The sequence below is a fragment of the Periplaneta americana genome, chromosome 1 (genome assembly GCF_040183065.1).
Source record: "Periplaneta americana isolate PAMFEO1 chromosome 1, P.americana_PAMFEO1_priV1, whole genome shotgun sequence".
NCBI classification, from domain to species: Eukaryota; Metazoa; Arthropoda; class Insecta; order Blattodea; family Blattidae; genus Periplaneta; species Periplaneta americana.
In genome coordinates, this window is record NC_091117.1 from 25,508,280 (window position 1) to 25,620,187 (window position 111,908).

At 34.8% G+C, this 111,908-nt stretch overlaps 4 protein-coding genes across 6 annotated transcripts in view; 2 read left to right on the forward strand and 2 right to left on the reverse strand.

Annotated features, from left to right (window-relative positions):
- The window catches only part of neur (E3 ubiquitin-protein ligase neur), a 591,978-nt gene extending 590,827 nt beyond the window's left edge, over positions 1–1,151 (reverse strand). Inside the window, exon 1 of one of the 2 annotated variants that reach the window (XM_069813349.1) lies at positions 968–1,151. In XM_069813349.1, the coding sequence (XP_069669450.1) occupies positions 968–1,001 (34 nt within the window). In that variant the 5' untranslated portion in view covers positions 1,002–1,151. The remainder of the gene's footprint in view (positions 1–967) is intronic. The other variant, XM_069813207.1, reaches the window with a different exon arrangement.
- Positions 1,152–1,240: 89 nt separating this feature from the next.
- On the forward strand, positions 1,241–10,358 carry GCS1 (mannosyl-oligosaccharide glucosidase). The gene is made up of 4 exons (XM_069813092.1): positions 1,241–1,321; positions 2,389–2,601; positions 2,689–2,846; positions 7,806–10,358. The coding sequence occupies exons 2-4, from the start codon at positions 2,398–2,400 to the stop codon at positions 9,910–9,912; spliced, it is 2,469 nt and encodes an 822-aa protein (XP_069669193.1). The 5' UTR covers positions 1,241–1,321; positions 2,389–2,397; the 3' UTR covers positions 9,913–10,358.
- A 37,886-nt stretch (positions 10,359–48,244) lies between these two features.
- Arp1 (Actin-related protein 1) lies at positions 48,245–71,193 on the reverse strand. The gene is made up of 9 exons (XM_069813775.1): positions 71,071–71,193; positions 69,196–69,260; positions 61,465–61,666; positions 60,157–60,281; positions 55,133–55,276; positions 51,691–51,856; positions 51,197–51,370; positions 50,969–51,031; positions 48,245–48,737 (listed from the first exon to the last, which is right to left on the reverse strand). Exons 1-9 carry the CDS (start codon positions 71,116–71,118, stop codon positions 48,594–48,596), a joined length of 1,131 nt encoding a protein of 376 aa, XP_069669876.1. The 5' UTR covers positions 71,119–71,193; the 3' UTR covers positions 48,245–48,593.
- A 255-nt stretch (positions 71,194–71,448) lies between these two features.
- Positions 71,449–107,251, forward strand: LOC138691514 (potential E3 ubiquitin-protein ligase ariadne-2-like). Of its 2 annotated transcripts, XM_069813644.1 has the most exons (8): positions 71,449–71,631; positions 93,812–93,904; positions 94,068–94,246; positions 96,922–97,150; positions 100,452–100,808; positions 101,009–101,167; positions 103,220–103,427; positions 106,848–107,251. In XM_069813644.1, exons 1-8 carry the CDS (start codon positions 71,480–71,482, stop codon positions 106,917–106,919), a joined length of 1,449 nt encoding a protein of 482 aa, XP_069669745.1. In that variant the 5' UTR covers positions 71,449–71,479; the 3' UTR covers positions 106,920–107,251. The 2 variants fall into 2 exon arrangements, with proteins under 2 accessions (XP_069669745.1, XP_069669657.1); XM_069813556.1 differs by lacking the exons at positions 93,812–93,904; positions 94,068–94,246; positions 96,922–97,150; ... (2 more) ...; positions 103,220–103,427; positions 106,848–107,251 and adding an exon at positions 71,854–73,480.
- The last annotated feature ends 4,657 nt before the right edge of the window (positions 107,252–111,908 follow it).

Genomic DNA, 111,908 nt, shown 5'->3' on the forward strand with positions numbered 1-111,908 from the left:
TGCAACTTACAAGATAGTATTTTCAATTATAACTTCAAAATAATATGCAGGTATTAATCCTGAAATGGAGGATAATTGAGGGGGTCAGAACAAAGGGATATAAGTGCACTTAAGTTATTTGTGGGAAAATGTGGTTGAAAGTACTTAAGCTTTAGTAAATTCCATGAAATTTTTTGTTTCAATTTTAGTGTGTGATGTGGTTAAAAGATATATCCCTTTGCCACTAAAATTTTAGATGCTTTAGCCTGTCCTGGATGCACTTAACACATGTTCTTAGAAATGTCACTTGTACCCCTTTCCTTCTGACCCTCTCAATTATAAGTGAAAATGAGAAGAACAGAAAAACATTCTTTTTTTTTTTTTTTTTTTTTCTAAATTTTAATGTAATGCCTCCTGTTAATAAATGGCATAATCGTATAATTGAGCACTATAAATATACAAGTTTATATGATTTAAATATAGAAGTATATGTATACATTTTGTTACCTACATATGTTACATTTTGAGCCCAGAATCATCTCTTATAATGATTGTTCAGGACAATTTTATATTCTAGCTTTTGATATGAACTACTTAAGTCCACATCGAATCTTATGATAATAATTCAAGACGTTAAAGTGGTTACTTTGGAATTAAGACATATAAAATTAGGCTTTCGAGTTGACTTAAAAAAAAAAAGAAAGAAAGGAATATCGTGGCTGTTTCTCGAGACGATTATTAAGGTGAAATATATTGCAGCCCCATTTTAGATTAAATAGGGAGAACGATTACAGAAAATCGACAGTAAATTGTATTTTCTTTCAGTTCTAGCACTTGAAGTACATGACTTAACAGAGCAAGACTATTCGAAGTAAATTACACTACACTGCTTTCGCAGTACATAACAAGCTAATTCAAGTTTAAAAGGCGGCAAGAGCAATAAATGTACGTTTCGTACCATAACAACAAATGCATGGAAATTACTCACTTGTGTGCCCAAGAGCGCTTCCAGCTTGGCCCATATCTCAAGACATATTCAGCACCACACTATACGAGCGGATTACTCGAGTTTCAAATGACAACTAGTTTGCACTGTTAATGGCTAATCAAGATGATTATATTGGATAACCTGTCAAAATGTTACACCCCACTTGCAAGATGGCAAAGGTTCTTCACCTTCGACTTCTAATATTCTCGCTCACCCGGAATGAGTGGTGCCATCTGTGGAGAATAGAATCGAGTATATTTTCAACATTCTATTGTTCTACAGCTGATTGTAAATAGCATGGTGGCATTTTACAGCTGATGTGGAAGATAAGCAAGAGACTTGTGATTTTCAAACGTAATGTTATTAAAGTTGCACATTACTGCCGTCTAAAACGTAGTAAAGGGTTGCAAATTGAATATATTTAAGTTTTATAAACAACACAACCATACAAGTATCCAGTGAAGAAACCGGTTTTTATTTAGGTTATGTTTGGAGACTTTGGCCATGCTGATGTGATAGATTACCGGTATCTTACTGATAATATTCATGGTTTCCTTGGTTTATTTTAGACACTGATACTTACCTTCCCTATTTGACTAGTTATTTCTCATGAAGTTGAATAGTACTGTTTTCAATAAACCCAAGATGTGATTTTTATCCCCTACAACGCGTTGCAAAAGGTTACAAGTAGCCTATAATAATTTAATATTTATGAAATAAATATATAGGAAAAAACAGCAGATAGAACACATGATAAGACTAAGTTAAAGTGGTGATGTGTTATAGCTTGGAAATATGAATAAAAGTTATCCCAATTGAGTTCTGAAGGAAAGGAATTAGGCTTAAAGACAGGAAGAGTGTTCCTCATTACTATACACAACGTAGGCAGATGGTGTGTATTAATGATTTGGAACATTTTCCACTCGTGTTATCAGGAAAATATGAGCACTCGTGCCTACTTCACTTCTTACAACCATTTAGAAGAGAATGTGAAAATTAATTTCTCTAACAGCCTTGACTTTTGACCTACTAGGCCTAAATTCAAACTCAGAAGTCTAATACAGGCGCTAAAGTTAACCGTTGGTATTCTTGAAGATAGATATAATCAGATCTGTTATTATTTAAAATATTTCTTAACTGAAACATAATGAGGGCTAAACTACTCCATGGGTTCCAGTGTATCATCTATACTGTAACAATAATAGCTGTAAGATTTGTCACCTTTTGTTTACATGTGTAGGCTATATAAGCAAACAATGCTTAATGTCTCAAAGGTTACATAACCTTGCTTAGCAGTCGTGTTGTTTATATAACTCTGTGTGTTTTAGGATTTGAAGATGGCACGTCAACGTAAGCCCCTTCCCGTAGACCATGGACCTTGCTTAGCAGTCGTGTTGTTTATATAACTCTGTGTGTTTTAGGATTTGAAGATGGCACGTCAACGTAAGCCCCTTCCCGTAGACCATGGAAATTCTAAATATTCAAAGAAGACATCATCACAAAACGAGAAGAAAATGGGAATTTTTTCATATTGGAAAAGAGTGTTGGCATGTATTTGTCTTGCAGTTGCAGCATGTATAGGATACATGGGATATTTAGAAACACGTGTTAATACCCCATTTGATGATCAGAAGGTATTAGAATATTTCTGAATAAACTTTAATGTACTTTTAATTTTATTTGGATATATTGTCATGTAGGCTATTATACGTATTTTCTAGATGGTGATAAAGACGGGATTGGATGTACCTGACCGTTATTGGGGCAGTTATCGTCCAGGACTCTATTTTGGAATGAAAACAAGAGATCCATATTCCCTCGTCACTGGGTTAATGTGGTATTTCCCTCGTCAGTTGCGACCCGATGGAGGTGGAATAAGGTAATGTATACCGGGGACAGAGCAACTAGAGGCTTCAGTGACGTCACTGCGGAAGAGCCCACACACAGCAGAATTGTTCGTTGCACTACTAACTAAAAACTTTGACCACTTAATTTCACTGATCCAGCTGCACTCTCACAATACAATAACTTCCGTTCAGAAAATGTTTTGCAGATGAATGGTATCATACCTGCTAATGTGGGAGGAGGAAGTGATCGAATCGCTTAGAAGTGACGATCTCCAAGCCTCTGATGCTCTGGCCCCGGTGTAACAAAAATTCACTTTTATTTTTTTAAGGTTCTAATCCTTTACTTAAAAAAAACTCAGAATTGCATGTAAAATACACCAATACATAAACAAATTACACCTAAAACTTCAATACACACTAGAACTTGAAAACAACAACTCCATAAATTTCGTAGACATCACCATAACAAAAATCGACAACAAACACACCTACAAAATATACAGCAAATCAACCACCACCACCACCACACACATACACAACACATCTAACCACCCCATACAACACAAACATGCTGCATTCAGGACAATGGTACACAGATTACTCAACATACCCATGAGCCAACAACACTACAATGAAGAAGTGAACACAATCAAATACATAGCACAAGAAAACGGTTACAATCCAAACAATAGACAACATCGTAAGAAAGACAAAACAAAAACTTAACAAACACAAAAACACGCAAAACACAACACAAACACAAGAAATACATCACACTAATATATGAAAACAAAAGCACACATAAGATCGCATCTTCATTCAGAAAGCAGAAATACAACATAACATACAGAACAGAAAAAACACTACAAAGACATCTCAACACACCAAAAAACACAAACAAATAAATACGACCACACAGATGTATACAAACTCACATGTAATAGTTGCTATAAGTTCTACATAGGACAGACATGCAGATCATTCCAAACATGCTACAAAGAACACATTAAAGCAATAACCAGAGGACGCAATACATCTACATATGCCAATCACATAACCAATACTAACCATACATACAATAACATAAATACGGACATGGAAATCCTACACATACAACCCAAGAACCAAAAACTCAATACATTAGAACAATACGAAATATATAGAAACACACTAAAACACACCCCAATCAAATTCTCAACACACAGATCAATTTCAGTACACACACACACACACACACTATTTAACTCCGCTCTTCAACACTCAAACACACCCACATAACAGACAGAGAAGTTCGAGATGACACCGTAATCTAGTAGGCTCTGAGGATGGTGCGTGAAGCACTGAAACAGCTGTAAACCGCACAAATCTTACATAATTAACACGAGTAAGTCCACTAGTTAATCAATTAATTAAAATATTTAGTTTGTCTCTTAGTCTATTGAGAAAAAGGGTGTAATTAAGCCTATATACTGTATATATAGTATAATATTACAATAGTACTGATTAACTTTATAACTTCTTTACTGTATTAACATTAGAAAATTGCATCGACTTCTACACTGAACAGATTGGAAGATCATTTCAAACACATTACAAGAAACATATCACAGCCATAACTAAACTACACAACAACTCAATCTATGCATAACACATCACAAATTCCAATCACAACTACAGCAACATAGACACTGCTGACATGAAAATACTACACATCCAGCCAAAAAAACTAGAAACTTGACACTCTAGAACAATAAGAAAATTAGAAACTTACAAAAACACACCCACAGCACGTCCTGAACACTCAACTCAATTTCAAAACACACACCCTTTTCGACATAATCATGAACACACCCCACCAAAACAAGAAACCAGAAGATAGCGTGGGATCTTCACTAAGCTTCGGACAATGAAGAATATCACTTCGAAACTAGTCAGCCAGGTAATTTTCTAACATTAACACAGTGAAGAAGTTAGAGTTAATCAGTGATTACATAAATGTTAAAAGTTTTTTTTTTAATCCAATGCCACCAGGTTGTCTTTCGACATTTCTGGTCTTCTCTCCTGGCCGTGGCTTAGTTGTAACTCACTTCTGAGGTTGGGGCGCCTGGAAGGCGGAGTTACATTACCCCGATGATGTGATAGGATGATTATGATAATGTGGTGCCAGGAGAGGTCTTAAATCTAAACTTAACCTAAATTCCAGACCATAGACGAACACAGGAATAATCCCCTTTAAGGAAAAATTCCTGTGCTCTAACCGGGAATCGAACCCAGGACCTCATGAACTATAGCCAGAAGCTCTGACCACTAGACCATGAGGCTGGTCAAAATGTTAAAAGTATGTATCGAACAATGAAGATATAATAGCACTTCAGTTACAGTTGTAATCAACATAAATAAATTGGTTATCCTACAGGAATAATTCAGAAGAAATTGTAAATATTGTAAGGGGTGATTGGTATATGGACTATCCTGAGTCCTAAGTTCATAAAAACATGCGCCCAATTTTCAGTGGGTTTGCAGACAGGCCTAAAGTTGTTTGAATTTATGTGTAATGAGCCATACAAATGGTATGAGGGAATGACAGATGACTATATACAAAGGAATAATATATGTTGCTCTTCCGAGACCATCTGAGGGCAGCACTGTTCATAAAGGATGTAGAGAAACAATTGTTTGTAGTTGCCTTGGCTACAAGGATGGGCATGTTCTTCCAGCATGACGGAGCTCCTATACATTTTAGGCATTAGGTAACACACAATCTATATCTCACATTCCCTAAACAATGGACTGGTTGCTGTTGTCAAGTGCATTGACCACTAAAGTCCCCAGATCTTATTACTGTCAATGTTTATGGTAGTGGATGAAAGGCAACGTGTACAGAAACAAAGTAAACTCAAGGGAAGAATTGATTGCTTCACATTATGAATAGTGCCATCCTCATAAAAGAACAATAAGATGAAAATTAGACACATGTATATAAGAACATTTTTACTCAGAATAGTCCATACTACCATCACCTAAAACATTTACTTTTCCTCCTTTATCACTCTGTATATATAGGGTTTCTACAAATAAACTCCAGGGTGTTAGACAAAGTTTAATACTAATAACAAAAAAGTCAACTTATACATATAGATGACATGAAATCAAACATACAGAAGTTTTTTTGGTATTTAGTAGATTTCAATATGTGCTCCGTTTGTAGCTCTGCATACATCCAAACGATATTCAATTGTTTCCCATTTGTGCACCAGCATGTTGGGAATTATGTTTGCTCTGCCTGCAATTGAAGGGCTCCCTGCAAACCAAGGTAGCACCAGTTTTACAAAGTTGTGAAAAACTACAAAGAAATATTCTAAAAAGTCAAATTTTAACTGAACTTCTTTCCTTTTTCAGAGTATGTCCTAGGTATCTAAGAGTTTCATATTATCACTCAATCACTTATTACAATCGGCAATTTAGTGGGGGTAAAATATAAACTAATAATGGAGCTACCCCCTTTTTGCAATGAAATTGGATATAATTGGCCACGTTTTGCACTGAACACACAATTACTGTGTCAATATCCCATCTTTGTAACCAAGGCAACTACAAATTCCCAATATGTTCAGTCAATTTAAGAGAGCTGTGTAGTATGATAATAAATGATTGAAAGAATTTTAGTTTTGTCATTTAAATGTGCAGAAATTTGATCCGAACAAATGCAACTGTTTGTTCAGCAAAGAAATTTTACAGTGTTATATTTGTTCTCAATTAGATGCCTCTTTCCGTTTTCTCCTCTTTCTTATCTCCATTTCTCCTCCCCCTTGCCCTCTCATGTTATTTGTATCACTTTAGGTTATACTTCTATCCATATTTAATTAAATGTAGTGCTTACATTTTTCTTGCCCATTGATAGACTTGAACCACTGAAGTTGACTTTTATATTACAACACTGTTACGGCATGGCATGGCACTAGGAAGAACCAAATCTGAGATGTTCGTAATATCGTAATGAAGGCATATATGTGACAAATTAATTATGCATGGGAATGAAAATCATTACTTCATTTGAATTGTAATTAAATAAACGTACAGAATTTTAGTTTTTAATCGTAAACATGATAAAATACAATAAAACACTCCTTTAAAAAACAATTCCACATCACATTGTTACCAACTCCGTGGCTTTTACTGTTAATTATATCGAGGAGAAAATACTCCATTTTTACTGTTTTTGGTAATGGAAAGATACAAAATTTTACTCCATTTGTATTGTATTTTTGGTCCAGGAGAAATATTCGTCTTTTATTCACTTCCCCTCCCCACTTAGATATTTGTACGTATGTTCCAAAGAAATTTTTAATGCAAAAAAGATGTATCGCATTGGATTGTACATTTTACTCCTGTGTTGTATAATTCGGCTTTACTTGATCCAGTTACAGTCATAACTTCCATCCAAAATAGTCTTGTCAAAACCACTGCTCCCAAAACCATTTCTGTTAAGGATTAGATAATGATCTAATTGAGTCTATAACTGCAAGATGTAGTGCTGTTTCTATAGAAAATAAAGGAAAGGATTACTGTATTCGTGGTGATAATTCTCCTTTTTACCATTTTTCATAAGGACAACATTAAATTTCGTAGTGATCCGTTGAATTAGATAATGACATCAACCTTAACAAAACTGTGTCATTCATTGTTTTTCCGCGAACTCTTCATATGTTTTCGATAAAAAATTCTATGTATGTCCCCACCATTCCAATTTCTATAGCACGCGGTTTCTTTGCTGTCTGTTTACAATGATAGGCAGAACATTACTGAAGCTCCAAATGATGGTAAACTCGAGAGATCCAAAAAAATTTTGACTTAGTACCCCTTTCCCTGAACCCTATATTTACATAATTATTATACTTTCTTATGCTACATTCATATTAAATTAGTTCTCCATTACATTCCTATTTTTAGCAAGTCGTAATTCACAAAGTCTTTTATTTTTCAATTGGCAGACACTGGTGTGAGGAGGGAGATAATTTGGATCGATATGGCTGGGTAGAACATGATGGAAGAACATTTGGATATCAAGAGATAGAAGATGGTCCCTTTCACATCACTACATCATTTGTGAAGAAACCCGGTGGAAATCATGGTGGTGATTGGACTGCAAGAATTGGAGTGTCTACCCAGGACGTGCAGTTGCAAGGCGAAACTATATCGTTTCTCTTGTACTCAGCCATTGAGGAAAAGACAAAGGGCTGGATCAAGCCAAGTCGTTTTGGAAATAGAATTCTCACGGGAGTGATTGGTGAGACAGAAGGTTTGGGAGCCTTCACAGTAAAGCTGTATAATCATTCAGGAGAGGTAGAACACGAGTCTTACCTTAGCACAGCTGCTCAGGGTCTTCATGTGCTGAAAGAAACTGTAGTTGCTTCTCTGCGACTGGTGACGGATCGTCAGCGAGGCAATCAGAAACGTATTGTCCTACCGGGAGAACTCCCTCCAACAACAGGTCCTGATGGTAAGAGAGCAGAACCAAATTTTGTAGTTACACAAGTAACAGCCCGAGTACCGTTTGAGCTAGATATGGTGTTTGAGTCTGGGAGTTACATGGATCGACCAGGAACTCTAATGAGCAGTGCCTACACTCAAGAACTGAACTGGCTTCGGGATGATTTCCATCACAGGTTTGAAGAAGTATTTGGACTTCAAGCAAAAGGATATAAGAACGATGAAATAGCATTTGCTAAAGCAGTTTTCAGCAATTTAATTGGTGGTATGGGCTACTTTTATGGTGCATCAAGGGTTGAATCCCCATACACAAGAGGGCCGGTACCGTACTGGAAAGCACCTTTATATTCTGCAGTTCCATCGCGTAGTTTCTTCCCAAGGGGGTTCCTGTGGGATGAAGGATTTCACGGTCTCTTGCTATCATCCTGGGATCTGGATATAGAATTGGACATCATTAGTCACTGGTTTGATCTCATGAATGTAGAAGGATGGATTCCGAGAGAGCAGATTTTGGGCCAGGAAGCTCTTAGTAAAGTACCAGAACAGTTTGTGACGCAGAGGAACAGTAACGCTAATCCACCGACTTTCTTCCTGACCTTACATTTCATTCTTCAGAATTTCGCTGACAAGTTGACAGAGAAGGAAGGACGTCTAGGAACGCTGGAACGTCTCTATCCCAGACTTCAAGCTTGGTTTGACTGGTTCAATGTCACACAGATTGGTGACTTGCCTGGGTCGTATCGCTGGCGAGGCAGAGATGCAACAACAAATAGGGAATTAAATCCCATAACTTTAACTTCAGGTCTGGATGATTATCCACGGGCTTCTCATCCGAATGTGGATGAACGTCATGTAGATCTTCGCTGTTGGATAGCACTAGCAGCATCTACGATGTCGGAAATCGCTAAACTTCTGAATCGAAATGGTCAGAAGTACAGCAACACATATGCGTATCTGGCCGACAATACTCTTTTGGATGAATTACACTGGTCGCCACACACTCAGACGTACTCGGACTTCGGTCTTCATACAGATGCTGTTGTTCTTAAGCGGCCTCCTCCTCCAAGGTCGCCTTCGCCAGGTTACCAGATGCATCAAAATCCAGATAAAGTTCGTGTGGTTCTGAAAGATCCAGAATTGCGCTTTGTTGACACCTCTTTTGGTTATGTAAGTCTCTTTCCATTTCTTTTACAAATCCTGAAACCGGATTCTCCAAAACTTAGCAAGATATTGGATGATATAAGAAACCCAGAACTGATTTGGACAAATTACGGTTTACGTTCATTAGGGAAGACGTCTCCGCTTTACTTGAAGCGAAACACAGAGCACGATCCTCCTTACTGGCGTGGTGCAATCTGGATCAATCTGAATTACTTGGCAGTGAGAGCTCTCAGTCATTATAGCAAAACTGATGGTCCTTACAGCAACAAAGCACAGACAGTTTATAACGAACTGAAGCAAAATCTAATAAAGAATATCGCAAAGGAATACAGAAGAACAGGTTATATATGGGAACAATACAATGATAAAACAGGGGAAGGACAAAGATCGAGGCCCTTCACAGGCTGGTCTTCTTTGGTTGTTTTAATGATGGCTGAGATATTTTAATGTGGGTAAAGAATGTGAAGAGACTCTGTTAAAATGTTATATTTATGTTGACATCGCATCAGACACAACACATTACTGTATCATTGAAATTATGTTACATTCAATTTTTGATGCTTCATTTCTCTGTCTCTAAACTGCTTTTAAATGTTAATTGTCCTGAGGGAAGTATGGGTTTAGATTAAGTCAAACTTTGTTAAAAGAACATTTTAAATTCAAGAATATGTATTAAAAAATTATCGAATTATTATCAGTGATCATGTCACACATTAATTTGTAATTTTTAAAACAATGTCAAGCATGTGATATGATGGTTAAAAATTAGTTCTGTTGTTAGAAGGAATGTCGAAGATTTCTGTATATCAGGGCCAGTGTACCTGGAAGTATTTCTAAACGCTAAATAGAAAATAATGCATTTACTCGTATATTTACAGGCACAGAGGCACTTTTAAGAACCAGTATTTACAGTAATAACATACATAGCATTTATTGCAGTGTCCAAATCGAAGTGCATAGCCACATAGATTATGTCTGTTGGTCTGCAATTTGAGTCACTCTTTGAGTTTATAACTCACTCCCTTTCTTCATGACAATAAATCAGAACATCAAAACGTTCATTTAGCTTCATACATTTTTTATTGACAGTATGGAGTTGAATGATGGACTATATATTTTTTGTATTTTCCGAAAGAAACTCAGAACAATTACGACAGTCACAGATGGATACTGAATCTGTTGCACTTAAGTGGCTGAAATTCCAAAAAAAATATGAAGGAAAAACTCATTGAAATTTGTACCTACTGATGGATTGTTGAAACTACCCATTTTGCAGACTGTAGTCCAGTTTTGCATCAAAAGAATACCTCGAGTTTGCAAAATGAGCTCTTAATTTTGCAAATTAAGTTTCTCTTCTATGATTTCCATTGAAACAAAAGAGAGATATCTCGAATTTGAAAATGATATCACTGTGTATCAAATACTTAGTACAGATTTGAGAGGCCATGTTCTGAAAAAACAGGCACATTAATTATTTTTTATTTTGTAACTACTCAAAGGATGACGTGAATATGTTAGGAGAAAATCCGCAAACGATTAGAGAAAACATGTGAATTTTACTGGAAGCAAGTAAAGAGATAGGTTTGGAAGTAAATCCCAAAAAGACAAAGTATATGATTATGTTTCGTGACGAGAATATTGTACGAAATGGAAATATAAAAACTGGAAATTTATCTTTTGAAGAGGTGGAGAAGTTCAAATATCTTGGAGCAACAGTAACAAATATAAATTATACCTGGGAGGAAATTAAACACAGAATAAATATGGGAAATGCCTGTTATTATTCGGTTGAGAAGCTTTTATCATCCAGTCTGCTGTCAAAAAATCTGAAAGTTAGAATTTATAAAACAGTTATATTACCGGTTGTTCTTTATGGTTGTGAAACTTGGACTCTCACTTTGAGAGAGGAACATAGGTTAAGGGTGTTTGAGAATAAGGTGCTTAGGAAAATATTTGGGGCTAAGAGGAATGAAGTTACAGGAGAATGGAGAAAGTTACACAACACAGAACTGCACGCATTGTATTCTTCACCTGACATAATTAGGAACATTAAATCCAGACGTTCGAGATTGGCAGGGCATGTAGCACGTATGGGCGAATCCAGAAATGCATATAGAGTGTTAGTTGGGAGGCCAGAGGGAAAAAGACCTTTAGGGAGGCCGAGACGTAGATGGGAAGATAATATTAAAATGGATTTGAGGGAGGTGGGATATGATGATAGAGAATGGATTAATCTTTCTCAGGATAGAGACCAATGGCGGGCTTATGTGAGGGTGGCAATGAACCTCCTGGTTCCTTAAAAGCCAGTAAGTAAGTAAGTAAGTAACTATTCAAAGATTTTTTTTATTTTTAGGTTAAAAGTTGTTTATGTTTCTAAATGCAAAATAAATATATGTTAATAAAGTCTTTTTGTTTTATTTTGTAATCATCTCACAACCCCCCTCGGCTCATTAAGCGACCCCACTTTCGGAACCACTGTATTAGATATTTCTTATTGAGTGAATTGTGATTACCAATATGTAAGGTTATAGGGCTGTTCGGATTTTTATACACAGTATCCAAGAGAAAACTGATAAAAAGAAAAAGAATCATATCTCTAAAACATTTTATACACAAATTTAAAAAGTTACGAATAATCTATAACCATTTGTCATTCTACTACTACAATTACTTTATTCAGTGAAAATTTTGTATATATTTTCGGATTGTTGGCAGTACACAAAATAATAAGAATACCGGTAGCAATTAACATCTGCATTGTATTTGAGAAGTACTGATTGTTGAGTATTCCTTAAATAAAAAAGTTAATTGTAATAACGCTATAAGTTTAACAAAGCAAAATCAAACTGTCAAATTCTCTATTTAGTAACAAATTATCCATTTAACAGATATTAGATTGATGTATAAGTTCTTAGCGTTTTTGTTCATCACAACACTGCATTGTTAGGAGATTGTTTATCATTTGTTATTTACAGAGGCGGCTCATGACAAAATAATATGTGTGTTCACAATTTAGTGTTCCAAAATTGAAGAGAATTTGAAATCGTATGTTTTTAGCCTAATGTGAAATGTCATGATTCCAATGTTTCACTGTCGAAAAAACCGTATATAAATTCAAAACAACATATAATAATAATAATAATAATAATAATAATAATAATAATAATAATAATAATAATGAAACCTAGTCTTTTTATTTCCAATTTTTCCTGGAAAGCCAGTTTACTCAGTTCTTTACTCTTCAAAATTACTTGAACAGAGTTCATTGTTTACGTTTGTTAAAAATTAATACATAAAACAATTTACAAATGCGTGTGTTCAGTAATATATTTTGATTCACAACACACAGATACACTATAGCCTATACCAGTACTGTAATCCCATTCGCATAGATTGATTACTATAAATACATGCCAGTAAATATTATTCTTAAATAATATATACCACCATACAGATATTTAAATTCATACACCATCACATTCAATCTTTGAAAGCCAAACTGAAGTATAGTAATTCACAAACTACACTTTCGTAGCAGCACTGTACACACATCCACATAAAGTAAACGTTCCGACAGTGAGATGCTGACACCTGCAGGCTAAAATACAGACTAATTAAATTTTCTTCTCGATATATAGCACATAAACAATAGGCATCGATGCACCTGACATCTCTAGGATAGATTCACTGTTCACTTATAAGCGGCCAGCGAAAGACAATTTTCTCCCACGCATGCGTGAAATTTCTGTAACCTTCTTGAAAAGAGCACGGCTTGTACATGAACGGATGTTGCCAAGTTTACATAAGAAGTTTATGCAAGATGTGGGAAGTTTAAAATACTCGATCCTGATATTATACATCCCCACTACGCCAATACGGTATTAAATAATAAAACTAGTCGTGCATTAATGGAAACAAGGTGTTCACGTGCTCTTATGCTCTTATTGACACATTGCCACTGGTTATTTAGAATGTGTGTTGTGCTTGTAAATACACCTTGAATTTTGCGGATTTGAAGAAAGTTTGTGCTATCTGTGAGCTAAAGAAGATAGAATGTCAAGTGGAAAAAACAAACACTTCCAACATATTCTTCTGTTTGAGTTTAATAGAAGAGATGGCTCGAAACATTTGTGCCGAGTACAGGGAGAATGCCATCGGAGAAAATATTGCAAGAAAATGGTTGTCGTATCAACACACAACATCTCATACAAAAGTTAGTGTCCATCCACACATGATGATGTTATGCATCTGGTGAGATAAAGAAGGGCGTCGTGTACTACGAATTGCTTCCCAGGAATATAATCATAACTGCTGGCATCTATTGCCAACAACTCAGATGCCTTTCGGTCGTAATTAAAGAAAAACAACCAGGAAGACTGCATCAAGTGCTGCTGCAAAACGATAATGGATGCAATGTGACAAAAGCAGCTATTCAGGAACTTGGTTGGGAGGTGGTTCCACATTCCCATATTCTCCTGATCTTGCACCCTTAGATAATCGGTACAGTTAAATAATTAATTTAATTATTAATCCCCCTAATTTTTTTTTTCTCAAATCCAGTGTATTCTCTTTCGAATATAACTCAAAATACCGACCAGCAGACATATTCATTGTGGTAAATATGATTCGTGTCTTAGATAGCATAATTTTTGGCTTAAAATCAGATTTGATAATCGCTTCATATTAATATTAAACTAAAAGTATTTGTGCCTCATTTTCTCTAAAATGGAGTTTTAAAATAAACAGAAATATAATTCAGGTTCTTAATCATAGAATATTATGTCACAGGTAGAAAAAAAGATTTCATTCCTTTTTGTTTTTATAAGACGTAGGCCTAAATAAGAAGTACAATACTAAAATAAGAATATGCATGTCTTATTTATTCATTGATTGTAATTAAAGTAAAATTTCAAGGCTGTGATTCACTATTTAGTTGTGATACATTGATAGCTAATTAACTAAAAGATGTGTTCCATAATTTATGTTATGAAGTTTGTAAGCAATTAATTGGTCTGAATTGTGAGAACTTTGTGATTTCTCTAAATACCGGTATTTACAAACATGTGATATTTTATTTTTAAAATCATTTAGAAATAATACACTACGAAAGAAGCTAACATTAAAATAAACTATGGGAAAAATATTTTAAGAGATTTTGAAATTATGCTTGTGTTATTACATAAAGAAAGTCACAAAGTTGTCACGCACTTGTTACAATTTCATAAAATTTTCAGTAGTTGGACTGGTGCTGTGACACAAGATACAAAATCTTAAAAAAAAAAAAATATCCAGAGGAAATATATTTTTGCAGCAATGCCTCTATCAAAGGTTGAAAATGACTGTTGATGTTAGTCTCAGGCAAATAAAGTGGAAAATAACTCCTCCTTATATTGTATAACTGTGTCATTTTCAATTATTCAACACCTCCAGACAAGTTGTACAATGTGAAAGAGTGGCAATAATCAGTCCTTTTTGGTCCCATATTGTTCCTCACTTTTATGAAAGGTAATGTTTCTGTATAGTTCCCTCAAATAATGATAATGTTTGTTTCTTGCAGACTGAGAATGATTGGATGAAATACATTTTAAAAAGAATCAAATTTTCCATCTTTTTTCATGCAAATAAAGATTTATAAAATAGAACAATATTTATGTTTCAACTTGTACAGTCTGAATGTGTATTTATGGTATAATTTCTTTCAGTTAAAAGTGTAAAATATGAGTTACTTAGTAAACAATCAGATTCAGATATTTTATTGTATCTGCAGAAGTTATTTGTACTTGTTGAAAAACTATTCTATCTTAGTACAGTATTAATTTTAACTAAATGAATATAATATATAATTATTATACACATAATAGCAGTGGGAAAATTATTTGGTATGTTTATTTTATACGTAAAATATTAAAGAAGGAATTAAAGGAGGAGAATGACCAAACTTAGCAATTCCAGATTCAGAAACAGTTTAATATCAATTGAGAATTCCTTTCAGTTCATTTATTAGTAATTTAAGCAAAGAAATATTATGTTAAGTTTAGTATGTTTGTAACTTTTAATTTTTAATATGATCTAGAGTTTCAGTTTAGATGATTTTAATACCTGTAAAAATGAATTGCAATGGGAAGAATAATAACTTCCGACATTGTGGCCATCTACTGGCATTTACCCAGCATTATAGCTTCTGGTAGATGACAGCAATATCAACAGTTACCATTCCCAGCAGACAGCTGAGATATGACCTTGCAGTTACAGCTGCTATAAATGAATCTTGATGGTTGAGTGAATGCGTCTTTGTTTTATTGTTTTTTTTATCATTAGGTATATAGTTTTTGTTTCATATTCCTTATTTATGTCCATGACAAAACAATATTAACCAATTAAATTAATGTATTTTTCGTCTATCCTTTGCACATAAAATAATAAACTATTTCATTTCACTCCCTCTATTACATGGACTCATCCAGTGATGTCATAACGTATCATAAACTTCGTAAATAGTGATAGCGCAAATGTTTATTTTTATTTTATTTGTTTAGTATGCTGTGTCTATTGGCAACCCTTACTGAAGGGCAGCTACCCTTGTGGGATTTATATATATGCAGATAGCATTAGTTTCGTTTAGATAATGCCCGTTGCTTATTCACTTGCAAGTAGATTGTACAACACTTGACAGATGACGACAGATGTATGCTTTGGTATATGCAGCATTCAGCAGAGATTTCCTGAACTCGTGTTACACAAAAATGTTGCATTTACTCATCAATTGTACCGAAAAACAAAGACGTATTCACATAAAAAAATCTCATCTAAATTATAATTTACTTCAGAAAAAAATAATTATAAATGAACTGCAATTTTATATAGAGAAAAGTTGCAAATAATTCGTAGAATTTAACATTTAGTATCATAAGTTAATATAGAAATAAATATGAGTCACTTACGGCAATAATAAGTATATTTAATATGTATTGTATAGGTCATGTAATCTATATTATATTATCTAATTTAGTAAATTTTCAGAAGCCTTAATAATATTTCTAAATACTTGTCTGAATAGCTATAGCAGTTGAGTGTAAAAAATAAAAGTATTAGCGTATAATTTGTATACACAAAATAACATTTTAGAACTTTAACACATTAAAAATATATACCATAATAATTTAATCCCCATTTAATAGTTACGTGTTCACAATTACTTGTTCCATGTTTAGAGTTGTCATATTTAGCAACTAAGATTACGGAACATCCAGTTAAATATAGTCATGCTAAAAATTAGTCATTTATCTTAAAATTTAAGTACCAGTGTTTGCATTGCATCTCTCTTTCTTTAATAAAATTATATTTCTCTGAAGATTTGGCTTTCATTAACTGTTGTAAAATTCCTTGCAGTTGTGATAGCTTCTTATGGTTCATATAGCTGGTTACATTCAACTAGTTTATTTACCGTCACTTTAACTATTTGATATTATCTGTTGAAGTACGTAATACCGTAAAGTGGGGTGACTTTGAACGCGAAGGTGACTTTGAACAGTAATGTAGCGCCTTTCTAAATTAAATGCTGTAACCAATTGCGAAAAAACTGAACTAATTTATTGACAACTTAAACAGTTTTTTCGCAATTGGGTACAGCATTCAATTTAGAAAGGCGCTACATTACTGTTCAAAGTCACCTCAGCGTTCAAAGTCACCCCACTTTACGGTATCATCTTTGATAGATTAAATTGATTTCTACTCTTCAAAATTTGTTTTCATTCCTTGGTCAACAGTATTTTTTAATGTTATCCACAGACATAATCTAATTTATTGTAAAGATATAATACAGGTCATTTTGGGTGTCCTGACATAGTCATTACAAGACAAAGGACATTTGGCAACCCTATCCATGTTGCATTTTCTCTCAGAATAAAACACTTCACGTAGTTCTCGACAAATTGGTGATGTATTGCAGGGGCAGACAAAACTGTCTTGGGAATACGAGTAGGCCTACATATTCCAGTGTTGTGATAGATCATACATGTACGAACATTAAAATATCCTAGAACTTAATCATTCGATTGATAATGTCAATAAAACAAATAACATAAAAGCAGCATTTCACTTTATAATAAACCAAGTCAGAAGATATCTGCAGTAGTCGTTACTTTGAAACTGTGGTCCTTACCTTAGCGTTTATTTATGTAATATGCATGTAATCTGTTATTATGAACTTCGAATAATAATTAAAGGTTTCATATATATTCTCCCAGTAAAGACTAGGTATGTCTTTGGTATGAAAAAGACCTGTAATTGTCACGTGCTTTACAAAGGAATGCCTGTTCCTATATTGAACAAAGATAAATTATAAAATTATGACTTAATTGTTTTATCTTTATTTCATTATGATACGTACAACATTTTGCACTATTATAACCTATACAATAGATAACATGCAATATCTGCCCAATTACCTTGTAATATACGTATTTTAAGCATATCAGATAAGTTAAAAGAGATGTATTGATTTTACGTTGCTTTTATACTGTGAGATGACACATTGTAGATAAGAACTCAGGATGCAGTAAATTTTGTACTGAAAGCTGTCTTTCTCATTGAAAAATTACTTTTCCTTTAGCTAGAGACTTCATTCCATTAATTACTATTACAAACATTAACTTTACTGTAATTGAAAATGTATTATATTCATGTTTCACATAGCAAAAATAATTTAATGTTTATATTTATCTATTATAGTATGTTGTCAAACCAATGACTGTGTTAAAATGTTATTGAAAACTGCATAAACTGGATGGTTATGACATGTTAGTCCTTCATAGTTTCAAAATTGGTGCTGAATAATATTTTAGCTGTTTGTGAGCAAACCAGTATACTGTATACACAAATTCCACAGTTTGGGACATCTGCCGACATCTACGGCTGACCACTAGGATCCAGAATACAAAGCAGAGGTTAAATTAAAAATACAATATGATTGCGGAGAGAATACGGAACAATGATAAATTTAAAATAAAGTACAATTTGATTTTGGAGAAACATGAGATGAAAATACATTGAAGAGTAATGAAATGAAGTAAAAAAAATATTACATAGTATAGTTATATACAATAGAAGTTTTTTTAATACAGTTATATGAACACTTTTTAATTTTATTCAATCATTAAAAAGTGTTCATATAACTGTATTAAAAAAAACTTCTATTGTATATAACTATCCCACTCACGAACACTGTTGTATCTGACCTAACTTATGTAATTTAATTACATAGTATTATACAAGTGTGTGTAAAATGAATAATGAATCTCTCAATACCATTAGACAAATTTCGTTAATGTCGTCAAGGATAAGTGTTTTTAAAGAAATAATGCAGTAAAAACATAAATAATTCATATCAATCACATAAGCACCGGCTGAAATGCATTTATATGTCAAAGATTTCCAAACTTCGCTATTATTCACTTATTCAGTAGGTAATTAATACTGACCTATTTGCTTAGAAAAAGATTTAACAGGCCTATCTGTAAAGAAGAAAGTAAAATGCATTCCAAATGATCTAAAAGTTCTTCAAAGTATTAAAAATAACTAAAAAATGCCGAAAAAAATATAAAAATTACCTATTAGTTCAAAAACGTAAAAAAAATGCAATATAAGAAATTAATTCTTTACGTTGATATTAACAAAGAAAGGATTCTTATATTAATAGGCATCGTTTTTTTTTTATTGGGTTATTTTACGACGCTATATCAACATTAGGTTATTTAGCATCTGAATGATATGAAGGTGATAATGCCGGTGAAATGAGTCCGGGGTCCTGCACCTAAAGTTACCCAGCATTTGCTCGTATTGGGTTGAGGGAAAACCCCGGAAAAAACCTCAACCAGGTAACTTGCCCCGACCGGGAATCGAACCCAGGCCACCTGGTTTCGCAGCCAGACGCGCTGACCGTTACTCCACAGGTGTGGACGGCATCGTCCTAATGTAAAAAATAAGATGACTTTTCATCAACGTCCTCCCCTTAATTATCACTTTAATATTGCAGAACTCAAATCAAGCAAGTGGTTGTACAGATCTGCAGCTGCCTCAATGGCAAGATATTACTGAGATAGCTGTCCAACACGGCTGATTGTATATGCAATTCAATACCCTCATGTCTCTGTAGCAAGGGAGATAGCATCATTAGGTGTGGTCACACAAGTTACATTACTTCATAGAGTAACTACTAATAACATTAGCATTCGACTGGGGCTCTCAAAAACAGTGTTAACAGCTGATTCTAAGAATTCCTATTTTATTTTCTGATAAAATATACCTCAGATTCAAGTTATTTTAGACAGGAATTACAGAATTTGAAATATATCACATCAATATAACAAAATTGATGTAACTGAAATTAATTTTATAGAACTGTATGTAAACCTTTTTGCACAATTTATGTGAAATCATTCAGTATAATTGTCACTTAAAATCTATGATTAGAAGGTATGTGCAATATACAGTATAATGCAACATTTATTACAACAATTAATAGTTCTCTTGACACTACCAACAAAATGTGTTTAATATATTGACAAAAGTATAGTACCGTCAAATGGGGTGATATCGGACATCAGTGACTTTTTGTGTTTCAGTGTTGGTAGCAGCCTACTGCTTGATGTAAATTTACTGCGCTTTTACAGGGCGATTGTTGAATTAATTATCTTTGATGTGAGAACATCTCTTTATTGAATAATTTCAAGGGAAAAATTGTTCCAGGGCTTTACCTGAAAGACTAGATTTGCATAATTTTTTTTATTCTTTCGTGCCACAGAATATCCAAGTTGAGCACCAAAACAAAATCATAAAAATCAATTATTTGTATTCCAAGAATACTTTCAAATGTGCACTAGCAACCATTGTTGATTAAGATCCAATTAATTCAACATCAGTTCCTGCTATTTCTTTGAAAAACATCACCATTCGTGCTTGTGTGAAGTGAAGTAATTTTATTGTATTTCGAGTCAGTTATTTAAAAAACCAGCATACTATGGGGTGTTATCAGATGAAGTGCATAATGCCACATAGATACGCTAGGTGTGAAATGCAGGTGCAATTATGACTCTGGAAATATGAGGAAGGTTACTGTCGCTGTAAAAACAGGCAAATTTCTTATTGGCTTCAGAGAGTTTGTAATAGATATGTTGAGTCAATATTTTTGTCATGGTTACTTAATTTATTTTATAACATTTAATATCATTGTATGTTATATAATTAAGGCTGTATTTGTTATAAAAGTTTTAAATAAAGCAGCAATAATTTCTGTATTTTTTTTTAAACATAAACATTTGTCCGAAATAACCCCATAGAGGCAAGAACATCGAAGTTATTTATAAACATTAGTGTCCAAAATCACTCTGACTGTGGGGTGACACCAGACAGTTTTTAAATTATTGTATTATGCTCATTTCTGAACGCCGGCACACCATTTGCAGATTGTCACATTCTAGAGATACATAATAAGATACAAGTGGTATCTTAAAAAATATAAAACTGTCCGATATCACCCCATTTGACGGTACTTCTGAAAATATTACTTAAATGGATGCTTAGAAATAATAATGCTAAATAATATCAGCATTTGGAGATTAAATTATGTTTTTTTCTTCAAGGAATAATATATTTTAAGTCCAGAATGATGACGTAAAATCAATTTTAATGCTATGAAGGACATTTTGTCAGTTTGATTGTGATATTTTTTTTTCACGAATATACTTGAACAAGCATTGAAATCAAGATTACATACGGTACTGTCAGTTTTAATACTAGGAACGAATTTTTGTCAATTTATCTGATTGGATATTAAATAAATTTTGAATGATACAACATGTATTATTTATAACTTGATTATAAAATTCAAATAGGATTGCAGATTGAAGTTTTCGTTACCATAAACTGGGGTTACTTTGAACACAGAGGAAACTTTGACCATTTTTTCAGAAAATCATATTTAGGTTTCTACATGCTGCATTTGTTATAGATGGAGGTAAATTATCATAAAATCATTCTCATACCAAATTTACCTCCATCTGTAACAAGTGCAGCATGTAGAAACTAAATATGGTTTTCTGAAAAAATGGTCAAAGTTTCCTCCGTGTTCAAAGTAACCCCAGCTTACGGTATGGTCTTGGTACTTACTGTAACACATCTGCAGATTCTGAATCACAGCCTTTATTACTACAACACTTCAGAGCAGTATATTGTGCCTTTCATATTTGAAGTAGCAATTAGATGGAGTGCCTCTAATAGTTTTAAAATTCATGTCTTATTTCATCTTTGTCTTCCACATACTGCTTTCATCTTAGTAGGTTCTCTCTAAATTCGTGTAATGTTTGCCACTGCCATTTTATATAGGCCATTAGTCGTCTGTTTTATCTATTGCATGTTTCTTGTTTCAATTGTTCTCTACTGGGTCTGAGAAAAATACCAAGTATTTTAATGTGATCCATATTTCCATGAGAAGTATATTTTAGCTGGATGTATATCATCTTCTGTTTTAATACATCTGATATACATATTGTTGTTAAATATATATTGACTTATTGTGGAAGAGGCTCTGGAATAATTTTCCCTGCCAAAAAGTGAACAAACTACTGACACAAATATATATATTTAAAATATTCATTAAACATCAATCTTACTGCGTTCTTCTCGATTTTACAACTTTACTGTGCTCTTTAAGAAATCGCCTTGGAATATATCATTTCCACCTTTTCCAGTTTTTTCCTTAGTGTCTTTCCCAACTTTACACTCAAATACAAATACATTGTTTGCGATCCTGACTAACATTTCATATGTTTTTCGCACTGCTTGCTGGATCACATCCTATGGCTGCATAAACCAAGGCTTCTAAACTTATCATAGGTTGCATTATTATCGAGCTTGTTGGCGAGGGATTGACAGGGAAAGGAGAGCGATTCTGACGTCACAAGATAGCTGAGCGCACCAAAGCTCAAATGCTTCAAAGCAGTGTCTCGTGTTTTTTCTTGTTTATGTTGTTTTGAATGCATTATGCCAGGTCAAAGGTGTGCTGTTGCAGTATGCAACAATTCTAATGATAAAAATAAAGAGTTGTCTCTCTTTACCATTCCTAAAGATTTAGAAATTAGAAAAAAAGTGGGTAATTGCGTGCAAAAGACAGGATAAATTCAATCCTGATGCAAGCAGATTATGCTCTGATCATTTTAAAGATGACGATTTTGTTCCTGATTTTCGAGCAGCTTTAATGAAAATAAAGCTGAAACGACCGACAATGTTAAAGCCTATAGGTAAGTTTAAATAAATCACGTAGGTCTATATAAGTAGCCTATGTTAATACCAGCTTTATATAATTAGATTAGGTTCATCTATGTTAACCTACAAATTATTTTCTTTCTTTTGTAATCATGCTACTTATACTTGCATACCAAAGGGGTGGAGGGTTAACGACTGATACCAGTGATGTTTTTTCACTATAATTCTCATTATATTGATTTTATATTAACGATTTATGACATTTTGTCATTATGGCATAATCAGTGGGTTAATCATAATAGCCTCCAGTGACAGTTCATTGTTGAGTTATAATGATTTTTGTAAATGAACGTGCTGTTGACATTTCATTACCGGTACATGCCCCTTTTTCCAAACTTTAGAATGAGGTATTAAAATCAATCAATGTTAGATTTTTTATAAACATCCATTTAAATCAAAAACACCACCATCTTGGCCCTCTTTAAATTTTAGTACATTATTCTATCTTTTGAAGGTTTAACCATGCCGTCACCAGCATGACTAAGTACTTTCAATAATACTGAAAAATTCTACAATGAGTTTCATGGCAAGAACACGATTAAAAAGGGGCGGAATATTATAGAAAGAACCAAAGAATATGTGGCAATGTTCGTACATAACGTTCCATGTGAAATTTCATTGTTGATTGTACGGTCAAAACTAGGTTCTTTATACGACTCTAGTATGTGAACACAAGACTGGAAACTAGCAGACGAAAACGGACGTCAGACACTGAGAGCAGACGAATTGTTAAGAAATACAGAAAAATAATGCAGTGACAAGTACAGCTTTTATATACAAGGTATAAACATTTTCAACGTATTTATTTTATTCCATGATACGTACACACTTGGTTTATATTCCTTGTAATGTTTTTATTTGAGGCGATTATGTTTATAATGCACGCTTATCATTGAAAATAAAGGACCAATCAGCATGGACTCTTCACCCGTCATCAGCCAACTAGTTATTTGATTGGCTATTGAAAAACGAGATAACCTATTGAGAGTATAGAAGCCTTGTGCATAAACAGCCAGCTCAATCAAAGTTACTCGCATTTTGCTGCTAGGTGGCAGATAGTGCACATTGCTATTACTGGGAACATTAATAGCAGTGTGCACTACTTGCCAACTAGCAGCTGTATAAGTATGTAAGTCTTGATTGAGTAGGCAGTGTAAGCAGCCATAGGATGCAATCCAGCAAGAAGTGGTTTTTCGTTACATTCTACGAACTGAAACATACATACTTACTTACTAATGGCTTTTAAGGAACCCGAAGGTTCATTGCCGCCCTCACATAAGCCCGCCATCGGTCCCTATCCTGTGCAAGATTAATCCAGTCTCTATCATCACACTCCACCTCCCTCAAATCCATTTTAATATTATCCTCCCATCTACGTCTCGGCCTCCCTAAAGATCTTTTTCCCTCCGGTCTCCCAACTAACACTATATGCATTTCTGGATTCGCCCATACGTGCTACATGCCCTGCCCATCTCAAACATCTGGATTTTAAGTTCCTAATTATGTTAGGTGAAGAATACAATGCGTGCAGTTCTGTGTTGTGTAACTTTCTCCATTCTCCTGTAACTTCATCCCGCTTAGCCCCAAATATTTTCCTAAGCACCTTATTCTCAAACACCCTTAACCTCTGTTCCTCTCTCAGAGTGAGAGTCCAAGTTTCATAACCATACAGAACAACTGGTAATAGAACTGTTTTATAAATTCTAACTTTCAGATTTTTGGACAGCAGACTGGATGATAAGAGCTTCTCAACCGAATAATAACACGCATTTCCCATATTTATTCTGCATTTAATTTCCTCCCGAGTATCATTTATATTTGTTACTGTTGCTCCAAGATATTTGAATTTTTCCACCTCTTCGAAGGATAAATCTCCAATTTTTATATTTCCATTTCGTACAATAACGAACTGAAACATAAAAGCAGAATTATTTTATGACAAAAAATAAAAACCTAATATGAATATATTATTTTTTTAATTGGTTATGTTACGATACTTTATCAACTGCTGTGGATATCTAGTGTTTGAATGAGGTGATGGTGATAATGCCAGCAAAATGAGTCCAGGGTCCAGTGCCGAAAGTTACCCAGCATTTGCTCTTAATGGATCGAGGGAAAACCCCGGAAAAAACCTCAACCAGGTAAGTTGTCCCAACCAGGATTTGAGCTCTCTCGTTTCATGGTCAGCCATGCTAACCATTATTCCACGAATATTAATTATCCGTAATTGATATTTATAACACATACCTTTCCCATGCAAACAATATAGAGACCAGTGGCGGTTCCTCAGGGGAGGGAAGGGAGGAACGTCCTCCTCACATTTTTCTTCTTTTGAAAGTAAATACCAAATGAAATATATGCCTTGAAATTCTAGGAAGATTCTATAATTTTTAAGTTCACAGCTATAAGAAAACCTCGGTTGATCGAGTTTTAAACCACGCGCACTCATGTGCTGCTAGAAAACTGTGAGAAGGATGCGAGATTGTGTGGAGGAAAGTCAATCCATTCCTCCTTTACTGCAGTTAACACACACAGACAACAGCGCGTTAGCGGCCAGAGAAAGAAGCAGAGTTTTAAAGCAAGTAAATGAATGGATAGGGAGGAGATCCTCCTCTGAATCAGCGCATGGGCGGGAAATAAAAACCGACTGGTCTTGCAGCAAGCTTGCTACCGCTGCCATCTAACGATGCTGCATTCAACCAGACTATAACAAGTCATCTAGGAGGAGACACAATAAAAACAGTTTTAACGCAAAGCTATGAAAGACACCATATAAACTTTTTTTAAAATTATAAATCAAAATATATTCATTGCACTTTATATAAGCTATATTCATGGTTTGAAACTTTCGAGGATATCTGAAAGTTGAAGTTGGATTTATATAAAACAAAGAGGAAGTAGTTCTAAGTTAGTACTGCAGATCTTTTTGGCCTCTGAAATTCACTTCCATTCATTGTCTACTAGACAGGACAAAAGCCAAGTTGTCAGTTTTGTACAAAGGTACTGCAAGCTACATTATTTTTAACATAGAAAAATTAATCAGCCACCGGTAGCTTTGAACAATAATGGTAGTATGACTTTACAAGAACTGATATTCTTCAAAAGCATGTGATACTGAACTTGTAAAATGTACATGTGGCAACACAGATCACGTGGGTGGATGCAGTGTTCTCGTTTTCCTAACAGATTATTCTCATTCCCATTTCTGTAAAACGGTTCCGGTTACGTGTTAGTAGCTGGTCTCTTCCAACACGTGTGATGCTGTAGTGTGCGTGAAAAATGCTGCGAGGTTGTGAATTTCCTTGTAATTGTTAATTTTTGCAATTATTCAACAATGAATGGAAGTGAAAACATATTATATTTTGGACAATTTAGGAAACTCAGTTTACAAAAATAGATTATTGCTATACAAAAGGGAAGGCCAACCCTAACACTACCTGGTCTTACATGTATGCATGTAGGCTAATTTGTAGCTTCTTTCTCTCAAGAAGGTGTCATTTTGCGCTGTGTTAACTTCTTTCCTCCTCTTAAGAAATATGCAGGAGCCGCCACTGATAGAGACTCTTTCTTGTAATCGTTATCATTCCTTTTATACTAGTAATCCGAAACAAGCTATTTGTTGGATGGAATATTAGCAGATCTAGACCAATCTCTGACAATTTCTTGATAGGTCCAAAATCTCATAAGGCCTAGTCAGGACTGTAGGGAAAATGAGACACATTTCACATTTAATTTGACGAGATCCTTCTTTAATCGCATTTGCAATGTGGGGTCATGCATTGTCATGGTACAACATCCACCCTGTCACATTGAGATGTGGTCATTTTCACTGAATCAAGTGCTTCAGTATACTTTTGTAGTATTGTTCTGTCACAATAACATGCTAATAAACCATTTCTTAAGGGAAGACTCCATTGAAAATCACGAAAATTTTTCCAAATTTTTTTAGCTATTTTACTTATTCAGAATTTATATTTTCATACGGTACCCCAAATGGATTCAGCTCAATTCTGATTACAAATACTCGTATGTTTACACTTTTTAAATTAAGGCTGGAAGGGGGCGTGGAATTTAAAGAGCTGTCAAAATTGTTTTTCATCGAAGAATTCTTTTTTAAAATTTCTGATTACAAATCTAGTAACTTTTTGTTGGCTCCCTGAAGTTACTAGATGAATGTAGCGGAGGAGAATATTAATTTGCATAAATATTCATTTTATTTTCAAATCTATTTTTCTGTGTTCATTTTTGTTGATTCAACACCAACTTTCTTATGCCAAATATTAATCAATCTGGATTAAATTTTTACTGCAAGTATTTATGAGGTAGCTGCATGTTTCTATTCATTCATTTTGTGAGAAATGCTGCTAGTTTATTTTATTAATATTTTTCTTAAGAAAAAATATTAATAAAATAAACTAGCAGCATTTCAGGAAGCCAACAAAAAGTTACTAGATTTGTAACCAGATATTTTAAAAAAGAATTCTTCGATGAAAAACAATTTTGACAGCTCTTTAAATTCCACGCCCCCTTCCAGCCTTAATTTAAAAAGTGTAAACATACGAGTATTTGTAATCAGAATTGAGCTGAATCCATTTGGGGTATGAAAATATAAATTCTGAATAAGTGAAATAGCTAAAAAAAAAAAATTTGGAAAAATTTTTATGATTTTTAGTGGAGCCTTCCCTTAAATTAAAAAAAAAAAAAAAGAAAGAAAGAAAAAAGATGACTACGATCTTTCCTGCAGATCCCACCAAGTTGTCTACCTTTGATGTTGATGGAAATTTCCACACAGAGCTTTGTTGCTCGCGCTCAGGATCAAAATGATGCAGCCAAGTCCTCATCTTCAGTTTCATCTTCGAAAGAAACCCTTCATCTTCCTCCTCTAACATCTTTTTTGTGCTCCACACAAGCCTGTATGCGGATTTCCAGCTGTTCGGGAGAAATTTCAAATTCAAAATTGTGTTATTAAAGAATTATGTTAATTATTTTACAGCTTGCGTATTTTTCAGTAATACTGAACATTTCCAACTGGCCAACCTGTGACATCAGAGTGCGTTTCCCCTCTCGGAGCAGAGCTAATAGAGCACTTGAGGGAGGGTAGTGTTGGATCTCCATCCCTTCCACTGCCACTCCTCCTACTTTGCTTTTAGAACTATGCTTCCCCTCTCGAGGAGCTCGAGAGCAAAGATGTGTGACATCACAATGCCAGCAGTTGGAAATGCCTGTTTATCCGTAACATTGTTAAAGTAAAGGACAAATCAGAGGTATGTCGAGAAACACTGATTAGTTTATATGCAATTTAACCTTGTCTTGTTGTGACAAGCAGATGGTAAGCAGAGAAAAGATACATTTATCTATGATTTTGTACTCTACCTTTACTTGAATAATAATTCATGTATTAATATAGGCGCACTGCACATGCGTATCTCAGAATGACAATGCTGTGAAAATTTACACAGTTCACCTCTGGTGTGTCTTTTGTTAATGTTATCATTAATCATTACATTTAAATGAAATTACTAATATTGCTGACGATATTTCAGATATCTTTTGTAATATACAGAGTGTGGCATAAGTCAGTTAATTGCTGTACATTATTGTCGATGGTCGCATTTATGCGACCCATCACCAAAGAAATCAGAAAGAAGAGCTTCAAAAGAACGACAACTTTCTGACAGAAGTGTAAGGAGGATGTTAAAAACGCTACATCTGAAGCCTCCATTGCTACACACCCTAAACAAGGATGATCCTGATCGAAGAGGTGAATTCTGTGAGTAGTATGTGATCCGAAGTGAAAGTGATTCTAATTTTTATAAAACATTTTTGTGGTCTGATGAAGAATGTTTTAAATTAAATGGACGAGTTAAACATAATTGTGTGTAATGGGCTTCTGAAAATCCACGGTTTGTAATTGAGGAAGAATTAAATGTTCCTGGAGTTTCAGTTTGGGCAGGTATATGCAGCGGAGGAGTAATATGTCCTTATTTTCAATGGGACCGTGACTGCAAATAAGTACCTTCGAATGTTGAGAGAAGTAGTTATGATAGAATTAGACAATAGCCCTGTATTTGAAGCAGTACGAAACAACCTTATTTGGCAGCAAGATGGTGTCCCACCTAACTCTGGATTACACGTCCGTGACTTCTTGAATGTACATTTTGAATAGTGGATAGGAAGGCGAGGGAAAATTGATTGGCCCCCGAGATCACCGGACCTCACGCCATGTGATTTTTCAATGTGGGAAATATTGAAGGACAATGTTTATGCTACGAAGTCATTAAAACTACAGCATTTAAAGGATCTGATTGAACAAGAATTTGAAAACATTGGTAAAAATGGGAACTTGTGTAACAAGATATGTAAATCAGTGTTTGAACGAGGTCTTCAATGTTTAGATAACAATGGAGGCCACTCTCAATAATTTCTGTAGAACAAAAACTGTTTTTGTATGTTAATGATATATCAATATGAAATTTCGGTTAAATGACATGCCACACCCTGTATTAAGGCTGAGGATACATAAACAGTTAAGTGCGAAATGGTTCTTATGAATATGAATTACATTTTATTTTCAAAGCTTCTCCATTTTCGGAAATCATATATACATTGTAAATCGGAAAATTATTTTGCATCATAATATTAAATAATAACTGTGTAAATGTATTTTACAGAAACATTAAACCTTTTTCTTAAATTAAATGTTCGTAACAGTTATATTTTGTGCAATTTACTGCTTGAATAACCTTAAAAGTGTTTGAATAAAGCCTGATACACATTTTTTTTTTTTCACAACAGTATAAAAATGAACGTTATTAAATAAATAAATACCCTGCCTTTTATGAGAAATAATAATAGCAACAGATATTTGTAAATATCAGCTACACATTCTGTATCGTTGTAGGCAGAAATGCAGGGATTGGTATAATAGTAAATTACTAAGTACAAAATATATAAATTAATAAAATGTCATTAATCCAACATGTTATGTAATATTAACCCCAAGTCTATTTAGAAGTCACTGGTACTTTCTTAAAACATTCCACAACATCATACAAGTAACAACTGCTTTATTTTTTGTCTTTTTATCCCAAAGAAAGACTAAAGATGCCAATCTTAAACGAAATCTATCCATTATTTAACACAATTTTATAAAGACAACGAAAGTAAAAGCCAATATATTTGTATTTAAAGTAATATAAATATAAGTAAGGACTCTATTATAAACTTAACAGTAAATCAAGCACCACTTTTGACACTTTCTTTTTTTACAGGGGTAGGTACAAAGACAATAAGAACTGAAATACAGTAGAACCCCGATTATCCATCACCCTATTAACCGATTGGTGGATTATCTATCTCAGTCTATTTCTCGCTCTTTATTTTCTTCAGAAATAAATAACTTATATGAAGTACTGTTTTGTACATCATATTAGTAGGTTCTACATATGTTTTTGCTAGAGAATGTTATTACAAGCCTTTATCGTTACACAGCATTGTCTACTGTTCTTATTGCCGTTCTATAATATAACTTGTATATAAAATGTCTTCCACGGGTGTTAACACAAAACGTGTTGTGCTAAATATCGATAAAAAAAAAATGAAAATAATTTAATGGTTTGAGAAAGAGAAATTGTGGCTCAGCTTGTATCGGAATACAAGATTGGAGTTACAACTGCGCGATTTAATAAAAAAAAAAAAACAAGGATAAAGTGTAAAAAGTACGTAAATCTACAACATGAGACCTTCTTTATTTCTATCTTTCCTGAGACAGTCATTACTAAGGGCTTCCTTGCCCCTTAAAAACCCGTCGTTGACAACCAGACTTTATTAGTGAACTTCTGATCCACTACCAAGCAAGTTAAAGACCACGGAGAAAATTACAAAATCTTCCACGGTACGGATTATCCGATTTTTTCGATCAACCGTTCAGTCCATCCCTTTCATTACCACGGATAATAGAGGTTCTACTGTATTTATAGAATATACACATAACAGATGTTATGGTACATCCCCAGAGGAAGATGATCTGTGGGTCGACCATTCTGAAGATGGTAGAGGACCATAGTGGGCCACTAGGCCTATTACTTGGCTAGCTGGCAGGCAGATGATGATGACCACATTTATATACTATCTTTTTCTAAATTTAATAGCAGAACATAGAAACTACAGCTATGGTGCATAGTAAAAAGAGCGTAAGTCAGAAAATAGTAGTTCTGAGTTATAACCGCCATATGAATACAAAAATGTGCTTCTTCAGATGGTATAAAGAGCATAGTCTATTCTCTTCCACTATGATGCAGAGCAGTTATTTTCAACTGGTGTGCTGAAGGAAAATGAAAATTGTGAAGGTTGTCATAGCAAAAATTGGAAAAATAAAAATGAAAGTATAGTAAAAAAAAAAGTGAGTCCACAAGAGTCAATTTTCAGCTAACGAGGCACTAGTCAATATTCAGTAAACACAGTGTATAGGTCATTCGTTATCTTGTGAAACCAAATGCATACAAACAAACAAAAGGAGATACAAGTTTGTGCTGGAAAACAAAAGGAAAAATAACGAAGTCAAATAACTGTCACTAAAGACATACCGATGCAGACAATTACTCCTTGTATATAGGCACATAAACAGAAGCATCTTTTACAAAAACAACCACAGTCCAAAATAAATTATTTCTGTAGAAAAGAAAATAGTGCCCAGAGTTGTCTTTGAATATTAGTTTAGGAGATAGATCCTCAAGGAAACCAACAAATGGAGTCATTTTTTACTATGACTGTTTTTGTAAAGGACATCTCAGGTGACATTACATTCAGTGGCGAAGCTCTTATGAGGCTTCCGAGGCTTAGTCTACCCAAAAAATTTGAGTTATTATTCCTAGTAACAGTAGGTCTATAAGTTCGTAATAACGATGTATCATAACACTTGACTGCACTCTGATTCTTCCATATATTAAGTTCACTGTTGGCAGCCATTCCAGTATGGAGAGTTCAGTGCGACGCTTGTGGCAGTAGCCTCTAAAGGCATGACTACGACCTTGACTCACAAGCTTGAAAAGGGGTACCGGGGAGGGGGTATCGATTTGCTACATCTCCGTAAGAAACAAGGCTAGCCTTCTGTGACAATAATACATCGCGCTATATTGGTGTTCTCTAAATGCACTGCATTGTTGAGTTTAGTTTAATCAAAAGTGCATGCATGTGTTAGATATTATTTTTTTGTAACATTGCTCATATTGAGAGAACACAGAGGTCATTATCTGTAGAATTAAAGAGAAACAGTTTCCAAGTTGGACATATGAAACAAAATGTGCTTACAAAGATAGATCGACACCACATTTACATATTAAAATAGTAGATGGATGAAGCCAATATAGAAATTTTCAATTTTCATGGTGTAAGAATTATCCTTGGCTAACAGGGTGCTCCGAGACAAGTAAGTTATATTGTTTTACCTGTATTCTGTTTGGGGATGAAAATGAGTGGTCACCACTTCTTGTGGGGTCTGTGTCACAAAAAAGTTTTGATAGAAAAGCCGATAAATATCTGCTCCATAAAAAGATACAAGGTAAGCAGATTTTTCACCTACCCAGTGTTTACATCTTAGCTTCGCCACAGATTATAATGTAAGTTGAATTTGAATGTTTCTTGTACAAATTCAATACACCGTACAGTTGGCAAGTAATGTGAGTTAAATGTCAGTACTGTATTCAACAAAATGTATAAGCAGCTCTTAACAATCTATCTTCCATCTTAGAATAGTTGTAAATAAGAAATGAACACAGAAACTGCAACTAAACTTTGTTAGTATTTCAGAACAATGTATTAGTCAAAGTGGTGCTTAAACTGTCATATAATACATAGAACTAGTAGATCATAAATCTGAAATGTAACAATCAACTCTTTAATATAACTAAAGCTATCTTAAGGGAATGCTCCAAATCATCATGTTGAAACTTTGAAAATTTTTATGTAAGTAAACATTGTTAGAAAAAACTAAATTACAAAATATTAGCTGCCAGTGTAAACTGTAAGATATAAAAAGAAAAAAATTAAGTTTTAATTATAGCGTAAAAATATTTCAATCAAGTGACAGTTGAGGAGCCTTTCTGGTTTTGCTGGTGATAAAATGGCAGAGCACATGATTCATGTAGTGATTGCTTATGCAATAGTGTTCAGACAGTAATGCAAGGTGGGTCAATGAAACGGGAGAATTCAACACTTTACGTCCAGAAGACTTACAGTATACCATTATTGCATGGAAATGTCTAACTTTTAACCAGAAGTTCGTATACCTGCATAATTGGGTAAAGTTGTGTTGGGTTTGTTAGCAGATTGGTTTAAGGCGCACAAGATGTCTGACCAGTATATCATGCCTAAGATTGCAGATTCACATCCCAGCCACTACAGTCAATTGGGCCTGTGGTGAAGGGTGGGGAGGGCCCATGTAAAATAATTGGTGTTATGGTATGCATGGAAGCTGACAGGGTTTCAGTTGACTGCAGTTAAAATGATTTTGCTCGTTTAAAAAAATGTATTACAATATAAAAAATTTTTAAATTGTTTTAAATTATTTAAATTAAGCCTGATGTTACATAAAATTTAAAAATACCGAAATGGTTGATAAATAAATAAATAAATCTTCCTCAACTTGGTGAGGTTGCCAAAGACAAAGAATGTTAAACAATAACATTAAAAATGTCTTACAAGAAATTGGTTTACAAGAAACTAAAATTTGCAGTAGATAATATTTCACATAATGAAAATTTATAAAAATACAGATAAAAAAAATGGACTGAGAAAATTCAACTGTAATTTGAATTGAAATACAAATGTCGCTGTAAAATCTGCAGAGAACCCTTCAAAGCTATAATAGAAATTTCCTTAATTGTTGTTATTGGGACTCCAAATTTATGACAGAATGACACAAATTGTTTTGTTACGGTCCCTCTAGATAATTTTGGTCCACAATAATAAGGTTTTATATGTACAACTGCCAGATGCAAAGTGTTAAACCTAAACTTTTTCTGGCTAAGTTCAGTTGAATTCGGCTGTGAATGTGGATATGGAAGCAAGGCATGGTATTGTCTGTCTAGTAACTGTTGGCCAGTTGGGAATCCAGCTACTGTCAAGCTTATTGTCCAATAACTGGCATCGTGCAAATACACCTTTGAAGTTTATATTAAGAATATACCACTGTAGTAAAAATTCAGTACTGAATTATGTAGTGCGTCAAAGAAAGAATTTCTATGTGCTTACAGGCCAGGCAAATGATACTGTAAGCGGAGGGAAAGCAATTGCATCAGTCAACAGCAATTTTTGTCACTGGTTAAAATTGTGACTACAGTTCTAAAATCACAGAGATATTGTCATCTCTGCCCAATATGACTCACAGCAAAGGCAACTATATACGTATATGTGACAGGTTCAGAGTACAGACAATAGCAATTCAAAAGATTACCTTGATGTACAACATAACTGGGATCTAATTAATTTTCATCCCACTCAAAAGTTTAACTAACGTCGGTAACTCTGATACTGAAGCTATTCACTCACTAAATTCTTCCACAATATTCATGAACATTCTTGAGTGAATATACATGCACATACATAGCAATAACACAGAACAGAGGTCGGAGCTTGTTTTGCTTTCTGTATATTTTTTTAAACAACGCTTTATCAACTACTAGGTTATTTAGCGTCGATGAGATTGGTGATAGCGAGATGGCATTTGGCGAGATGAGGCCGAGGATTCGCCATAGATTACCTGGCATTCACCTTACAGTTGGGGAAAATCTCGGAAAAAACCTAACCAGGTAATCAGCCCAAGCGGGGATTGAACCCGCGCCCGAGCGAAACTTCAGACCGGCAGGCAAGCGCCTTAAACGACTGAGTCATGTGGGTGGCCGTTTTCTGTATATTCACTGTGCTATTCACTATTGTTGATATAAGACATGGCACTAGTATATCAACTCAATTTGCAGAAGAGCGATAAACATGAGAAACATTGGTATTCCTCGTGGTTGGTTCAGATATAAGTAGATGGCAATGAAATTGAGTTCTAGACGACTTGGAAATCTAGATAGGAAAAAGAGTCCCACAATCGCCAAGAATTATTCTGTGACAAACTCATTATTATTTATCACAATGATTTTTCTGGAGTTTTCACAGTTCGGAGCTTCAATAAGCAAATGAGGATACTGAGCAATGTCATAGCAAGGAATTGCATCACTCAACAGAAAAGAGAAAGGCAACTCAAATGTAGATTTCGAGCGATTTTTGAAAGCTGTTTTTTATACCTTTCACAGCAATTTTTTTGTACTTAACTCATACCTAGCTGTGTACATTTCAGGAGAAATTTCACCATGAGGATTTTGGAACATTTCCTTGTTAGAAGAATTATAAAGTGTTTGCAATATGTGCATATAATTTAACAGGAAAATCAATGGTGCAATCAGGATCGCGTAAGAATATAATGATTTTATACTAGGGGTTGTCTTATGAGTCTATCAAATATTTTCACAAAGTAGAAAATCAATTCTTAAATAACGAAATTTACGTAAGTGTTTTGACAAGCAATAATTGCTCTCTCACTGAAATACAGCAGATAAACCCTAATGACTGGCATGTCTGTAAAAATAACAAACACACAGGACAATAATAATAAGAGGGTGCCTTGGGAATGGATAGTTACGAAATAAATGCTTGATGTTATGCAGCATTTCACTTGTCCAAATTAACAGCTACACAAACCACATTTTAAATAATTTACTTAATCCATATCATTCAAAATATTAGTTGTTGTTGTTGTTATGACAATTATTACTGTAGACTAATTTTTATGCGTAATATATATACTGCTTTCAGAAATTTCAAGAATGCAGATTTTATTTAAAAAGCAATTTTGGAATTTTATGCTATACTGTGTACTGCAACACAACCATACTACACAACAAATAAACACAAATTCGAAGGGTATAAAACAAATGTCTCTAACATTTTTATAAATTAACATTTTTCAATTTAAGTTTTATCTTTGGTAGCTATAAATAAATAATTTTCTATGACAAATATATATCTGTAATATTTAAAAAAAAAAGCTGCCTAAATTTATTGACCACAATCATGCACAATAAAAAAATTAAACTTCAGCTGTAATGATTAAGGCAGAATTCTGCATAGAAGACCATGAAGTCCGTAACAATAATACCACACAATAGGAATGATTCCAATTATTCCATCTGCTAGTGGGTCTTTTGAATACCATTCTTTATGTAAATAAGTCTCAGTTATTAACGTATTTCTAAAAGTTTTCTACATTTTGCACAAAATGTAATCTCGTAGCAATGATGTTGGTTTGTTTCAAATGCCTCCAGATATGATCACTGAGACCTGATATTCTACAGGGTGCAACAAACAAGACTTTACCCTAGAAACAAATGCTCGCTCACCGTTAGTCACTCTGTTCTATGGCAGATGGCATGATGACACTTTATGTGGATAAAACTTAAGCAATTTCAGTTCTCGTAAAACAGATCGGTTCAATATAATTTCTGCGCTAACCATCTTGAAGATATGACTTCGGATTTTGCAACAATCTTGTTCGCATACTGTTAAGATTTTTTTGTGGGGACTCTCCTTCCACATTGTCTTTTTTATAATTTAAAATGGGGCCAGTTTTACGCCACTTCTTAACCCTCGCAACTTAGCTGCTTTAGAATTTCATACTACTTATCTGGGGTCTTTTTACTCCAAGAATATTTGTTGTTAATAATTAGGATTTTTTATAGCATACTGCATTTTTATATATAGTATAAGCAAATTGAAAGTTTTTATTGTACCTAGATTTATTCACAATGAAAGAATTAATTTAATTAGTTTAATGGCAGACTATTTATTCTGCATCTGTGTTTTTTTATTTTTTCAATTATTAGAGAACACATTCACTTTCCTTGAAATAAAGCACAAAAAGGAAATTGTTACTACATCAAGTGTTAATTATTATGTTTATACAATTAATTAATTTCGTCTCATCACCTGCTGCAGTAGAAAGAACAAGAAGCTGATTTCATAAAATACAAATAATTACTACATGGCAGTTTATGCTGTATTTGTTTCATTTGTTCACAACAAAACACAATCACTGCAAAATAATTCTAACTAGAAAATAAAAATGTGTTCTATAGCTGAGGCCATCCACGAATCCAAGCAATAAACAGGAAAAAAAATTATCGATATGTTGTTGTTGTCTAGTGCCTTGCATTTGGTAATGAAGCCATTAGCAGAAAAATGATCAATATATAATTATGAAATAATAATTTTAATTGCAAAAGAAACTAAAATAACCAAGGATAGCATATCTAGGTTCCTGAAACGTTTCTAAGTATATTGATGTAGACATTAACAATAAAATATGATGTGGGGTCAGAAAAGAGTCCAGGTAAGTGTTGAGAGTTCAATTCAAGGGTATATTGCTTAGACAGTGAGTTAGCTTCCGGAAAACATAGCCGAAATTTGGGCAAACATTTCAGGTAAGACTTTTTCACTAGTAGATCTCCATAATGTAGTTGTTGCTCAGTAGTTTAACTACCCACGGTTATTTTTACAACAGCCTCCTGATGTGAGAACGGTAATCAGAATCCAATTGTATCTGTCTGCAGGCTGATCGCTATGCCTCCTTTCCTATCAATTCTCGACAAAGGAGAGCGAGAACATTGCCAGGATCAAGTCTTGTATGTCGCACTGTGCTAGTCTGGCACTGATAACGCCATTTCTATAAGAGCATCTCTAAAAAATAATCCAGTACTCCAGATGATATGATAGGCGAGAGTGATGTTCGACACCAGAGAAATGTTCACATAATTCTAACTTTAGGTATCAGAAGACACCATAAGCAGAAAAGATGTGATAGTCATCTGTGCTTGACAAGTACGAATTATAAGTGAAAACACAGAGGCCATTTTGTTATTTTAGTTTAGATTCCATGCTTTTAATAAGTTGTATCAACTAGAAAACATGAATGTTTTGACTCTTGAATAAATGAATAGCCGAGCAGAAAACTGTTGCAAACAACATTTTACTTCCTCTTGAAATGTTTTAATATACAGTAACCACATTGAACATTCTCCGGTTTATATTTTAGTGAACTCTATTGGTTGAAAATGAAAGTAGAACATGAAAAAAATGTTGCAATGCAGAGCAAGTGTTGCTTTTTCTGTTGTAAAATTTCAATTTGGCATTTTTAACGTTTTTTCGCTCAGCTATTCAAATGTTGAAGAATTTGAGGGGGAAAAAAAAAAATTTTGAAAATTCTGTTTACAATGTTTAGTTGAATAACACAATGTTCTTTCATAAACCAAAAACTTCTGATGAGATAGGACTTTCAACTTCGCTTTTCTCTTTGAAAAAGTCATATACCATAAATTTCTCTTTCAAAAAATTGATCACCATCAACTGATTTAAACCTATGATACCGAGGAACCAAAGGCATAATTATGATATCCACTAACCCATCACTCACAACTCTCCAGTAATAAGATGGCTGAAAATACCTGTAAATAACCTGGAGTTTGTAGGTTTATTTTTTATGGAATCAAATACAGTGAGCTGCTACTGCTGCTGCTTGCATCCAAAGGGGCTCGCTGCAGGTTGGCAGGCTAATTGCACCATGTATTAGTTGTGCAGTTAGTCGGCTAAGAATAAGTGCAGTTTATTCTCTTACATTGTGTAGTGTTTTGCAATGGTTACATATTCAACGTGTATACATTTTGAAAACATACATACAGAAAAATAAATCGGGTGGCACAAGAGAAAACTTTAGACATAAATTTCATGGCAATTCAGTTCGGTGTAGAAAAACAATAATACATTTAGTGAATAGGTTTAATGAAACAGGTTTTGTTAATGACCAGGAAAACCAACGACAATCTTGTGTGCATACCAAAGAAAAAACTGGTCAAGTAGGAGCTGCCTTGGAATGTAGTTCTAAGATGATAGTTTTTTATGATGCGAATTATACAGGGTGTTTAAAAAATACAGGGCATAATTTCAGGTATGTATTTCCCACATGTAGACAATCAAAATAGTTCATTACAACATGTGTCCGGAAATGCTTCATTTCCGAGTTATGGCCTTCACAACATTGAAATTCACTGGAACGTTTTTCTTTCCACAGGTCGTTGTCATTACAGAAGATGTTCAAAATGTCCACCTCCTGCTTGAATACAGACCTCACATCGATGTCTCATTGACCTGCGAACACGATCCTGATCGATGGATAGGTAGAGGTGGCCCAATTGCTTGGCCTCCACGCTCACCTGATCTGAACCCTCTCGATTTCTACTTGTGGGGCCATTTAAAATCATTGCTTTATTCGTCTCCGGTGCCTGATTTGGAATCCCTTCGGAATCGAATTGTGGCAAGTTCTGAGGACATACGCAATACTCCTGGAGTTTGGGATCGTGTTCGCAGGTCAATGAGACATCGATGTGAGGTCTGTATTCAAGCAGGAGGTGGACATTTTGAACATCTTCTGTAATGACAACGACCTGCGGAAAGAAAAGCGTTCCAGTGAATTTTAATGTTGTGAAGGCCATAACTCGGAAATGAAGCATTTCCGGACACATGTTGTAATGAACTATTTTGATTGTCTACATGTGGGAAATACATACCTGAAATTATGCTCCGTATTTTTGAAACACCCTGTATATTACACAAGATGGGCAACACTTCTAGCAGCTACTCTGAGGAGGGTGAGTACCGAATGTTAATATAATATAGTACATAAGTTTTAATCGGGCAAACTGCTATGAGTTGTCGAATGCAAGCAGCGATGGTAGCATGAAGGACCTGTCACTGATCCGCCATCAGAAACACATTAAAAATAATAGTAAATATAATTAATAACAAATACCGTCAAATGAGCAAACTTGAAACAGTGTTTTAACTTGGAACATAATCATAGGGAATTTTTGTTTTGTCACAGTGGCAACATAATCTTCACTTGTTACTTTGTTGTGCAGCACATTGGTTCTATTACATTTTGGTGTTACTGTGACAAAACGAAAATATCTTATGATTATGTTCCAAGTTTGCCCATTTGACGGTATATTATTATGTGCCTATCTTCTATTCTACAGATCTGATTTAGTAGTCTGTATCTAGAGAAGCCATTATGCAGCTGTAATCTATCTCCTTACTGTGCAGTCCAAATAACTAACTGGTGGAATAAACCTCAATATCAAATAATTCAACCCAAACATTTGTAATAAAAGCAATAATACAGTGGTTCCCAAACTTTTCGATCTCAAATTTCTTTTCAAAGTTCAACACAACATTACGATTGAATATGAACTACAGTAGAACCCTGATTATCCGTCACCCTATCAACCGATTCATGGATTATCAGACTGTCTTTCTCTCGCCGCTCCCCATTTTGTTTTTGCCGCAGAAAAAATATGAAGTACTGGTACTGTACAATATTTTAGTACGAATTTTTTCTACAAAGTGTTCTTTTACAAACTTTTTACCCTTACACAGTATGGTCTACTCTTCGAGTGGCCGTACTGTTTAACTTCTATGCAAAATTTCTTCCAGAGATGTCAAAACAAAATGTGTTTGCTGCAAAAAAAGGGGGAAGTAAGCGAGTGGTTCGGAAAAAGAAAAACTGTGGTTTATCTCGTATCAGAATACGAGATTTAAATTACAATTGTGCGCAATTTAATAAAAGAAACAAGTATAAAGTGTACTAAGTAAATCTAAAACATGAGACATGTACTATTCCTATCATTCCACAGACAGCAGTCATAAGAAGTTTTCTCAGCCATTAAAAACCCATCGTTTAAAACCAGGCTTAAATTAATGAACTTTTAATTTACAACCTATATAGTGCGTTAAAACAAAAGACTACAGTGGAAATTACGAAGCCTTTTATGGTACGGTTTATCCGATTTTTTCGATTAACCGTTCACTCCACCCCCTTCATTACCACGGATAACAGAGGTTCTACTGTAATATGAAGACACTGATGGGTTTATTGATGTGGCATTGTATCCTTACAAAACACATACATAGAAGAGGTTTTATAATACAAACCAGAAGTTTTGTAAGCTAGAATGACATATAATTTATTAGCCTTATTCATTAATTCTCAGAAGATATCGTTTAATATCACAGATACAGGGCAGAAAGTATTATAAAAGTAGCTGAGAGTCAGTTTCTAAACCTGGTTAAGGTATCTGAACTATTTAAATAACTTAGCCGTTACGATGTTAGAAAAGATAGCACACTGGACCCACTGAAGGTCAAGAGTTCAGAGCTGATCTAATTTGCCAGGTAGTAACTATTTTATATTACGAAAGAAAAGTATTGCTAAGTCCTTTATTTTATCTTCTAAGTAGTCTTATTTATAGTAAGACCTCTTGAAGAGTGCAGAACTCAGAGTATAAGAATGGAATTGTATATCATTACAATGAGGATATTCAATTTCATCTTCGTTACTCATGACCCATAAAATTTCCACTTAAATTCAATTTTTAAATTAATTTAAAATACAGTGCATCTGAGCCATCTACATCGGAAAAATGGTTGGCTGGGTACTGGATAGGAAACTAGGTCTCTACCACTAAACGAGGATACGTGCTCTCGGGAGTTACCTGAATTAAAAAAAAGTATATGTAACACAACAAAATTCAGTACTCATCCTGCTCAAAGAAGATGTAAGTGATATTCATTTTTTTCCTACACACATGGCACTTTCTCAAGAAGCTGTCATTCACATAAATCAGTTCGTCTACTATAATGGACCTCAGTGTTCTTTTCTATATATATATATATATATATATATATACTGTATATTTACCATTGTTGCATAACAAATGATGGAACAAATGACCTACACACAATCAAACGCAAACGAACATTCTCTGTCAAATGTGTGCAGCCCCTTCTAGTGGCAGACTCATGGGATTGGATAAGCGACTGACCAATTTCCTGATCTAGATGAGTCAGACACGCTGTACATAGTCAAAATACTTGCTAGTATTCCAATTATGTGCACTAAAATTAATATTTGCTAATATTTAAATTAAGTGCACTAAAATTTACACATTAAAATTTCGTACATGTTATTCACTGTCAGCTTTCCATGCTGAAGACCCGTGATTCAAGTCCCAACGAGTCCAAGTGCAATTACTGAATAAAGATGGTGTCTGAACAGGTTTTTCTCAGGATACCCTCATTATCAGCATGCCATGAAGATGTGTCTGGCCTTATCAATCAGGACTTAAAACATTCTCTGGGGCTTCATATCTCACCAGATACTTGAGATTAAAAAAGGAGTGAGGAAAAAAATATTGCACAAAACCTCACGCTTCTGTTCAACATACAATCACAAATGCGTGCCCCATAGTTTGGGAACCTCATCTTTAAATTCTAACAAGATGCTCTTGGTCCCTTTTTTCTTGGCAAATACGTATTCCACACAAAGAGCACAGAAAGTGCTATTATTATGGCCACAGAAGTATGTAATTAGCATAAATAAATCAATAATATACTCTGATCTCTTTGGGAAGCCATAAAATAAAATCACCATAAGAACTATTTCAGGAGTTTTACATAAGTTATTTTAGTTCCAATGTGACGTTAAACACGTTTTTAACTTTATTTTATGAACAAAAGAAGCCAGAATAATTGCAAGGGAAAAATTGTTCCGGGGTCGGGTATCGATCCCGGGACCTCTGGTTGAACATACCAGCGCTCTTACCAACTGAGCTACCCGGGAACTCCACCCGACACTGTCTCAACTCTTCCCTTTATATCCACACAACTCGCGTGGGCTGACAAAATGCCAGAGACCCACATCGAGTGCACACAATCTCTGTGTAACTTGGAATTGTAGTTTTCTGTTAACGTACACAGTAACGTATATCGATACCCGGCCCCGGAACAATTTTTCCCTTGCAATTATTCAAATCTGCTTTACAGGGAGTATTACCTGAAAGATTAGATTTGCAAAAGAAGTCAGATTGTTATTTGGCAACAACTGAACAAACGGAACCACATTTACTGCAAGGTAACTTCGTTTTAACTATGAGTATAACATTTGAAGAGCTCTGAATTACAAGTCAATATGTCTGAATAAAGTGGATATGTTAACATGCCTTGCACTGGTGGCCATAGGCATGTTCTCGAAACCAAAGCTGCTGTTAGTGACTGGTATGACAGAAATCCGAAGATGAGTCTTAGATGACTGTCCGCCATACACAACTTTACAAAGGTACTTCAAACTTTGCCTCTACCACATGAAACATGTTCAGACATTATGCAATGTAATCTCCAAAAATGGATTGTATTTGTTTTTCATATCACAGCTGCAACAGGGGAACAACATGGGCATGGTGTTCCAGCAGGATGACGTACATCACCTCAATGAGGGAAAGAAGTTCGTGAATAACAAAATGGTCAGATCACGATGGCAAATAACTAGCGTCTAAATCAGGCCTGCAGAACTCCCAAAGTAGGGGAACTATGATGTCAACCTCACTCCATTTCTATTGGGGATGATCGACTTCCGCCCCAAGAACGAATGTTGATGCACCCGAGCGTAACTAGAACGCCGTGACCGCACAGGTAGAAAAGGTGGGTGGGGTAAAAGAGGGGAGGAAAGCAGTCGCTCTCAAGAGCTACAGTTCTGCAGGCCTGGTCTAAATTTTCCAGACCTGACATCATCTGATTTCTTTGTTTGGGTTTTGTGAAGAACGATATCTATGCACAGCAACCAAGGGATATTGATGATCGCAAAGCAAAGATTGTCTCAGCTTTTGGAAAAACTAGTCCTGAGATGTTAAATGACATATGGGAGAAATAAGCCTCACGATATTGTGTTGTGTACACAATGACGACATACTGAAGTCTAACGTGGGAAAAACTCCATCCTTCTAGAATGTATTTACATTACTGAAACATAAATAGCAACAGTTCTCATGTTAACAGCATTTTTATTCTATGTCTTCCCAAAGAATGAAAATCATTTCATACATCAGGTTGTCAGAAGAAAAGACATACGTTGGCACATTAATATAAAAAAGCATGTATAAGGAATCAGTAGTTGTACAAGGGCATTTCATAAATCATGGCAACTATGTTATATCTTCCGAATAACCGAAAATGTGGTTAGTTCAGTATATACGTTTGAAAACTGCTGTACTGCTGTATGGGATGCCATCACTAGATTGCATCTGTGTGCATTGGTGGCTAGTTGACAGCACATGCAAAAGTTAGTATGATAGAGGGTGTGCTGCAAGATGGAGGTAAGTAAAGTTGAATAGCAGTCATACATGATAATTGCAGTTCTTTGTGGCAGAAATGTTTGTCAGTGTCTTTCTGAGCTACGAGAAGCATTGGGTGATAATGCATTGGAACATCCTCCCTACTCACCTGACCTCAGTCTATGTGACTTTGATCTCATTCCACAATTGAAGAAGCTGCTGTGTGGAAAGCGGTTTGCAAACAGGGAGGACATCTTAACAGTGTTTCGAAGAGAGGTGGTACACATAGACAGCCAATGTCATTCAACACCTGCATCATCGTTGGCAAAGATGGTGGAAGCCTTGGAGGATTATTTTGAAGGGTTAGCTGTGAGTAATGTTTTGTTTTGTGCGTAATAGAACACTGATTTCTATTTACGCATCTTTCAATTTTCCTTACCCATTGCTTCCTGTACCCAGACCAGTGGCGATGCGTCAATAAGAGCATAAGAGCACGTGAACACCTTGTTTCCATTAATGCACGACCAGTTTTATTATTTAATACCATATTGACGTAGAGGGGATGTATAATATCTGAATCGAGTATTTTAAACTTCCCGCATCTTGCATGAACGTCTTATGTAAACTTGGAAACATCCGTTCACGTACAAGCCGTGCTCTTTTCAAGAAGGTTACAGGAATTTCACGCATGCGTGGGAGAAAATTGTCTTTCGCTGGCTGCTTATGACTCGTCAAGAGCACAAAGCGTTAAGTGAACAGTGAATCTATCCTACAGATGTCAGGTGCATCGATGCCTATCGTTCACGTGCTATAACTCGAGGAGGAAATTAATGTCTGTATTTCAGCCTAGGTGTCAGTATTTCTCACTGTCGGAACGTTTACTTTATGTGCATGTGTGTACAGTGCTACTACGAGAGTGTAGTTTGTGAATTACTATACTTCAGTGTCAGCATAATAGCATAGTTTGGCTTTCAAACATGGGCTGCCTGAATGTGTTGGTGGTATGAATTTAAATATCTGTATGGTGGTTATAGTATTTAAGAATAATATTTACTGGCATGTATTTATAGTAATCAATCTATGAGAGTGGGATTACAGTACTGGTATAGGCTATAGTGTATCAGTGTGTTGTGAACCAAAATATATTACTGAACATACGCTTTTGTAAATATTGTCACTCTGGTAGGCTATGTATTAATTTTTAACAAACGTAAACAATGAACTCTGTTCAAGTAATTTTGAACAGTAAAGAACTGGGTAAATTGGCTTATGGAGAAAAATTGGAAAATAAAAAGACTGGGTTTCATCATTATTATTATTATTATTATTATTACATGTTGTTTTGAATTTATATACGGTTGTTTCGGTAGTGAAACATTGGAATTATGACATTTCATATTAAGCTAAACGTACGATTTCAAACTCTCTTCGATTTGGAACACAAATTGTGAGCACACACAATATTTTATCACGAGCCGCCACTGACCCAGACCCAATTTGGTACTAGCACTGTGAAGCACATTCCAGTGACCTTCAATCGCATATAGTGAATTTCTATTCCTGAAGCTTTATTGGCTGATATAATATAGTTGCCATGACTTATGAAATGACCCTCATATATAATATAAAGTCCATGTGGTAAGACAAAGTGCCTGATGTTGGACACACGCCCTAAGAACAGCATTGTTACTTCATCTAAATCACACCTATGTAGCAAAGTGTGCTCATTATGATACGTACAAAAGAGCTGGCAACTATAACTGTTTCCATAACAACCTAAAAAAATGCTGTGCAAGTACTAGTTCTAAGAATAAGCTGCTGACTTTCATTTGCTGCTGTTGGAGAGGGAAGGAGTGGAGAAAAGCATATGCTAAGGAGATATCAATTTCTTTTCCAGCACGAACTGTAAAACACTATACTTTTCTCACTGTGCAGGTTCTCAATTACTTATCTTTCAATTAATCATTCTAAATGTTCTACTTGGATGAAGACATAAATACAATTCATTAAGAAATATCTTCCTGCACTTCCCATCATATTACTGCCTACTATTGTGCAGCAGAACTTTGATTACTATTATTAATGTGTATTAAAAACACTGCTATACATATCGAAACAATGATAAACAAATCATTTAAACCCATATTATTGCAACAATTTGTTCCAAAATTTCAATGGTTACAGGCACTTATAAATGAAGTCCCATGAAAGTGGTTTTATTTTTAAGTAAAATTCGTTTTAAAATTTAAATATTTCAAAATTATTACAAATTTGGTGGTGTTATTTTAAAATCATATATGCAAGTTTTATCATTTAAAATTACATGCAGCAAGTTTTATCATCTTGGCTTAAGATATTAAACAGTGGTATGTACAGTACAGCATTCTCTGCATCAATTTTCAGCTTTTACAATTTTATACAGGTTTTAATACACACCTGCATTCATTTGTTGATACAACGGCTAAATGAAATGTCTCATCGAAAAAAAGATGAACAAAAAGTGAAACATTTTACTTAAGAATACATTGCTGTTAAGACATCGCAAATAAAACAAGTATTGATGGGATTAGTTTAATAATTTGAATTACGTTTTTTTTTTTTTTTTTTTTTTTTTTTTTTTTTTTTTTTTTTTTTTCCCACGTTATTTCGACATATAGACCTACATTTTGTTATTGGGTATAGCTTTGAACAGTCCTGTGCTGTGATTATGTGGTCTAAGACATTAAGCTTTGGTCTAGTATTACATAATAGGAGCTAGTTCGAATCTCCATAGAGAAAGAAATGTCTCATAAAATTTCAAGCAGTGTATGGGACTGATTCCCACTCAGATCATGAGAATTTGGGAGTTACAATGAGCAGCACAGGCTAATCTAGTTTTGCATGTCATCTATAACAGCTAGGGTGAATGATCATGCTGACCATATATTATCCCATATTCAATGGATGATCATCTCTATTTAGGAATGTAGAAGTGAGCCCACCACTCAGCTCGACAGCCTTGATCCTCCATGGGTTGTCATGCCATAGATTATTACAATTTTGAAGCCAGATTACATATTACAAGAACTACTATCCCTTATTACAATCACATTGATTAAATTAACGGAATATATGTAATTTATTATATTTCCTGTATCACTTAACATAATAATAAATAATCCATGGCGCTACAGCCCGTGAAGGGCCTAGACCGACCAGCCAGCTGCTGGCTTCACGCCCACATGCCGAAGCAGAGGTGGACGATCATCCAACCAGAATAGAGGTATCGTGTGGTTCGACGATGATCCCCCCAGCCGTTATAGCTGGTATTCGCAACCTATCGTAGCTCCCCAAGTGCATCACGATGCTGGGTGGGCACTGGTCCCATACACTGGCCGAAATTTCATGAGAAAATTTCTTCCCCCATGAGGACTCGAACCAGTGCGCATTCCGTAACGCGAGTCCTAGGCGGGATGCCTTAAACCGCGACGCCATGGCACAGGACATCACTTAACATAAAGCTCAATAAAATTACAACACTACCTGCATAAATTCAATTATCTTCATTGATGGCAACAATTTAACTGTTTCATCCGTGATTTCCTGGAGCTGAGGCATGGTTACATGACTCATATATGAAACAGATGATCGTGTAATGATGCTCGAGATCATGCAATTAAGTCATTCAGTGGGCATGTACCAGTGTTATATTCAGCAAAAATATGTTCGGTAGAACTTCATAATTAAAAACAACAAATAATCAAAGTTCTGCTTTATTAAGGTTATTATAACTATTCAGCCGTCTTTGCTAAACTGATTCATGCTTGAAAATACAGTATATCGGCACTGAGACTGAAGCATATAAATTATCAGAGACAATTATTTTCTAACACTGTTATTTGATATTGTATTACGTTATGAATGTGTATGACTGCTGTGTTCCTAGGTTTATATGACAGGATACTATTTTTTGACAGCTAGAGTTGTAATCAAAGAATTATTTCAGGTATATTCATATCTTTCTTCTTTTTTTTGTAGATTGTCACGACTAAGTTGGTATAGTATCAATGACTGTACCATTATCTATATCTGAAAATATTTGAGATTACTTCCTTTACATGAAGTTTTTTTTCTTTGCCTAGTAATATGAAAATTAAAAATTTAACAACAAAACTCACAGCCCATAACTTCTGACGAATATAATGTAAATAACATTTTACAGATAGTGGAGAAGAGAGCCATTTTGTTTACTTTTGTTATATATATACGTATTTGAGTATAAATTTCAGAATGTGCTTTTCCTTCACACAGCAATCAATACTGAGCTTTAAAATTAAAAAAGAAAGAAAGTAAATGTGCATATCTGAGAGGTAACAATAAGCAGCAGCATATATTGAAGGACTTCATGGGCAACCTGCACTCTAGTGCACTGTCACACTTATGAAGAGATCGACTCTCTCTTGTGTTAAATCTCAGTCCAGTCTGTTGCAAAAGATAGGCAAAGACCAAAGCCCAATGTTCACTTCGTGATATGGTTGCAACAACAGCACGCAATGTTCATCCCACATCACTTCAGAATGTCTTCCTATGGATTGCACGTTGCCCTTCTTCATCGTATTCTCTCTTTGACACCCACATCTTTTTGAAGGTGTCCAGAGATGCTAGAATTGAACCACCAATCCAAGTGGAGTATAAGCGTTCCTGTGGTGCAGATATCTAACACAAAAAAACACACACACAAATATTTTTAAAATGGTAATATACTTTCCTTAAAGGTATAAAAAAGGATTCATTAATTATTCAGATACAATGAAAACGGCAAAATATGCATGCATGTATGCACTTAAAAACCATGATATATGCACTAAAAATAACAAAATATGCACTCTTAAAAAAAAAAAAAAAAAAAAAAAGTAATTTACTATTATTTATGGTTTTTCTGTTACACATAAAAATATTGAGACACCATCGGTTGCTAAAGTTGCGTGTCCAACTCACTGCTTACAAACAGAACACGTCCCCCCTCCCCGTTGTTGGTAACTCTATAGCATCTATTAGATGCTTTATGGTTGTGCTAACAGATGGAGTTACTTGTCAACAATGTGACGCTGAAACCTGTGTTCAGGTTACTGCCCAGCGACAGTCCTGATGTATTTTTATATTTGTGATGATTGGTTAATTAATATTAACCCGGCACACTCACAATCACATTCACATTCATAAAAATTTTCAGACTCTAGACACCCAGAGAATTCCTCTTCTTCAAGAAAAATTCACCAAGAGCAGAGCCCGGGAATCGAACCCGGGACCTCCTGATCTGGAAGCCAGCATGCTGACCAACAGACCTCGGAGGCAGAACAGAACACTTGTAGCACATTTTTCGTTAACTAATTCAAAATTAATAATTTTTTTTGCATTTAAGCTGTTCTAAAATACAATGCACTCTACACACTGTCGAAGTTTCTAAGACCTGTCACTACAATAAAATGAACTATTCTGAATTGCCACTCTGACAAAAAAAAAAAAATTGTTGCATTATCGTATCTATATTATTGTTGACAAGTGGCGAATTTAGTGAGTGCAAAGAGCCCCATCAACACTTCCTGTAACTTCTACTCCAATCATATTGCAGCTTTATATTTTGTTCACTTTATCCCCTTGCTATAAGTATTCTTGCATATAAGTTATCAGAATATTTTCAAAATCTAACTCCTATTACAAAATTTAAGTTTTATGCTCATGACTCCTTTTTTTTTACATCTCGATAAAGTTAGGAAAGAACTAAGTAGCCATAAATTTACAAAAACAAATAGCGAGAAAATTTATTAAAAAAAATATGGAACTAAGAAATTAAAATTTTTAGTGTCCACTGAATATGTTTTATTTTTTCATTTAGAAAGTATTTAGTTTATCAAAAAAATTCTATTGTTTTGTAGTACCTAACAATTTTAATGTTCCTAGCATCAAAATTGCAAGAGCTTTGACACTTTGAACATAACAAAATGTGCTGAAAAAAAATAGTGTGAGAAAATAGCTTGTAAAGTTTACATGGAATTCCAATCCAAGGGTGCAGCCATTTAAATACGACGTAAATTTTATGCTTCCAAGCACTGCAGAGTACTGAAACTATTTTTGACTGAAAATGACTAAAATTTCACAAGTCCCCCCCCCCCCCCTAAGAGGTTCTACTTTGACCACACAGTATGAGCTGGGTGGTAACAGACTGAACAGGTCCATCTATTACATCTTTCCACCATTAAGCAATCTACTTTAAAGAAACATTCACAACAGGTTCAACAAACCAAACTACGCGAATTTTTAATAAAGACGACTGAAAATGTAAGTGCTATACAGTATCTGTATCAGAATGCAGTAATAAATAAAGTTGTAAGTGCAATTCATATAAATATTTAATTACACTTATTTATACTCGATAAGCAAATGTTTCATTGTACTGGGATTATGTTATAACTTATAATGTGGGTGTAAAGCATGCCCCCAATCCCAGCATTGTAACAGTGCTTTACTGTACTTAAATTCACTTCTGTCTTGAAACTGTTAAGCAATTAGTGAAATATTCCTGTGGTGTAGATATCGTCTCCACAATGCTGTTCCTCACCAACTGTGTAATCATTCAAGCTACTCCATTTCTCAACTTTCACTAAGGATAAGGGCATCAGGTTATGGATCTTTCCAGACATTGTTCAGATGATGTCATGGCGATATGGACTGAAGAGTGTGCTCCAATATCAGCAAGTTTTTGTAGATGATCCTATCCAAGTAACTGTCACATGGGAAGCAACATTATGGTGGCAGTTAGCTGAGAATTAAAGGACTTCAGGAATAATGAGAAATGCTTTTCGTTAAAAAATAACAAAGAAAGATGAACAATACATAGACATGGGAGGAGAACTATTTTAAAGAAGATTACACTGAAATGAACTTACCCTTATTTTTATGTCTTTAGGTGCTAATTTTCGAATTTCTGATAACAGCCTATCACCAAATCCCTGTAAAATTTAATTAAAATATAAATTATGAGATACAAAAACAGACAATTATAAAGTACAGTAATACAAGTCAGAATTTCCACTGTGTGCATTATTACCATCTAGAATTTACGTTACATTTATGACATTGAAGAATGCCTAAAAATTCATATAATGTCTATATACCTTAAATAACGTAGATCCTCCTGAAAGGACAATATTATGAAATAAAACTTTGCGAAGATCCAAGTCAGATTTCTGTATGGAGTAAAGAAGAACTTCATGGAGACCTTCATATTCTTCACCAATTAGATCTGGCCGAAATAAAACTTCAGGAGCTCTGAAGCGAGCAGGCCCAATCTACAAGGGAAAAAACTTATTATACAAACAATGATGAAACACTTTTTTCATTATATGAATAAAATCTAACCAACAGTTTAGGAGAAATCACTGTACAGAGACGACATGCCAAAAACCACTTCTTTGTTGTCAAGGATGCTGAAAACGTGCATTTCCGTGAAAATTACCAAATTGATTATTTCCAGCAACACAGTATTTTTCTCTTTATACTTTGTACAACGCAAAAGTAAATGAATCTAGTTGCTGGCTTAAAATGAAAGTAATACAGTATTACACAAATTAGTCATGCAACCTAAAACAGTTTCAATGGCAAAACATACTTCTAGCGTGCTGCCATCTGGAAGTGTGTACTGATATTTCTCGGTTTCCACAGTTTCCTCTTTCTGGGGATTATTTGCAAGATAACAAGCTTTTTCTTTAATAGTCCTTACAATCTCAAATTCTGCTGTGGTGCGGAAATTTACTCCTTCTTTACGTAAGAGCAGCCTGCAGAAGAAAGAAAATTTTATTACTGGTGACTTCAACTAATACAAAGTTGCCACTGCTACAGCAAAAGGTTCACATCTACTAGAAGGATCCTACATATCTTCCTTTCCTTGACTAAGATCTGTACTCAAATTATGTACACTTAAACAAAACACATTTGATATGACTTAAGACTTTCAGGGTCGATTTCTAAAACACGGACGAAATCGTGGTTCCAAACCTCAGCTTTTAAACAGCGATCGAGGTCTGAATCCTTATGTGATTTCTAAAACGAAGTCGAGACGCAGCTTGAGAAGAAGCCGAGGTTCGTGGGTTTTATATATGGCAACGCAGCTAAGAATCGATTTTTATTCTTATAAACAGTCGATATTAGAAAGAAATGAACATCGGGATTAATATTTATTGAATTCCAGTAAGCCACATTCTTTTGTTCTCAGGTAAGGTATTGTTATATTTGCTAATTTACAGAATATATGTGCGTTTAAAATACTAGGAACTGATTTTTAGGTACCAGAATTATATTTCCTAAATAATTAGCACAATTCGAACGTTTATGTTGTAGTTTATCATTTGTTCATAGCTACTGCCAACATTAACTACCTGAAAACCCAGGTCCTACGAATCAATAACGTAAATATTAACTGGATTAAAGTTGCAATTGAAACTAAAATATTATATGGTTCTATTTTCACATATAATAGGCCTACTACGTGGAAAGCCCCAGTAGCATAAAACTTAAAATAAGGATTCAAAATCACACTTGCTTCATACATATTCTTGTAGGCCTACATCATATTCGAGTATTAAATAAAATGTCCAGAACTTCTGTGAAGACTAAGAATTAAGTTACATCGTCTTATAGACATAAAGGTTTAATTAATATAAAATATTAGGCCTATATCTTACTTCCCTCAAAGCAACAAGAAGGTGTAAAAAATTTGTCAACCTGGCGCCTCTTGCATTTCGTTGCAGATTATTTATAGCACTTTTGCTACATTTTGCGTTGATTCTTTCGAAAATCGAAAATATTCGCATAAAATTATCGTCGTTATATAGTTACAAAGGATTATTCCTGTCTCTCACCACTCTAATCCGAGATTTAATATTTGTAATCACAAATTTTCCTTTCATAGTCATCCAGCTGATCTACTTCCTCCATCTTGAAGCCGTGGTTTTAAACCTGCCCCAGCCATGGTCTCTGCTTCAGACCATGGTTTCGAGCCATGGCTCAGAGAAATGAAAAAGATCTCGTTTTATAAATCCAAATGCGGTTTAAAGCCATGGCCGTGGTCTAGACCTCATTTTAGAAATCGACCCTCATAGTTATCATCAGCGTGGTGCGTGAGTTTTAAGTTTTTGGTCTAGTTCTGAAGAACTGCTTTTGGTAATGGATCAACAGATAGCTTCTTTTTTCCTTTCTTTCTTTGATAATAGAGTTGAAATGTTGGATGTTTCTCAATCTATGATACGTTCAAATAAAAATTTTTCAGATTTATTTTCAATGAAGAATACTTGTCATTTTGATAGTTATTTGCTTCCATAATAATGAAACATACTCCCTCTGAATGGATTTTTTTAGGCCAAATGAACCTATCCATCTTCAGTTTTTGAGTTTCAACGCGAAAATGCAAGTATCAATGTCAGGACGATAGCAGTAGCTATTTCAGGTCATTGTGGATTGTAGGCAAAAGTTAAAAAAAGTCAGGTTTGCTAAGCTTTCGAACAATAGCATTTTCGTATAGCTGCTGCATGTAGAACTTGAAATGTAGAGCGTAAAATCATTTTATCCTACTAAGAGATCTTGCTGAAATGATTTGAAGACTACAAAATTTTCTAGGCCTCTTATTTTATAAGTAATACCTTTTTATCTTTCCTTAGGAACTGTAATTTCTGCGCTCTCTCGAGCCAATACTGAAGACAATGACACATATCAATATCTACACTACATTGCCATTAAGTATATGAAAAAGACCCAACCCCACTGGGTTAATAAGTATAAAAATATTTGATTTTTAATAACAATATTATTACCTTACTTAAGTTTTGTAGTTATATATAGCAGCCACTCAGTAAATTATAGAAATGAAGATCTAAATTAAGATATTCTCTACATTTACTTACATAACCTCAAAACGTTTCACTTTCAAGTCATCAATATAGCATCAATATTATGTACAATTAATGAAGAATAGATGCATCATGATATTACCTATAATAATATTTAATTTCTAATGGTAATAATGTCATCAAACCACCTCAAGTTTCGTAGATCTTAATATTCAATACACAGCTCTACTCAGAAAATTATACACTGCAGAATCAGTTTTTAATAACAAATTGAATTGAGCTCTAAATATGTCGGCAATCCTGCAGGTCATGGCCTTCGTGTAATAGCCTATTGTTTATTGTAGTGTGTATTTTGTTCTGAAATTCAATCAAGTCGGCCGTGATTCAATAAAATTAGTTCTCAAAACTGACAACAGATGGATTTTGGAAAATAGGAAAATTATGTAGGAAAATTGACATTTCACTGAAAAATACTACTTTTCCGAAAAACTTTGGGTTCCAAGCTTCAAAATGAGGGGCCATTTATTAAAATCCGTTCAGCTGTTTTCCCGTAATTTCCATTACCAGTTCAAATTATATATATAGATGATATAAAAGCCCAAAATCTCGCACCAAGATATATTTGGAAAATAATGCTGATTATGAGATTTAAAAAGTGCACAAAGTACAGGGTTGGTCATGGGGTATAGGTGAATTTCAAAGTATGTCTATGAGGTTATAATAATAAACACTGGCAAACTACTGACAATGTGCGTCAATCTCAGTTAAAACGTAGTAAAGTTAAAAGTAATCATGGTTAAAATGTAATTTCAGTGCACCATACACAATCACCAGTTTCTTATAGCATGGTTAGCTGACATCTTATTCAACCAGGGTAGTGTATGTGACGGTACATTGTTTCTACAAAGAGACAAAAGGAAAGCATCCATACCACTTCAAAGATGACGGTCAATATCTAAAAAAAATGTCCTTACTCTGTTCTACATTGAAACCAATGATGCTATATTTGCATTTGCCTTTCAGTAGTTATGTTTTCAAGTTGCATTTTCTTCTTTTATCTCATCACTTCTTTGGCAGTTCTCAAAACCCAATTCTCACGAATACTGTCAGGAAAACAATGATGATAAAGTAATTCTAAAATATGTATGGAAAAAATGATAATTTCTACAGACATAAATGGTGGTAATAGTTTTTTACAGTTAATTTTACCTTAGATATCTCGAAACATCTCTTCCTGCTATGTCAATTCTCATAATGCTATGAGGCATTGCAAAACCTTCATAAATGGGTACAGCATGGGTAACGCCATCTCCTGAATCCAGTACTACACCTGTTGTGCGACCAGTAGCATATCTGGAACATTACATAAGTGGATGCAATAAGTTACAGTATTTATGCTTTACTAAATTTTCATTTATAATAAAAATTAATTCAATTTTCTAATAAAAATATGAATGTGTAGCCTCTATATGTGGCAGAAGTGAAAAACTTCAAGCTGTAAATGTGTAGTGATCTTTTTAAATGTTAGTACAATGAGAGACAATAAATTTGGATTAATTTAACATCGTTATACTGAATACTCTTTAGAATTAAAAATGAAACATTTAGTTTAAGTTAGCTAAAATGAGACATGAAAAGTGAAGCACACAAAACCAAAGTTATTATTTATAAATTGTTCAAATATCTTATAAGCACTTTTGAGGTAAAGTCTTCACATGAGGAACTACAATTCAATTCTAAATCACTCACACAAGTTGGATCAGGCATTGCACTCATTGACTATTAGCGGTGTAGGAATATTCCCTAAATCATTGACACTTTGTAACAGAACTGCAGAAGAGAGCCATTCCTTAATTCATCATCATCCTGGGGCAATCAAATGTATGCATACAGCTGGCGCCAGCATTTTTGGCGAGTGTCGTAGATAAGTAGTGCGCGTTTGTGAGCATGTTGCTAGTGCCGCTGAGAATGGTACCATTTCCTATACACGACACATCAGCCATTTGCCAAACACAGTTGTCAGACTGACTGCAGCAAATGTAAAACACTCGCACTTAACGTTCTCATTACTTATTTCACATGCTAAAAACGGTGATGCGGACTGTACCTTCACTTGGAGTACCACTTGCAATGTCTTACCACATAATAAAATTATCTATAGCTTAATGCATACAAAACGTTTAAACATGACAAGACAGAAATCTCTTATAATTATTATAAACTCTTACGTAACAGAACTACTCAAGCCATTAGAAACGCAAAACTGAGACATTTTCATAACATCTTGAAGGGGGGAGCTGACCCTTCCAAACTGTGGAGAAACTTACGGACAATTGGCTTAGGAAATCCCAGGACTCAGGTAGACAGTGTGCCAGTTTCTCTTGACGAACTAAATGACCATTTTGCAACGGTACAGTCAATAACCTTGGATACGGTCGACAAACAGCAGACAGTTCACGAATTACAAATGACTCCAATTCCGGATAGAGAAATATTTTTCTTCACTTATGTCACAGAAACTGAAGTGAGAGCGGCAATAAAACGTATTACTTCTAAAGCTGAAGGTGTGGATAATATTAGTATAATATTATTGAAGAAAATATTGGACATAATACTGCCGACATTAACACATATATTCAACGCCTTACTCATAACTTCTACCTACCCGAACCTCTGGAAGAAAGCCTTTATCCGTCCGATCCCTAAAATTAAAACCCCATTATGTGCAAATGATTTCCGTCCAATTAGTATCCTGCCTGCCCTATCAAAAGCTCTGGAACGTATTGTTCACAAACAACTAATGAACTATCTAACCGAACATGCCTTACTGGACGAATACCAATCCGGGTTCAGAAATGGACATAGTACGACTACAGCACTACTAAAAGTGAATGAGGATATACCTGAAGCCACAGATGAACGTAAATTAACACTGCTGACATTACTTGACTTCAGTAAGGCATTTGATACAGTTGACACGGACCTTCTATTATGTAAATTAAGACTTCTGAATCTTTCTGAAAGTTCTGTTACTTGGTTTGAATCCTACCTTCGCGAACGTCAACAATGTGTCATTGCATGCGATTATTCTTCAAGATGGTGTGTCGTGAAATCTGGAATTCAACAAGGATCAGTTCTCGGACCTTTACTCTTCATGATTTATATTAATGACCTGACTAAAATGATAAAACACTGCAAATACCATATGTATGCTGACGACCTGCAAATTTATTTGCATTTCCACCCTGATGAGACTAGTGACGCAGTAAATAAAATAAACGAAGACTTAAATTCGATATCACTGTGGTCACACAAATTTGGATTAAGGTTAAATCCAGAGAAATCGCAAGCAATCGTAATGGGACATAATCGTCTACGAAGTACTCTTGATAGTGGTACTATACCACATATAACATTGAATGGGATTATTGTTAAATACAGTGAAACAGTTAAAAATCTTGGCATTTTTATGGATAGCGATCTAAATTGGAACACCCAAGTAACACACACTTGCAAAAAAATATTTTCTCAACTTCACTCTTTGTTTCATATGAAAGAATTTCTACCACTTAGTCTAAAAAAGAATCTTATTCAGACGCTTGTAATGCCCCATTTTGATTATTGCGATTCCTTACTAACTAATGTAAGTTCACTCTTAGCTGAGAGACTACAACGTGTTCATAATGTGTGCATACGATTCATCTGCAATACTCGTAAATTTGACCATATAACACCTTCCCTCCAGTTACTTTCATGGGTGCGTCTGAAGGAACGAAGAACAATGCATTCACTGTCTCTTCTATTTAGAATCATGCATACTTCTACTCCGAATTATCTCTTATCGCGCTTTCAATTTCTTACAACTCTTCGAAACCGACATCAGGCACTTCTTTCTATCCCTCATCATAGAACGTCTCTATACTCATCCTCGTACACTGTAGAAATACCTCGTCTCTGGAATTCGCTACCTAATGATGTCAGGGACTGCCGGACTTTATCACAATTCAAAATTAAATTGGAAAATTTTGTCTTGTTTAATGCTTTTTAGATATTGCTAGAAGTGTCGATTTGTGTTTTTTTTTTTTTTTACTCCAGATTAAAATCGCAAGTTTCTTGTTTATGTTAGTTAATTAGGATACAATTAATTATACTTAATCACTCATTTAAAGTTTGTGTGACTGCAACCTGTGTATATTTTTGTGTGACTTTACTTCATTTATAGTGTTTTTTTTTTCCTTTTTATTTCTGTTATTGTATTTGTATTCCTGGTGTTGTGGAAGAGAAGGCCTGATGGCCTTAACTACACCAGAATAAATAAATAAATAAATAAAAAAAAAAAAAAAAAAATGAATAATCCTAGTCTTAGAATGTAGGCTTTCACGGCCAGCATCATTAGGATTGGTATTATCCGGACTAGAGGGCTGTGGTTTGGTTGCATTACTAACAGACACGGCCCTCTAGCCCAGATAATACAAATCCTAAATTAATCCTAGAATTGACACCTGAGTCAAGATAATTAACTAGGCAATTTTGATAAAAAAAATGCATTGAAGATCATTTCTTGCTCACTTACAACCACTGCACAGCAAGAGATTGAACTACACTCCCAAGAATGCTGATTAAGCAGACGCGACAATTAGTGTAAGTTGTGTATTTAGGCATGCACATCAATTGCGGAGCTTATTTTCAAAACGACCCTTGTCCATTCTCATAACTTTGTAGGAAATCACGAAAAACGTTTTTAGGTCTAAAATTTCTTACCAGCTAGGCAAGAAACATTATGAAACCAAAGAGTTTGGGTGCATTTAGAATCAAACTGGAGCATCAGTCTTTAGATTCCAAAGTTGGAACTAATATCAGTTTGATTTCAATACTCACTTTTAACACAAGATTTTAGTACATCACATATTCATTTTGTATGAGGTCTCGCCCACCTCATTGAATATTACATGACTACTATGAAGTAGCCAATATGTATTTTTACTATTCGGCCGGCGCCGTGGATCGTGTCCCAGCATAGCTCAGTTGGAAAGAACACTCAGCGTGCAGAGCTGAGAGGTCCTGGGTTCGATTCCTGGTGCCGGTACGAATTTTTCTCGTATTAAATAGTAATAATACATATTGGCTACTTCATAGTAGTCGTGTAATATTCAATGAGGTGGGCGAGACCTCATACAAAATGAATATGTGATGTATTAACTGTTAGCAGTTGTCACAAACTGATGTTGAATATGGCCAAAAAGTCATTTAAATAGTGCTCCTGCATACATGACTTGTATCGTCTCAAATGCAAGTAGTAAGGCCGAAAAAGCATTAAGAGAGGGGTTCAGCTGGTGCCATGGATCGTGTCCCGGCATAGCTCAGTTGGAAAGAACGCGCAGAGCTGAGAGGTCCTGGGTTCGATTCCCGGTGCTGGTACGAATTTTTCTCGTATTAAATAGTAATTAAATAGTAAGATTTTAGTGGTTTAAGTGGCGTTCTGAAGCCAAATCATGACAGTTGTATGTAGAGTTATATTTGAAGTATTGTTAACACAATCTCAAGGGAAAAAATGGAACTCTCTGCATCATAATCCACAGTTAATTCCCGATTTACCACGAAAATCGTCTGTAGCTGCATTTAGATTGGCAACAGGCCTTGATTGTTTGGCCAAACACCTGCATAGAATTGGAATATATCAGTCCCCTAACTGCCCATTGTGCAACTCAAACCAAGAAATGGATTTGAGTCGGAACACCTCAAAATCTGTGCTTCAGTGGCTGGCCATGATAATATCTTTGAAAAATATTGGAGTGCAAGAGGTCAAATGACTTTATTGTTAAACACCTGGCATTAGAAAACAACAACATATTTGAAGTATGCATGGACACAGAATGCTCATTTTCGTTATCAGGCTCCTCAATTCGTGGATGAGTTTCAGCACCATCAGTAAATAGTACTTAAGTTGTGTGTCTGAGCAAGAATTTTTAATTTCAATTGTGTAGTGAGCGATAACCTATTTATGACGGAAATAAATTATGGTCTTGTGAGATTCAATTATAAACAGATATTACTGTAATAATAACGGTACGTGTAAGTCCACCTCTATATGATGCACCACAGACAAGACAAGCAAAAAGATCTACAGTTCACTTGCATTACACTCACGGCTGATGTTTGAATGAAGAATCTAACACATAACCACCAATGAATTAAAAAATAAGCATCGTGAAATTATATGCTATTTTACTTACAAACTAAGAACAGCTTGCATTGATACAAAGAGAGCAGGAACATTGAATGTTTCGAAGAATATCTCTGCGGCTTTTTCTCTATTACGTCTTGGATTTAAAGGTGCTTCAGTCAGTAATACTGGATGCTGTAAAAAAAATTTGTAGAAGAGTATTAATATAATATGGCAGACAAAATGTTGTTTACATTTAAAACCGATTCAAAACTTTTACACATTTATCATACTACTATAAATTAATTTTGACATGTATGTGGATAGTCACATTGTGTTTAAAAAATGAAAAATTATTCCTATAATCTTTTTTTCATACCAAATCCCATACTTACTTACAAATGGCTTTTAAGGAACCCGAAGGTTCATTGCCGCCCTCACATAAGCCCGCCATCGGTCCCTATCCTGTGCAAGATTAATCCAGTCTCTATCATCATACCCCACCTCCCTCAAATCCATTTTAATATTATCCTCCCATCTACGTCTCGACCTCTCCAAAGGTCTTTTTCCCTCCGGTCTCCCAACTAACACTCTATATGCATTTCTGGATTCGCCCATACGTGCTACATGCCCTGCCCATCTCAAACGTCTGGATTTTAAGTTCCTAATTATGTCAGGTGAAGAATACAATGCGTGCAGTTCTGTGCTGTCACAAAAACCAGTCCTATTACGAAGAAAAAAAAACCCTTTAAAATGACTATGAATGCATAATAAAATCCGTTGAACTAGCGGAAAAGCCATTAATTGGCAGCATTGGGACTGGTGAGTGTGTCGTACTAGTGTAAGCATCAATGGTATATTCAGTGACTGACCATGACAATATCTTTAAAAAATATTGGAGTGCAAGAGGTCAAATGACTTTATTGTCAAACGCCTGGCATTAGAAAATAACAACATATTCTACACTGGAAATTCAAGCACATTAGATTGAAAACTACATATTTCCAACAACTTCCCCCCTCTTTCCATTTTTCGTTATTTGAACTAATAACAGAGACGTAGATGGGAGAATAATATTAAAATGGATTTGAGGGAGGTGGGATATGATGATAGAGACTGGATTAATCTTGCACAGGATAGGGACCGATGGCGGGCTTATGTGAGGGCGGCAATGAACCTTCGGGTTCCTTAAAAGCCATTTGTAAGTATGTAACAGAGTTTGCCTACGTCGCTGGACTTTTGAATCACCCTGTATATTGGGTTCTTGGGTTCATATGGTGTATAAATACGTCCATGTAAATTTTTATGTTTTCAAAAGCTCACAAAGTGAGGATCTTATAAAGACTGACATACATATGAAATAAAAAGCATTAAGTACCTCTTCTGAAAAGGTTTGCAGCTGATCTTTGCTATATATATACTGCCAGATCCTCTCCATATCGTTCCAGTCTGTGACAATGCCATGCTCCATGGGGTAACGAATGCTTAGCAAACCTCGATGTTCTTCAGCCTTAGGGCCAACAAACAGATCTCCTTCCAAGGCTCCAGCCATCACACGTACATGCTTCGGCCTCCCAATACTGTAAATAAAAAGTGCCGAATAAATCACACATCATAATTTAAAAGTTTAAGTTAATATAATACCGAATATTTATTTTCAGTCAATGACTTTACTATCAATAATCTCAGAAAAGGTTGAAAAGAAACTGCAAATCCTGAAAAGCTTAGCTGGTGCTAAATGGGGCTGCTCAAGGAGAGTCCTTAATACAACATACAAAATGTATAATAAACCAAACCTCTTGTACTGTTCTGAAGCATTAATAACAGCAGCAAATGCTAACATCAATAAACTTGAATAAATACAAAATCAGGCTCTTCGCCTAATCACTGGAGCAGTTAAATCCACACCTGTTGAGGCCATGCTTGCCTTAACACGGATCCCATCAATAACAACAAAAATAGAAGAACAAGCACTGCTCCAACATGAGAAAATGTTACGATGCCAAACTCTGAATGGACAGAAAAGAAAATCCCTTCTTCAATCCTTAAAACTCATAGTAGTTTCCTAGAAAAGGTAACACAGATTAAATCCAAATTGAACATTCCTAACACCAGAGAAAATTTACTTATAAGAGAAAATCCATTGGAATTATTGCAACCTACCTTCAGTTTGGAATTAACAGAGGAAATAAGTAAATCAGACACACCAAAAGAAATACAAAAACTTCTAGCACTGGAAACGATCAATACTAGACACCCTACAGAAGAATGGCTACACATATATACTGATGGATCAACCACAGAAAACCTTACTGGAGCTGGAGTTACATGTACACATTTTTCCTTTTATCATTCTGTTGGCAGAGACACAACAAATTATGATGGTAAAATAGAGGCTATACACATTGCTCTCCGACAATTATTAAATCTTCCATTAAATAAATATACCAAGACAGTAATTCTTTCAGATTCTAAAGCTGCAATTCAGGGAATATGTTCAAATGCTACAAAGAAGTCAACAAAAATAAGAGAACGCTACAAAATGTTAAAAAGTTAATAAGATTGTCCATCTCCAATGGATTCCAGCAAACTGTGGAGTCATGGGGAATGAAACCGCAGACACACTTGCCAAGAAAGGCACAACAATAAAACAAAAGTCTAAATTTAATTTCTCATATTCCTCAATAAAACACTTGATCACTACAAAATTTTCTCATTCATACCTACAAGAAATAGAATCAAATGCTAAAGACAAAAAATGGATTACACTACTTTCCAACCCAGATATAGTCCCCCAGAGACCAAGGAAAACAGCAGTTGCAGCCTTTAGACTATTGACAAATCATGACTGTCTAGCAAGTCATCTCTACAGAATAGGTATCTCAGCTTCACCAATATGTGTCCTGTGTAACGATCCAGCAGAAATGAATGAAGACCACTTGCAGACCTGTGAAGCATTAAGATCAGAAGAAACTACAGTTCAAAAGTATTGGAAAGCACGACTGCTAATGGCTTCATTGTCAAATGCAAGGCACTAGACAACAACAACAACAACTTTACTATCAATATATGTAAGGTACGAGTCCTTACATTACATGATTTAATATTGTATGAACGTTTCCGTCGGTTTCATACCAACATCATCAGATACAACATTCTATATAGCAATATCATCACTAACAGGTACATGTGTCTCTACAACCAAAATGCAATATATATTAATAAGCATACAATGTGATAAAAACATGATAAAACCCAACATAATTAGGACATAAATATGTCTTTCTTGTGTGACTATACCCTACTGTCAAATGACTAAAAAGCACATGTGTGATTACAATACTTGTACAAATATGTGTGCAGGTCTTCACTGATAAAATAATAAAAAAAAAAAATAAAATGAAATCTGTATATTATATGAAGAGATGCATCACAGTCTTTGAACTATGTTAACTGATTTGTTTGTGCCCGTAAGTTAATAGTATTGCAGTTATGATTTAATTTTTCCCTTTGATCAAGAATGCAAACAAATTGTATTCTTTATGTACAGTGGATGTTCAGAACAAAAGTTGGACATCCTGTGGTGTCGTAACAGATGTCTCCGATATTTGAGAGCTAATACATAGTATCCATCCCTCAATGACGTTTGCTGTTTTGGTGGTATGGAGAGAACTGAAGTAACAAGTCTCACACTGTTATTCCTGCTTAATGTGAGTTTCAGGTTTATCTGGTAACATGGTCGTTTACGGGTATATTTTTATTAACTTCAACTGGAATACTCGCGCCTGTGTTTGTTTTTAAAAATTTCCTAAGTGATGCACTTAAACTTTGATTTTTTTTTTCTTTTAAATGCATTCGATGGAAATTGTCTTACCTCATTGTAATCTCGAACCCACTTAACTACTGTATATGAAACTATTACACGTCTCTGTATTTAAGAAAAAACTGAACATTAAGTGATAGGTTGCTCTTTAAAATATCTGTGCACGCAAGCGGAAAATTTGGAAACACTGGAAATTATTTCATTATACTACGTACTCATACTTAATTTATTGTAAAGCGATTTCTCAAAGGTACAGGGCTTGTTTGAAATACTCTATGTTTCATAAATGCCTCCTTCATTCAAATTACTAACTTTAATTTTGAATTTAAAAACAGGGGGAAAAATCGAATGCTCTCGTCTTCGTAGCACTTATACTGCATTTTCAACTTTTCCTGCATTTTTTACTATTACTATTCTACGAACACGAGTCCAGAACCTGAACTGTTGCATTGTCCAGTTTGCTCAAGTTTACCAGTTGCGACGTGAGAGTATGGGATACAGACACAATGTCTTTGGATGAGAGGGTGGGAGGGACTGTTTAAATCCTGGAACACACTCCAGAAATTAGGTATCGCCAGCAATATGTTCAGATGGATATCAGAATTCCTTAGTCAACGATTCATTGCCACTAAATTCAATAACTCACTTTCTAGTTACAGACAAACATATCGAGGTCTACCTCAGGGCGCTGTCCTCAGCACAACTTTATTCAGTATTTATATAAATGACTTACCCTCCCTATTAGAGGAATCAAAACATGAAAACAGCACTATTTGCAGATGATATAGTTTTGTGGACTTCCAGATCTTACAGACATAGAGACAAAATTCAAAATTCTGCTCTTAAAGCTCTAAATCAACTATATGAATGGAATACATCAAATTTGATGACACTCAATTTAAGCAAAAGTAACTACCAAATATTTTCACTCGGTAAAAAAGAAAGGGAATTCAATATCCAATACAATGGCCAACATCTTCCTAGGACTTATGAATCCAAATATCTTGGAGTTATTTTCGATAGTAAGTTAACATGGAGCAACCATTTGAAATACATTTCTGAAAAAGCTCGTAAAAGATTCTCCCTTCTAAAAAGACTAGCAGGAAAGAAATCGCGATGCTCTAAGAATACTTTGAACACTACATACAAAATGTTTATATAGCCAGTGCTGACATACTACGGAGAAATTTTAATTACTTCACCTTTCATAAACGACATAGAACATGTTCAAAACCAAGCTCTCAGACTCATTACTGGTGGAATCAGAACAACTCCAATAGATTCTATGAGAATCCTCACTAATATTAACAGCATCAAAATGACAATGGAAGAAAATGCACTGATTCAATATGAAAAACTTATCAGATTACCAGGAAACAATTGGCATTCATACAGTCCTCTCTGTAGATTGAAAACTCAAAAAAGTTTCATATCCATTGTTCAAGAATTAAAACAGAAAATCAATATCCCGAATTTAAAAGAAAACTTACAAATTAAACCAAACCCTTTAACTCTATTAAATATAGAATATAATCTAAATTTAACAGAAGAAATACTGAAATCAGAAGTAAACACTGAAATACTGAAACAATTGTCTTTAGAGACAATTAATATTAGGTACTCTCCACAAAACTGGCTTCATTTATACACCGACGCATCCTTGATCTCCAGAGAACAAGGTGCCGGTGCAGGTGTTACTTGCTGTCTCTTCTCACTTTATAGATATCTTGGATATGGAACAACAAGTTTTGATGGTGAAATCATTGCAATAAGTGAAAGTCTCAGGAATCTTCTATGCCACATCAATAAATTTAGGAATGCAGTTATATTGTCAGACTCCAAAGCAGCTATTCTATCAATAGTCTCTAAACACACACCTTCATCTCACACAACAGAAATAACTAAAATGCTCTCTCAATTAATATCACTTAATAAAAGAATTGTATTCCAATGGATACCATCCCATTGTGGAATCCTGGGAAACGAGAATGCGGATGCACTAGCAAAGAAGGGCAGCACTGCTACTTACAGACCTGTTACTAAATCTACGTATTACTCTGTGAAAAGATTTATTAAATCTAAATATTTAGACTTCAACAAACAAAATTTGATAACACAATCCCAAGGGAAAAAATGGAACTCTCTGCATCAAAATCCACAGTTAATTCCCGATTTACCATGAAAATCGTCTGTAGCTGCATTTAGAGTGGCAACAGGCCATGATTGTTTGGGAAATGGATTCGGACCACCTCAAAATCTGTGCTTCGGTGGCTCGTCATGACAATATCTTTGAAAAATATTGGAGTGCAAGAGGTCAAATGACTTTACTGTCGAACACCTGGCATTAGAAAACAACAACAAATTCTGCAACACATATTTTTTTAAATAATGGCGGACATTTGATTATTTATATTTTATTAAATTATCATGTATTCTGTTTGCGATATTTCCTTTGTACGAGAATTCAACACCACATATTAATTAGCTTTGATTAATATTATTAATATCCTTTTTATAGGCAACATGGTTAGAATAATACTAAGATTTCAACACAGTGATTGAATTGAAACTTTCGTAGAGCTTGAAGAATTCAATAAATTTAAATTGTGAAGATGTTATAAAGATAAAACCTTGGAAGTAATCACTTGCAAACAACCTTCATTACCAACGAAAAATACTGACCAGGGAACTGTTAATGAAGTCATGTCAGAACCTCCCTTCAAACTGAGTAGATTGCTAGATCTCCACAGCAGATAGAAAATACAAAATATTAGCTGCTTATATTAATTGTAAGGTTTAGAAATTAGCATTGAATAAACATATTTCTAAAAATTGAGTAACCCTATGTGTTATGTAGATAGTGCTCACTCCACTGGCGAAACACGTTGAGTGCACGAGCTTATGTCGCACTTCCCGTGACCAGGTGAGCGTTTATGAGGATGTACTCACCTATTCTCTTCAAATATCTACAAACTATTGGTTTCTTAAAATAACATTCGAAGTTACCTTGCAGTTAGACTCATAATCGACTACACTGAGGATTATGAAATATGTAATGTGTGGAGACAGCTTAGCAATGCTTTGTCTTCACACTATAACAGAAAATATGTTGCTACACAGTGAAGCCATCTCTGTATAGATAATTGAACACGAATTTTATTATGCCATATGGAAGGCAGTATGACATGAGCTGATAGAAATAAAGTTACATGTTCAGTAACCTTTATATGAAACAAGAGTCAAAGTCAGGATAGGAGAAGAAATATCAGAAGGAAGTGAAATAGGAAAAGGAGTACTTCAAGGATGCCCTTTATCACCTAGCCTGTTCAAATCTACATGGAGGATTTAGTGAAAAAGTGTTTTCAGAATATGGGAGGAGTGATAGTAAGAGAAGGAAGAATAAAGTGCTTTAAATTTGCTGATGATATGGCGTTGTTAGCAGAAGAGAAGATATGATGGATGGGTGGCGCGGAGAAAAATTCTCTCTGGCACTGGGACTCGAACCCGAGTTTTCAGCTCTACGTGCTGACGTTTTATCCACTAAGCCACACCAGATTCCAGTTCTGATGCCGGATTGAATCCTCCCAGTTTCAGTTTCACCTCTTAGTTTCCCTTTAGTGGCCAACCCTCACGCACTGTGTCACAGATGTGTGAAAGCTTAGACCATATATGTAACAGATATGTCGGGCTTATAGGCTTTGAGGTTAACAACTTTTGTCAGGTTTACTACGCTGCCATCTAGTTGTTACATAAGGAGTCACGTCATAATTCGCATTTGAATTGCATTAGCGACTGTGCTGCCATCTCGTATTCGTTTACGGTGGATGGGTGGCGATCCTGGCAGTTGTTCTCTTCAAAGTGCTGCCGATTTTAACGTAGCAAGGAGTTATCTGTTACATATATGATCTAGGATGAAAGTGGCACAATGTCCAACACACTATGTGGAGAAAGAATGATGCTGAAACTGATCAGGAAGAGAAAAAGGAATTAAATGGGTCACTGGCTGAGAAGAAACTGCTTACTGACGTATGCACTGGAAGGAATTGTAAACGGGAGAAGAGTTCGTGGAGAAGAAGATATCAGAAGATAGAAGACATTAAGATATATGGATCATATGAGGAGACAAAGAGGAAGGCAGAAAATACGAAAGACTGGAGAATGCTGGGTTCGCAATGAAAGACCTGCCCTTGGAAAGAACACTATGAATGAATGAAATTTGAATAGCTGACTTTCTATTAGGCCCAATTATTCAGTTTTATTCAACTATCAATTTTACAGACTACAATTCGGATAGATTAAATGTGAGAGTGGTAAATACAGGTAGTGGTGATAGCTACCAGTATGTTTTAAAAAAAATTGGTAGCCGATAGACGTCAGTTATGTCACAGTTCGAGCATAACTCTTTGTTAAAGGAAGGCATTCTCCTTCGCTCGACAAATGCATTCCATATTTCTCACTGTAGTCTGTATTTTTTGTGTCTGTATGATGTAGAAATCCATGTGCACAGTTTGAAAATAGATTTCGACTTGAACTCACTATTGTTCTGTTGTGAATTGCAAGCACAAGTGTCTAAAGCCTGGTTCAGACGGCGCGTGTTTCTGTGATGGATTCCAAGGTGGCTGCGTGGATGGGGGTAGCCTGCGTGGTCACTGGCTGGCTCCCGTGTTGCCTACGGTGATGGTAGTTGTTCACACGGAGCCGACTCTTTTCACAGTTCAAATTGGAAAATCATTTGCTGCTTCATCTGTTGCCAACACTCATGGTCAAAAAGAGACTAAACCGTGAGTGGAAAACAACTAAAGTCCTACATTAACAATAGTAAATGTCGTAATAAAGTAATTTAGCCATAAGTGCAAAACAGCTAAGTCCGATATTTAATTGTTGTTTCTTAGAAACCAAAGAATATAGAAAAAACAGGTTTAGTTGGAAAACAACGAACATGGCGACATGGTTTCAGCGGTGATATTATATGATCATCTTTGGTTTCCAGCCTGCAAACCATCACGAAAAATAGCAAGGAACCTACCCTCGAAATCCAGCAAGCTAGCCATCCACAGAGCCACCAGAGCGCATTACTTCCGGCAAGTGACCACGCAGGCTACCCATCCGCGCAGCCACCTTGGAATCCATCACAGAAACACGCACCGTTTGAACCGGGCTTTACTTACTATGAAGTGTAGATATGTTAAGAAGAAACTACACTTTTAAAAGGAACAATTTTCTACATTCTGACTACAAAGAAGGTACTAATTACAAAATAAAACTTATGAAAATAAGTCAACTTACTAGTTTGGGAAACGACATTTTGGTATCTGGTCTCCTGCAAAACCTGCTTTGATCACGCCTGAGCCCTGAAAAATGAGAAGTCTTAATGTTAAGTACATAATATGTATAATAAATCACTTTCTTTCATATAATAATTTATTACAACATGCATAAAGTGACCATAAGTCCGAATTTTTTTTAATTGCCTTTTGTCCCTATTTTTAATGTTAACATATAAAAAAATCTCTATAATTACATTACCACTGTAATGATGAATATAAGTTAAACAATAAATCATTTTATAATGGCGAAGTTGAATATTTAACTTCTTGGTACAATGGACTACCAGTACCTATCTAACTTCGCCACACTGTTAAAAGAACCACCAAATTGCTCAGTAGTTGAAAACTCGAAGAAGATAATATTCGCAAATCAGTTTCTCTAATTAGTAATCCAAATATCCTATAAAAATACTTGTGCTGCATAGTATAAGCCTAGCCTCTCCTCAAGATTTTAATAATTTTTTTTTTATATAAATCTGTAGGCTTAATTTTCATTACATTTAACAAGCCATTCTGACTACAAAAATACATTTTACTTAGGCCTAATCTGGTTCAAGTATAGTGTACTTAAGACAAATTTTGAGATATAAATTCAGCCACCGGCGTAGCTCTGTTGGCTAAGGCGCTTGCCTGCCGATCCGGAGTTGCGTTCGAGCGCGGGTTCGATTCCCGCTTGGGCTGATTACCTGGCTGGGTTTTTTCCGAGGTTTTCCCCAACCATAAGGCAAATGTCAGGTAATCTATGGCGAATCCTCAGCCTCATCTCGCGATCACCAATCCCATCGACGCTGAATAACCTCATAGTTGATACAGCGTCGTTAAATAACGAAGTAAAAAAAAATATATAAATTCAAGACATATTAAATACAAAAGGAAATTGAAGTACTATTCACTCCAGCCTTTAATTAGAAGACTATGACTACGCTGCCTTTGTACAATCAGATACCACAGATCTAATGACAGACATTACAAAGAAAGTCACAGCTCTACCTACAGTATTACGAAGAAAATTGCTACGTAATCATTTATTGGCATAAGTTAGGTTAACTCCTTTTTTCGGCAAACGCACTGTAACGTCACAGATTTAATTTCAAATAATCACCTGAATTCAATCGTGTGAACTCTGGCAAATTCGTTTTACATATCTCATTAAATATATGAGAACAGACTTTGTTTTAAATCAATGACAAACTGAAGAGTAATATACAACAATCGTAATGTTTCATTCGAAATTCTCTGTTTAATGAAGCTAACTGAATCCAACTTTCATAGTTGTGACCACACTTTATAACATTTCAAGCTCAAACTCACTGCCATTAATTTATCTTAGAATAAAAAAAAAGCAGACTTGTCTACGTATGTCTAATGCGCATCACCACACTTACGAAAAGACACTTTTCAGTGTCAACAATGTATTTTGTGTACATAAGGTTAGAATTTTTGGGGGAGAGGAACAGGAAGGTAACCGTGTTCTGAAGTTTATCCCAATGTAGCCTATATAACTTATCAATTTGTTACATTTGATTGTTGGCATTCTTGAATAGGTTAGACAGACAGAAATATAATTTTACCAGGCCTACTCACTATTTCCTTTACACTTCCTGAACATTATTAACATATGCATACATTTAAAATCCATGCTCAACATTGATAATATTTAAATAACTTTTAGCAGTCGTAGAAAATTTATATTAATATAAAGGAGTGTCAATCCACCTAACATGGCGATTTTCTTCCGAATAACTTTTGACAGGTAAAGGAGTTTATTTCTCAAAATTCATGTTCTTATTCTCTTAAACCTACATATACATATGTGTATAAAATATCTCCTTACATTATCAATAACAACCGGCTGATTCACAATAACATCATATGGTTCCATCCTATTTTATATATTGAAGACGATTGAACACAACTAAAACAACACCAAGTCACAACCCGTCCCCTACTGACGTCATTTCCTCGCATTGAATCACTCATTTGTATAATCGTATTACCAACATACGAAACGTTGAGATCATGAATAATTATAAGTATATTCCAGTAAATGTAACTAATAGTCCTAATAACCAATGCGAATATATGTGACTAATAATGTTATTGTTTATATTATATAATGACTTAGATTTCTCGATTTTTATCATTGTTCTTTTAAAGCATTATTGTCATTATGTTTATTAGCCTGATGCATATTTCGACAACGCTCTCTCAAGGTACAGAGAGACAACACTCACAAAAGAAAAATGGACGAGGGGGAACGTCAGAGGCCCCGAAGTGTTCCTACTAACGCGTTTCCACTAACTCCATTAGGACTAGAAGCTCTGTATTCATTATGTCGGAGGAATTATCCAGATCAAGCCAACCCTCTTCAAGTAATAGCCGTGGTGAAATACTGGTAAGTACTTGTCAATATATAGGAAGTGTCAAAAATACACCATATTTACATCTATTCTACACTGTTTAAATGAATGATTACAAGGGGAAAGAATGCATCTCTGAATCCCGAAATAATATTTGGGCGGGGCATATGCGGTATAAAAATGTAATATACATAACATGTTTTTCAATAATCGTTTCTTGCTTATTTAGGCTAATTTTTATTCTCTCATATACACAGTACAGAAATAATGGCGAAAATATTCGGCCCCGAGATCTCACTGCAGAAGAGTGCGACTCCGATATGGAGTATTCGGACGATGATGGCATCAGTTATGAGGATTACTATAAAAACGAAGAAGACTACGGAGCAGATATTTTAGATCCTAGGAAAACTGATCCGGAATATTTTGTATTTGATTGTTTGACTGTAGAAGAAATTGAAAGACTTTTGAACGAATCTGTTGAAAAATTGAGTAACTCCCTTCATATTACACCATCTTTAGCCAAAGTTCTTTTACATGCTCACAAATGGTCAGTACCAGATATTTGTAATAAATATCACGAAGACTCTTATAGACTCTTAGTGTGGTCTAAAATAAAACCGCCAAATCCCCCAGAACAAATAGCAGAACACCAGCAACGGCTGATGTGTCCGGTGTGCGTGGAAACTTGGGATCGTGACAGATTCAATAGCCTCTCCTGCGGTCACTTATTCTGCAAAGATTGCTGGATTATGCATTTTGAAATTCAAATAACTCAGGGTTATTCTACAAGTATAGGTTGCATGGCTCAAAAATGTGATGTTCTGGCACCGGAAGATTTTGTGTTGACTCTGTTAAGTCGACCGTCAATCCGTCACAGATACCAGCGATCTGCATTTCAGGATTATGTCAAGTCTCACCCGCAACTTCGATTTTGCCCAGGACCAAATTGTGAAATCATTATAAAAGCCAAGGACCTTAGCGCAAAAAGAGCCACTTGCAATTCGTGCAAAACTACATTCTGCTTTAAGTGTGGCACAGATTATCATGCTCCAACAGATTGTGAAACTATAAAAAAGTGGCTTACAAAGTGTGCAGATGATAGCGAAACTGCAAATTACTTCGTTGCTCATACTAAAGACTGCCCAAAATGCAATATCTGCATCGAAAAGAATGGGGGTTGTAATCACATGCTATGTTACAAATGCAAGTACGAGTTCTGTTGGGTGTGTTTGGGTGACTGGGAACTGCATGGCACGCACTACTATGAGTGCTCTCGTTACAAAGACGGTCTTGATAGTCATTCAGTCCAAGCAAGGGCAAGGGAAGCTTTAACAAAATATCTCCATTATTACGAACGATGGGATAATCATTCCAAAAGCTTGAAGTTAGAGGAAATGTCACTTCAGAAGATGAAGGTACGCATAAACACGAAAGTTATGAACGCCAATGGAACATGGATTGATTGGCAGTTTTTATATGATGCAGCGATCTTGCTTGCAAAGTGTCGGTACACTTTACAGTACACTTATCCATATGCGTATTATATGGAGCCTGGACCTCGAAAAGAACTTTTTGAGTATCAGCAGGCTCAGTTGGAGGCCGAAATTGAAAATCTTGCGTGGATGATTGAGCGAACAGAAACATCAATTAAACATGGTGATTTAGAAAACCAGATGGATATTGCAGAGAAAAGACGTATGATCCTTCTCAAGGACTTTCTTGAAGTATGATGTACTTTAGTCACAAAAAGGAATAGTTATTCTTTTCTTCTAATATAAATATTTTATTTCTGCACGAATTGTTAGGTAAAATAGAACATTAAAATATATAATAATATTGGTATTTTGAGAAATTATTTCTTGACACTTCTTTCGAAGTTTCTTTTCGGCCCTAACTACTTAAAATTGTTTTTATTTTAAGCTTAAGCAAGTTGCATTGGTTTCAGCATTCTAGTTTTATTGATTACGAAGACTTACATTTTAATACCAGGCCTGTTGTTCGTTAGTATTTTCATAATTTTAAAGTTTTGGTTCCAAAATCACATTTACTCTTTTTTATGGAGAGAACCTAATGAAGCTGAACAAATCTTATTTCTATTTTTAATTGACGTCATTCCAAGGTTTTATGTTAAATTGTAACATATGTTGGGACTGTACAGTTTTTATCAGAAACTACAGTTTCATTGGAAAATCTTTATGTACACTGCAATAACGCACAAGACATAAATAACTTTTTTTGCACAATCGTGTTTTTTTTTTACAGCTATTGTTGTTAGGCCTTGAAAGTTAGAATTCCCATACTGAAACTTGTTGCTAGGGAAGCCATTCTTCATAATATAAAACTGTACTGAAATAGATCTATTACAGTGCACTTATTGTTACTTAGTTACCATTACAGTATAGTTTTGTGAAGGCTTTGGAATAATGTTGCTCTAAATAATCAATCCAAAATAGGTTAGGTATATTGTATTTGCAATTTTAAAAATATGATCGTGCAAAAAATGTTGTACAATACACGTTTGTGAAGTGCATTACAAAATCTCGGAAATTGAAAAACGAGCTCTGCTCGGAGCTCGTTTTTCGAACTTTTCCTCGATCTTGTAAAAAGCATTTCCCAACCATGTATCGTAATATAGGCTACTATTACAGAATATTGAGAAATTGTAATCAGCAAATACAAGATATAGCATTTTATTCATCAGCAACTCTTGTGTGTTGAAACACAAGTCTGAATTTTTTTGTTAAGAGTTTTAACTCTGTTCACTTTTTACTTTTGATTTCAGTGTCAAGAGATTGTAAAATTTTTTAAGTGCCCATCATAGAGTATAACTTAGTTTACTACATATTGTAATGGAAGAGGGCGTGTGTAAAGAGTTATTTAACAAAATGAAGTACATAAAGCTTTTAATGATATGTAACACGAAATAGATAAAATTTTAAAACTAACTCAGGTGTCCAGAGAAACTTAACATTAGTAGTTTGGCTTGTTAAAACATAAAGTTCCTACGAAGTTAATATGAAAGAGTTAGATGTCCTCTCTTTTTGAAAAGTGAATTAACTTACCCTGTGTGTCTAAAAATTTTACAGCAAATTAAATGTTGAACATTCTAGATACATTATATCGATCATCATAAGTTTAGACCCTGAGTGTAAGAATGAATGAAGGCAGATTGTTGATGTTGATCTCTTCCAAAATGATCTTTCTTGTGTGTGTAAGAATTCTTCACATTGTAGCATGTGTGTAAAGTGTCTAGAATGCTTAGTTTTCTTCGAAACAGAAGTGTTGAATGACGTTAATTGTTTTGCTGATTAAGTTATTTCTAATGATGAATGTTTAGATTAGAATCATCTCATATAAGGTTTTTCCTGATGTAAATAAATGGTGAAAATGTTGTATGTAAATACACCACATAATTGGTCAGAAGGAAAATGACATGTATAATTGACAAAATCACTTAAAGATGTAGCTTTACTCAGGGAGGATTTAGATTGGATTTTTTGCATCATTGATGAAATAAAGAATGCATGACTATTGAAAGATTGGATCTACTTTCGTCTTCTCGTGAAAAATGAAATAGAAAAAAGAATTGTACTCCTTGGAGCCTTTACAAATAATTACTAAATCCGGCCAGATATTTCTGAATCGAACATATATTCCGTGTAAGGATTCCTTTCTTTCTTATTCTTTTTACGTGAAGATGAAAGTTCATTCAACTCTGAAACGTCATTTGTTTCGCGAGCAGTCCAACCTAAACCTTCCCTGAAATTTGTTCAGTGTTTGACAATACTAGAATAGAGTGAGATGTACTGTCAGACAGTCACAATGTAAGTTATATTTCAGCAGTGACTGCTGCTATTACCAATTCTTGTTCGTATCAGTCACAAGATAAGGCCACTTTTTGTGAATGACGTAGTACTTACAGAAAGTGTCACGATCGACACCTCAGATTTATTTTAAGTTACATGGAATTATTCGTATTGACAAAACTCTTAATTTTCAAAATTGCTTTAAATGTGCCGCTGATGAATATGAAATTGATGTGCTATTCTTATTCAACTTTTTTATGAATGCACAGCAGGTGGCATAAGCAGTCTCCAATCATGAAGTGGAAGACAGTGTCTTGCCCCTCTTCTTTGTTTATATCAGGATCAAGCTTATGTGAGATAATTTCTAGCAATTTTTATTAGTTCCTTGACAAGACTGTCTGCATGTGAGAAAAGTTACCTACTATGAAAAAAGTTTATTACAGAGGAACTCGAAGGAATTGTGAGTATCGCATGTTTGGCCCAGGTCTGAAATAAATATGAAAGCTTGAAGTAGCCTTGTCTTCCCTGATGCACTAGAAATTTTAAAATGTATGAACAGTACGATTGTTGTATGATTAAATTCTATACTTATATTTAACGTGCAGTATGAAATGTGACTAGCAATGTGCACTGTAATTAATTGCTTAAAGGCTGCTGTATTATAACTACAGTAGAACTTGGTTATAGCGACCTTGTTTTGTGCGACACCTCGCCTATGACGTCAAATATTCTGTGGTCCCAACTAATTCCCCATAACACATATGCTTTCCTACCTTGCTTAATACGACAAACGCATATGCGTCTACCTCGCATATAACGTCATTTTCAACCTCAGTTTGGAATAAGAAATATTTTGTTGAAATTTGGCCCTGACAAATTCTTTACAGTCTCCTTCTGTGATAGACCTCTGGAATGCAGGCGGATTCCTCACCCCATTGTAACCTGACCGAATTCATGTGGTATTAGATCAGTTTCGACAGGAAGTTTTCACTAAGTGCACGCATTTTAACGCAGTATGACTGCTAAAGGAAGTGAGTGATGCTTTAGAAGTCATTAGAATTATGAACATGTTCTATGAAGCTAGGGAAGGGATCAGTGAAATTGCAACTGAAATTATGAAATTTAGCCCTAGAAAGTGTGTATTGGGCAAGTAGAAGACAACAGAGTAAAATGACTGATTACTTCACTTCTAAGTAAAGTAGTTTGATGAGTACTGAACAAACTGTTTTAATACAGAATACTGTATTTATAATTATAGGCCTACGTGTATGTTATTATGTTCATTGTAGGCTTAAAAGTCAATACATAAATCTAAAATAAGTCTAATTAAGTTTGTTATTTTTTCATTTTCCACCTCACTAGATTGATAATGTGAATCTCGGCTACTACGACACTCGTTTATAACAACATAATGTTTAAGGTCCCTTGGATGTCGTTATAACCAAGTTCTACTGTACTTAATTCATTACTACTTTTACTTCTCTGTCTTTTTTTTTTTTTTTTTTAATATAAAAGAAATTGGGGCCCCCAAAAAAAAGATCACAAGTGAATTTTATGCATCATGTAAATGATACATCAGCCAATTGAACTTAAATGTGAATTCACGTGTGCTTAAGTTAATGTCTCTTTATTAATAATGTACCTGTGGGTGTTTCCTTATGTCACATTATCATACAAGTTCATAATGCAAATGAAAGATTCTATTTGATTTATTTAAATGACATTGTACTAACTGCAATTGTTACAATATGTCACTTAAGAAATTGAATGATGTTATGAATGGCAAAGTGGGTAAGAATTGAAACTATTAGCCAGGCTTCTTTCACAAAGGTTTCATTCTGAAATCTATCAGGACGAAGAGAGTAAAATATTACAGATTGTAATTCAGACTTATTGGTTACTATTAACTAGAGAATCAAAGATAAAATTTCTGGATTAAAGAATAACTGAGACTGCATGATTGTCCCCATGCCATGTCATAGTGTTATTGTGTTTCAAGCTTCAAAAGTAATTTGTTCTGAGCAGCTATTTATGCAAATATTATATTGAAATAGTTCATATTAGTTTCTTTCCGTAACTCTGTTTGCCAGTCATTTTGAAATATCAGCAGTTGTGTACAGCCACTGCAATTTAAATGTTGTTAAGCTAAGAAAAAATGTTGAAACAAAACATCTAATATTAACCTTTATCAACCGTGTATTGTGTTAAGAACAGTGTCACTTAAAGATGTAATTTACAATACGTCCACTAGGCTTGTAGATGCCTGAAATTAAAACTATCAACATTACATGAAGTATCGGCAGATAAAGGTTAAATATTTCTTGAGCACTTATTACCAGGGCTTTAATGTAGTAATCTTCAACAGAATTGGTCCCAAGAGTTTTGATAGATTTCATAATATGTAAGAATTTCTCCTGTGTGACTTTATATTTCATAATTTTTTCATTTGTGTATATTTCATACAATAAAACATTTATAATGATATATTCATAGTTTTTTTATTACAATTATTGGGGCCTTTTAAAAAGTACCTATTATCCTACATCTGTTTATCTAGTTTCATCACAATGATAAACAGAAAATAATGTCTTTATCATTCACTCTCTGTCATTTTTAAAATCCAATGGCTACTAGCTTCTGAGCCGTATGTTCCACAGTTTTTTACACAGACATCTGGTTATATTAGACAAGTAGCACGAGCTGTGGTGACTTTTTTTATTTTACTTTACTTAAGTTGCCCTTGATATTTCCATGTAACTTCTGGAGTGTGAATTGTGGTGTTCCACAAAATGATGTCATCAGAACATGCGTGTTGTAATGCTATACTTCTCTTCATACTGCAAGTTCAGTCATTCTTTTATGTTATAGTGCATAATATATATAAAAGCTGTTCCTTACTTTTTATACTAAAATTACGGTAGTGTTGTGATGTTGAAAAAAGTATTTTCAGATTAAAGAAAATAACTATTTTCAGCATCTCTCGTACCAAAAAAAAAAGTCCTTTCAGAAATTCTCTCTACGTGCAGTCTTTTGTTCTAACCTACTGAATGGATTTTCTTCATACTCAAATCCATAAACCATTTTTGTAACCTGGTTGAGTGGAAGAGAAGGCCTCATGGCCTTAACTCTGCCAGGAAAAATAAACCTACTACTACTACTACTACTACTACTACTACTACTACTACTACTACTACTACTACTAAACCATTTCATCTAGGAAGTATGCACATGAAATGTAATCATTTTTATCACGATAATAGTGAGATATGTGAAGCCCTTGCATTAAAATTACCGTATTTGGAGGTGTATAAGATGTATCTCTTTTCTTTACACATTTTTGGGGGAAAAAACTTTATCACTGAATGTTATAAGGAGTTTACACTATTTCAAATATAAATTCAATTCAATTTATTAAGCCATTAAACATACAGTGATAGGCTTCGTCACAAAAAAAAAAACATACATTTGAAAATACACATATAATGGAAAACAGTAATACGTAGGTCTACTTTAATCAAATACCTAATCGAACTGAGAAAGAATACCTTTCAATTTTCTTCATCAAAACCCAGAAATTCATCTCCAGAACTAAATGTACAGTTACTTGAAACCTCTTCTATATCAGAATCTGATCCTCATACAACAAATTTTCCTTCTTACCATCCAGTGCATTACTAATGCCACAATAATATTCTTAAATGATTTAACCACGCTCAGTTTTCACATCTTCAAGCTTCAACCCCAACTCAGTATTGGCGTATAAGATGCACCCTCTTTTCCAGACCCATTTTCAAAGAAAGGAGTGTATCTTATACACCAGCAAATACAGTATATAAAAGGGTAAGTTGCTCAAAATTGGATCTAACCTTTTTTTACTACATAAGAATTAGTGCTTAATAAAACAGTATACGTTACTGATGTCCAAAAAAATATTATTTCAGAGTGAAAATTTGCAGAATTATGCAGCTGCTGCATTTCAGTCAATAAATAAAGTTAATCACATTCTCTAGGTATCGTCAGCAGGTGGGGAAGGGAAATGTGACATGAGAGTGACACTCTTCATTGTTATTGTGGAATCTAGAATCGTAGGGTAGAGATTGGATCAGGCAATAATCTACACAACGTATTATCGGAACAAACTGAAAGTGCAACAGGTTCTTCACACAGTGTTGTCGATTTGTATTGGCATATTTAAAACTGGTTAACTGGTGGAATAGATCAAATTAAAATATTTTCATTACATAAACTGAATTGTTAAATTATTTTTATGTAAATTATTATTTGTGTTTAGGTTATATCTGTGATGCTACTTCAATCTTTCAATCTTTATTGAAATAAAAGCACCCATAATTAGGGACGCCCGATTTTAGGGAATGATTTTTTTTTTTTTTTTTCACGAATTTCCGCTAATTGACGGTCTCATTCATGCCTAAACAATTTTAACTCTCTTGACTCAATTAGCAGAAATTCGTGGAAAAAAATTTGAATCGGGTTTTCCTACCCATAATTGTTGCAAAAAATATCGGCAAGTAGGTATAGCTCGTACCAATGTTAGTGTGTAAGACTTTGCTATGGCTGTCTAGCCAGGAGGCCACACTGTTTACAGCTGTGGTTCTTTCCTTGTGCCCTTGAAGTTCAACAATCACGTGCAGGGCCAAAGAGCTGCATAGTAAGTATAATCTCTGTTGGAATAAAATTGTTTGTAGATATACAGAGCGTTCGCCTACAGGTGGGGCCAGGAAAGTGGCATGTACTGATACACCGCTTTGTGCGGGCAGTTGTTGAGACACGCTCGACAATCAAGGACATCAAGGTCGACAAGTTATCAGTTGTGAGCCAGATGTTGCAGTATTTAACACGTACAGTGCAGTTTCTTGACACAGTTGCTTAAATATTCAGCGTGTGTGTAAAATTTGTTAACAATGCAAAACGCAGAATTCACGCTTGAACAGAGAGTTTTTATGTATGATGCATATGTGAAAACAGAGTCATGTAGAGAGGTGCGTAGGTAATTTGAAGTGAAATATCCGGGTGCTCCATTTCAGGGTAGAGAAACTGTTAGACGTCTTGTTAACAAATTAAGGACAACAGGGTCAATAAATGCTACAATTCCTAAGCGAAAACAAAGAGTATTGACGGGAGAAAAATTGATGAAATCAGTGCATAATTTACACGCTCTCCTAATAAATCTCTAAGACGTGTTTCACAGGAAGTTAGTGTTTCAAAAACATCAGTCTTTACTGCTGCTAAACTTTTAAAATTAAAACCCTACAGAGTATAGTATAGAAAGCGGACGCTTACGGGTAGACAATTTCTGAAGCGAAACCGCAGGCAGGCCGCTTTCCTGGCCCCACCCGTAGGCGAATCCTCTGTATAAGGCAGCATGTTAAGGACTGCAATATGCACAAGTGCAATATATTATCAGAACAAAGTGGAAGTGCAGTATGGTACTGTATTTTATTACTTTAATTCGAGTAATAGTTTTATATAATTTCAATAGTAATGAAAATATAACGTAATGTAATTTTTTGATGTGAGACATCTGTGTTCAAGCTACAAGAGAGAAAAATTGTAAAATTTTGATATCAAAGTTTTACTCTTGACGTCACTCGTGGTACCATGGAAACAGAAGTGTTAAGGCCCGCTGCCTAAATTTATTCGGTCTCATACTTGAAGCATAAAATCAATATGTGGCAACACTGGATGTTATTGTTGAGACAATGTCGGTAGATGTTGATATAAAGCTAGGAGATACGGACAAGAAAGGCCTTCATGTCATGAGATGAACTATAGGTATCCATTTGAGAGAGGGAAGGTTTTTTTTTTTTTTTCCGCAAGTGGATAGGCAACAGAGTTCTAGACTAGGTTTAAAAGCTCTCATTGAGAGTACTGAACTCTCAAGTGGATAACATTGACCTTGGATGTCTGATAGTAATTCACACAGTTTCTCTTGTTTATACAGCTGAGTGCATACTGTGGCCATACTAGGAAAGAGTAAAGCTTAATGACATTTACAAAGGGAGAGAATTTTATGGAATACAAGCCACATACGGGATTAAAAAAGAACGATTTTCTGATTTCTTCATTATTGATTACATTCTTTTAACACATATCTCTGATGAACTAATAAGTTATTCAATTTAAATAACTTAATAGTTTATCAGTGATATTCTGAAATCGACAGAATTTTTAAATGCACGTCACAAGAGGTGCAGTGCGAAATACGCAATCTGAAGACTCAAACAATACTTTTTAATTTATGTTTTTGTTATTCTTATTAGGCAGTCGTTATTTATATGTTTAATAAGAATTAAATAAGGTCAAACAGGGAAGCAGCACAGATGAGGTAGCAATTTGTGGACCAATTAAGTTTAAGAAAATAACTACTTCAACAGCAGAAGACATTATGATGAAATTTCTGAATTATTAAGCATTTTCTTTACATAATTCATACACGAAGTTTGAACAAAGCTCCATTTGTTCCTGACACTGCACTCCTGGTGGCATAACCAAATATTTTCTGCCTTTTTTTTTTAACACTTTTTGTTCTTAAAATCATGTGACTAGAAACACAGCTAATTCTGTTCGTCCATTATGACCCTACGCAGACAGATCACTCAAATTAATGCTTGTGGAAGTACTACATTAATTCAAACAGATACATATGTGAGAGGACTATCCAAGATTAGATCTTTGGATAGCTTCCTGGGAGTGAAAGCATTCTGTAGTGAACAAGAAATGAGTAGTTGCTCTCTTTAAAAACTCGTAGATGGACACATAATGAAAATTGTGTGCTAGACAAGTACATTGCTTCTCTTGCACCTAAATGTAAAGAACAAAGATTAAGAATATTTGTGCACAAATATGTTATCAGATAGTTTTCTACACTGAAATTCAAAGTCTAAATTATTTTTCCAAGATTTTCTATAATTCTATACTGGGTGTTCATTTCGAAGTGTGGCATGACGTCACTGTTGATGAGTCAGCGATTTTAAGCGAGTTTCAGCTTTTTGTCAGAGAAGTTTCCTATTAATCAAGGCGTTCAATCTGAACTTGAGAACGTGTGTGGTATAACTTGAACGTCGTAGCAACAGATGGCGGTCTGTACAGTCTGTGTGCTACCATAACCTCTTTCGAACTGTGTTTTGCGCGGCCAAGTCATGCGCAGGGTATTTGTTATCATCAGTTGCGTACGGCAACATTACACAATACAAATCAAATGCTCCGTGTCCATGTTGACCGTCGAAGTTAATGTCAACAAATACGTAAGTAATCGTCTTTACCCTCTCCCCATATCCCGACAGTAAGAAAAAAACTCATCTCAGTACATGTTTCGAAACAGTTCACATTCCTGCCACTACCGGCATTACCGTATGTATCGGTAAGTACACTTCAGAATGAACACTGTACTTGCTAGGCAACTTCTCTGGCACATAAGTAATACACCTCTGCGGAAGTGTAGGAAGAATGAATTCTCTAGGCTCATCGACTAGCCACATGACGGCATACACCGAGCCATGACACACTTTGAACTGAACACCCAGTATAATAATAATAATCCGTGGTGCCACAGCCCCTGAAGGGCCCAGACTGACCAGCCGGCTGCTGGCCTCATGTAGAGGTGGACGATCATCCAACCAGAATGGAGGTATCGTATGGTTAGCACGATGATCCTCCCCAGCTGTTATAGCTGACTTTCGCAACCAGACTGTGCTATCATAGCTCCCCAAGTGCATCACGATGCTGGGTGAGCACCGGTCCCATACACTGCCTATATAGTACCTATAAATTGCTTCCTTAACATTTTAGTTTCTTTTTGATAGCCAGTTTCTGCTATGTATATTATGCTACATACTTAACATTTGTCAGTCATCACCAGGGAAAGGATTTATATGTAAATACATATTTACTTATAAAGCTAATATAATTTATATTTTGCATTATCTTTATGTTTCACAATGTGTAGGGTTGAAAAATCCTACTTTTATTTTCCATATTTTTCCATATTTTAGAGTTTAGTACATATTTTCGTTAATTTCCATATATTTTCCATATTTCATATAAAACAGTCCATATTATATTAGGTTTAACAATAAAACAAAACAAAATTCCATTAACTTTTAAAAATACATTTCAACAATAGAGATTTAAACACATGTTCAGTAATCCCTTTAACATCAGAGTTATTTGAAAATTAGCAGTCCTATCAACAATGGGAAAGTAAGTTACAAAACTGTATTAATTTAATTTAAAATTTTTAACAGACTTCAGTTGTGCAGCTCAACAGTTAAATGCCAGTCAGAGTACACATAGGTTCAGTTTTGTAAATCATACTATAAAGACGGTAAATATGCCAAAAGTACGTCATTCAGTCAATTTAAAATCAAAACTAACAAGTTACATTTCAGAATTTAAAGAAGATGGTTTATCAACTGACAATAAAATATTATTTTGTAATTTGTGTCAGTGTGCAGTATCATCTACACAAAAGTTCCTGGTGCAACAACACATTACAACTAGTAAACATCAGGCCAACAAACAACTAAATTCCAAGCAGAGACAATTGTTTTTAACACAACCAACAACATCGAATGTAAGATCTGAGTTTAACATCGACCTGTGCCGTTCTCTCATCTCTGCTGATATTCCTCTCTACAAACTAAAGAATAAGGTCTTCAGGGAATTCCTTGAAAAATATACTCAACATACAATCCCGGATGAGTCAACACTTAGGAAGACGTATGCTCCATCCATCTACGATGAGACAATACAGAAGATAAGAGATGAAATTAAAGATAGTTCAATTTGGGTTTCCATTGATGAGACTCCCGACAAAGAAGGTAGACTTGTTGGTAATGTAGTTATCGGTTTGTTAAGTGAACAATATTCTGAACGAATTCTTTTACATTGTGATGTTCTAGAAAAGTGCAATAACAAAACTATAGTTAAACTGTTCAACGAAGCTATGGGTATCCTGTGGCCAAAGGGTATTATGTACGATAATGTGTTATTCTTTATTAGCGATGCTGCCCCTTATATGGTCAAAGCTGGACAAGCATTATCTGTTGTATATCCTAAATTGACTCATTTTACTTGTGTGGCGCATGCATTTCATCGTGTGGCAGAAGTGGTCAGAGACAATTTCCCTAAAGTAGATTTGTTGATTTCATCAGTGAAAAAAGTATTTCTCAAAGCTCCCAGTAGAGTTAACGTGTTGAAAGAAACGTACCCTGAAATTCCATTGCCACCAAAGCCAATTTTAACTAGATGGGGTACATGGCTAGAAGCAGTTGAATATTATGCCGAACATATAGACTCTATTAACAATGTTCTCCTTGCATTGGACTCTGAAGATGCAGTCTCAATTGATACTGCGAAAACAGTTACCTGTGACATAAGTGTGAAGAATGACTTAGCTCACATTCAGCATACATTTTCATGCATCATAAAAACGCTCAAAAGTCTCCAAAATAGGCACCTTTCACTATCTGAAAGTTTTGAAATTATAAATAGTACTGTGGAACAACTGAATCGTGGTAGAGGTAAAGTTGCAGATGCAGTAAGAGCTAAGGTGGACACTGTACTTTCAAAAAACCCTGGATATGAAGAACTACAAAAGGTTGTTGCTGTGATGAGTGGTGAATCAACAGTGAAGATTAACTTGGACTTATCCCCAGCAGACATTGTGAAATTGAATTATGTACCAGTTACTTCTTGTGACGTCGAACGCTCTTTTAGTCAGTATAAATCTATCCTCAGAGACAATAGAAGAAGATTCACTTTTCAACACTTGAAAGAAATGTTTGTAACCTATTGTTATGGTAACAGACAATAAAAATTGTGTTTTGTTGAAACTACATTGGAAGATAAGGTACGTCCATTATATTTTTTGTTTAGTTTGATTAAAATGTACCAATATTTAACGTACATAGTCATTTTTTTATAATTTTAAGTCCATATTTAATTCCATATTTTGGTAAAAATAACTACATATATATTTACATATTTCATATATTTTTAGTCCATATAAATCCGTTCCCTGGTCATCACTTATCAGGCTCTGTCTTCTCCTTCCTTCTTAATCTTCACCGGTCTGGGGAACTGAACAGAGAGATGTAGTTGCAGTAGGCTTCTCAGAATTATATCGTACTTTATTCTCTGCAGCGTGTGTAGTGTCACACCTGTTGCTTCACTCACAGTTCCTGGAAAATGCTGCAGTTGGCATATCTTTTTCTCTTTCTTCTTATTCTATAAATGTATACACATTTCAAATAATTTGTTTTGACTAAGATCTATTCCAGAATAATTTTTTTTAAACTAGTCACAATTCATCAGTGCTTCCCCACACGGAATTCTTAAAACTTCTGGTTAAGATAATTATCCTTATTATAATAAGTTAGGTGAAGAATTATGTAACATCTAGTTCTCTTTTATTTTACATATTGATGTGAACAATGTTTTTGGCTTTTTGTTAATGAATCAATCAATCTTCTTAATGTATCCAGCTGTTTGTTGACAACATAAAGTCCACTATAGTCTATTCAGTTTTTGTTTTTCACGAGAAACGAGGGGTATTTTGATCGGTGTTCATTATAGGTGCCTGTTGCTAGTAGCCAGAGTTGGAGTATAGTCAATATATACTGCAGGGCTGTGTCTTCTGCAACTGGTACTGATGATTTTAATTTACTTCTTTTGTGGTTTATGGATGGACAGTATAGAAGAATGTGTTCCAGATCTTCATCATGACTATTACACCACAAACAAGTAGGATTATCAGAATTGTGAAATCGATGTAGGTACAATTGAGTGACAATGTGACCTGTTCTGGCTCTTGTTAAAAATGTTTGAACATGTCTGGGCAAGTTTTTATACATTTCCAAGTCATTTGGTTTCTTTTGTACAGACTGTAAAATTTTTCCTTTGTCAGAAGAGAGCCAATTGTTGATCCATAGATTTGTAAAATGAGACTTCACTGAAGCAAAAGCACTGGATAGAGATGTCACTTGAAGAGGTCTTGGTTGCAAATATGTTGCCTGTTGTGCAATATTATCAACTTTCTCGTTTCCAGGTATACCACAATGACTAGGTATCCATTGAAATGTTATTTGTTAATGAAGAACAAGCATACAAATCGGCTAGATGTTGATCCATATTTCAGATGGAACGTAGAAAACATTTAATCGGATGTGGAAGGAATTAAGAAAGGGGAAAAAAAAGGCATGCTTTCTTGCTTCACATTTAGGTTGAGTAGTTGCTTGACATATATATCTAGATGGTTCTTCAAAGTCCAAGTAGAAAGAAACTTATGTTAAAAATTTAGAGTTATAAAAAAATTAAATATGCATGAATGACCAAAATTAGTCAGAGGAATAGCTCTTTGGGTGACTGAGTAACTACTGCTTCTACATCATGATTTCTCTGCATGTCTGAGTGGGAAGTTGACAGGTATGTATATTTTATATAATGGCAAAAGAAGAAATGCTGCATACTTTACAGAAAAGGAGAAACTTGGATTCACTTTGAGAGAGGAACAGAGATTAAGGGTGTTCGAGAATAAGGTATTTAGGAAAATATTTAGGGCTAAGATGGAAGAAGTTACAGGAGAATGAAGAAAGTTGCACAACGCAAAACTGTACACATTATATTCTTCACCTAGCATAATTAGGAATATTAAATCCAGAAGTTTGAGATGGGCAGGAAATAGTATTTGAAGACTATATGGAGAGAACAAGGTAAGTCAATTTGGTACGATTTTCACAAGACAAATTTATAACTTCACAGTTAAGCAATCTTTGAATCTATAATACAGTACTCAAATTTATTACACATATTCTTGAAAAATGTTAAGATTGTTTGTAGAAAATCTTAGCTGATTAGAGCCAAAGCTGGCTGATATATTACATTTCAAACTCCAATTCCAAAAATTTTACGAAATTGACTTTCCTTACTATGCGATCTTCATTTACTAATATGTGATCATTTTACAAAACGTCAGCTATTTTTTATTGCGTGCTCCTAAGAATAAACTATGCCCTCAAATTGTGATAACTGTTCCATAATTTGTTTATTTACATCAAGATATGTTACAAAATGTTTCACTGTTTCTAAAGCAGTTACAGCATCATTAAAGGACACGAGATTGTTATAGGCAAGCATAGGCAGCTTCCAGTTTTCACTTTTTTCGAAGTATGCCAAATCATAACAACAAACACGCAGTGTATTTTTGCGTTCTTACACATTCGTGATAAAGCTAATTTCGAGCAAAATTTATTTAGAATGTATAAATGACGTTTTGTATCTCCTGGCATTTAAAATAAGATTGTATCAGTGTAAAAAAAACGTATAACCGAAATAAATGAAAATGGAAAGTATAGGAATTTTGCAAGGACTTCAGAAAAAAGTGTAAGTGTGAAATGTATGAAATAAGTTTTTATACATCTTGATTACACAACTTTTAACACTGTATCGCTTCGGAATATGTATGATAAGAACTTTCTTGTGTTAAATTTTAACGTACCTTGTTAACTTGTTTCGACCTATTTTCGGTCATCTTCAGAACTGGTCGTTGTTGGTCTTGGCGCCTCTTGTTTCTTGGGTGGGTGGGTTCGTAGTGTAGAGTCAAAGAGTGCACTCGTATGTGTTTTGAAATTGAGTTGTGTGTTGAGAATATCGTTGGGGGTGTGTTTTCGTGTATCTGTATATTCCATATTGTTCTAGTGTGTTGAGTTTCTGGCTTTTTGGTTGGATGTGCAGTATTTCCATGTCTGTGTTGATGTCTCTGTAGGTGTGGTTGGCATTTGTGATGTGTTCTGCATATGTGGAGGTGTTTTGTAATTTTATTATGGCTGTGATGTGTTCTTTGTAACGTGTTTGATATGATCTGCCTGTCTGTCCTACACTAACACAAGGACACAAAAAATACATCACACTAACATACGAAAACAAAAACACACATAAAATTGCAACCTCATTCAAGAAATTAAACTACAACATCGCATACAGAACAAATAACACTCTACAAAAACATCTCAACACACAAATACAACCACAGAGGTGTATACAAACTCAAATATAACACCTGCAACAACTTCTACATAGGACAGACAGGCAGATCATTTCAAACACTTTACAAAGAACACATCACAGCCATAACAAAATTACAAAACACCTCCACATATGCAGAACACATCACAAATGCCAACCACACCTACAGAGACATCAACACAGACATGGAAATACTGCACATCCAACCAAAAAGCCAGAAACTCAACACACTAGAACAATATGGAATATACAGACACATGAAAACACACCCCAACGATATTCTCAACACACAACTCAATTTCAAAACACATACACTCTTTGATTCTACACTACGAACACACCCACACAAGAAACAAGAGGTGCCAAGACCAACAACGACCAGTTCTGAAGATGACCGAAAATAGGTCGAAACATGTTAACAAGGTATGTTAAAATTTAACACAAGAAAGTTCTTATCATACATATTCCGAAATAAGTGTTACTGTAACTACTGTCCATATGTGTTTGTTTAGCTTTTGAGAAGCTAATTTGACAAAACTTAGGAACTTTATGCTTATATAATAATTATTATTCGAGAGAACATCATAAGCCTTGTTCTTCAATTCAAAAAATTGAATGTAAAAGAAATTGTCATAAAAATACTATGCTTTACAATGGGAAGAAGAATTCATCGAAATGGTCATGAACCTGAAAATGAAAAATAATATTCACATTTCTCCTCAACCATTACAACAAGAGCAAAATTCAGCTGGTATAGATATCATAAGCAGCTCTTTTTTGCTTCAGCAATTCACTGTCAAAAGCAGATGAATAAAGAGTGCTTAAGATTGTATCTCTAGAAATCATCAACATGAGATACCCAGAATATAAATGGCTTCATATCTACACAGGTAGGTCTAAAATGCAAAACCATTTATAAACGTAGAAGCTGGAATATTATAGCAAACTGGTTTCATTTTACATACCAGACAAAATCTTTCGTCTCATGATGGAGAAATTGAGGCTTATCAGAGTAGCATTATCGCAGCTCATTCTACATTTAGGGAAATTTAGTAGTGCTATGATACTCTCAGATTGAAAAGCAGCTATCAGTACTCAGTTTATCAGTCTAATCTCCCCCCCCCCCCACCTTTATAGAAATACACAACTGTCAAAAAATTATTAATTTCCTCGAGAAAGAAAACAAAATCATCTCATTACAATGGATTCAAACTTACTGTCAAATTCAAAGTAATGAGTAAGGAAAGGATTTTAAGGTGCAGTATCTTTCCAAAAATGTAGCTGTTTTCATACCAGTTGTTTTAGATATGTATTTTTGGACATGAAATGAAGCAAACTGAACACATTTGGTTGCATCTTTTCATGAGATTTGCACATTTATCCCTTTTTATACCCTCTTTGATGCTTCAGCACCTTTTTCCTTCCATTTCTTTCAAGTTTTGTTAAAAATTGGACAGAAAAATAAATTATTTTCACTCTACTTGAGAAACTACATAAAATCCTATAGTCTTATTTTGTAGAGCAGAATGAGAAATATAATGGTTTATTATAATACTGCAGCCCCAATTGTTACCAAGTTAATGTACCGAAACCGAGAGAGAAAACACAAACTTCCAATAAACTGGAGAATTTGCTATGGTAGCTTTGAACCGTACCATTGTGGTTACGACCAAATTGAACTAAATACACAATGTCGCCAACATAAGGACATGACATTGGTCTGTGGCATCATTAGAAGGAGAAATTTGTTTTTTTTTTCCTCTCTTTCTCTACCTCCTTTGTTCTGAACATTGCTGAGAGATAGCACCACTGTTAGTGATAAGATGATTTGCGTAAATATTGGGAGTAGATTACGTGGCTTAGATGAGGGGTTCGCGACAGGAACAGTTTTCCTGTGCTGCATGCACAGATCTCTCATGCAGTGGCAGCATGGTCCTTACTTGAATTTATTTTCGTGTGTACATTCCAGATCAAATCAAGAAGACCCCTTCTTGCTCTGGTTACACATCTTGCATATACGAAGGTTAGGTTTGGTTAGTTTAGGTTTTTATTAACCAAGTCCGCACATGCGCAGACAGCCAACATAATCCTGTTGGTCATGGCCATGATGAAAGTGGTGAATAATTTCATGGCCGCTAAAAGTTTTCTTCATAAAAGATGAGATATTTTTCTCTAGATCACAAATAAAATGGCAACGCGGTCATAATTACATACTTAACGCTTTGGTGAACATTAACATGAAATTTAGTTTCCTTCATTTGAATGATATTCTCTGAAACACACCTTTTTCCCCCTCCCCCCTTTATTTCGTTATGATAACCTACTTTAAGATTTTACTACAATTGCATTTTCTTTTAGTGCATTCAAAACACCGCTGTTGTACTGCATAAATCTTGCACTTGACTAATGGAGTGAATTATTTAAGAATATAGACGCGAATTTTACTACCACCATTTTGTCGACTACCGATGTTGGTCTACCGTGCATATTATCCAGTTGTTCCCAAACTTCAATTAAACCTATTTTTATTAGCATCTCTTTTTTATCTTGTCTTGTGTACATTTTTTAGAGTTTCCCCCCCCCCCAAACATAATTTTGCACTTTAAAATCCGTTACCTAAATTACCAGATAGATGCTTTACCCAAAAAATGCTCTTCCTTCCACATATCACGCAGGAAGCCTCATCATATCAGTTTCAAAACAAAATCTTAGAGATATTAATATTGTGGAATTAGAATACAGAATACAACGAAAACTCAGAAGACAGCAGTCCTACATACACCAGGTCAACCTGGGCGTTATTAACTTGATTGAGTCACTACAGACTACTCCCCACTCCACCTTCCCTGGCAGAGACATATGTTTCGAATCAATATGAGTAAACAGGTAGGCAAGCATTTCTGAGTGACGGATTGTAAAGGCAGGCATCATAGCTTTCGTCTCTCACTGGTCACCTAAAATCCACCAATGATGCACACTGTTTGACTGTGTATTTGTTTCTAAAGTGGAGTAAGTGAAAAAGAGATGAGTGGGGGTATCTCCTTTCCTTTTCCGTTCCCCTTTATGCCCAAGGCTGCACCAGATGGATCTAGGAAAACATTAGTCGCAGTATTCTACCCCAATACTGGACACGACTGTCTTAGAAAAGAACTTCATTGCTTTGGAATGGTGTGGACTGCAACCCCTGCATGTTACCTCCTAATGAGTCTTCAGCATTTAAAAATTCAATGAAAATATAATCCAGGTTACATAAAAATTGGGGAATTCTATGGGATTGCGGATTAAAAAACCACACACACATGCACATGCACACACACACACACAGGGTGACCAACTTCTGATCACAAAAATCCGGGAAACTTAGTCACGACAAATTATAACGCAGTTTTTTGAGGTATGAAACCAGACTTCATTAATGGAATGGTTTATATTAAACAATGTAAAACTATCTATTTAATTATAATGCAAATATAAGTTAGGTCACAATATTTAATACAATAATATTAAAAAAATGTAGGCAGCGAAATCAAATTATACTGAAAATATGTTTATATAGACAACATTTTTGTAATATAATTGTGCAGTAAAATTCCTTACTACTATTCAAAGATACTTCATTCAGACTTATCTCAGCTGAACTGGAATTGAAAGAGATCACATGGAACATCAATCTATCTCCTACTGTCCACACCTGTGGAGTAACGGTTAGCATGTCTAGCTGCGAAACCAGGTGGCCCGGGTTCGGTTCCCAGTTGGGGCAAGTTACCTGGTTGAGGTTTTTTCCGGGGTTTTCCCTCAACCCAATATGAGCAAATGCTGGGTAACTTTCGGTGTTGGACCTCGGACCGGCATTATCACCTTCATCTCATTCAGACGCAAAATAACGTAGATGTTGATAAAGCGTCGTAAAATAACCTACTAAAAAGAAAAATTATCTCCTACTAAATTCTGGCAATTTTTTTCCTATCCCAAAATAAATATTCTTTTTCTTGTTTCAAGCTTTCTCTACATGAGATAGCAGATTCCTTAGCAAGAAAGGGCACAATGCTCCAACAAATTACAAATTCATGTTTACAGTTTCAGTCCTCAAAACTAATAATTAAGAGAACCATCCAACAAAAAATAGATGAGAGTGTAAATAAGCAATGGAACATTTTATTAAACAATAAAAACTTAATTCCAGAATGTCCACAAATGAAAGCTGTGACTCTTATTCAATTAATTATGGACCGTGATTGTTTGGTTGCCCATCTATATAAAATAAATATTTTTTCTACTCCTAATTGTTTACTTTATAAGGAAGCTAACACTATAATGGATACGACACACCTCAAGAACTGTAAAAATTTAACAGCTACAGATCTATCATTATAATACTGGGAAGTAAGAAGGAAAATGGAAGAACTCCAATATGCCGAGCGTTAGCAACCAACAAACTTTCTCCATGAAGAGAAGGCATATGTCACTGTTGATAGTGATTTGTATGTCGGATGGAGACGTTAAGCCTAGCAGCCCCCTTGGTGCTGCTGGTGGAGTAGGCTATGAGCTGACACTGGGTTTCTCCTTCTCCCTTCCTCACCATTATCATCATCCTCACCCATTCCTTACACTACATTTACATGAACACTCACCCTAGTACACAATATAACTCTTCATAGATATACATCATGCATAATGTGGCCCGTGAAATGATGTGCAACTTGATTTATTTATTTTATTAGGTTATTTTACGACGCTGTATCAACATTTAGGTTATTTAGCGTCTGAATGAAATGAAGGTGATAATGCCGGTGAAATGAGTCCTGGGTCCAGCACCGAAAGGTACCCAGCATTTGCTCGTATTGGGTTGAGGAAAAACCCCGGAAAAAACCTCAACCAGGTAACTTGCCCTGACCAGGATTCGAACCCGGGCCACCTGGTTTCGTGGCCAGACGCGCTGACCGTTACTCCACAGGTGTGAACGTGCAACTTGAAAATGGGTCACAATCCTGCCATCTATCAGCAATATGCAGAACCCGAATCACGCAAGTGAAGTGGGTAGACATTAGATACATACATTGACGTAGTTCACCATTATATCCATAAAGTGCACATTCAGATGGATAGATGAAGAGTGAATTAAGATTAGGAAGGAGTCAGGTCATGGTCTTCTGAATTGGTACTATACCAACATTTTATTTTTATTATTATTATTATTATTATTATTTATTAGGAATATCTCTATGAGCCAGGGACTCGACAAAAAACCTAAATCAAGATAGCCAGCCCCTGAAATTGAACCCCGGTCTCCCAAATACATGGCGGGAATGATAACCATTACTCAATTTAGTATTAATTTTGATTGAAAATGTGTTTGTTTCAGGCTTGGCGGTCCAGATCCTTTGGATTACATCAGCATGTACACTAATCCTGGAGAGCCTGAACAGAACATACCTCCTCATTGGCATTATATTAGGTAATTTATTGTGTGATTTTATGATTCATGTTCATATAATAAGATTGCAACCGATGAAATGGTACTTCTTTATTTTTTTATAAAAATGTAATGTGTGTAATATGTGGAAACTTGAAAGCCTCCAAAGTCTTTTTATTTTCTTCACGAATTTTCTGGTTTACAGTTTTGGTCTCTCGGACCTGCATGGAGATGGGAGAGTGCATGATGTGTCAGGACCAGACACACCAAGTGGTTTTGGATTTGAGTTGACCTTCCGACTAAAACGTGAACCTGGAGAAACTGGTCCACCAACATGGCCAGCAGCACTTATGCAAGCCCTCGCCAAGTATGTGTTCCAGTCAGGTATGTGGCTACAGTAGTGATATTACTGCTTTAATAACGAAATATATTTCATGTATATACAGAGTGACTCAAAAGTTCGTTAACAATTTTTAAGGGATGACAGTTGGGTATAACAAAGTTTTTTTTGTCAGTCAACATGGAGTCCACATCACATCATTAGCTCAGTACGCGATGTAAAAGTCGGGAGAACCAGCCTGCAAATAGCACATGATCCTGCTTGATAGAATGGTTGCCTATCGACCTAATACGCAGTTATAGAAGGTGCTCGAAGTAATCACAGTGGACCTCTAAACAGAGCTCAAAGTGGGAAATATTGATTGTTGAACACTTGCAATTCGCGGGTGCTCGTGTAAAGGGGGTTAAGTTGATTTGGCTAAACTGGAATAAGTACAGATTTGAACTATCCACAATTACTTTTCTCTTGTGTTAAAGGGGTTAAGTAATTCTTCCATCTATGATGCAGTTACAGTGCTCCATATTTTGTGACAAAGGGGTTTTGTTCAGTACCAAAGGAGAGAAGTTTACATACCTTGCAATTTGACTTAACCCCCTTTACACGAGCACCCGCGAATTGCTACCACTGAGATTTTTATTTTTTACGCGTTTTTTTTTTTCTCTCTACTTGTTTGATACATGTTTTCTCAAACCCTCGGTAAACAATTCAACAAAAGCGAGTGTTTTAAACTATGAATGTGTGCACAAAGTAATTTAGATTTCAGATCTGGCTATTTTTCATGTTCATTTTTCTCTCTCCTCGTCCATCCATTTCTTCTAATTTTCTGACTGTCATGCTACCACTGAGATTGGATCCTGTGGACGCCCTTGCTTGCAAAGATCCCAGAAATGCATGGCATGAATTGTGCCAGCTGCAACCACAGTTCTGTTACTCAATTTTATTGCTCCTCATCATTCAGTGGTATGGTGTACACTAATGTAGCCAACTGACTCAACAGAAAAAGTACAGATTAGTGAGGTTTGGTCATCTTGATGGTGAAACAACAGGCATGTCATGGTCAATTGACCTGTGTGGAAAGATATTGTGCAGAATCTCAGGAACAAAGTGCGTGAAATGTGCTGGGCAACTTTTACGTTGAAACCATATGCATTGCCTCACAGCTAAGAGAACCTCTTTCAGATGCATTAACAACAACACTATGCTCAACCGTGTTTCTGACAAAAATTATTCATTGTGCCACCCTCTGTTGCTACTTAAAATTTTTGTATGGACTTGCAAAACACCTGATAGTTATATATTTTTCTATATTACACCGGAACACCTCAAAATCTGTGCTTCAGTGGCTGGCCATGATAATATCTTTAAAAAATATTGGAGTGCAAGAGGTCAAATGACTTTATTGTCAAATGCCTGACATTAGAAAACAACAACATATTACAGTAATATCAACATGTTTAAAAGGCTGATTCTTTTATTAATTTCAATGCTACAGGAATAATAATAATTGTGATTTATGATCAGATTAAAGTTTGTACTGTACTGTAATTACTTTTACCTCTTAAGGGGTTAGGTACAGCGTACAGCAGTAACATTTTTGGAACTATTCAACATTTTTTTCCCTGCATTACTGTATATTGTACAATAATGAAAATTGGTATGTGTAAAACACTGTCGTTCTGCTATATGAAAAAAATATTTTTATGATATAAAAAAATTATTTATATATATATATTTTTTTTCAAAATTCAAAATGATGGCAATTTACTGTGCAGTGATGAAATGTTTCCCTCATAACCCATAAACTTGTTAACTTTTTCGTGTTCTCTCTCATTTATTTTATTGCTGAAACTCATGTTTACAATACATTCCTTAATATATAATATATTTTTTTTTTTTATTTTGTGTTAGAAGAAAATACTGATATTTGACCATTTTTTTTAAATGAATTTATTTTTTATCAGACAATCTATTAAATGTAAAGAAGTGATCTTGCAACATATCGTAGATATGACATGCATAAATACATAAAAAAAATTTATCACAGAATGTTGGATAGTTTTTGAGTTATGTCGGAAACACTTCATCACTGCACAGTGAACTGAATTTTGAAAAAAGAAAATGTAAATAATTTTTTTAAATCGTAAATATATTTTTTTTATATAGCAGAAGGACAGTATTTTACACATATTCATTTTCAATACTGTACAAGATACAGTAATGGAGGAAATAAATGTTGAATATTTCCAAAATGTTACTTCTGTAAGCTGTACCTAACCCCTTAATACTTGCTTTAATTTATTTTGGCAGTGGCACTATCTTTCCTATATATACTGGGTTAGCGGCTGAGTAAGGGTGAATTTTGAAAGTAAGAACAGTGTCTGAGGATAGAATTATTAAACTTGGAGCAGAGCCACTGTGTTCTTCCGGTCTGATCATTAGCAGTTTTTATTTAAGGAGAGATCAGAAAGACAACATTTTCTGAAGTAATTCCAGAAATATTCTAAGATAGTATAGATTTCCAATGAACTTCTCGACATGAAGAGAGTTACAAGAAATTAATCAGTGATAAGAATTTGATTCATCTAATCAAGTTAAGATTTGAGGTTGAATTATATATGTTTGGCATAATCAGTTTTAATTGTAAACTGTAAAAACCATGCATAAGTTTATAATATAAGAAAAACAACTATTTCGTCTAATATTTTTACTTATATTTCAGGCAATACACTTTGTGTAGGGGACCATGTATCATGGCACAGTGCACTAGATAATAGTGAATCTCGAATTCAACATATGCTGATGACGGAAGATCCACAGTTGAGAGTGGCACAGACACCATTTGGATCTGTCAGTTTTGTACAGATAGTAGGAATCTGCACTGAGGAACTTCAAGCAGCACAGCATTGGAATGGCCCTGGAGTTCTAGATATTCTTAAGAGGCTACCAGGGTAATTATATAAATCTTCTGCATGTTAATTATAGTGATGGTATTGTTTTAAATCTGCACCAGACAGAAAACTAACTCGCACGACTTTGACATTTGATACATAGGATATTTTTTCAAAAGTGACGCATAATTGCAATTTTATAAACATGAGGTGATTTTGGACAAAAAGCTCAGACACGTCAAATCTTGTGTTTAGAAAGAAATACTTTTATGGAAACAAAATATTTACTTATTTAACCTGGTAGAGATAAGGCCATCAGGCCTTCTCTTGCCCTCTACCAGGGGATTAAAACTGCAATATTAAGAATACAATTACAATTATAATTACAATTAATATTAAATTTACAAATACAATAAAAATCAAAATACTAAAAGATTAACTGATTAATAAAAGCTAGACAGTTTATTGTAAAAGTTAAGAAGAGAGAAGCATTTCTTTTATTGATTAAGTAAAAATTAAACCTACTCTACGCAGTAAGAAAATGCTTAATAAGCTTGCTTTTGAACGCTACTAAATTCCGACAGTCTCTGATGTCACTGGGTAGGGTATTCCACAAGCTTGAGAGCGAGATTGTGTATGATGATGAATATGATGACGTCTTATGTGTTGGTATGGCTAGTATGCAGCTATTTTGCGTGCGTGTGAAGAGATTATGATATGATGACAGGTAAATGAAACGGGAGGCAAGGTAGGTAGGTGTAGAGGTGTGAAGGACTTGGAAAAGGAGAACAGGAGAATGAAAATTTCTACGTTTGTTAAGCTGTAGCCAGTTTAGAGTTTGGAAGGATGGGGTAATGTGGTCAGCGTGACGGATATCACAGACAAAGCGAACACAAGAATTATGAACATTATGAATATAGGGTTCCTTTAAAAATATTCTCGATTACATCATAATTCGCACAACAATAGTCACAAAAAATATTTCGTTTCCATAAAAATATTTTCTTCTAAATACAAGGTTTGACATGTCTGAGTTTTTTGGCCCAAATCCGTGCATTCAGTTTTAATTGCAAGTATTCGTTAGTTTTGAAAAACCTGTGTAACTAAATTAAGTCCTACTCTCTTTTACCTGAGCCATGCTGGTAGCTAGGTGTATTAAAAAAAAATTATGGTTTAATGATGCTTGCAACTGCCGAGGTTATATCAGTGTCGCCGGTGTGCCGAAATTTTGTCCCGCAGGAGTTCTTTTACATGCCAGTAAATCTACAGACATGAGCCTATCACATTTAAGCACACTTAAATGTCATCAATCTGGGCCGGAATCGAGCCCGCAATCTCAAGCACAGAAGGCCAGCGCTATAGCGACTACACCACCCAGGCTGACTATCTTGTTGGCATGGTACTACCCAACACAGGTTAAAACAGTATCAATAACTTAACTGACATACTAGCATCACACTGCTGCAGTAGTATACTCAGTTATAATTTTACTTAGACATCCATAAAATTCGCGAGACAGGATAATGCTAATTTTTTTCTATATACACTTTTAACACTTAGATAATCACTGATTAACTTACAACTTCTTTACTATGTTAACTTTTTTTAGGAAATCACCTGACTGATTAGTTTGGAAATGTTATTCTTCATTAACCCCAAAAACTCACTTTTCAAATGCGAAAAAAAAAAACACAAGACAAGTTTTTGAACTTATTATTATTATTATTATTATTATTATTCGCGAAATTTTAACAATAGAGTATTTTAAAGTAATATTTTCGTAATTTCAGTCTTTTTTTTCTTGATGACACATTTCGTTCTGCCATTTTGTCAACAAGTGAATAAGTGAAAGCAGCCATGTATTGAAATCTATCAATCAATCTTCTCCAGCTGTTTGCTTACAACATAAAGTCCACTGTAGTATCGAAATCTATATAAATTGTAAAAACTGAAATTGATGCTGAAAATGCTCCATATAATCGTATCTTAAGTCAGGATTATAAACTTGCACATATTTTAGAATAACACTGACAAATTGATAATAACACCGAAATCTTGAAATTTAAAACGAATTTTCCTTAAAAATAAAACTGCTTTCACGAGACTCTAGTTATACTGAATAATCTATTAATTAAAATCCTCCCCTCTCCATTACCAGAGTATCTCAAGCAGAATAGGAAGCTATAAATGTGACATTTACATAGACATAATGGAATTCCTCAAGCATCAATATTAGATCCCCTACTTTTTCTAGTGTTTATAAATGATCTTGCCCCCCTAATAAAAGATGTAGGTCATCCCATATTATTTGCAGATGACACAAAGTATAGTAATTACAGCCATTAACTCCAACACATTCCAATCTTCAAATAATGCCCATGGCTTGTCAAATATCTTTTCATTAATAGTCTTCCTCGTATGTAATCGTGAAAACTTTGTAACTAATTCAACAGTTCATAACATAAATACACGTCAAATAAATTACTTTCATACTCCATCGGCAAGTCTATCATGCTATCAAAAAGGAGTGCGTTATATGACAATAAAATTTTTAACAGCCTCCCTATCGATATAAAATATGAAACTCAAAACATAAGATTATTTAGGGCCAAATTAAAGAAGTACCTAATTTCTCATGCCTTCTATTCTGTAGGTGAATTCATGACATTCAATAACACTTCATGAAATTGATACTAAAACTATGTGTTGTACTAGTAGACTATATTGTAAATCTAGTCTGTATATATATTTCATCTAGACTGTGACTATAAATTCGCGGGTGCTCGTGTAAAGGGGGTTAAGTCAAATTGCAAGGTATGTAAACTTCTCTCCTTTGGTACTGAAGAAAACCCCTTTGTCACAAACTATGGAGCACTGTAACTGCATCATAGATGGAAGAATGACTTAACCCCTTTAACACAAGAAAAAAGTAATTGTGGATAGTTCAAATCTGTGCTTATTCCAGTTTAGCCAATTCATACTTAACCTCCTTTACACGAGCACCCGCGAATTAAGACTTTGTATTAAGTTTTTTGACTTGTTCCATATTCCAGCTGTAAAGCAATGTATGAATACCATGTAATGTTAATAAATACAATACAATACAATAAGAATATTACATTAATGTGCAGAATAAAAATTGAGCAAGAGTATTGGCCTCTTGTAGACACACTTTAAGTCTGCTTATAATGCTAACACTCTAACTTCAAAATCCCCAACATTTAAGCTGATGCAGTTACTGCACTCCACTTAACGAAAATAGGACGTTATTTTAGCAATTTTTAATTGTAAGCACTGCAGTGTTTATATAGACGCCACACCTCTTCTGTTATGCTAATAATGTGGTTGTTTTATTTCACAGGGCAGGAGGTCCATGGTTGATCACAGACATGCGACGTGGTGAGAGCATGCTAGAACTTGATTTGGCAGCCCAGGAAGAGGTTGAAAAGGGTATAGAGAATGAAGGGTCGAATCTCAGTGGTGTTAGTGCTCGCTGCTCATGGGCAGATGTTAATGTGGGAGAACTCACGTCAGGAGCCAGGCTTGGCGAAGGGGAAGGTGGTCTGTTGCGAGAAGGACCTGCTACTCGTCCTGAATTACTGGACACCCCACATATTTCTGAACAAGACAGCCAGCAAATCAAAGCAGCCCTCAAGAAAGGTCTCCTTAACACTAAACCTGTTCTTCCACCTATTGGAAAATCTGCAGATTTGGACAGGTTCGTACCATAACATAATTACTCTGTACTTGATAACAACATTAAAATTATAATTTTGATGTTTAATTTATACCAGGTAGTCTCTATGAAATCAAAGACGTAGGAAAGAAGATTGAAGAGGAGATCTGACTCCACCTTACTTGTAGTGAATCACATTAAATATTTACAGCATAATTCATAGCATACTCTGTATTTTTCAGCAATGATAATCCCTATAGGAAAGACTCTTCTGATAGTAGCAACTCACCAAATGAGTTTGGTGTTCTGGAATCAACAGAACTTCTGAGGAGCAAGAGGCTGGAGGGCTTACATCTTACTTTTAACTTGGAAGCTGGAAGTTTGTTGCCTTTAGCAATCAGGTATGTTGTGAAAGTTGACTTCTATTCGATTGAAGCATAATGAACTTCTTATTTTTCTGTGTTTAGACGAAAAGGAATTTTTATTTGATTATAGAATATAGCCATTCTATTGTAACCGATGCAACTCTGTCATAAATGTATATATATTCAATTTATTTACACTCTGCCGATTTTTGTTATAACATATTCACATATATTTCCTTTCCTTTCATTTATGAGGATGTAACAAATGTATAGGTCTCGCAAGCACGGAATACCGACGGAAGGAATGCGAATCAAACACTGCGATAAGGAAGAGCGGACGACAGGAAAGGTCACGAGATAACTTGAATGATATTCAAGAGTACAGTCGGAAGAGAAATGACATCGATAGAATCAGTCTTGCGTTGTGATAGTTACATTACGACTTTAGTTTGTTCGATTGCATGTGAATGCGTGTCTTGTATCGCACAGTATTATTATTTCATTCGTAAACATATGTTGCGCGTTTAATTAGCTTCGAATTTTTCTCTTGCTACGTTCTTTATTTCCACAGTGATGTCCTCATTTGTTCATCTTCTTGGAAGAGACAGTACTTCCATCGGCTCGCACCTCTCCCCCCTCGGTGTGCCTACATACACGCATCAAAACAGACAGCAACACCACCATTGCTTTTCGGTAATCGTTTCTTGCGCGAGCTATAACAGAATATGTGCCTTCCTTTTTGCAATGATTGATATTTTCGCCAGACTTAATATTTTGAGCTGAATAAAACGTAATTTCTTCTACAATAAAATCGAATACAGTAGGCTTTATTGATTAATTTAGTTTGGAATAAAATAATTTTTTATAATTAAAAAATCAGTTTTTCTGTAATGGATGTGACAGACATAAAAATTAATTTTAGATTATTATTAATTAATTATTGTTTAAATATAGAGACAAGAATAGTAATATACATGAATGTAGGAGAATAACACTTAATTTATAAGAAAATAAAAAATATAAATGTTGTCCCTGGCAGAAACAAATTAATACTTTTTCAGCAGGGAACATCAGATTCTCCAGGGGGGATGATCCACGGCATCTCCCCCACCAATTCACACTCTGATTGCACCTGAAATATTTGGCCAAACTTACAGAGCATATTCTACTGACAGTGAAAATTAAATAACCTCATATGATCCTAAGTCCACATATCATTGAATTATATCCCTGTATTTTAAATAAAATGTTCGTTATGGTATAGTAGTGGTTGTGCAAGCAACTGAAAATAATACAAGTTTTATTTAAGTGGGAAGGATTCCAATCACTCATTACTGGATACACCAGAATGTGTAGAAAAAATGGCTACATTTTAATCCTATTTTATTTCTTAAATGTTCGTTAATATTTTTCTTGAACTAATATGAAATAGAATGTGAGACATTTGTTTTGTAATGAATGTATTTTGTTTATACTTGAACTAAGTTTTGGATTATTTAATTTATTTTATGCTCGACCATGCCGAAATGTAGTAATTATACACCTGGTAGCAGGCCTTTAATGGACCTCATTAAAGTTCAGGTGTTCCACCAATCAGAAAATACCATTGTAGCAATATGAAAGCACAAGTATCGATTATTCTCGGATATGCAATCGAAAGACAACTAGTTCTGTTACTATAATAATTACCGTTAATTGTAAATAATATTCAAATAAATTCAATTTGTCATCTCGTTTTTCAATGTCTAAATCAATTTCAAGGTTATATCAAGATTAATGTTTATTTTACTCTCTAGATTATATCAAGGTCAATGTCGACATTTGTTTCTCGGAAAAAATCAATACTTTCGCGTCTGCGCACATCTCACAATTTACGAGGTATTGCACAAGGTCAGTTCCGCTCCTCAGTCAGATAAGAATAACATGAATACTTATGAATAATTTCAAGTTAGAAATATGGTCGAGCATGAAAAGTCATATGAAACTTGACTATAATGGTAATTAAGATGCTCGTATGAAAATTATGAGACTCGCGCATTAATTACTACCATTATAGGCTCATTGCATAATGTACTGTTGTATTTGTAGGGGGCGCGTGAAGCATGGCAGGCACTTCACATTCAAGTCTGTGCTGGGTGACACAGCCATTACACTGGTTGCCCCTACAGTAACGGGTACACTGGTAGATGCAGAGCATCCATATGTTGCACATGGACCATGGTTACAAGTGCTCATTCCTGATGACCTCGCGCAGGTTATGTCAGACAGCTTTGAAGTTCTTAACACTCCAGAGGAGGTACGTGATAAGATAATCCTGTATGCAATAAAGTACTGATTATCTTGCCTAAACAGGATCGAGAATGAGTTAGATGTCGTTTGAATGGTTTAGTGGTTACCATGCTTGCTATTGGTTCTAAGGTTCAGATCCATATGAGGGGCCCACATTGCAGACATACACCACATAAACTTTGGCCCTGAATGAAGAATGATCTCCAGCAAAATTATCTGCGCCCATTTTTAAATTCATTTCTTGCTTTACACATATCTGTGCAGTTACTTTCAATACTCAGATGAGAAAAACAGGAATCAGATTCCTGAAAGTGTTTACTTGATATTCTTATTTATATTGTGCATGTATGGAGATGATCAACATTTTCCCTAGAATTAGAACTGAAACATAGGGTAAGTGAAGGTATTAACGCCATCAATTCAAAAAATGCGTTACAAGTGACCTGAAATACAGACAATAATATTGATCTTTTAGATATTGATCATGTGTAGCCTTTCCTTTGGAATGTACATTTCAAAAGTTGTAATTGTGACAAGGTTTTACAACAATACAAGTAAATAAAAGTATGACGCATACTGGCGCTATTACCTGCAGCAAAAGTAATAACACCGCTTATTTTTTTATAACAAAGAAACATGTTTACAAGCAAAAGTGACAAATGTAAGATTATGTTATAGAATTAAACAACTACCTATAAATGATTAGGGACGACACAAAAAAAGCCTCAATACTCAATATCACATAACTTAAAAAAAATTCAATCAAGGGCACTGTCATTGAGTGTTGCACAGCTGTCTTCACATAGTGAACAGAGTCCTTTTTTTTTTTTGCATGTCGTAGGTTTTGTGGTACCCAAGTCCGGTCGATTATCCTTAATTTAGAGACGATTAAACTAACTGCTATTATTACATGCTAAATCAAAGTTTATTCTCGCAGTGAGGTGGTGTTATTACCTGCAATCGCAAATTCTATTTTAAATGAATAATTACCAAAATATTATATTATAAATTTTAAAACAACACCATTGCACTAAACTTAAGAACACATATAAACGAATTTCTCATAACATTTCATCATTAATTGTATTTAAAATTCAATTATCTGCACTTACTTTGTGCAGAATACAATATTCACGTCACTCGACCGTCAACTCAAGCACTCACTTCTTCACTAAAAGGTTGTTAAACTCACACTAAAGACAGAAATCTGTTTCATTGTTGGTTCTAGATCAGAGATGGGCATCGTGCCTCACTTGAGAATTTGTGCCTCGCTGATCTTCACAGAGCTTATCGCTCTGAGTGACATCATCTTCACAGTCCCCGTTCCTCTCCCACGCAGCTCCTAGGCGTGGGCAGGTTCTATATCAATTTCATAAGCAATATCAGTGGTGGCATAATGGCATTACCAAAGCAGTGTGTACACGTTAGAAAACGATTATTTCATGAGAAATGGGAGGAAGAGTTTTTTTGCTGTTTAGAAGGGGAGAATATACGATGTATGTTATGCTCGAAAATCCTATTAGGCATTAATAAATTTAATATACAACGACATTACTCCTTATGTCATAAAGAACATGCTGAATTAGAAAGTAAAAGAAATTAAATGTTATTTTTCGTACTATTCTGAAGAAAATTTATGATCTTAACATTTGCATAGTATACTAAATACGACATTATATCTTAAACACGCTGCATTAAAAGGTAGCCTACGAGGAATTAAATGTTGTTTGTACGTATTATTTCTAAAAGAAATTTATAAAAAAAAAAAAAAATCAAACATGCGTAGAAAACAAAATATGATTTTCTGAAATTATTTTAGGTCGAGAACATGCAAATCTATTAAGTAATCTTGAGAAACGCCAGAATATTCAAGAAAATAAACGTAGACAACGTGATGGAATATTATTGGCTAGTTACACAATTTCTCGCCTGTGATTTAAATCAATTCAGCGACGGATAAACAGTAAAGAGGTTTATGATTAAAGCTGCCGAATTAATTTGCCAAATTGAATAAAAGTTTTCGAGTCTCTCACATTAACCAAGCGCTTTCCTAATAATTCGCCACTGACTGCCTTAGCAATTACGATAAGGTGATGCAGGTCACAGCAGTTTATATTTCCCATCCTACTCTGCAGTCTCCTCTCCTAGTAAACAAACTATTTCAAATCGAGTGCCTCACGTAACCGAAAATTGTGCCCATGCATGTTCTAGATCTTTAAGAAAGGTTCCTCTAAACACCACACTTCTCTGACTAGGGCTAACAACACAGATTTTCACATAACTAATTATGTTGTTGTTGTTTTCTAATGCCAGGCGTTTGACAATAAAGTCATTTGACCTCTTGCACTCCAATATTTTTCAAAGATATTATCATGACTAGCCACTGAAGCACAGATTTTGAAGTGTTCCGAATCCATTTCTTAGTTTGAGTTGCACAATGGGCAGTTAGGGGACTGATATATTCCAATTCTATGCAGGTGTTTGGCCAAACAATCATGGCCTGTTGCCAATCTAAATGCAGCTACAGACGATTTTCGTGGTAAATCGGGAATTAACTGTGGATTTTGATGCAGAGAGTTCCATTTTTTCCCTTGGGATTGTGTTACCAAATTTTGTTTGTTGAAGTCTAAGTATGTAGATTTAATAAATCTCTTCACAGAGTAATACGTAGATTTAGTAACAGGTCTGTAAGTAGCAATGCTGCCCTTCTTTGCTAAAGCATCCGCATTCTCGTTTCCCAGGATTCCACAATGGGATGGTATCCATTGGAATACAATTCTTTTATTGAGTGATAATAATTGAGAGAGCATTTTAGTTATTTCTGCTGTTTGAGATGAAGGTGTGTGTTTAGAGACTATTGATAAAATAGCTGCTTTGGAGTCTGACAATATAACTGCATTCCTAAATTTATTGATGTGAAATAGAAGATTCCTGAGACATTCACTTATTGCAATGATTTCACCATCAAAACTTGTTGTTCCATATCCAAGAGATCTATAAAGTGAAAAGAGACAGCACGTAACACCTGCACCGGCACCTTGTTCTCTGGAGATCAAGGATCCGTCGGTGTATAAATGAAGCCAGTTTTGTGGAGGGTACCTAATATTAATTGTCTCTAAAGACAATTGTTTCAGTATTTCAGTGTTTACTTCTGATTTCAGTATTTCTTCTGTTAAATTTAGATTATATTCTATATTTAATAGAGTTAAAGGGTTTGGTTTAATTTGTAAGTTTTCTTTTATATTCGGGATTTAATAACTAATTATAAAATATAATATAGTATTAATACCTTCACTTACCCTACATGTGTAATTTAAGTGATCACAATCATTGGAAAACTCCATCAAAGATAACATGCCCATAATTGAGTCAAATATATATAATTTGAAATTTGAAAAATTTATTTTATGTTTGGTTTCTCTTTCAGCTAATTCTTCCAAAGACTTTCGTGTGGCCAGATCACAATCTTGCAATTACAATCGTTGAAGATAAGATATAAAGGGCAGTGTGTAGTTAGACATGGAAAAGATGTAGTTCTGTGTATCTGGCTGGTCCAACCGTTTCACTACTCATCTTCAATACTACTTTATTGCTGTGGAGATAGGAAAAGCATTGTTTAGAGATCAAGCACACTCTCTCCACATGCTTTTATAGTAAACCTGTTTAAGATGATTATTTTGCTTACTGAATAAAGATGAAAAGTTACTTTCCATGAAGACAAAATGAAAATTTCAGTACTATATAATGAAATTATTAATTAATTTTAGTTTTGTTTGAATGTGTAAGCTCACTTATGTGAAATTTAGAGCTTTACATTTTTTCTTATTCAGCTCGTGTTGTGTTTAGTCTTCTGAAATGTTATTTTGGTATGTAAAATTAAATTTCAAATTTATATAACATAAATGTATTATTTTATACCTGGTACAATTCGTGCTGTATAAATCAAGAAATTCCTTCCTATAAAAATGCAAAAGTTAATAAATTTAATGTTTTCATATTAAAATTTTGAACAGAAAATCGTCTTATCAGGTAATCACTATATAATTGTATAAAGTAGAGTTGCCATTAACATCAAAAAGCTATGGATTTGAATAAGTGATGGGGAAAATATTAATTCTCCTTATTAGACAATAATATTTGTATTCACTTATGTCCAATTCTTTTGAGGTTTTCTGACAAAAGTATGGAACAGTATACATAAATTCATAATGGTAGATATTGTCTACCTATTATGAGTGTAAAGATAAAATGTTCTTGTTGTGTACGTCATTGAGATATGTAATAGGCAGAAAGATAGATTTGCCATGTTTCTTAGACCTCAGCATTAAATGGAAGTAATGTGGTTGACAGCGCTCTTCAGCCACCTCTTACACAAAAACATTCAGTACTCAATTTTGTAGGAGGTTTGAATGTATCTCAGTGTCAATTTGAATGTTATAGTAGCTATCACTATTACTGGCACTACCAACTCAATTCCCTTCATGAATGCATATCGAACAAAACTAACTCACCAAAGTGATACATTTAATCTCAGGTATTATTACCAAGATATTTCAAGATAGCATAGCTTTGTATGAAGAACATTATAAAGTGAGTTCAACTTTCCTGGTAACCACAACTTGTATCCAAGACTAGCATGGTGGTACAAGACAAAATACTTGCTCCACATCAGTTAAGAAGTTGTGTTCCAGAACTAATTAGTCTGTCATTGAACACATCTCTTGCCACTGTCATACTAACATTTCCAGTGTGGACATTGGCGGAATCTTGCTGAAAAAAATGCAAAATGCTTCCGTAAGCATGTCGAAAAATAGGTTCAAAATTTGCTCAGTGAAGTGCTCAGATGTAATGGTTTCCATAAAAACATTATTTTGTTCGCATTCACCTTGCTTGTACAGACATTAACCTTTTCATTGTAAGATGAAATTTCGTTAATTATGTGGCAGTTTACTCAAGCCAAAAATTGGCTGTTTTATGAATCCAGATAACTGTCGAATGTAAACAAAGCTTCATTGGAGAATAACATTAATAATTGGGGAAGGGTCACCATAATGCATCTGTCTTAGTAAGTGCGTGCAGTAATTTACCCAGTTAGCAAGACCATACACACTTAACAAATGAACGCTTGTTAATTTAAAGAATTTCAGTCTTAATAGCTTAGTTCGGTTTGAGTTGAAGATTTTTGAACACCAGTTTCCTATGGCAGCACATCTAAGTGATTTCGTGGTGATAATTCTAGCTTAGCTGCATGCTGTCTGATGTCTCTTCTGTAAGAAATGTCGAAACTTCTTCCTCGTATCTTGTAGTAATCCATTTGATCTAATTCTGTGTATTAATAAACAATCTTTCTTGGATAATTTTTTTCACTATTTTGTTTGTACTTTTCAAGTAAATTCTCTAGGAAGTAGTAAAAATATTAGAGTTTCTGTTCCACAAAAGACTTTTCTACAGTAGTACTTTATCACTCCATACTTACAAATTACCAATGAAATTTCACGATTGTGTTCCACAAAGGTACTAGTATTTGTAACTTCCTACTGAATTGTCAAGTATTCTCTACCAATGAAAGGAGACTAATACATACTGTACTAATGCGATTTAAATATATTTATTTCATAATAATAATAATAATAATAATAATAATATATTTTGATAAATATGTGCCATAGAATATCTTTTCTTGCTTCTATTTCCTCCAAAAGAAACAATTTCATCTCCTTTGACACCATTTCAATAATTTTCCAGTGTTTGTAATTTCGTAACAATTGAGTTTTGTTTGGGGGTGAAGATCGTTATTAGTGACATCTGTCGGCTAGTATGAAAAATTATTAAGGAGCATTATGCGGGTATCATGGAAGAACATGATTATAATAATAAGGAAGTAAATTTTTCATTATTAAAGAAGTAAACTAAAATAAACAATACTGCAGGGTTACGAAATTCATAGAATCTACGAATCTTTGCTGTATAACCTATCTTAAAATACATTACGATTAAATAGATAAACATAACCTAATTAGATGAATGAAATACGAAGATAACCAGCTGCTTCATGTTATGACGTAGTATGTTTATTGATATGACGTCACTAGTAGCGAATCATTGAGCGTGTTCCGAATCTCAGCACTGAGCAATCTTATGGCATCACGCTGTTCCGAATTTCACCGATGGCGTGACTGATGCTCCACCGGTGTCGCACCGGTGCCATCAGTTTGCAGAGGTGGTGGCAGTCTCCATCAGCCGCCGTCAGTAAATCTGATTGGTTCTTGTATAGGGCGGGAATTAGCAGACGAATGACATCGTGCACTGTTGTGTCATGGCGGTGTGTTCTGCTGTATTGTTTGTAATGAGCACAACGTTAAAACAATATGATAATGGCTTATGAGCGAACATGTCAACGGACCAGTTACTGGTTCAAGAAATAAATTGTTTATGCTCTCTTTTCTTTGAACGAGATGGCAGTACAGAAATTTCGCAAAATTTTGCTAGCGTAGCAGAGACAACAACTTACACAGTCGCCATGACAGCTATCCATCCTTCCAGCAGTTTTGTTCCTATTTCGATGCAGCGTGACATCATTGTTGTCCACCGGTCCAGTGAGATTCAGAATACGCTGATTGATAATGTACAATACACTTTAATTCTTTGTGGAACTGAAAGATACAACTTCATACTTTGCAACATCTTTCATCAGTAATTTGTAATGTACAACACCATACCTTTGTGGAATAGGCTCTTGTGCTGTGCGATCAGTTTTTGTAGTAGTTGGAATATCTGCTCTTTTCTGAAATAATTTTCAGTTGATCTATATTTCTGTAGTATAAAAAGAACAACTTGGAAGTTTGTCAGATGTCAGACAGTACAATAATGCTGCATTGATTGCTAGTAGTTCTGCATGTTACAAACACACATTGTACACAAGAACAAGCTTGGTTCTGTCTTCCAGTAAGATTGGCTTTGCATAGTGAGGTGTGCAGGTGGCTAGTCACATGTTGATTGGGTGCTGGTTCTCCACGGTGTGGAGGACTGCTTTTTCGTGACTCATCTTGATGACTGTAGTATTAGTAATAATATGTTTACGATAATAATACTCCGTCATTGAGAAGTTGATTTGATGTAGTTGGCAACTCTATAAAATAATTAAATTAAATTAATGTGCCTCAGATCTTAGTCTGCAGGTTGCAAGTGAAGCCACTTTGTGTGCTCTAGATAAGACTGATGGGTAGATATGTACATGCAGCTGTGCTTCAAATGGACTGACTAGTGTAATCAATTCACCAGCTTTCACATTAAAATGGAAATAATTTCAACTTAACATAATTCACGGATTCCGGTTTTCAGTGGTTTTCTTTTGTTGCATTGGTATGCCTGGAATCAGAATATGTTTATCCACTTAGGATTGTTGGAAGTGGTAGTCATTGTGCCTTAAAATTACCTGAAGTTTATCATATGTTGTATGTGAAAATTTAAGGGTGATTGAAATTTAATTGGTTGAAAATAGCGAATATTGGTCCATTTTTAGCATTCGCATATTATGTATAATTATGTAACTATTATGTTAGTAGATTCAGAATCAACCTATTTTGTACTGCAGTTTGATACTAAACAGAAACTTGTATGTTTTGTAGTATTGAAACATATAAATAATTTCATGTAGTCATGTGATAAACATCGAAAGTCGTAGCTTCCATCTTGAGGTGGTGAAATGTATTTATAAGTAAAAGAAAAGTCATATGCACGGATTTTATTGGACATGTATCGTCCAAACTACTATTCATATCAAATTTTCTGTGTCATTATTTTTTGAAAGATAAAACTCCTCCTTTTATATACAAGATGTAGAAAATTTTCGATTAATAAATTTTGTGGTGTAAAATATGGGAGTAAGACAAGTAATTTATAATAATAAAGCCATGTCCAGAATGGTATCACAATCAACAGTGCAGTTTTATTTTGAATAGTTTTCTGTGACTGAGAAGGCCTTAGAAGTAATGCAAGTGCTGGACAGATTTTTTGTGGAATATTAAACACGTTAAGGCATGATGGATGATGCAAGGTGCGAAGTCAGCAGGAGTCAAAGCGTATATTTTCTGTGGATGGTAGGGGTGCAGCTCCTTTCCCAGTCCCTCATGATGTACACCTAGATGTTGGTCGGGTTGCCTACCCTTACTACTTTTATATTGCCTGCCACCTACGAAAAATGACTTTGGCTTATAACTTGCAATGGAGGCGTTTATTGACTGGGGTTCCTTATCTCATACTGATACATTTACCTTTCTCCATCATCCCTGAAAGTTTGTATCATCATCACGGAAACACCCTGTATATTTAACTTTGTGAAACCCTAGATCATATATGTAACAGATATGTCAGGCTTATAGGCTTTGAGGTTAACTTTTGTCAGGTTTACTACGCTGCCATCTAGTTGTTACATAAGGAGTCACGTCATAATTCCCATTTGAATTGCATTAGCGACTGTGCTGCCATC

Bases quoted from the DNA above. Each gene is read 5' to 3' on its own strand.
- GCS1 (XM_069813092.1), top strand. From the start codon at position 2,398: ATGGCACGTCAACGTAAGCCCCTTCCCGTAGACCATGGAAATTCTAAA. The intron at 2,602-2,688 runs GTATTAGAATAT...CGTATTTTCTAG, and splicing joins CCCCATTTGATGATCAGAAG to ATGGTGATAAAGACGGGATT. The intron at 2,847-7,805 runs GTAATGTATACC...TTCAATTGGCAG, and splicing joins CCCGATGGAGGTGGAATAAG to ACACTGGTGTGAGGAGGGAG.
- Arp1 (XM_069813775.1), bottom strand. From the start codon at position 71,118: ATGGAACCATATGATGTTATTGTGAATCAGCCGGTTGTTATTGATAAT. The intron at 51,857-55,132 runs GTAAAATTAACT...TTTCTTCTGCAG, and splicing joins GATGTTTCGAGATATCTAAG to GCTGCTCTTACGTAAAGAAG. The intron at 48,738-50,968 runs GTAAGTTCATTT...TTTTTGTGTTAG, and splicing joins CTAAAGACATAAAAATAAGG to ATATCTGCACCACAGGAACG.
- LOC138691514 (XM_069813556.1), top strand. From the start codon at position 71,569: ATGTCGGAGGAATTATCCAGATCAAGCCAACCCTCTTCAAGTAATAGC. The intron at 71,632-71,853 runs GTAAGTACTTGT...TCATATACACAG, and splicing joins ATAGCCGTGGTGAAATACTG to TACAGAAATAATGGCGAAAA.